Here is a 135,316-nt window from a genome sequence, read left to right as displayed (position 1 = left end):
GCCACAGGTACCCTCTCCAGCACCCTGCAAATACCCCCATCCCAGTACACACACACATCCCTCCAGCACCCCCAAATACTCCTTCCAGCACCTGCCAATTGTACCCCCCCAACTGTCCCCTAGGATTGCCAATACTCTAGGATTCCCCTGGAGTTTCCAGGAATTAAAGATTAATATTCAATTAAATATTATGTCATGTGATGAAACCTCCAGGAATATGTCTAACTAGAACTGGCAACACTATCTCTTTGCTCCCCTCCTTCCCCTCCCCTACGCACTGTCATCTATTTGGGAACATGAAATATGCTAATATTTCTGGGCCTAGAAAAAAAATGCTGTGTAGTCTTTAGAGCCATCTACTGGTAGGTTCTCTGTTAGCTAGCTTGGTACATACTGACCTCTCTTGTGAACCAGTCTCACGACATGTGGTGACTGGGGACAACAGTGGGAAAACTACTTGGGTTAATTTAGTTAAACTGCAAGTGGGATGTGTCTACACTGCCACAAAACCCATTCGCCTCCCAGCAACAGGGTTGTTCTGGTTGAGAAGCAAAGTAACTTCTATCAATGGATGTCTAGAGAGCCATCAATGGGAGAAAATTTGTGCATGGGTGATATTAAAAAAAGTTAGCTACACCAGAGCAACTGTTGTGTATACACCAGGCTTCTGCCTATCTGCACAGTGACCTTGTTTACCTTTTCTTTTGTATTCTGGGCTCTTAAAGTGCCAGAAATTATATTTCTTGTAATAATTCTTAAGTAATTATATTTCTTTTAAAAATTCCTCTGATCAATGTCCCTTCTCTGTGTGAAATGAAATGTCAATTGACAGATACCAAATAATCTGTCACACTATGACATCCAACAAACAAAAACAATCAGAGAGCACAGAAGCAATCCTTTGAGGCTGTTTCTTGAACATTTGCTTTTCCTGCCTAATGAAATTGACATAACCTGAATCCAGAGAAAACTAAAATAAAATTATTTTTTGTTTAATGTTTCAGATTTGTGTTCTCAGTTACCATCCGTAGAGCTGATGATTTTAATATGTCAGATCTGATTTCAGTACGAATATCGACAAGGATTGCTGATGTTGAGGAATTTGCTGAGAAATGTAAACTGAATGCACCTCAGCACTAGGTATCTAATGTTCAGGTCTCTGACCCAGGGTTTAGCTTTCTGTGATTGTGCCATTTCAGCACAGGGAAGGAGTGTGGCTTTGGCCCCCTTATCCAGGTCAGTAATTGTATGGACGAAGTTTGGACCTAGCTCAGGCTAGGGTAGCCCTCAGGTTTGCACCAACTCATACCCTGATATGTCACTGCTGCAGTGTCACAGATTCCCCGAGATACATATTAGCCCTGGCCTCACCTTCTCCTGCCTGCAATCCAGCCCCTTCTTTTTCAAGCCTGTCCCCAACATGCTTCCTGCCTGCTGCATAGGCACAGTTAGCCCGGGTGATTGGCACTCAGAGCTGAGTATTGGTTTAGCCTAGCCTGGGATGTGAGGGTCCCCCACTGCAAGGCACTCCCGCATTACAGCATCCTCACTATTTCCGCACTAGCCCATGTGTGTCCATCTGGGTAGGGTTACTGTACATCTGGGTTTTCCCGGACATAGCTTCTTTTTTAAGCCTTCTTTCTCTGTCTGGGAGATTTTAAAAATAACAGGAAACGTCTGGGGGTTTTGCAGAGCAGACAAGCTGCCCCTCAGAAAGAGCCCTGATTGGTCCACTTCCCGATTGGTCCCTCCTCTGCATCTGCAGCTGATTGGTTCATACCCCAGCAAGCCACAGCTGCCCGATCCTGCCCACCCAGGCCCGAGCTCCTAGCCCTGTGGAGGGGGTCCTGCAGGGACACACTGACTGAGGGCTGTTGCTGCGTCCTGGGCAGGTGCCCTGCCACCATCACCATCAAAGAAATACCACCTCCCTAGGTGCGTTACCTAGGGAGGTGGTAGAATCTCCTTCCTTAGAGGTTTTTAAGGTCAGGCTTGACAAAGCCCTGGCTGGGATGATTTAACTGGGAATTGGTCCTGCTTCGAGCAGGGGGTTGGACTAGATGACCTTCTGGGGTCCCTTCCAACCCTGATATTCTATGATTCTATGATTCTATGATCACAGGGAGTGACACTGCCCCCCACCTCCAGTGAGTACCCCCACTGCAGGTACCTCCCCTCTGGCAGTATCTTCTTTTTGGGAAGCTGAAATGTGCTAACCCCGCATCTGGGGATTTATCCCATGGCTGTTTGTGCTGAGACTAGGGTTACTATCTAGCTGGTATTCAACTGGCCTGGCTGGTTTTTTTATGGGTTTGCCAGTTGCCACAATACATTGGGAAATCTAATGTTAAAAGTTCCAGTGTCCCGCTAAAGAGGCTGCAATGTTCCCATTTCTACAGTTTCAGCGATAACAGATCAAAACTGTTGAAAATACAGCAGCTTATGGTTTCAGAGTAGCAGCCGTGTTAGTCTGTATCTGCAAAAAGAAAAGGAGGACTTGTGGCACCTTAGAGACTAATCTCATGCTCAAATAAATTGGTTAGTCTCTAAGGTGCCACAAGTACTCCTTTTCTTTACTGTAACAAGAGTGATCAGGTAAGGTGAGCTATTACCAGCGGGGGGGGGGGGCGGATCTTTTATAGTGATAATCAAGGTGTGCCATTTCCAGCAGTTGACAAGAATGTCTGAGGAACAGTGGGGGGGGAGGGGGAGGAAATAAACGTGGGGAAATAGTTTTACTTTGTGTAATGACACATCCACTCCCAGTCTTTATTCAAGTCTAAGCTAATTGTATCCAGTTTGCAAATTAATTCCAATTCAGCAGTCTCTCGTTGGAGTCTGTTTCTGAAGTTTTTTTGTTGAAGAATTGCCACTTTTAGGTCTGTAATCAAGTGACCAAAGAGATTGAAGTGTTCTCCGACTGGTTTTTGAATGTTATAATTCTTGACGTCTGATTTGTGTCCATTTATTCTTTTATGTAGAGACTGTCCAGTTTGACCAATGTACATGGCAGAGGGGCACTGCTGGCACATGATGGCATATATCACATTGGTGGATGTGCAGGTGAACGAGCCTCTGATAGTGTGGCTGATGTGATTAGGCCCTGTGATGGTGTCCCCTGAATGGATACGTGGACACAGTTGGCAAGGGGCTTTGTTGCAAGGATAGGTTCCTGGTTTAATGTTTTTGTTGTGTGGTGTGTGGCTGCTGGTGAGTATTATGGGTGGCAGGTGAACCGCAGACTTGGGGAGGCTAGCCCCTAGCTGGCTGGCCGGCCCCTTCTGCCTAGGGTCCCACCGCTCCCACTCTCCTTCCCCCACAGGAGCCCAGTGGCCCCACCCTGCCAGCCCCCAACCCCACCTCCCCCGAGCCCTGAAGCACCCGGTGGGTGGATGGGCAGGCAGCACGGCCCCCAGCTCCATAGCGCTGGCTGCAGGCCAGCCCCCAGTAGCTCCAGCCCAGGGCAAGGGCACCAGAGCCTTCCCAAAAGTGTGTGTGGGGGGCCCCCTGCCCAGGGCAGTTGGAGGCACCCACGCTCCTCACAGCTGCCCGTGCAGCTCTCCCCAACCCGGCTCCGGCTGGCCCCCGCCCGGCTCTGGCCCCCGCGGTTCTGACACCACTGGCCGGGGCCCCGGATACCTGGGAAGGAAGAGCCGCAGCAGACCGTGGCGGGAAGAGGAGGAGGCCTGGGGTGAAGTTTGGGTGGGGCCACGCAGGCAGTGTGAGTAGGCTTAGCCTTCCCCTGCCTTTGATACCTGCCACCCATGCAGCAGCTGTCTGCCCACCAACACGCAAGCGCACTGTGTGTGTGTGTGTGTGAAAGAGAATTTGAGTCATGCAATAGTGAGGGGACGTGCAATGTTATCATTCTTATCTGTGTGTGTCATTTCTCTAGATACTGTAAGTGGCTGTTGAAGGGGGGGTTGTGGAGTTGCCTTCTGGTTGTGGGCTGGGGTTGCGGCAGGCTTGCCTTGTGTGTGTGGTGCGGGTGCCGGGGTTTTTGCATTTCAAAGGTGCCAAGCCTAGGTGATACTGTGTAGGATTCTTTCCCAATCAGTTATAGCAATTCCAGAGAACTTGTGTGTCCTTCGGAGGGAATGTCGGGAAGGCTTCTGGTGCAACCATCAGCGCTCGAACTTCAGCAAAGTGAACCTGCCTCTCCTTGCTCTTGAGAGCTGGCACCCTAGCGAGGAGCAGAGGGATCTCTGTCTGGCAAAGAGGCCCTGGAGTGCAAGTGGAAGCATGGAGAAGCGTCGGAGGGAATGCAAGTTCACAAGGCAAAAGGACAAGACGGGTGTGTGTTTGTACATGACTTTCACCCAAACAATCCTGGGTCTGGCATCTTGGGTGGTTGTTTACAAAGGAGTGCAAAGAGGCCTAACAAATGTTCCCCTTCTGATTAGTAGCATTTACCCCACTGTGTCCAGGTGTAAGTGATCTCACAAAAGGCAGGGCAGAATTGGGCTCATTGATCATGCAGTCTAAAAAGAGGTATGTTTTGGGGGAGCCACAGTGATTGGCATTGGTGATGTTTCTGCAGTATGGAGATTCAAGTGCCTGAACTCGCAGTGGGGTGGGGATGGGGCTTGAGGGCCTCTGGGTGCATACGAGGGGGAGTCGCCAGAGTCCGAATGTGGGAGGGGGACACCTGCATGCTGGGGCCTGCATCTTAGGGAGGAGAAGCTGGTTCCTGAGGGCCCATATGGTACAAGGAAAGAGGCAGGAGAGTCTGCTACTCCTGCGGGGTCCGGGGGGGAGAGACTGCTGCTGCTTGTGCCTGGTTGCCAGGTTAGTGCCCCAGGGGCCAGTGGAGGGAAAGGTCAGCATGGTGGGGCCTCTGTGTATGGGACAGGCCATTGCCTTAGGGCCTCTTTCTGAAGTGGGACATTCACCTCCTTTGAGCTGCAGGAAATATTTGCTTCCTCTGTTCCCAATTGCTTTTCTCGCTCAATAGCTACCAGATGTGTGTCCCATGCTCTTCTAATTAGCCTGGCAGGCTCAGGACTCTGGATTCTCCTGGGCTCAGTGGCTGGATCTTGGAAAGGCTGGTCTTACTGTGGGAACTGGCGGTGCCCACAGATATTTAGCTTGGCAAGGAGCAGGATACGTTAGGGTAATTAAATGAAGCAAACTCTGCTTTGCTTTGCTTTTTTTACTTTTGCTTTGCCTCCCATTGGGGCCTGACTGTGTGGCATGGGCCCTCGGTGCAGGAAGGAATTGACGCAGTGCAGAGATTCTGTACTGATGAAACCCTGATTGTGGTGTGTTACTAGTGTCAGCCTCACACTGGGTCTGTGCAGCCGGCCTCCACGATGGGGTTTCACCAGTGTGACTGTATGTATGACGTTACCCCAGTGTAAATTTCCTGCATGTGGAGAGGGCCCATGAAAAGCAGCCCACCCTGGGGTACAGTGTGTACTTACAGGGATTGTTCCTGTGTGACCCTACTTCAGGGTGGTGGGGTGGGAAGAGGGAAGTGTTACACATGGGGTACATACAGGTCAGTTGCCACAAGGGCTAGGAGACAAGCCCAGAGAACTAAAAGTCAGTTGAGCCTTTTAATACAGTAATTTTCAACCTGTGGTCCATGGACCCCTGGGGGTCTGCAGACTACGTCTAAGATTTCCAAAGGGATCTACACCCTCCATTTGAAATTTTTTAGGGGTCTGCAAATGAAAAAAAGGTTGAAAACCACTGTTTTAATACTAGCTCTGCAAAGGGGTTGCCCAGGCCCTGTTCGTGAGTTTACCCAGAATGCAAAGTGAGTGGACGCACTGAGAAAGCTGGCAGGCAACATGCCTGGGTACCATGATCATGGGTATGGTCCCAAATGTGGGGTCTGAGGGGTATGGTCCCAAATGTGGGGTCTGAGGGGTATGGTCCCAAATGTGGGGTCTGAGGGGCTCTCAGACAGAGGGGACTGGGTGCCACAAGCAGCCGTGGTTCAATACATGGTCCAAGGTAAACTGTCTGGGCTGGACCAAGCAGCACACTAGACAGCCCTGGTGGAGAAGTGTTGGTGGCTCAAACGATGTGACATGGTCCAAGGAAGGGGTGCTAGCTAATGCTAACTCACAAACCCATTTTACAGGATATTTTCTGATTGGATTAAATAAATTAATTTTTAAAAAGAACATTGGAAAAACAAATTCTCCCACATGCAGCCACCCACACTGGCCATCATCAGAACTTTCAGAGCTCTAGCATCAACATCTATCCCTTGAACTGTGAGTAACTTCTATCCTTGTAAAAAGAAAAGGAGGACTTGTGGCACCTTAGAGACTAACAAATTTATTTGAGCATGAGCTTTTGTGATCTACAGCTCACTTCATCGGATGCATTCACGAAAGCTTATGCTCAAATAAATTTGTTAGTCTCTAAGGTGCCACAAGTACTCCTTTTCTTTTTGCGAATACAGACTAACATGGCTGCTACTCTGAATTCTATCCTTGTGTCAATCAACCACTAGAGGGGGACTTGACACACGTTTTGCCAGTGCATTCCAAAATGTTTTCTAGACAGCAGTAAAATATTGGAGATCAGGAGTCCTGGCCTCTATCCCTGGCTGTAGGAGGGGATTGGTTGGCAGTAGTGAGAGACAGGATAATGCATTTAGTTGGAAAGGCAATGTGGCTGAATAGGTAAGAATTAGAGAGACAAGATATGGGAGGTGATATCTTTTATTGGACCAACTTCTGCTGGTGAGAGAGACTTCGAGCTTACACAGAGGTCTTCGCCTAGACCTGAAGAAGAGCTCTGTGTGGCTCAAACGCTTGTCTCTCTCATCAACACAAGTTGGTCCAATAACAGATAATACCTCCCCCACCTTGTCTCTCTAAGCTCCTGGGACTGACACAGCTACAGCAAAACTGCAAATAACTAAGAATTAGGCATGTTAGAGACGTGGGGCTGGATTCACAAATGGACTTAGGTGACTAACTGCCCCTTTAGGTGCTTAAGTCCAGCATCTAGGCACCCCTGGCATTCACAAAACCACCGCTCAGCTGCTGCCTAACCCTGTAGGCCCCTAAAGTCTCTAGACACCTCAGTTTCCACTGGTAAAGTCCCCAAGGAACATCAATGTCTTCTTCTGGGCAGGCACACAACCACTTTCGCCCTGACGCTGCCGAGCTGTTGAACGTCTAACCTGCGGGATGATTCACGAGCTGGGTGTTCCCCCATCCATGGGCCCCAGGCCTGTAGGTGTGCTCAGAGGCAGCCGAACAGAACACCTCCTGCACTGGGCCCTCTGCAGCATGAAGCCAGAGGCGGCGGCGGCGGTAGTGGTACTCCCCTTATTCTCAATAGTAAGAGCACTAATGCTAGGTATGGGAGACCCACGTTCAAATCCCCACTCTGCCCAAATCAGGCCAGGGGGTTAGATCATATCTGACGTGTGTGTCTGGATGGAAGCCTGAGGCTGGGCACTTTAAGGGAATTGTGTTGTTTGGACTTCAGAGTAACCCGTGAAGTAATACAGAAGTTGTTTTGTGCTGGCTTGGTAAATCTAAGTACTGGGCTATCTACCAGCTTTGGGGGTTTGTCTGCCCTGTTTTGTTTGCAGTTCACCCTAATTGAATGACCTCAGCTGGCTCCCATGGGCAGCATCGTTACACCTTGATAAATTGTTCCAGTGGTTAATTACTCTCACTGTTAAAATTGTATGCCTTATTTCCAGTTTGAATTTGTCTAGCTTCAACTTCCAGCCATTAGATCATGTTATACCTTTCAGTGCTAGATTGAAGGGCCCATTATTAAATATTTGTTCCCCACGTATGTACTGATAGGCTATAATCCAGTCACCCCTTTACCTTTTCTTTGTTAAAATGAATAGATTGAGCCCCTTGAGTCTGTCAATAAACAGCAGGTTTTCTAATCCTTTCATCATTCTCATGGCTCTTCTCTGAATCCTCTCCAATGTATCAACATCCTTGTTGAACTGTGGACACCAGAACTGGACAGAGTATTCCACCAATGGCTGTACCAGTGCCAAATACAGAGGTAAAATATTCCCTGGGGTATGAGGAAGTGACAGCTCCTACTCAGTTTTTTCCCCTTGAGGAAAGGCTGGCCTGGCTTAGGCACCTGACTCCAGGAGAGGGTCCTGACTGAGAATCCTGAGCAGAGATAGGCTTTGTCACAGATCTTCAGTAGCTGGATGCCCCCTCTTGGTCACTCATCAGACTGCTGTGAGGGAACCATGTGCCGGATTCCTGAGTCTGCTGGCTTCAACCACTCTCCTTAGCTTTCCCATTGTACAGTCAGAGTACAGTCATTAAGGTTGACTACTCTCCATTGTCCCTAGTACGGTGGTTATGTGCTACGGGCCCTGCCAGCCCATGGTGGAGTCCACATTTACATAGAGGTATTCACTGATAACAACTTCACAGTCTCAGTTAGGATTCATAGCTATACAGACAGATTCCCCAATTCTTTTAGCCACTTCACCATCCTGGGGCTACAAGGCATCTGGGTTGGGAAGCTACTGTCTCCCCTGTTTTCAACATTGTCTGACTTAGTGGAGCAGCAGCACAGGGAGCCTTATTCAGCTCAAATAGGGAACATTCCATAAAACCTGGTATGCTTGAACGTGCTGCTTTCTTTGCAGAAAGAAAGGAAATAATCAAAATGATTGGACACAGAAATTCTGCCCTAAAGCAGCTCTGAAAGGGAGGTAGGAAGGTGCAAGCTGTCTTAGAAGACAATGACTTAGAGAGACAAAGTAGGTGAGGTAACATCTTGAATTGAACCAACTTCTCTTGGTGAGAGAGAGAAGCTTTCAAGCTACACAGAGCTCTTCTTCAGGTGAGGGAACAAAGAAAGAAGAAGAAGAGGAGGAGGAGGAAGAGCAGCTCTGTGTAAGCTCGGAAGCATGTCTCTCTCACCAACAGAAGTTAGTTTAATAAAAGATATTACCTCACCTACCATGTCTCTCTAATGCCTGGGACCAACATGGCTACAACAGTGCATAAAACAATGAATTGTCTGTTAAGAAAAGTTTGTAATTGATCCCAATAAAGGGGACTGAAACGTTATAGAAATAACTGTTTGGAGTTAATGAAATACACATATTAAGACATTTAGTAACAGCAAATGATACTGAGTTTGGCCCAAAGAAAAGGGAAGTTATTCCTAGAGCCCTGAGACTAGAAAAAGTGAGACAATTGTATTCCTTCACGAGAAATTGTGATTTTTTTAAAATGAAGTTTATGTCAAACTACGTGACCATTTCAGAACTGATGACAGATCAGAAAAGGTGTTGTATAGGTTCCTAAATTACAAGGCTAGAAGGGACCATTGTGATCCGCTAGTCTGACCTCCTGTACAATACAGGCTAGAGAAGTGCCACAAAATATGAGAGTTGGGGTGAAACAGACAGAGCTCTTTAAAACATGTTTTAATGAAAGATCCATGTCTTGCACCAGTGTTGATCATTAAGTGGTTTACGTGCAGTGTTGCTCCCAATGCAAAATAATGGGTCCAAGAAATCTGTGGCATAATTCATTTTTTTGCTAACTACTATGAAACAACGTTATTCCCAAACCAAAGAGGAAGTTCTTGACTGTGTGTGAGCCATATAACATTTTAATATGTATGTTTGGGGATGTAAATTTGTTTTAGTGGCTGATTATAAACCCCTAATTCACATCTTGAATCCTAGCAAATCTACCAGGTTAGCTTGTGGAATCTAGCATCTGGGGTGTCTATTTCATACATGTGGTTATACAATTGAACATATCCCAGGAAAAAGCAACATTGTCAGTGCTTTGTCATGCCTTCTGCTTCTGTCTGGCCCAATAACAGAAGACTATGTGTGAAAGACAGTGTCAGTATGTATAGCAGTTTTGGAAACATTATGGAGTAACCAAAGACTGAGTCTTAGCAAGACGGTCTCTTCAATGAACTTTATCACACTGCGAAATCTAATACAAGATAATCTTATTCCATTTCATAGAGCTGCAATGAACTATCTACCCTGGATATTATTATGGGTTGAGTTAAACTTTGCTGTAATGGGTTGGATTAAAACTTCATTGAAACTGCTGAGTATAAAGTGCCCTTCATTTAAAATAGCTATAGAGACAGTTAATGAGCCCACCTAAAACAAGGCATAATGGAGTCTGCCTAGAAACTAACCCCATAAGGATGGAGGGTCCCAGTGGATATTGTTTGACCCGGGGTGTGTGTGTGTGTGTATGTAGACAACCTGAAGTGCAACCAGAAACTGAGAGCACACACGGAGAGACACACAGGGACAGCCAGGCGCAGAAGCTGAGAAAGAAAGCCAAATAGCAGCCTGGAAGCCTGGGAAAAGACTCCAGACTAGTTCTGGGATGGGGGTACCGGCTGAAAGAAGCTTATACCTGGGAGCAAGAATAGCCACTCAGGTCAAAAGTGGTAGCAATACTATATTAAGAGACTGCATCATTGTCCCAAACTCCAAGATTAAGAGAGTACTGCTCATGAGACTCACCCAGGTATAGTTCAAATTTAACACATTTTGTGCAGTGAGTTATTTGCCCAAACATTGTCTCGGCTGTTGAACAACTGAGCAGAAATGTTACCACCGCCCACCTTTGGAAGGACACATGAGGCAGTCTGCATGTTATGGATACCCCGTTGAAGTGGTTTGAGCAATTTCATTGAAAAATTCTTTACAAACTGTGGATTCAAACACATAAGAGCTTCCCCAAAATATCCCAGAATAATTAAAAGATAGAGTCTTTTCATCATTCTTGAAAAAAGCCTCCAAAGAACTGGAAAAGTTGCCAAAAATCCTAATGGCCCTGATCAACTGTGTCTTGAGCTCCAGGTGAAACTCTTGCAACTCTACTTCTGTCTTGTGAAGTCTCTCTGCTTCCCCGCCAAACTGCAGAGAATTTATCTGTGGGCAGTTGTCTATCCATGGACAATGTGCTTTAACAGCATAAAATGCATATAGAAAAGATTAAACAAGATGCTGATCGTGGACCTAGATGATTAACGAATTGAATATCATGTCCCATATTGCCAGTACTACACACCTGGGAAGGCTGAACTCGACCTACAAAAATGAGCAATGAGTCATCAGAAATTTGTCAGACAATGAGTTCATGCTTTGATTCACAAAGCTGAGCCTCTGAGCTGAACACCATCTGAACCTGCATCTGAGTCCTCCCTCACAAGAACATAAGAACAGCCATACTGGGTCAGACCAAAGGTCCACCTAGCCCAGTATCCTGTCTTCCGACAGTGGCCAATGCCAGGTGCCCCAGAGGGAATGAACAGAACAGGTAATCATCAAGTGATCCGTCCCCTATCACCCATTCCCAGCTTCTGGCAACAGAGGCTAGGGACAGCATCCCTGCCCTTCCTGGCTAATAGCCATTGATGGACCTATCCTCCATGAACTTATCTAGTTCTTTTTTGAACCCTGTTATAGTCTTGGCCTTCACAACATCCTCGGGCAAAGAGTTCAACAATGATTTCTGACTTTAATCCAGACAATGACTCCATGGGAGGGTACAAGAACGCATGGCCAGGATAAAATTCATTTTAGTTCTGATTCAGGAGCTGGGTTTTGAGGTCTGGACATGGGAGATCCTTGTGTTTGGGCCACTGCTACGAGTGGAAGAGTTATGAAAAGGCCTATTTGATTTAATGATGGGTAAGTCAGCTCCCCACCCACCTCAAAATAAGGAATGTGGCATACTGCCATCTTGAGGATGCTGCATGTCTCTAACAGAGAGTGCAGAGGTGGGAGGAAATACGCTAGAGCAACACGATGTTACACAAGGCCTTATTCTCAGTTGTCCCAGCCCTGTGCATGAGGAGGGACAAAGGAGGTGGGGGTGGTGTTAGAGTGAGTTCAAGCCACCTTTATGTTCCCTGTTTTCGTGGGCTGTGTGGGTGTCTGCCCAGCCCCCAGTGTAAGTTAGAGCAACCTCAGGGGTTTCTCCAACTTACATTCTTCTTTCCATAGTCCTGTGGTCCATGAGAAGTAGAGAATAGCCACTGGCCATACCCCGTACATCCCCAGCTCACCCCCGCTATGCCAGAGGCTGGGACCGGGACGACTGTTGAGCTCTATCCCGGCTCAGCACTACTGGAGGAATTCTCAGGGGGTTGTTTACACCCATTTTAAGGCCTCTTTACAGTTCCAGAGTGGCAGAAAAGGGCCGCAGTGTAACTGGGAATCAGGCTCAGAGGGTGTAGGGATTCTCTATGTCTTGTTTCATTCGTTATGCTGTGGATGTAACAGTTAAATGCAAACATTTCCCTGAAACCTGAGACTCCCTGTTTCTTTAAGAATACAACAGTAAGCACAGTGGGCCCAACTCTCTATTGGTGTAAATTGGCAGAGCTCCATTGGCTTACCAATCCTGCCCACCCCCAGAAGAGCAGAGCCTCCAGTGCCTCGGTCCCTTTGCACTTCTGCTCCTTTGCCAGGTACAAAACTCGCTCCTGCAGGTCTCGGAGCTAAATCCAACCAGCAGTGAGGCTGGAGTCAGGGAACCACTGCTGATTTTCACTCAAGGACAAGGAGTCCATTCACCGCTGCCTCACAGGCAGGGTTGTGTGTGAGGCTCTGTTGCCTCTGTGTCCTGTGCAGAATATTTGCACTCTGGAGAGCGAGAGGTTCAGGCGTGAGCAGCAGCTCAAGCCGATCATGTGGCTCCTAATGAAATCCAGACGCTAGGGGAGTGATGACATAGTGCTGTGATTTGCACTTCCATGCAGACTAAACAAGCAAAGGAGCTTTATATGTTGTGCTGTAGCCAGGAGAGCACAGACTCGAATATAAATCAGGAGTGGGGACACAGACAGTCATTCTCTGCCTCCGTGTGTGTCTTTTGCGGCAGCCCAGGTTGGAGTATGAGAGGCAAATGCAGATCAGTGCAAATATTAGGCAAAATATCTTTTCTACACTATATTTTACAGGACTGCAAAGAATCCTGCCTCTGGTATCTGTTTACATATCCTGATTTGTATTAATCTATTCACTATAAATGTTGGCAGAACAGTGCATGCAAGCAACTTTCAGTCCACGAGATGTTTTACTTTGAATGGTCCTTTACAGGTGAGGTGTGAATTGTCATCTAAGTCACATGATATTGTTTCCTTCTCCTTACTGGATGATTAGAACTTTTAAAACAGAAGAAAAACAAATAGTGACTTCTGCATTGTCTGTATGGAATGTGCCAACGCCCAAAGCCTTTGTGATTTCTGACCATTTTCGTGAATTAAATGGTGGTGTCCGAATACTTGTGAACAATAGAAAAGGTGACTTCATGAACATCAGCCCCTAGCTCCGGCATCTTCATGTGAAGACGGCTGCTCAAAGCATTGCATTGTCATGTGATTACTGAGAACCACCTGCGTGCCGTGTCTCTGTTCCACAAATGCTTCATCAGTTCATCAAACAAAAGACTCTTACTTCATTTCCTGAGAAACAACTCGTGTTTTTTTATGTATTAATTGATTTATTATTTTGAACACCAATCCCAGATTCTAAATACTTTACAAAGCTTAACCCCTACACCATTAATAGTCATAAAATACAGCAATTAACAAATAAATGAAACAAAAAAGGCAAATGAGCTGCCCATATATAAACGCTAGAAACCGCAGTCCTGGTCACCCATAATTACTTAGCAACATATTATCCTCTAAGTCTCAAACCTCCCCCTCTCCAAAGCCTCAGAACAAAGGTGGGCTTTGCAATGTACCTGGAAGGTTAAAAAGTCCGGGCTCTGTCAGACTGAGGAAGGAGCATGTTCCAGATCAAGGGCGCTTTTCAGAGAATGCCCTGCCAGCAGCCTCCATCCATGCCAGCTGAGGGGGTTCCAGCTCAAGTATCTGTGCTGATTGCATCTGGGGTTGAACAGCTCCAGAGAGAGCCAGGTCTCTCAGGTAATCAGCAGGGACCCTAAAAATGCAGAAAAGTACGGAATTTGCATTTTTACAGAGAATCTTCAGTGTTTGCGCCAGCTCTGAGGGCAGAGCAGAGAGCGGTGGCTGCTGGCTGGGTGCCCAGCTCTGAAAGCAGCTCCGCCTCCAGCAGCGGTATGGTACGGCCACCCTTGCTTCTCCACTGCTGTTAGTGGCGATGCTGCCTTCAGAGCTGGGCTGGTGCTCTCTAGCCGAGCAGCTCTGGAAGGCTAGGCAAACTAAAGTTCAGCATTTCATTTTAATTGCGGGAAAATGTGGATTTTTATGTTTTTTACTTAGAGAATTTGGGGCTTTTTTATCACAGAAAACTAGGATTCCTGGTAATCAGGGCCAAACCACTTAGGACTTTGTAGCTTAAAACCAACTCTGTAAATCCCACGCAGAAGGCACTAGGCAGCCAGTCCAGATTCTGGAGCACAGGGTAATGTGCTCTCTGCATGGATCACAGCTGCGTAATGGGGTAGCCACCTTCTGCACTTAACTTTGGCTTCTGGATGGTTTCATGCTGTTTGCGTTGAAGGAGTCTGATCATAAGATGACAAAGGCCTGGGTAATTGTAATTGTAGAGATGCCTGTACATTTGAAAGAAGATGAGCTACCCTTCTCACCAGGCAGAAAGGAGACAAGGCATTCCAGGCATTGCAGTTGTCTGTGCTCAGCTATAAGCAGCCCTTGGGTCTAACATGAGCCACAGGATGTGAGCCAATGGAGCAAAAGGTGGATGCACTTCATCAGTGGGTGGCTGTTATAACCCTTACCAAATCTCCAGGTAGTGCCTCATCCTACTAACATCTTGTCTCAACTGGACTAAGCCTCAGCCAGCAAGTTTGCACCCCTACCCCCGCCTTCCAATCTCACACAGACAGGGGCTCAGTGATACTCAAGGCCCTTGCACTCCACAGCAAGGTGGCAGGTTCTCCTGATATTTGCAGCTCCTTTGTGCAGCAGACTGGAAATCCTGTGGCAGCTTCAAGTGAACTAAACAACAGAGTTTTTGTTGAATTAACTATGAAAAGGAATCAAACAATCAGCACAGTGTAGGAGGCAGTTTGTAATTGGAGGGAAAACACATTATCTGGATGTTTCTGCTAAGAAACTCAGAAGTGAAATAGTTAATGTTGACGCATAGAACCAGATCTTCTGCTGTGCCCAGCTTCCATTGTGTGCAGCCAAGTGTGTGTGTGTGTGTGTGTGTTGGGGGAGACACTGTCAGGGAGCCAATTACATCTCCCTGATTCCATGTTCCAAGCATGAATTAGAACAGCCTTAGAATAGCGTTGGGGTTGCTCTAACTTGTTCCCTCTGCCTATGGAGAATGAGGGAGATCTCTGCGTTATTGTTATGAATATCATAGGCACCTCAGTTTACCTATTTGATATTATCTCTTCCCCGCCCCCACTCCTGATGAGACATAAAGTACCGTAAGGGAACAATGGGGAATCTTTTAACTGGGAAATGCCCGGCTGGCTGGCTGGAGCCAGGCTACCAAGGTGTATTCTTCTCAGACCCAAGTATAGGATTAGAGGGAATACTAAACCATTAAAGGATCCCAGGCCTTGAGAAGATGCGCGCATGTGTGTGTGAGTGGGCAGGGTGTGAATGGGCAGCAGCTGCAGGTGAGTTTCTAACAGAGCGACACTGGCAGGACGTGGCAGGGGCTGTATCTCTTGTTCAGGCCAGGAAAAGGGGCTGTCTGGGCTGAGTGGAACTTAGCTAAAACTTGCAAGGAAAGAATATGCGGGTGCTGCTTTTGTGTCACTTTTGAGGATGCTGGTCACAGGCATAGGTGCTGTAACTAGGGGTGCTAGGGGTGTGGAAGCACCCCCGGCTTGAAGTGGTTTCCATTATATACAGAGTTTACAGTTTGATTAAAGAATGCAGAACCAGACATACAGTAAGACAGGTGCCTTCCAGAGATTCCTTAAGCAAGTGTACTTTCTTCACCTATTTCCTTACCTGTAAAACAGGGCTAGTAATATTGACATGCATGAGGCTAAACAAATTAGTGCTTGTAAAAATGCATCACACTCTTGTGTGATATATGGCTCAGTATGTCAATGACTACATGAAAATTCACCAGTAGCTCTTGTATTGAAACTATTTATAGAAAGTGAAGTGGGTAATCAGTGTTAGTTTGACTCATAACATTTTTGTGTGGAGATATTTAAAAACACAAGCACCAATGGCAAAGCCTGTTGAAAAAATTATTTATTATTGGTTTTTATCATTCGTTTAGGCTAAAATATGACAGGAGGATGAACTCTGGAGACTCTGATGAGGTCACAAGTTGCTATGGTGATGAACTTAGGAAGGAATAACTGTAAACCATCTTAGACCGGGCGCTTTGGGTGACTGGCTGATGGAGCCCACACCGCTTTTGAACACAGCAATGGAGGAAACACTTTATTTGAAGGCCCAACATCAAATCAATGGCTTGATGGAAGCCAAGAGCCCCCTTTAGGATTTCAGGAGATTGCTTGTGGACTTTGGGGGCCACTGGCGTGCCCCAAGGCAGCAGCCAGAGCCTCCATACCTCTCAGAGAAAAGCGGCAGGGGCAGGGAGCGGGGGGCATTCACTATTTGCTGTCCTCAGGCTGCCAGTGACTCTTCTTTAGGTGGCCTTCTACCACCATGGCCAAGGGTCTCTCTGATATTGCGGCCTGTTGAATTGCTCCTAGCATCATGCTCCTGTCTTAGTGCTGTCCTGCCCTGCCTGAGCTGCACAAAAGGGCAGGGCATGGCCACTAACAACCCCAAATGAGTCTTCAAAAATCAAACGTGAATCCTCTCATCATTACAGAACAGCTGTCTGACATGTGCGTGCACTGTCTCCTCCCCTGCATCATATCATGGACGAGGCAATCCAGGTTGCAATTCATTGAGTTTGATAGTTGCAAGTGGAGAGGGGAGGGAGCTACTTTTCAGCTGGGTCAGATTCCATATCCAAAGTATTTTTCTGACACCTTTTGTGTTGGTCTAAATCTTGTAGGTAAAAAGTCTGTATGTTTTAAATCCTGTTGTTTGATTTTTACCTAGTGTTTATGGGGTCACCAGGCTGTTGGCAATCTGCCCTGAGGTGCTCAATAATATGCTAGTAACTTTGATACTGCCATTTCCCCTTCCTGAATGGGTCACATGAGAGTTTTCTTATTTACTTATGGGGAGGTATTGTCTCAAACAAATGTAATAATTCTTGTTTGAATTTCCTCTAGAGTTCTTTTTGGTAGGACCTGAAAAATAAAATGACTTTTTGGCAACCCATTCATTTTTACCACTGCTACACAGCCAAGCCAAGCCAAACGTCTTTTTTCGCAGTCTGATAACTCCTTTTTCACTTTTAAATAACAGGATGAACATTAATTTCATAGCGCCAACTGAGGTTAGGAGAAATATTGACCTCTAAGGATACACAGATTCAAATGTGTTTTGAAGCTTTTTGATCATAGATTCCTCCTGCCCTATATTTAATGTTATATTTAGTGTAATTCATTTCATAGCCTGGCATATCATTGAATTTATTAACTTCTTTCCGAATGTAAATCATTGTACTGGATTGGTAGCTGCCAGCATCATATCTGCATACAGCACAATGTTGTGTTCTGTTTTATTAACTGTAACTTCTGCTGTGCTGTTACACTAATATATATTTTTTGTGCCAGCTGCCCTTGTCTGGTTCCTCCTTGTAACTGAAATTCTTTGGAGTGTGCCCCTTTAAATTTGTATTCCAGCAGTGGAAGAGTCATATAGCCATTGTCATATTCCTCTCAAAACCCATCTCTGACAGCGGTGTTTTTAGGAAAGGCCAGTCTGCTTTAGGAAAGGCTTTCTCGTTGTCCAAGGACAGCAGTAGACCTCTTTTATTCTGCATATTATGACTTATTCCTATGATTTGTCTAATGTTATTAGTCTGTTGTCTATTACATATGTGCTGCTTCTTATGTATATAATCAATTTGCATTAGCTGAGGAAGGACAGCTTCTAGTCTTCTGTCAGCAGTCTTTGAAAATAATTTCATGTCTACATTAAGACATTAGATTGGACTGTACAAGTCACATAGTAGCTTGCCCTTTTGTGGCTTTGGTATTGCTACTCACTCCATCTCTTTAATTGATTGGGAATTGCCTCACTCTCTAACAAAATCATTAAATAAAGTGGCTAGTTTGTTTGCAGAAATATCCAATGTCGTCTTATAAAACTCTCTTGGGATCCCATCTGATCCTGAGGATTTTCCTGTTGGCATTGATTCAATCACTTCCAGAACCTTCTCTTCTTCTACTGGTCTATCAGCTGGTCCTGAGTTAACTTTGGTATGTTGGCCTGATTAATGTATTCCATACTCTTCTCCATAGGCTCTTTATAGATGGAGGCGTAAAGATTTGTGTAAAACCTGCTGCTTTCTTCAATCTCCTTGGTTTTACATTTTACTTTTTGTGTGTGTATTTTTAAAGCCCATATTTGACTCTTTTCCTTCTCTTTTCTTTATCTATTAGCCTTATTTCCCTTTCATAATCCTTCTATTTCACCTAAAGACCTTTTCAGATTTCTCTATAAGTATGGCATGTACCGGTCCTCGGTGGAAGAAGAGGGGTTTAAATGCACTTCCTATTCTTTTATGCAAAGTTTTCAGTATTTTTCAGTCTCCTTAAAATGTTAATTTTGATTTTTCTGCTCCCCTTCCGTGCCCCGCCCCCCGGATGCTAGACTAATCAATTACTTACAAATGACTGCTTATATGCATCCCAGTCAATGTTTTTTAAATGTTTGACCTTTATTATTAGTAGCTAATGATCAAGGCATGATCTATATACTTAAGAAAAACCCAAACTTGACAGAACTTCTTATAACATATGTCATTACAAGACTGTTCTAAAATCTTGAGCTCACTTATTCTTAAATTTCCTACCATAAGTGACCCTTCTGCAAAGATGGTTACAAATATTCTGTTATTAATAGATCTAAAATCAAGCTGCCTGCACTGGAAGAGAGCTGGGTCCCCTGCTAAATTATTATTCACTTTGTTTATTAAAGCCTAGGAGCCACAACATTAAAATAATGATAACTTTATACCCATCAAGTATGCTGTAACTATATGAAGTGTCTGGGTGTGATACAGACTAACTTCCATTTAATTATATTCCTTTGTTGTTATAACCCTACCACAATAGGGGATCTGCCAGCATCATTCACCACCTTTCTCCTTTTCATGCTTTTCGACGCTGTCTCTACTGGGGGCTACTCATATCTACAGTATTGCCAATCTCAAATGGTCAAAAATCGTGAGTCAGGCTCACCAAAAATCATGAGATTGGCTTAAAAATCACAAGATTTAAAACAATTACATTGTGGGGAAAGAACATTTTCTGGCTGGTCTTTGAACCTTTAGGGCAGTGTATCTCAAACTGTGGGTCCCACCCAAAAGGGGTCGCAAGCCTATTGTAGGGGAGTTGTAGTATTGCCAGCCTTACGTCTGTGCTGCCTTCAGAGCTGGGGGGCTGGAGAGCGGTAGCTGCTGGCCAGTCGCCCAGTTCTGAAGGCAGCGCTGCCGTCTGCAGCAGCGTAAAACTAAGGGTGGCATGGTATGGGGGGGTCATTACACCCTGAAATATTTTCAAAGGGGGTCCCAGCAAAAAAAAGTTTTAGAACCTCTGCTTTAGGGGTTGTGTTTTCCAACTTGTCTCTGCAACCACGAGTGCTGGCTGGTCAGTTTTGTTTGTAGTGGAAGCTGGGGTTTTACAAGCAGAGGACTCCACTCCAAGAGCAGGGCTTTAAGAGAAACACCAAGTATCCCGATCAAATTCATGAGTGGCAATACTGTAATGTGGCAGGGAGAAGGTGGCGGTGGGGAAACGGAAAACCCAATAGGAGGCAATGGAGCCTGATGGGAAGGAAAACCCCAAACCAGAGGGGGCAGATGTAGAGACCCCTACATAATAGAGCCTAATTCAGGTGAAAGGGGAGGAAAAGAGAGTCAGCCAAGTATTGAGGGGGAGCAGATAATCATTAAGGAAGCAGGGACAGTGGAGAAAGCCACCCCAGGCTCCTTCGGAGCAGTCGAGGGACCCATGGAGGTGCCTCACCCCACTGCAGTCCCAAGGAGAAGCAGCGCAGGCTCTCTTTGGAGAGTCACAAGAATCCCAGGTCTGGAGCAATCAGGGAGGTGAGTGGAGGGTCCTCGATCCACTGCCTGATACAAAGGGAGAGGATAGGGAGAGCGACCCCCCCCATGGTGTGATGATTTATGGGCCAAACCAGAGCTGTGGTGGCAGCCTATCGTATCCCGTGAGAGTTCTGTGGGTGGGAAATGAGTGGCCAACTTAGCTGATCACCCTAGGGCTGGAGCGAGACCCCCCCACAGGGTGGCACATCTGGTAAGCGAGGGAGAGTATCAGGTGAGGGGGGAGGTGTGTGACAGAGAGTTGGGCAGCAGTTGCTGAGCCAGCACACAGATCGGACCCCAGAGCACACCCCACAATGGGAACTGCGCCCCATTGATGGCTTGGCATTGGCTGGAGAGAGGTAAAGGGGTAATTAACTCATTAGCCCAGAGGGTACCAAAAGCGCAAGAAGGACGCGAAAGAGGGGAACAGCCACAGCCAGACGCTGTCTCCCCCACCTTGTCTCTGGCACTCCGTGGCACTGGAGCTATAATGCTGCATAGGTTGTACGGTGGCAGGAAAGAACGCTGTAAATAAACTGCACAGGGTGTCTCCGAGCCGCTTGTGGGTGAGAACGTAGGCAGGAGCAAGCCCGCCGTGCCCCAGTGTCCTAACAACCACTGTGCTATTTTGGTGACGCTCTCGCGCTTTCTGGGTCTGGGTTTTGTCTGCTACGGGACAGGCTGACCTGGCTTTGGCACAGAGAAGGATTGAAGCTGAGCATCCTCAGCAGAGATCGTTGCTTCCCTCCAGCCTACCAGGTGCCTAAGGGTATGTCTACACTGCAGTTAGACACCCGCAGCTGATCTGTGCCAGCTGACTCAGTCTCAGTGGGCTTGGGCTACTGGGTCATTTAACTGCGGTGTAGCCCCCTGGGACCTCCCAGGATCCTGGGCTCCAGCCCAAGCCCAGACATCTACGCTGCAATTCAACAGCCCTGCGACCCCGAGTCAGCTGGCATGGCCCAGCCTCGGGGTTTCTAACTGCAGTGTAGACACACCCTAAATATCTCTGTGGATCTGGACCCAAGGCTCTGCCCCTCTCCTTTCCATTTCCTACAGGCTAGTTCAAGTGGCTCCCTGCTCAGCTTGCCTGCTTCTGTGAATCCCTCTCTTGGGCACCTCACTCGCCCCCTACAATGCCTAGGTGCCTTAACTTGGTGTTGTGCAGGGTGCCTAGGAACTGGGCCTTGCAATGTCGCTGTCCTCTTTGTGGAGCAAGCTGTAAGGGCGGGATGTTTCAAGGTATTTAGGCTCCTAAAGGTGTTGCTAGACAGTGAGACGGCCAGCAGTGCCTAGCATAATGCCTGTTGAAATCAATGTGAATTAGGCACTTAGGCACTTCTGCAAATCCCGTTATGTGTTCAAAAGCATCTTCAGGCACTTTATACCTTTACCAATCTGGTCCTTAGGTCCTGTGGGCCTTCTGGCTAGCCTCACTGTCCTCCGGTGCAAGGGGTGAATTAAACCAATTTGAAAGGGGCCTGCCGAGGGAGCCAGCCTAGGAGTCTCTTGAAGATGGACAGCACAGTTTGTGTCCACTGCCTCCCCAGTTATCCGAGGGTCGTGGGGGCTAGTGCAGGCTCTGCTGGCTTGGTGAGATTCTGAAAGGCCCACAGAAGCTAATGCAAGCCCACCAACCTAGCCCAGCTCACACCTTTGTGGCTCATCTGCTTCCCTTCACTGCTGCTCTTACACAAGGGCTACAGCCTTCCCACCGCATCTCAGGAGGGCTTCACAGAGTTGCTAACTCTTGCAATGTTGTGATTCTGGCCCCTGCTGCAGGAGCTCTCATGAAAAGCTCCTACCATCAATAATATGGGGGAAACACAGCATGAGTGAATGCCTGGTTGCCTAGGGGCAGATGTGGTGAGATACAAGTCAGGAGAACATGAGAGCTAGGCCTAGTTCTTCCATGGCCAGCTGATAATATATCTGCTCTGCTTCTTCTTAACCAAGGCCTCATACTGCTGTCTGAGGGGAGATAATGATAGCTCAGCTATTTTCCAGCTAAGAAAACAAGCACTTGCCCAGTGTCACTAATGGCAGCGATGAAAATGGAACACAAGCCTCTAATATAACAGTCCCACATCTCATCTACTTTGCCACAGTGCCTTTCAGAAGGAATGTAGCCAAATTATGTGCTTGTGCAATGCTTGCTCACAGTGTGGCTGTGTCGCCCTCTAGTGGCTATACTTCATATAGAGGTTTCTGACTTTGCAATTCTGTCCACGCTAACGGCTGGTTCTTCTTCAAGTAGTGTCACTATGGGTGCTCCACGTCAGGTGCGCCTGTGCCTCTTGAGCCCTGGATTGGTGCTAGCTAGCAGCGCCTGTCTGGCTCACGCAGGTGCCCTACGGTTCCTCACGGCAGATACGGAAGCTGTTATGGGGGTGCGCAGGCAAAGTGCCCTCCGTTCCTTCACTCCCACCTCACCTAGACAACCCTAGCATGTCCACCTAGACTGCTCAGCCATCTGGTTTTTCTTGCAGTTAGACAGTTCATAGTTGTAAGCTAGTGTTCAGTACAGCTGGTTTTCAGGTGAGAGGGTAGTTTTATGATTTTACATCCAGAGGTCCAGGATTCCATCCCCGCTGGGGCCCCACAGAGGGGCTTTGTCAGACATGGCTATACTGCCTGTAACCACCAGAGAGATTCGGGCACCTACCTGCTTAGCTCATTTGAAAATTCTGGCTTGCATGAATTTTTCGGGTCCCGCTCATAACTTTGGAAGCTTTAGGCTGGCAATACAGGGCCAGCTCCATTTCCCTTTTATTTGCTTCCTCTTTTCAATATGGTGCTTGTTTTGTATATAAAGGACTTATCAGTGGCTAGGCCATGGGCTGAGTGGGCAGAGAAGTAGCTTCGGTTCAATCCAACCAGCTCAGAGGCCCTGAGGCTGAGGTGACCGAGGAAATGAATGATAATGCTAATAGCTTATGATACCATTCCCAAAGCTGTGCCTCGCTGAAAAGGAGCCACCTCAGGGGTGGGAGAGGGCAGCCATTTAATACAGAGTGTCCTGCACAGGGGTGCCAGGCGGGGACTTGGTTTGTGTCATTGAGATGTTTGGATTTTAAGGTCTCTTCTGAAGGTGTGTGCCTCCTCCCTGTAATCTGCAAGGAACTCCATGTCCCCTCCAGAGGGAGGAGGGCTGGGTCCCAGGATAGGGTGCTCACACCCTAAACATTAAAATAAAACAAAAGGAGCCCGGTGGGAGCCTTAATGCAGCCAGGCAGCAGGCAGTGATCGGCAGAGGGCATGGGAGGAGAGAGCACCAAGGGTAGAGAAGAAATACACTTTTATTAGGAAAGCTTTCTGCAGATGTGCCAAATTCTGTAGTACCAATCACGCCACACAACTCCAGTGGATTGGACCCCCTTAACCAGGACAGCCTTTCTGAATGGCGTCCAGGTGTCAGGCCATAAATAGTACTTTCTTCACAGCCACCACCAGCAGCAACATCCTCAGACACCGGAGGGGGCATCAGTCGAAACCAGCTCGACCCCACACTGACCAAAGCAGCGTGCCTGCAGAGGAAGGTGACGCCCGGGGGAGTTTACATCTTCAGAAGATAAAAAGCTAAATGGCAAGGAAGAAACACAAACTAAACCCAAGACAGTGAGCACCGCTGGTCCCAGTGCTCCACTGCTCTGGATCACGCAGGCTCCACAGCCGACTCCTCTCTGCCACAGCCACCTTGAGGATGGACAACACAGGGGCCCTTGGCCTTAGGCACATGGCTAGCAACAAGGGAAGACTGGCACAGGCCTTGTCTACCCTTCTAATACACGGAGCAAGAGCCTTGGCCTCTGACTGCTATTCGCCAATGTGAATGTGACAGACCGGACTAGGATACAGGAAGCAAGCTAATCCGTTACGGCAGAATACAACACGGGGATTTCTAGTAAACAAGCACTGCTTATGCAACCAATAATACTGATACAAAAGGACAAGGGCCCTTCTCAGAGTCTCATGCAGCCCCCCCGAACTCAGGGCAGGCCAGTGCAACCCTGCCAACCCTTCCACATCAGAGGAGCTCCATGCGGTCCTTCTCCCTGCAAAAGAAACATGGGATGCCAGCTGCTCCAGCCCCCATGAGGATAAGATACACGGCAAAGGGCACAGCGCAGCTTGGAGGAGGGCGTCTGTGATGGGCAAAGAGTCCGAGGCCCCAGTGCAGGACAGAGATGGCTCGGAGGCTTCTCCAGAGCTCACTTCCCAGTTCAGACCTCCATTTGCACTGACCCTTCCTGCAGACTTGCTGAGAGCAGAGAAGCTTCCTCTGCCCGCCAACACTTGTCTGGTGCAGTACCAGGCCAGCACCTGGGGCCCACGGGTCTCCTCTACTGCACTGTCTGAGGGGGCATTATGGCTGCTTTGGGCTGCTCCAAGGTGGCTTCTCTGCTCTTCTTCCTAGGGGGCTTTTTAATGGGTGTTTTTTTGCTGGTCTGGTCACCCAGGGATGCGTGGTCCTGGCTGCTGCTGCTGGAATTTTGCTTCTCTGCCCTTTTGGCCTCATTGACCGTGGTCTCCGACACGGGGCTGATCAGTTTCTGCAGGTTGGGGGAGGTTGGCAGCACAGGCTTGCTGGATTTCTGGCTGCTGCTGGTGGCCACAGAGCGCTTGGCTTTTTGCGGAGGGGTGGGCTTCTCCCTCTGGGGCTGCAAAGGGCTCACCCCATTTTGCCGGGTGCTGCCATCGCCCTTGTTGAGGCTTTGAGTCTTTTCCTTCAGTTGAGCAGCCAGTAAAGTGGCTGCCTCTGAAGACAAATGGGGGTGGACGGCCTCAGAGCGTGGCTTGCTGTGACTGGGGCTCCGGGGGACTTCCTTGCCTTCTCCTCCTTTCCTGTCTGGGTGGTAGTTTCCCATTTTTTTCAGAGCATTTTGGACGGCCCCATTGATGTTCTCCATCTGCTCCGAACTGGCCTTGGTCTTCTGCTTGGGCTTGGATGGTGACTGGGGCTCCCCAGAGAAGGAGGCTTTGCCCTCTGGGAAGCTGAGCTCTTTCAGATGTTTCTGCGCCTTCTCTTTGCTCCTCGCGCTGCCCTTATCGTCAGCTTTCCCATGGAGGCCAGCCGAGGTCTCACTCGGGCTTCTCTTTCTCTTGGCCTGAGTGTGCTCGGCGCAATCAGGCTGCATAGCCGCTCTCTCGGGGGACCTGCTAGGAGCGGGTAGTGAGTTGGACTGGTTGGAGTTGTACTTCCCATGAATCCAGGACACTTTAGGCTTTGTGGAGGGATCAGGGGGAGGGGGCTTGGTTCTCTCTGGGGAGGGGGATTTACCATTCACTCCAGGGCTTTTGGTGTCCATTGTATTTTCATCTTCGTCCTTGGACTGCTTGGAGAGGCGGGCGATTTTGGCATAGAGGGCTCCGCTTGTGGAGCCAGAGCCACAGGATGACCTTTCGCTGTCAGAGGATTTGAGCAGGGGAGTTTCGCTGCTGTCTGTTTGGAAGGCCTTGACGGAGCCCGTCTCTTTCAAGAAGGTGTACTCTCCAGCCTCCTCTGCGCTGATTGGGGGTGCCAGCTTCTCCACCAGACTGCAGGCAGGGCCTCTCTCTTTGCTTTCACCCACACCCTCTGCAAAAGAGAAAGCACAGATACATTACACTGTGCCATGGTGCACAGGAGACAGGATGGGGCATGAGGGCCCCACAGCAAAGGGACGGGAGAAAAGGATTGGGACACAAGCTATAATCAGGCAATGCTTTATACTACCCCCATGGGCCTTCTGTCCCTGCTATTCACTGCCCTGTGGATCTTTACCCCTTCCCATAGTCCTGTTATATACCCACACACATCCATTGTCCCATAGGCCTTAAACCCACCCCCTCACATGGGCCTGCAATACCATCCCCACCAGACACCCCCTCAGAGCAGAGCAGCCTCGTTTGTATGTTGGGGTTGGCTCTCTTGAAGGGGTTGGTCAGACAGCCTAGGGAAATGGAGCAGCCAGAACACAGCTCAAAACCCCTCAGTACAATAACAAGGCCACATGCTGGAGGCTGACAACCTACAACTAGGGTCCAAGAAAATCATGTTTCTGGGACAAGAGCCTGCTGAGAAATGGATTGCCACGAGGTGAAGTGCTTGGCCCTCCTAAAGGTTGGTGCGGCATCCAGAGTCCTGGGCCCAGTGTCCCAGAATGAGGATCTGCAGGTACAGTGTCCATTCTGAGCAGAGACATTTGTTCTCTTGGTTGCTAAAATAACCATGGCTTTTATTTTAGAGCTGCTTTGGCGTTGTCAGGGTGTTGGTTTGGTTGCTTTATTTCTGAAGGAAAAAGAATCATCCCATTGGCTTGGGAGAACCACACAAAGCATTGCACGCACTTTGGACAGCTTCACGAGCAGAGGAACCTGCAGGATGAGCCTTGGCAGCATGCCTCTGAGACGTCAACGAGACGGAGGAGGAAAGAGTGCAACTGGGGGCAGGCGGGGCAGCATCTCTGCTGAGCTCCCATCTGTTGGGCAGGGCTGTCTTTCGACGGATGGGTGGGCTGGTGCCAATCCCAGTGTGCACTGACAGACATTCTGTATCACTCCCCCCTTGTGAAGGCATGTAACCCCCCTGCATCACAGGGGCTGTCGTGGCAGGGGAACAACCCAGAGCTGGAGAGCCCAGACTGATTAGCAGTGGGGATCATCCTATCCAGCAGCACCATCAGGCTCCTGGCTCTGCCCACCCTGCCCAATGTCCACTCACCCTCATGGGGTACACAGTACACTGGTCCCTCATCGGTGGTGTCAAAGGAGGAGAAGGAGCCCCGGGAGGACCAGGAGGGAGATGGTTGCTCCACTACAGACGGTGGCTCAATGAAACTGCAGTTCATGGTGTTCTCCAGGTCATGGTGAGCCACTGCAACGGGAGAGAGCGGAGAGTTTAGAGCAGCACTCTCACATCACCTCCCATGTGTACTCCAATCTTCCTTGTACAACCTTGGCGGGGAAAGAGACTCCCACTTCCGGACAGCCAGTTCAATTTCCAGAGAGTGCCCATCCAGAGCCATCCTAGCACTTCCAATAGGGGCTACATACCAGGAAATTGGTTGAAATAATAATTAATAATAAAATAGTAAAACATCTTGATGATCTGAACTAACCAGGATGGTTTCTAAAATAGAAACTCATACCTCCCCAATCTATTACAATGTTTTGAATGTGTCACTAAAATAGCTGGTAAAGGGAGAACCTGCTGACATAATTATCGGGGCTTTCAAAAAGCCTTTGACAAAGTCTCTCATGTGAAAGTTTTAAAGCAACTAAGTTGTCATGAGTTGCAAGGTGAAATATCGTCATGGATCAGAAACTAGTCTAAAGACAGAGAGCAAAGAGTAGGAATAAACCATCAGTTTTCAACCTAAGTGGTTTAGCGCAGGTGTGGCAAGGCTCCATACTAGGCCCTGTGTTATTTAATAGTTTTATTAATGGTCTGGGAATTGGGAGGGGAAGAAGGGTGATGGCAAAATTTGCGGATTAAACACTATTTATGTTAGTCATGAGAGAACAATTGTGGATATTAATGATGTTAATAAATTCATATATTGAATGCTCGCTGCATTATATATAGTGAAGCCCTGTATATTATGCTATTAAAATGCATACCCTTTCCCCCCACTTGGAATAGTGAGGGAAGAACAAGCTGCCGTTTGACACAGGGAAATGAAACTGCTGTAACTATCTGCAGAATGTACTTTTGGTACTGAGCTACACTGGACACCACTGGGTTGGAGCCAGACACAAGCCTGGTGTTAATGATTTTCTGGAGTATGGACAATGGCTAGAGCTGATCAAAAAGAAGAGAAACAATTATGTGAAAATTTTCAAAATATTGAAGTTGTTTCCTTTTTACATAATTCAAACCAGAACAATATTTTATTCATTTGAATATTTTTACCAAATATGTATTGAAATGCAAGGTAATATACATCCAGAGAAATAATTCAGACCACTCATACACCTCACTGGGTCCTTGATTCACAGATTCCAAGGCCAGAAGGGACTATTGTGGTCATCTAGTCTGACCTACTGTATGACCCAGGCCAGAGAACTTCCCCGAAGTAATTCCTAGAGCAAATCATTTAGAAAAGCATCCAATCTTGATTTAAAAATTGACCCTGATGGAGAATCCACCACAGCCTTGGTAAATTGTTCCAATGGTTAACTGCTCTCATAGTTAAAAATTTACACCTTATTTTCAGTCTGAATTTGTTTAGTTTCACCTTCCAGTAACTGGCTAACGTTAGACCTTTCTCAGCTAGACTGAAGAGCCCATTATTAAATATTTGTTCCCCATGGAGGTACTTATAGACTATGATCAAGTCGGCCCTTAACCTTCTCTTCATTAAGCAAAACAGATTGAGCTCTTTGAGGCTATTGTTATACGACGTGGTTTCTAATCCTGTAATCATTCTCATGGCTCTTCTCTGAACCCTCTCCAATTTATCAACCTCCTTCTTTAATTGTGGGCACCAAAACTGGACACACCATCACCAAATAAAGAAGACCTGGGCATTGTTGTGGAGATCTCTGCTCCACTTGCAAGAGCAACCAAGAAAACAAACCAAATGCGTAAGGACTGGCACAGAGGATAAAACTGAAGATCTCGGCATGCCAGTATAGATATTCAATGGTACGCTCTCCTGTGGAATGCTGTGCTCCACTCCAGACAACGCAGCTCTAAAAGGCTATTGCAGCAATAGAGGAGGTTCAGAGACAAGAATGATTAGAGGCCTGGAAAAAAATCCGGATAAGGAAAGATTAAAATGATGGGGATTGTTTGAAGAAGACAAATAAGATGAGATATGATAAAAGTAACCTAGCCCTAATTGATGGGGTCAGGAGGAACTCTCCCTGGGGACAGTGTACCCGTAATTGCCAACTGCAGGGGTTCTTGCCTCTTCCTCTGAAGCAGCTGAACAGTGCGTGAGAGCAAGGCTCACACCTCCTCTCTGAAGAGAGAATGGCTGTAGAAAGCAGCTCACCAGGGTGCAACCTGCGAGCAGCTGGCTCATTGATTGAAAGTGCACGGCAGAGAGACACTGGGCCCTGCCTTGGGAGTGAGCCGGCAGGCTATGCAGTGCCAGCTTCAGAACAGGACCCCCAGGGAACAGCATTTTCTGTAGTTGTTTGGTTCACACATCTGGCTCTGGGTGACTTTCAGATAAATCATAGGCTGACAGTGGCTGGGAGAAAGCTGGCCACTTCCTATGGGCTCCTTCCACGCTGCTGGAGGTTCACTCACTAAACACAGACTGAATTCCTGCTTAGAGTACAGCAGCACTGCGGCTTCCCCACTCGCCTGAGGCAAGGGGCCAGCTGTGATATATGGTTTTTCCTGCCATAGTTCCCAGGAGGTGCTAGAGGTTTCACCTGAATATCATCCATGTGGCAAACACAGGGGGACAATACCGCCCGGCAAAGCTTCCAGATTCAGCCTGAAATGGTATTCCCTGCCACATACTCAGCCAGAGCGCTTTGCACCATCAGCTCTCAAATGCTAAAGGATCAGCCTGGGTAAGTACATGAATGGGAACAGCTAGGTCTTGGGAATAGGTAGGGGGTGCCCTTGCCTAAATATGGGACCAGTGCAAGGCTAAGGAGTGCTAAGGTGCTCTCTTTAAAGATCCCATGGCACTTTGGGCAGATTTCAGAACTCCTGGTCCCATTAAAGCATTGGCAAAACTCCCACTGACTTTGATGTGGCTAAGCTTTCACCCTGGCCTCCCTTTTTGTACTCTCAGTTTTTGGGCATAAAAATTGCAGGCATAAGTTTGCAAAATATAGAGAATGAATGGCTGTGACCCCATTCAGACTCCAGTAAGAGCCAGGGTGCTATGCCCAGGGTCCTGGCCAAGTTCCTACTCAGGCATTCCACCTGGCCTCTGTAAATTTCCCCTGTAGTAGCAATTGGGTTGTGGTATTCACCTTCATTTCCTCTCCCAGATGGCTGTGTAGTGTAACATAGCTGCCGAGTCCCGCTCCTGAGGTGGCTGCATTTTAGTGGCAAGTGACGTGATCGCTATATATTTCTTACTTTACAGTCCTCACGTGGACGTGGGAGGGGGTGTTGTGAGACTGAATGAATGTTTACAGAGCACTTTAAGATCTTCAGGTGGGACATGCCAGAGGAGTAAGGACACAAAGCGGAGTTTGGCACATTTCCGCATGACGAGGAAGGCACCAGGGTTGAGTCTGGAGGTGGGAGGGCAGTACAGGCCCAGGGAGAGGATATCAGTGTATACAGAGAGGTGTGTTCAGGGGGAGGAAAGTGCATTGGATGTTGAATACTTCCTGTATTTTAATGCCAAGTATTGCTGCTAATTTCCTAGGCAGGGTAGGTTTTCTGGGGCACAGGCAGGGCAGTGAGAGGAAAGGTGTGCTGGGATTTCCCTTGCTGCTCATGGAGTCATAGGTGTTCGGGCCAGGAGGGGCCATCCCAACTGAACTCTGACATTGCCTGTGAGGAGGCTGCACAGAGGCCAGGCCAGCCCAGCATTGGGACTGGAAGCGAAGGCAAAGGCAGATCCTTGCCCCAGCTGCTCTTTTGATGCGTGGTCCAACGTGGCACTGACTTGAGCTTCCTGCTCTTGCACGCAGGAGGCTCCCTTTGAGCAGAGGGCAGCCCAGCGTCTGCCCACTCTTCACATTCCTCGCTGCACACGGAAAAGCCAGCAGTAGTGTGGCCCTACCCCGCAGGGAATGAAGATGTATCTGTGGCAAAGTCCCAGAGAGCCCCATTGGATCGGCCTAGCAGACTGCATGGCTGCGGGATGACTCCGGGATGCGAAACAACTTTCCCAGTGGCTGGGTGAGCAGAGAGTTGCTCACAACTGAAACATCCTCAAAGCTGAAGGATGCTGCCCATGCAGAAGCCAGTCTCCTCCAAGCAGGGCCAGCTCCAGCTTTTTTGCCGCCCCAAGCGGTGAAGGAAAAAAAAACCAAAACCAAGCCTGGTTGAGCTGCCGCCAAAGTGCCGCCAAAGAGGAAGAGACTGCAGGGCCCGCCACCAAAGACCCAGACATGCCGCCCCGATGACGCATGGAGTGCCGCCCCTTTCTGTTGCCCGCCCCAGGCACCTGCTTCCTTCGCTGGTGCCTGGAGCTGGCCCTGCCTCCAAGCAGAGCCAGGCCCACGGAGGGGAAGGCTGGGATGGACTCCAGAGGGCTAGTGTTGAGCAACAGCTGGCCCGCAGAGCTGAGTATTCTTAGCTCCCAGCTGTTTTCAGATCATTCCTTTCCCCCTGCTCAGTCCCAGGAAGTGACAGAATGAAATTCTCCCTTCATCGTTGTTTAAATGTCCAGAGATTTCAACAGGGAAATGAAGCCCAGCCGGTGAGAGGGAGCGTTTGTGAGCAGCTGCCGGGAACAGAGGAGCACCAAACCAAGCCAGGCCCCAACTAGCCCAAGGCGTGATGCCTATTTTTGAAATAAACATGTGCTGAGTAGTGTGTCTTGGGGCTGGTGCTATTTGGTTATGTAACAAAGACCCCACCACAGAGCAGATACACACGGAGGCCCCAGAAACCTTTCTTCTGGCAGCAGCTGCTGGCAGCATGGTCTAGACTGAACTAGGTGAGTTTTCTCAAATCAGCAGTTCCGAGGTTTCTGAGACAGTCCCTGGTGGTACTTATCTTGAAAGGGCAGCACAGGGGGGAAAGGCCGCTGTGGTTCCCAAGGGTCAGGATCTTACGCAGGTGGGCTCACGGCCTGAAAATTTTGCATGCTCCTCCAGAGATTCCAACAGTGAAGAGGTGGGATTTGAACTTACACTCTCCAGCTCAGGCCATCTTTCGCTAAGCCAAAGGTGTTCAGATGGGGCGCGCTCACTGCTTGGTTCAGCTACACTGTGGTACCCTGTCAAGCTGTGAGAAGACATTTTATGCCACAAACCGTGGTTGAGATGAGGAGTTGCAACTGGGGTTCCCTCGACATTGGAACTACAGGCCCCTGTGCAGGGGCTGTGAAGCTTTAGGTGAGGCTCCTGTGCTCTGAGGACCTCTGGCTACTTTTGTGGAGCAGCTGTGGCACTTGGCATTCTCCGGGAGTTAAAGAGGGTAGAGACTAACCTGCCAGACTCCCCACCACACTGTCTCACCTTCCCCTGCACCTCAGACATTCCTCCTATTGCCATATCTCTTCATCACAGGGGATGAAACGGGCATCCTTGTCCCTCTTCCATGCCTCCCCCCCAAACCCTCCTACATTCACCATATCAGAACCCTAGGAAGTCACATAAACAAACACTTTGTACAGCCAGGATGAAGGTTCAGTAAGTGCAACATACAAGTGAAACCTGTAGAAGCAAGGTAACAGTGAACTGTGGGACAGACCCTAATGGCCTCATGGTACATTTCCACCAGCAGCGACACACCACCTCTTCCCACAGAACTTCACCAGCTAAGGAAACCCGCTACACACCACACATTAGTCCCCTCCACAGCATGGCATGATTCTTAGTGATGACATCACGCTCCCCCCACAAACATGGAGCCCAGTGGAACCTGGACTCTGCACATCTCGCAGCACTGAGTATTTGCTGAGGTTGTAGTTAGGGTTGTGTATTATTGAGGAGACCCCAGGATTGAACACAACCACGTAACACATTTTTATACATCACTCTCTCTTTGCCTACACTAAGTGCTGAGCAGTGTTTAAAAGCACATTGGCACATGTCTTGCTAGACAAACCCAGGCTAGAGAAACCCAAAGTGCATTTCACTTTGTAAACGGTTCTGCTCCGTCTCTCACTTTCTAGTTTCTGTTCAACGTTTTCTGGAGCAAATACTTACCCTTTCTGACCAGCAACTGGCCATCACTGTGCCTTGCTTATCTTAAAATATTTGGAGTTTTTATTTTCCTGGGTTTATAAGGCTTGTTTTGAGGATTATCGCAATATCCCTGCAATGTATATTACCCTGTCTTACTGACATGGGCTCTCAGCCTTAACTCCTCTTAATGGATTTTTTTTTCCTGGGAAGTTCCTTGGTTATTTTATTGTAAAATTTCATCCACGAAACAAGAAACTCCCAGAGACTGTCGCTAGGGTTTATTTTTAATGATGTGATTATCTGAAATGTCAACCTCAGGTCGTATTTATTGTAACTTCCAAGGCCAGACTCACTAGTACGCTCTGGCTGCTCACCCCACTCTGGAGCAGCATGATGCAGCCATAGCATAAGACCATGTCAGTGGGTGCACACAGTGATGAGCTGCCAAAAACCTTAACAACCGGTTCCCTCCTCACCCCACGAGGGGGTTGTTGCCCATCCCCGCCCCCCGGGACTCCTGCCCCATCCAACCCCCTGCGTTCCTTCATGCCCCCCCCGGACCCCTGCCCCATCCACCCCTCTCCCCTGACTGCCCCCAGAACCAGGCAGGAGGGTCTCGTGAGCCACCGTAGTGGGTGCCCACCCCACCCCTAAGAGCCAGAGGGACCTGCTGGGGGGAGAGGTGGGGAGTCCTGGCAGTGCTTACCTGGGGCAGCTCCCAGGAAGAATCCGGCAGGTCCCTGTGGCTCCTAGGGGCGGGGGAGCATAGCTACGGGGGAAGCAGGGGGAGCGGCCGCTCCCCTCACTGATCACATCAAAAGTGGCACCTTAGGCACCGACTTCCTGGGTGCTCCGGGGCTGGAGCACCCAGGGGGAAAATCTGGTGGGTGCAGAGCACTCACCGGCAGCTCCCCGCCCCGCGCCTGGCCCCAGCTCACCTCCACTCCGTCTCCGCCTTGCCCCTGAATGCGCCGCCCCGCTCTGCTTCTCCACCCCCCCCCGGCTTCCCGCGAATCAGCTGTTCGCATGGGAAGCCGGGGAGGGCTGAGAAGCAGGCGGCGGCTTCGCGCTCAGGTCCAGGGAGGTGGAGGTGAGCTGGGGCGGGGAGCGGTTCCCCTGTGCGCCCCCGCCTGTCCCCCCGGGTTACCTGCTGCGGCGTGGGGAATACCTTCCTCGCACCCCCCCGCCTCAGCTCATCTCTGCCTCCCTGGGCCTGAGTGCGAAGCTGCCGCCTGCTTCTCAGCCCGCCCCAGCTTCCCGCATGAACAGCTGATTCGCGGGAAGCTGGGGTGGGGGCAGAGAAGCAGAGCAGAGCGGCGAGTTCAGGGGAGGAGGCGGAGCGGAGGTGAGCTGGGGCTGGGGGCGGGGCGGGGAGCTGCCGCTGCACCCACCAAATTTTCCCTGTGGGTGCTCCAGCCCCAGAACACCCATGGAGTCAGCGCCTAAGGCGCCACTTTTGGCTGGTTGTTAAATTTAGAAACCCTTTTAGAACCGGTTGTCCCTCGCGGAACAACCAGTTCTAAAAGGGCTTCTAAATTTAACAACCGGCTCCAGCTCACCACTGGGTGCACACTGCTTTGTATCACCTAAAGCAATAAAGAGCAACTGCAGTGTATGCCCCAGTTCCCTCTCCCTCCTGTACATTCCCCTGCACACACCCTAAACTCCTCCTCCTTCCTGTACCCCTGCACGTATCTCAGACCCTCCTCCCTTCTGTAATCCGTGCATTCCCCTAGACACACACACAGACCCTGTAGAGAGCAGGGGACTTGCATGGAACATTTAAAGATCAATGGGAAGGAAATTGCTTCTTACACGTCCTCAGCTCTGTAAGACAGGAGCCCTGATCCTCAGGACCTACAGAGATTTGCAGGACTGAGACTCCCTTTTTGCAGACAGGAGATCTGCAGCACAAGGACTGCATGCCACAAGGGACTGTGCCAGGCCAGCAGACCCACAGGCATTGCCTACCTTTGGACCTCCATGGGCCGCTGAGTTCCTAGGGCTGCAGGAGAAGGGCTTCTTTTCAGCAGGACTGACGACCATTTAAAAAAAAACAAAACCCTGAGGAAATTCTCACACAACAACTTGGCTGTGGTTGCTGGCACAGAGCCGTAGGGTGAGCACGTTACCTTCCAAGAACAGGAAAAGCACACAAATACTAGAAACCCAAGCACGGCGGGGTTATGACTGCACTTGTGGCACAAGTCACCAGACAATCCCCCTGGGGCCGAGGGCAGAGTTAGGCTGGGTGCCTCACATTCAGATGTGCACCTGTCACTGCATTTCTTGGGGTTTGAATGGTATTTGTAAAAAGAAAAGGAGGACTTGTGGCACCTTAGAGACGAAGCCATTTATTTAAGCATGAGCTTTCGTGAGCTACAGCTCACTTCATCGGATGCACGAAAGCTCATGCTCAAATAAATTGGTTCGTCTCTAAGGTGCCACAAGTCCTCCTTTTCTTTTTGCGAATACAGACTAACACGGCTGCTACTCTGAATAGTGTTTGTTTTAATTCTAAGGCCCCTGCAAAGTCCTGTGCGCTCCCAGCACTGACCTGCACCTGAAATGGGAACTCCATGTAAACTGATGCATTCACATAGGACCTTCAAATTACCCTGGACAAGACTCTAGAGAAGGCCAGTAGGGACTCTTCTGGCCTGGGTTTAGGAATTCTTTTCCATCTCTAATTTCTATACAGAACACAAAGAGGTCTTTGCTAAATAACACCTATTCAGACCACCAGCAGGCAGACTGGATGGTCTTGCATAGCTTTTTCATCTGTGATCCTGCACTGAAGTGGTAATGTCTGTCATGGACTGTCATAGGAACACAGGCCCTGCCAGCTCAGGTCACAGCAAGGTTCCACCTCGTCCAGTGTCCTATCTTCTAACGTGGCCACACCCAGCCGTCCAGAGGAAGGGGTAAGAACCCTCTACCAACAATTCTGGAATAGCATGTGCAGAGGGGAAATGCCCTATCAGTGGTTGGCAGCTCATGGCCTGAAGCATGTTTTAGGTTTAGGTTTTAGCCTATCCTCTGGAAACACCCAAAAGGGAGGGCAGATACAATGTTGGGGAGAGCAGATGAGGGGCTTATTCTAGCATACAAAGATAAGCCTGGCCCTACTGGGTCAGACCAATGGTCCACAGAACCCAGTATCCCATCTTCTAACAGTAGCCAGTGCCAGACACTTTGGAGGAATGACCAGAACAGGGCATTTATCGAGTGAGGACCCAGCTTCTGGCAATCAGAGGTTTAGGGACACCCAGAGCATGGGGTTGCCTCCCTGACCATCTTGGTTAATGGACCTATTCTCCATGAACCTATCTAATTTTTTTTAACCCTAGTTATACTTTTGGCTTTCACAACATCCCTTAACAAGAAGTTCCACAGGTTGACTGTGTGTTCTGTGAAGAAGTACTTCCTCATGTTTGTTTTAAACCTGCTGCCTATTAATGTCATTGGGTGACCCCTGGTTCTTGTGTTATGTGAAGGGTAACTAACACTTGCTTATTTCCTTTCTCCACACCAGTCATGGTTTTAAGGCCTCTACCATATCGCCCCCAGTCGTCTCTTTTCTAAGCTGACCAGTCCCAGTCTTTTTAATCTCTCCTCAGATGGAAGCTGTTCCAGCTCCCTCATCATTTGTGTTTACTTTCTCTGTACTTTTCCGATTCTAATATGTCTTTTTTGAGATGGGGTGACCAGAACTGCATGCAGTATTCAAGATGTGGGCGTATCGTGGATTTATATAGTGGCATTATGATATCTTCTGTCTTATTATCACTCCCTTTCCTAATGGCTCCTAACATTCTGTTAGCTTTTTTCATTATTGCTGCACATTGAGTGGATGTTTTCAGAGAACTACCCACAGTGACTCCAAAATCTCTTTCTTGAGTGGTAATAGCTAATTTAGACCCCATCACTTTGTATGTATAGTTGTGTATAAGTTCCTGCGTGTATTTGCTTTTATCAACACTGAATTTCATCTGTCATTTTTTGCCCAGTCACCCAATTTTGTGAGATCCCTTTGTAACTCTTTATAATCTGCTTTGCACTTAATTATCTTGAGTAATTTTGCATCATCTGCAAACTTTGTCCCTTTTCCAGATCATTTACAAATATGTTGAACAGCATTGGTCCCAGTATAGCTCCTTGAGGGATCCCTCTATTTTCCTCTCTCCTGGTGAAAACTGACTGTTTATTCCTATCCTTTTTCCCCTATTGCTTATACACTGATCTATGAGAGAACCTTACCTCTTATCCCATGACAGCTAACTTTGCTTAAGAGCCTTTGGTGAAGGACCTTGTCAAAGGCTTTCAGAAAGTCTAAGTACACTACATCCACTGGATTGCTGTTGTCTACATGTTTGTTGACATCCTCAAAGAATTCTAATAGATTGGTGAGGCATGATTTCCTGTACAAAAGCTGTGCTGACTCTTCCCCAACATATTGTGTTCATCTATGTGTCTGATAATTCTGTTCTTTACTATAGTTTCAAGCAATTTGTCTGGTACTTTAGTTGGTACTCATTGGCTTGTGTCATAAATATAAAGGGAAGGGTAACCACCTTTCTGTATATAGTGTTATAAAATCCCTCCTGGCCAGAGGCAACATCCTGTTACCTGTAAAGGGTTAAGAAGCTCAGCTAACCTGGCTGGCACCTGACCTAAAGGACCAATAAGGGGACAAGATACTTTCAAAACCGGGGGGGGGGGGGAGGGCTTTCGTTTGTGCTCTTTGTTTACGTGGTTGTTCTCTCTTGGGACTGAGAGAGGCCAGAGAGAAATCCATCTTCTCCAACGCATCCTAATCCAAGTCTCCAATATTGCAACCAAATCATAGAATCATAGAATATCAGGGTTGGAAGGGACCTCAGGAGGTCATCTAGTCCAACCCCCTGCTCAAAGCAGGACCAATCACCAATTAAATCATCCCAGCCAGAGCTTTGTCAAGCCTGACCTTAACCAGTATAGGTAAGCCAGGCAAGGCAGATTAGTTTATCTTTTGTTTTATGTGAATTTTCCCTGTGTTAAGAGGGAGGTTTATTCCTGTTTTCTGTAACTTTAAGGTTTTGCCCAGAGGGGGATCCTCTGTGTTTTGAATCTGAATATCCTGTATTTTCCATCCTGATTTTACAGAGGTGATTTTTACCTTTTTTTTTTTTTTAATAAAATCCTTCTTTTAAGAACCGGACTGATTTTTCCATTGTTCCAAGATTCAGGGGTTTGGGTCTTCGCTGATTTTGTAACCAGTTGATTAGGATACTATTCTCAAGCCTCCCCAGGAAAGGGGGTGTGTGGGGCTTGGGAGAATATTTTGGGGGGAAGACTTCTCCAAGTGGTCTCTTTCCCTGTTCTTTGTTTAAAACGCTTGGTGATGGCAGCATACTGTTCAAGGTCAAAGCAAAGTTTGTACCTTGGGGCAGTTTTTAACCTAAGCTGGTAAGAATAAGCTTAGGGGGTCTTGCGGGTCCCCGTATCTGTACCCTAGAGTTCAGAGTGGAGAAGGAACCCTGACAGCTTGTAATTGCTAGGATCACTTCTGAAGCCTGTACCGGGGTACCATGACCCTGGTACTGTATCTGTACCGGGGTCATGCGGGTCCCCGTATCTGTACCCTAGAGTTCAGAGTGGAGAAGGAACCCTGACAGCTTGTAATTGCTAGGTAAGAGATTCACTTCTGAAGCCTATTTTAAAAATTGGTATTACATTAACTATGCTCCGGTACACAGGCTGATTTAAGTGATAGGTTACATGCCACAGTTAGTGGTTCTGCAATTTCATATTTGAGTTTCTTTAGAATTCTTGAGTGAATACCACCTGGTCCTGGTGACTTATTACTGTTGAATTTATCAATTTGTTCCAAAACCTCCTCTAATGACACCTCAATCTAGGACAGTTCCTCAGACTGGTCATCTAAAGGAGTGGCTCAGGTGTTGGAATCTCCCTCACCTCTTCTGCAGTGAGGGTGGATGCAAAGAATTCATTTAGCTTCTCCACAATGGCCTTGTCTTCAGTGCCCCATTAGCACCTCAATCATCTGGTGGCCCCACTGGTTGCTTGGCAAACCTCCTGCTTCTGATGCTGTTAGTTTTTGTGTCTTTTGCTAGTTGCTCTTCACATTCTTTTTTGGCCTGTCTAATTATACATTTACACTTTACTTGCCAGAGTTTATGCTCCTTTCTATTTTCCTCAGTGGGATTTGACTTCCAATTTTTAAGATGTCTTTTTGTCTCTAACTGCCTATTTTACTCTGTTTAGCCATGGTGGCATTTTTTTGGTCCTCTTACTGTTTTTTTTATTTGGGGTATATATTTAGTTTGAGCCTCTACTGTGGTATTTTTAAAAAGTTTCCGTGCAACTTGCAGGCATTTCACTCGCGTGACTGTTCCTTTTAATTTCTGTTTAACTAGCCTCCTCATTTTGGTGTAGTTCCCCTTTTTGAAGTTCAGTCCTACTCTCATGGGTTTATTTGGTATTTCTCCCCTGCAGAAGGATGTTAAATGTAATTACATTATGGTTGCTATTACTGAGTGGTTCAGATATATTCACCTCTTGGACAAGATCCTGTGTTTCATTTAGGACTAAATCAAGAATTGCCTCTCGCCTTGTGGGTTCCAGGACTAGCTGCTTCAATAAACAGTCATGAATGGTGTCTAGAAATTTTATCTGTGCATCTTGTCCTGAGGTGACATGTACCCAGTCAATAAGGGGATAGTTGAAATCCCCCATTATTATTGGGTTTTCTGGATAGTTTCAAAGGGGCCCATCCTCCTTTCCCCAAAGGTCCCCAGTTCCTAACGCCCTCCTCCCTACACCATCATCTCATCCACGCATTGAGACCCTGCAGTTCTGCCAGACTAACTTGCCCTGCACATGGAACCAGAAGAATTTCAGAGAATGCTACCATGGGGGTCCTGGACTTTAATCTCTTACCTAGCAATCTACATTTGTCCTCCAGGACCTCTCTCCTACCTTTCCTTATGTCATTGGTACCTATATGTAATACGACCATCGGCTCCTCCCCAGTACCTCACATATGTCTGTCTAGATATCTTGAGAGATCTGCAACCTTCGCACCCGGTAGGCAATTCAGCAGGCGGTTCTCCTGGTCATCACAATCATAGAATCATAGAATATCAGGGTTGGAAGGGACCTCAGGAGGTCATCTAGTCCAACCCCCTGCTCAAAAGCAGGACCCATACCCAATTAAATCATCCCAGCCAGGGCTTTGTCAAGCCTGACCTTAAAAACTTCTAAGGAAGGAGATTCCACCACCTCCCTAGGCAACGCATTCCAGTGTTTCACCACCCTCCTAGTGAAAAAGTTTTTCCTAATATTCAACCTAAACCTCCCCCACTGCAACTTGAGACCATTACTCCTTGTCCTGTCCTCTTCCACCACTGAGAATAGTCTAGAACCATCCTCTCTGGAACCACCTCTCAGGTAGTTGAAAGCAGCTATCAAATCCCCCCTCATTCTTCTCTTCTGCAGACTAAACAATCCCAGTTCCCTCAGCCTCTCCTCATAAGTCATGTGTTCCAGACCCCTAATCATTTTTGTTGCCCTTTGCTGGACTCTCTCCAATTTCTCCACATCCTTCTTGTAGTGTGGGGCCCAAAACTGGACACAGTACTCCAGATGAGGCCTCACCAATGTCGAATAGAGGGGGACGATCACGTCCCTCGATCTGCTCGCTATGCCCCTACTTATACATCCCAAAATGCCATTGGCCTTCTTGGCTACAAGGGCACACTGCTGGCTCATATCCAGCTTCTCGTCCACTGTCACCCCTAGGTCCTTTTCCGCAGAACTGCTGCCTAGCCATTCGGTCCCTAGTCTGTAGCTGTGCAATGCCATCTATCTATATTTCTAATGATCAAATCCCCCATTACTATTACCTGTCTCTTCCTAATAATTGGGGTCTCCCCCCAGAGAGGTAGTCTCAGTGCAAGAGGATACCATGACATCATCTGGAAGGAGGATCCCAACTATTCTCTTTCCCTGAGACTTTCATCCTGCTCTGCAGCACAGAGGCTGTCAGACTGGGGGTGCTGTGTCCTGGAAAGTCTCCTCTATGTACCTCTCTGCCTCCCTTAGCATCTCCAGTTTAGTCACTCTGGTCTCCAGAGCCCATACTGTGTCTCTGAGGGCCAGTTGCTGCTTACATTGAACACACACCTAAGCCACCGGCCCACAAGGCAGGCAATCCTACATACTGCATTCAGTGCAATAACCTGCATGGCCCCCACTCTGCTGCTGGACTTCTGTCTGCATTCTCTTTACTCCTGCAGGGTTTTTGGTTGTTTGTTTGTTAGATCTCTGTGTGTGTTTCTTTGGAGGGCCGGGGCTATTGGCCCAAGTTTAGAGAATGTTAGGCAAATCTGGCTCCTATGTTCCATCTCTAAACACCCCTGCAAAACTCCACTGTTTGCTGCTCCTATTTGCTAGCTCCTCTGCTCGCTTAGGAGCTGGCTTTTTAAATCCTTGTTCTCCCTCAATGAGCCCCACCCCTTTGTCGGGATCTTAAAGGGGATCAAAGGAAGCAGGCTAGAGCCTGGTCAGGAAGCTCTCAGCCGAGCCTAGCAGAGCACTAGGCTCAGCACACAGCCCCCCAGACAGATCACACTATAAACCTCAATCAAGCAGGCCCGTGGCAAGCAAACTCGCAGACAACAAACTCACTCCAAGGGTCCCGTCGTCTTGCCTCCTTCACCTGGAGAACTAACTCAGAAACCTCCTGTTCGCTGCTCCTGTTCACTAGCTCCTGCCCTACTAGAATCACTATATTTTCTCTGGCTGGGCCCTGTGGACTCATTCACTCCCATGCAGAGTAGAAGTAAAATGTTACTGCACCACAATAGGAGTGCTTTGCACTCCTGTGCATAGGTGAAAATGGCTACAGACAGCTCGGATCGGACCCTCGGCCTTTCCCTGACTGACACAGGCTCTGCCCTTCTCCGCTCATGTGGATGAAGAACAGCACGAAGCTGGATCTGGCAAGAGGCACAACTGGATCCTGCAGGCCCACGAACTGGCATTGCTTGGGCTGTGTTCAAAATCCCAGTGGGGTTCGGGAGCCAGGGCTGGTTTAGTGCCCAGCCTCTCCCGGAGCTCCCAAGCCTCAGACTAAATTTGTGCTTCTGCCCAGTTCCTCGAGGGGCTGAAGCCAGATTCCCAAATGGGAGGGCGGGTTTGCCTGTCCTCCCGACAGGCTGCACTTCTACTCCTGGCGCTTCCCCTTCATCCTGCTGAGGAGCTGTGGGGGGGATCGGCCTCCAGCCCACTCCAAAGCCAGGATAAGAAGAAGACCACATGGCAAGGTCTGCGAGCCAAGGCAAACAGAGCAGCCTGTGACCAAAGCATTTCATTCCAATGAACTAACAGCCCCCTGGCAACACAAACAGTCTCTGCGGCTGCCTGCCTTCCCCTCGCCTTAGCGGGAGGGCGTGTGAGAGAGCCGATCATGGCTCCTTGGCCTTTTGCTCTGCAGGCCCTGAGGAGCCAGCCTTGCTGTAGTGCACAGGAAGCTTCCTGTAACAGTGCATTGCAGCTCAGATAATTAAAGACCACTAGCCTCTGAGGTCCATCCAAAGAGATAGTGGGGACTCTGCCCTTGACAGGTCGGGAGGAGCCGTTCTAGTCAGCCTGGGGCAATACCTGCAGAATAGGCGAGTGACGCTCAGCCATAAGAAGCAGCCTTTCATACAGCCAGGGCCCAAGGGGAATTCTCCCTCTGTCTCCCTGTTTACACAAACATCTGATTTGCAGCCTGCTCCAGGAAGCGCACACAGCTCCATTCATCCTTCCCCAGCGGAGCCGCCTCTCTTCCAGAAAGGCCTGCTCCACTCGCTCCCATAAACACAGCATTTGTTATCGTTTCAGGAGTAACGGTCCTGCTCTGGTTCCCTTGGCTCCCAGCCACAGCCCCAGAGCTTGAGCTACACCGCGAGAACACAGCATCTCAGGGGAACAGCAATCGGCACAGCCGCCTGCATTGGAGGGGAGCAGCGAGGTTCACATGCCGCCGGCTCTTATTAAGAGCTGGCACCTGAGTGCCCTGGGCTTTGGGGGAACTGAGGATGGGATGGGAATGGGACGGCTCAGTTCTTTTGCAGTGCGGGGCCAGGGGAGGAAGTTATACCCCAACTACAGCACAGGGGCAATCACTCAGTTATTACAAACCAACCCAAATGCATTGCAGGTAAGACTGCCATGGCATCACCTCTCAGCCAGCCTATCCCCGCTGCACTCTAGCTCCTTTGTACAGCAGGGGGATGATAAGAAATATGCCCCTTTAAAGGAGGTTCCAGGGTGGAACAGGGATACAAGAAACAGTGCAAAGGTCCAGAACGGCGTTCCCACCACAGGGATGTGTGCGAACAGCCGGTTGTTGCGCCCAGATGCTACCCTAGCTGCGGGCAGCTCCATGGGACACTTAGTGCAAATTATTCAGTGAGCTCTTTGGCAGACTTCCAAATAATTTGCATGTGACCATACACTTCCAGACAGTGACAGGGACATGGCCTTGAGTTTCACAGACTGTGGCAGCTGTGGTTGGAGCAGGTGAGTGGGTTCTGGAGAGGATCGCAGGGGGATAGATGGGTTGGTGCTGGGACCTCTGGGAGAGGCTGGGGTAGGTGAGTGCATGGGTTTGCAGGTGGGGGAATCTGGGGGGTATCTGGTGGGCAGTTGGGTGGGTGCTGGGGTTCCTGCAATGTGTGATGGCAGTTCCTGGGGGCACTGGAGTAACTGGAGGTTCTAGGTGCCTTTAGCAATGCTACCTGCTATCACAATTTTATTGCAAATCTCATAATAGTCGGTGTTTTCCTAAAAGCCCTAGCTCCTGGAGTCAGGTGATTACAGGGGAATCTCACCTTGCATTAACAAAGATTAATGCCACATGTTCTCCTCAGCCGTGGCAGCTTTCATATTACACCTTGCTACTGGAACATGGGTACAAGGAGCAGTGCAAAGCTCACTGAATAATTTGCACTAAGTGTCACATGAAGCTGCCCAAAACTTGGCAGCTAGGATAGTGTCTGGGCACATACACTTTGCATCGCTCATTATACACATGTTCCATCAGCAAGGTGTAATGTGAAAGCTGTCAGGGTTGTGGAGAAAAACGTGACCCTTCAAGGCTCAAACACCAGAAGGCAAATAAACATTTATTTTAAAAAATCCTGTGGTTTTTAAGTCCATCTCATGATTCTTGCACACTGGATGATGGGTGTGCAGATACTGCCATCTCTCCTGCTCCAGATTTTGGTTGGGTAAGCCCTGCATGGACATCCAGAGCAGAGCTTCTTCCACCTCCACCCTCTGTGTGGCTGAGCAGGATCTTCATCTTTAACATGAACAAGGTGTTTCTCTAACAGCCCAGTCTGTATTTGGAGAATTTGAATTCTAAACAAGACCTCACTATTGTCAAAGAACAGCACATTCCAATGTACAATTTGCACTTCTTTGCGTCTCCCACCACATCACACATGACACACAATGGAAACAGCAGGAGATTCATAAATGAACCACCACACTGTGGCAGCAGGAAGGTTTTAACCCACCAGCAACAACATGAGCCAGGACAGAGAACAGCTAAGGCATCAGCAAGCAACCTCCAAGAAGAAACTAAAGACTTGTTGAAAACTCCCCACATTGCTATACACAGCCCTGCAACCAAATGCAAAGCTCACTGCGCCACATGGTCCTGCAATCCCACTGCTCACTGCTACACTCGACCCTGCAACCGCACTGCAATATTCACTGCTCCACACAGCCCTGCAACCCCATTGCAAAACTCACTGCTCTCATGGCTACACACAGCCCTGCAATCCCACTCCTCACAGCCCTGTACAAACAGCTCTCCAGCCCCACCGCAAAACTCACTGCTCTCATGGCTACACACAGCCCTGCAACCCCACTGCAAAACTCGCTGCTCTCATTGCCCTCATTGCATACACATAGCCCTGCACTCTTTTCTACAGACTGAAACAGAGGTGCAGGGACTTTGCACAGAGTACAGAAGGGGAATACTCTGAAACACACACAACCATACACAGCACAACACAACCGTACAACATCGCACATGCATACCTTACATCCAACACCACATACAACCCAATCAGTTTATCCATTGCAACACAACAAACACACATTACACCTCCTTCAACATATACATACCATGCATTCAGACATTACAACAGCAACTACAGCATAATCTAGGTTTAGAAGGGCACACATTCCACATTTGGGCCCCATGGCAGCTGGCGTCAGGGGGTCAATAGGTCCTTGCAGCAGGACAGTGAAGTTTCCTGTGCAGCACAGGGTGGGTGTACGATGAGCAGCAGGCAATAGAGTTGAGATGGATACTTGGTTGTTGATTGCCGAGGGCCCCTTGGCTGTTGATTTTCTTGTTGCTAGCCTTGTGGGATAGTGTGTTGTCTAGGTTAGAGCCTTCTGCTCCTTCCACAGCTGGGTTAGGGGCTGGAAAATACACACCAGAGCAGTTAATGAGCCCTACCACCTTACCGACAACTTTAGGCAGTTTCTGGCGATGCAGAGGAATTCGGGGGAGTTTCATGCTAATTCGACTGAACCGGCCACACAAGCGCCCTGGCGATTTCTTGCTTGCTGCTGGGTCCTGGTTCGCACTGTAAGAAAATACCGTGCATCAGTCAGAGAGCTGGCAGAGCATAAGTGGGTGCCGCTGCGCCAGGCCTGCAGGGCTACGTACAGTGAGCACAACAGATACATGCCGGGGCCTCATTACAAGCGCGTCGCTGGAGACGTTTTAGACGGGCCACGCCTGGGCATAGAGCGAATGCTGGGAGCCCCAAAGCTAACTGCATGGTGAAGGTGGGTTAATTTGTCCAGAGAAGACCCTAGGTCTCCAGAGAGCTGAGCAGAATGGGAACATGGGCACAGCACCACCTCAGCCTGGTGCAGGGTCCCCAGGGGGAGCAGTCTGCCAGCAAGGTGCCAGACTAGGCATGGGCTTACGATCTTGGCCATGAGCAGCCTGGGGCTGGACAGTGAGTCACATGTGTTGGCATCTGCGCTTGCCGCAGCTCAGCCCTGCCCTTGGGGCAGTAAATCTATTCCTGAGTGCGATTCTGACCTGCTGGGTACCTGAGGCTCAGTAATTTACTGGCCTCTACAAAGCTTGTTAATGGTGCTGGTACCTGTATCCTCAGAGACCAGCCTGCTGGGGGTTATAGGAAATCTCTTCCCACTTGTTTCTCTCTGCCACCATGTCCCCTCTCATTATCCACCATTCCTGACCTCACAGTAGGCCTCCAGCCTCTATGCTACAATCCAGGCTGGGCTCACCAATCCCATTCAAAGCGACAATGGCAGGTAATCGAATTTCTTATTACTGCACTGACTCTGCCTCAGCTGCATCATCCGGAGAGCTGCTTCTCGAAAGCACCCCTGTATTCACACCCTACACACTATTGTAATAATCTTTGTACAAAATATGTCTTGTGAAGTATCATTTAAAAACCAATGACCCACTGATCATCAATATTGTTGTGTAATGTGTGTATAAAATACATATTAAGCACTATAAACATAAACTGAAATTATAACTATAATGCCTTTATCAGACAAGTCTGGGGTGGGGGTAAGCCAGTTTCTCAAAGATGAAGGACAAGTTGACATCTCTAGCCAGGTGTCATCAAAGTTGACTGGCAATCACCTGTTAAGTGGCCATTCTTTGGCAACGAATCAGGGCAAGAACAGATCCATCAGCATTTTAACAAACAACAGACAACATGGAACCTCTTTCACCACTAGACTCCATGTCTCTGTCCTCACAACTGGAATGAACATTATCTAGGAGTAACCCTCAGGAAAATCCATTTCAAGGGGTGACTGGACTATAAAAGTGAGGAGCAAAACACCACATGTTCTCTCTCTCTTTCACCTAAGAAGACAAAGGAAACAGCCTTTTGACTTTGGGAAGAGATCCTGGCCGGAGAACACAGCTGGTGCAAGGCATAAGCAAATGAAGCAATCGCTAGGGCCCCAAGCAGCTCAAGGGCCCCCCCACCCTATTTGCTTTTTATTTATTAATTATTATTGGGGGAATATTCCTGCTTAGGGGCCCCAATGGGCTAGCACCACCTATGCCTGAGAATTTGGCTAGCCATATTGCTAGGACCCTGGGTAAGGATTTTATCTTGCACCAAATCTAGCTTGTTAAGTTTTAGCTACTAGGCAGCATTTTATCTTTATTTCTCTTGTAACCATTTCTGACTTTTAATACCTTATACCTGTACCCACTTAAAACCAACTTGTTTTATTTTTAATGGAAATAATCCAGTGTTGTGTTTAAACTGAACTGTTTTGTCACTCCTGTTAGAGTAGCAAGCCATTGAATCTTGACCCCTTACAAGGGCAACAGACCTTTAATATCTGAACTGTCCAGGAAAGGGTTGGACAGTGCAGAGCACATGTTTTGGAGAAAATTCAGGATTTAGAGTGTGTTGGGGTCACCCTGCTAGTAGTAACTGAGGCTGGTGGAAGTCACTGTGACTGGAGTGAGGCTGACAGGCTGCTGGGGCCAGATTTGTTGGCCCAGGGCTCCAGCTATGCTCAGACATTCAGGGTGTGACCTGCATGTTGTTAGGCTGTTTGTGAGCTGCCAAGCATTATGAGGCACCCAAAGTTGCAGGGCAGGTGGTGACACAGCCCCTTACTGGTCTGGATTGCACCCCATAATGAGACACTTGGCCAGGCCATGGCTCATGCTATGAGCTCCCAGGGGGAAAAGACTGTATTTGTTTTAGTTGTGTGTACAGAGTCCAACCCCAAGGGGCCCCAGTCCCTTCTAGGCACTATAGCAGTAATAAATCACCATCATCCTACAGTCTGATTTTGTGTAGAAAACCCTTTTATCCTCTATGTCACAGTTCTGGGGTTAGCTGCACTCTGCCCCCGTCTATGGTCTACTCATGGGCCCCACTTTACATCTCAGGCCTCCACCTGTCATCTCTCTATGGGTAAGGACCTTCACATTGGGGTTTTAAGCTGCAGTCCCCATGCAATTCACAGTGACTATCCAAGCAGGTGTCCTCTCCCTGGGACTAAAACAGGGCTACCAATGAGCAACCAGCTTTCACAGAGCACAGCACTTTTATTTAGGACAAAACCATTGCAGAGGATCCCCATCATAGCACAATACACAGTCTACATGAATGCCAGCTTCCCAGGTGTCACCAGTCTTCCACATGGAGACCCTGGCAGGTTCCAGGCCTTTCAACCCTTCCACCAGGGTTGCAATCTCCTGTCAATTTGAGGAACCAAATGAGGGCCTGTTCTTTGTCTGCTGGATCTGATCCAGTCTACACAATTCCCCCAGGGGCTGGGGTGGGACTTCTCTGGAGTTGTTCACCTGTCCGGGCATTTGCACTAATAACCCCTCCCCACACTGATTTTAGTTCCTCCATGAAGCTCTGTAACCTGTCCCCATGGAGGTAGAATACAATTCCTAGTTCCCAAAGACACAAAGAACTCTTAGAGATATACATGTTTATGAATAAGCCTGGTGCACATCTCAATATACCGGTCCATGCTTCCAAGATCTCAGATCTGTCACACTAATAAAAATGTTATAAAATATAGATTTTAGGGGGGAAGGGTATTCTGGGCAGGTGGGTGGGCAGGCAAGGGTTTCCCTAAAGCAGGGGTTGGCAACCTATGGCACGCGTGCCAAAGACGGCACGTGAGCCGATTTTTAATGGCATGCTGCTGCCTGCCAGGTCCCAGCCGCTGGCCCCGCTCAGCCCACTGGTGAACCCAGGCCAGGACCCCGGCAGGCAGCAGCGTGCCATGAAAAATCCTGCCCGCCCCGACCCGCTCTTCTCCTCGTCCCCAAGGCAGGGTGAAAAAGCTTGGTCCTGCCGGCTGCTGCTGCAGGGCAGGCAAGCTCCCCCTGCCTCATCGTGTGCTGGGTTCCTGCCCCTCCTCCTCTCCCTCCCTGCTGCTGCTATCAGCTGTTGGCCCTTGCGGGGAGAAGCGGAGCCACAGCATGCTTGCTGCTCAGGGAGGAGGCGGAGAAGAGGTGGGGATAGGGCCTTGGGGAAGGAGGGTGGAATCAGGGCATATCCCCCCCAGGCCCCTGCCGTGAGCCGCTCGGGGCAGGGGGCTGGGAGCACCCCCATGACCCCAGCCCACACCCCCAGCCCTCTGCCCTGACCCCTGCACCCCCCACATCCACCCAGCCCTGACTCCAGCACCCCCACACATACCCAGCCTCCCCACACCCCATGCCCTGACTTCTGCACCCTCCTCATGTGCCCCCAGCCGTCTGTCCTGACCCCTGCATCCCCCACATACCCTCCCAGCCCTCTGCCCTGACCCCTGCACCCCCCACACCCACCCAGCCCTGACTCCAGCACCCCCACACATACCCAGCCCCCCCACACCCCATGGCCTGACTCCTGCACCCTCCTCACGTGCCCCCAGCCCTGTCCTGACCCCTGCACCCCCCCACACACTCCCAGGCCTCTGCCCTGACCCCTGCACCCCCCACACCCACCCAGCCCTGACTCCAGCACCCCCACACATACCCAGCCCCCCCACACCCCATGCCCTGACTCCTGCACCCTCCTCATGTGCCCCCAGCCATCTGTCCTGACCCCTGCATCCCCCACATACCCTCCCAGCCCTCTGCCCTGACCCCTGCACCCGCCACACCCACCCAGCCCTGACTCCAGCCCCCCCACACCCCATGCCCTGACTCCTGCACCCTCCTCATGTGCCCCCAGCCGTCTGTCCTGACCCCTGCATCCCCCACATACCCTCCCAGCCCTCTGCCCTGACCCCTGCAACCCCCACACCCACCCAGCCCTGACTCCAGCACCCCCCACACATACCCAGCCCCCCCACCCCAACTCCTGCACCCTCCTCTCATGCCCTCAGCCCTCTGCCCTGACTCCTACACCCCCCACACATACCCAGCCCCCCCATACCCCATACCCTGACTCTTGCACCCCCCACATTCCCACCCCCACCCTGAGCACCAAACGGGAGCTCCTGCACCCCCCACACATTCCCACCTGCACCCCTTGCACCGAAGGTGAGCTGCCCAGGTAAGTACTCCACACCCAAACCTCCTGCCCCAACCCTGAGCCCCCTCCCTCATTCTAACTCCTGGCCAGACCCTGCACCCCAAGCCCCAGCCTGCTCCTTCACCCCCAGCCCTGTGCTCAGTGCACTCCCACCCTCAGCTCAATGCAAAGAGAGAGGAAGAGAATGGGCTAGAACCAGGGAGAAGGTAGGTGCCCACTCTATGTGGGCAGGGCCGGGATCCCAGACCGGCAGCAGGTTGAGCGGGGCTGGCATCCGGGACTCTGGCTGGCAGGAGCCGGCGGATGGAACCCCAGACCGGCAGCAGGCTAAGCCGCTCAGCCCACTGCCGGCCTGGGGTCCCGGCCGCTAGCCCCGCTCAGCCTGCTGCCGGCCTAGGTGAACGGAACCCCAGGCCGGCAGCGGGCTGAGTGGGCCGGCGGTGTAAGATCAGCATTTTAATTTAATTTTAAATGAAGCTTCTTAAACATTTTGAAAACCTAGTTTACTTTACAAACGACAATAGTTTAGTTATATAATATATAGACTTATAGCGAGAGACCTTCTAAGAAACGTTAAACTGTATTACTGGTACGTGAAACCTTAAATTAAAGTGAATAAATGAAGACTCGGCACACCGCTTCTGAAAGGCTGCTGACCCCTGCCCTAAAGTGTTTGCAATCCAAACCCAACAATATGGGACTCCCGCAGGAGACCCACAAAGTGAAGCCCACCAGTCTAGTTTTGGTGTCCAAGCTGAGTGAACAGCAAATCTAACAAATACAACAGTAAAAACACTGCAGATAATGAACTTGCTTCCAAACTGAGGGAAGAGGCAGTGTTGCAAACTCACAGTTTTACCATGAATCTTGTGTCCGATGCTGTATGATTGAAGATGACCATGTAAATCATTGTTGCTATCCCTGTTGTACAATTGCACTAAATTATGATACAAGTATATCATGTAAGGTGTCAATGGAAAAGTTACACTCTGTCAAGTATGATTATCCTGGTTAAATCCATGTATCATAACTATATCTGAAGTTATGAGTATTGGCTATGTATTTGTATCTCAAATGTGTTTACTCTTGGGGTGACACCCACAAGGTAATTTACATCCAGTCTCGCCAGCCTTTTGTGACTGGACTATTTAAGCTTGATGGGCCATTAAGAAGAATCAACTCTCTGATGAACTAGGTTTTAGCCCACAAAAGCTTATGCCCAAATAAATTTGTTAGTCTCTAAGGTTCCACAAGGACTCCTCGTTGTTTTTGCTGATACAGACTACCACGGCTACCAGTCTGAAACCTGTCAACTCTCTAGATAGCTCTTCCTGAGGATGCCTCCGACAGACAAGAGCCAATGGTCACTCCTGTGATTCAGCAAAACATGTAAGGGCGTGGGATGTGGACATGTCACCTCGGACTCCATCTTTGTCAGTAACTTTCCATATGCAGGGGCTGTGGGCTTTGTTTGGGACAGTAAATTTTCATGAACATAGTAGAGGATATAAAAGACACCCGAGACATCTCCATTTTGCCTCATTCCTGCTCCAGTTCTCTGGATTGTGGATTTATAACTAAATAGAGTATTTTGACTATGGACTGAGGCCCTTCCAATCTTTCTGAAGTCACCAGAGAGACTTTTGCAATAGCTTTCATGTTTATCTTCAATTTCTTTTGTAACCAATTCTGACGTTTATGGTTTTATTATTTATAATCCATCTTTCTCCAGTTAATAAACTTGTTTCAGTGCTTTATCTAAACCAGTAAAGTTTAGATAAAGCACTGGCTGAAGTGTCTGTGGAATCTCTACTCAGGTTAACAAAGGCTGGGGCATAATAAAAGCCATGCTGACTCTTCCTCTACATAGCATAATTCTGTTCTTTACTATAGTTTCAATCAATTTGCCTGGTACTGAAGTTAGGTTTACTGGCCTGTAACTGCCAGGATTGTCTCTGGAGCCTTTTTTAAAAACTGGTGTTACATTAGCTATCGTCCAGTCATCTGGTACAAAAGCTGATTTAAGCAATAGTGTACATACCACAGTTGTTAGTTCTGCAATTTCATATCTGAGTTCCTTCAGAATTCCTGGGTGAATACTATCTGGTCCTGGTGACTTATTCATTTATTGATTTGTTCCAAAACCTCCTCCATTGACCCCTCAATCTGGGACAGTTCCTCAGATTTGCCACCTAAAAAGAATGGCTCAGGTGTGAAAAATTTCCCACACCATGTGTTATGGGGAGGTCAGACTAGGTGATCACAACGGTCCCTCTGACTCTGTAATTTATGAATCAGTGCCGGGCAGGGCCGGCATGATGTTCAAAGCACGTTAGGAACCATAAGGTACCTGGCAATTCCAGGAGAACAGCTTGCTGCAGCCATCAGCATCACTGACCACAAGTGTTCAAAAATCATGAGTCAGGCCCCCCAAATAATGAGATTTTTAAAAATAATAAACGGTGGCTCTGTTTCTTTGCTTCTGGTTTCTGAGTCTTTAGGAATCATGCTTTCAAGCTTACTGTGATGCTGGCGGAGCAGGTGCTAGCTCACACCAAGGCCCCTAGGCCTCAATTGAACAATGACAAATACACACCTGGAACCACTCAGGCTCACCTGTGTATTAGAGTTATACACATGTGCTTGGTGTTTAGGCTTTATGTGTATTAATCTCACAACATCTATAGCCTTTGTTATAACATGACATTACATGTTCGCATTGTCATCCTCTGTAATTGTGTAAGTCATCAAACAGGAAAGAAGCATTAATCAATGTACAATGCTGGTTTCCTACACAAGGTGTTAGGTCCTGCCCACCAAGAAGGCCCAGAAACCAAATGAACCATTGTGAAACATCAAAGAACAAAGACTTTGTTAACTGCATTCCTCCTCTCCATTACCCATGAAGAGGAAACGAGAGCATGAATTCGTCCCATCAGCTTCAGCTTTGGGAGGGTTGGGAGGGGCGGGGGGAAATCCCTGACAAGAAGAAACTGTCTCTATGACTTTGGGAGGACAAGATTTCTAAGCATAAGCAAGGGATTCCCAGCTGCTTAGTCTGGGTTAGCCCTAAAAGACATATAAAGCTTGCATATTACAGCAGCTCCTATCAACTTTTGGAAGCTAAGACTGTAACTCACCTGTGGGTGTATGTTTATCTGCTTTAACGTTGCAAATGACTCATTTCTTTTTCTCAGCTGATAAATCTTTAGATAATTTATTATAGGATTGGCTACAATCATTGTCTTTTGGTGTGAGATCTAAAGTGCAATTGACCTGGGGTAATCGACCAGTCCTTTGGGACTGGGAGTAACCATCAACCTCAGCCTGGACCAGTCCACACAAGAGATCCACTTCCTGGACACTACGGTGCTAATAAGTGATGGTCACATAAACACCACCCTATACCAGAAACCTACTGACCGCTATACTTACCTACTTGCCTCCAGCTTTCATCCAGACCACACCACACGATCCATTGTCTACAGCCAAGCTCTATGATACAACCGCATTTGCTCCAACCCCCAGAGACAAACACCTACAAGATCTTTATCAAGCATTCTTACAACTACAATACCCACCTGCTGAAGTGAAGAAACAGATTGACACAGCCAGAAGAGTATCCAGAAGTTAGGCCCAACAGGACAGGCCCAACGAAGAAAATAACAGAACACCACTAGCTGTCACCTTCAGCCCCCAACTAAAACCTTTCCATCGCATCATCAAGGTTCTACAACCTATCCTGAAGGATGACCCATCACTCTCACAGATCTTGGGAGACAGGCCAGTCCTTGCTTACAGACAGCCCCCCAGCCTGAAGCAAATACTCACCAGCAGCCATACACCACACAACAAAAACACTAACCCAGAAACCTATCCTTGCAACAAAGCCCCTTGCCAACTGTGTCCACATATCTATTCAGGGGACAACATCATAGGGCCTAATCACATCAGCCACACTATCAGAGGCTCGTTCATCTGCGCATCTACCAATGTGATATATGCCATCATGTGCCAGCAATGCCCCTCTGCCATGTACATTGGCCAAACTGGACAGTCTCTACATAAAAGAATAAATGGACACAAATCAGACGTCAAGAATTATAACATTCAAAAACCAGTCGGAGAACACTTCAATCTCTTTGGTCACTCGATTACAGTCCTAAAAGTGGCAATTCTTCAACAAATAAACTAAAAACAGACTCCAGCGAGAGACTGCTGAATTGGAATTAATTTGCAAACTGGATACAATTAACTTAGGCTTGAATAAAGACTGGGAGTGGATGTGTCATTACACAAAGTAAAACTATTTCCCCTTGTTTATTTCCCCTCCTACTGTTCTTGTAAAGTGCTGGAAATGGCCCACCTTGATTATCACTACAAAAGGGCCCCCCCCCCCCTCGCTCTCCTGCTGGTAATAGCTCACCTTTCCTGATCACTGTTGTTACAGTCTGTATGGTAACACCCATTGTTTCATGTTCTCTGTGTATATAAAACCTCCCCACTGTATTTTCCACTGTATGCATCTGTTGAAGTCAGCTGTAGCTCACGAAAGCTTATGCTCTAATAAATTTGTTAGTCTCTAAGGTGCCACAAGTACTCCTTTTCTTTTTACGGATACAGACTAACACGGCTGCTACTGTGAAACCTGAATATTGTTGTGATTTTTGGTATAAGGGACCAGCTATCACAAATGCAAGCTTACCTGGGTAGCCAGATCAGAGTACCCAATGGGACTGTCTGTGACTCCATGTTAAGGCTGTTATAATGCTCGAGTTCACAGTTCATATTAGGTTGGTGAAATCTAAGTACAGAACTCACAGCCAATTTGGGGTCTGTGCCCTGCTTCTTAACAGGTTGGTACTCACTCTCCAGCCACTCCAGAAAGCTTGACACTTACCTCTGCAGCCATGAGGGCTGTTATGTTCTATATAGGTTTTGTACCATGTCCATCACCATAGCATCTGAGCATCTTCCAGTAATACATTAAGCAACGTAACTAATAGATCTGTTCCATGTTGTTTGTTTTCTCATCCTCTCCACAGAGGGAGAAGCAGTTCCAGTGGAGTGTCTTGCTTTGGTAGGTTGTCTCCTTTTATTAATTGTTATTATTATAAGTATACTGTTGCTCTGTGTAGATGCTAAAGAAGGCAAAGCCAAAGAAATGCACTTTGCACATGGAGCAGAAAGTGGTGATGTTTGTGATGCTCCTGAGTGTAATGGGTGAATTCCCCCTGGCTGTGTGCATGTGCTCTCTCTCTGTTTGTGGTGGGTCTTCCGTGACTCAGCCGGAGGTAAAAGCAAACTAACAAGTCCAACAGGGGCCGCTCTCAGTGCCCTCTGTAACATCTCTCTCAAGCTGTCCCTCTGGAGACAATGTCTTCGCCCTCTCAGGCCTTTCTGGCTGCAGCTCTCCAACTGGGCCACTACAGTTCAGTTCCCCTTCTGGGGTATCTCAACGACCAGACCACTTTCCCAGTGGCTGGGAGATGGGGGGAAAGGACCTGAGCCCACACTCTGCTCTGGGACCCAGACCAGGGACCCTATAGATAGCAGCCATTCGCCATGTCCCTTTAAATAAACTACACAGCTGCTACAATTCCTTGGGCCACTTTCCCATTGCCCTAGCACATTTCTTCACCCTTACCTGAGGGCCTCCGTGAAGGCCGTGCATAGGAGCTCGTGGCTACAGTCCTCCGGTCTCTCACTTGAGGTCCAGCAAACCCTTCATGGCCTTATCTGAGGGCCTTGTCCTGGTGGAGTCTCAGCAGCCAGCCCGGAGCTCTTTCACATTCCCCTCAGCCTCTGCCAGCACTGCTATGTCCAAGGTCCTGTAGCTCTCTCAGCCAGCTGGGCACACCCTCCACTCTCCTCCAGGTCTAGAAAGGTACTGAACTCACTCTTGCCTTGCAGCTCTTCTTAGCCCTGGTCTACACTAAGACTTTAGGTCGAATTTAGCAGCGTTAAATCGATGTAAACCTGCACCAGTCCACACGATGAAGCCCTTTATTTCGACTTAAAGGGCTCTTAAAATCGATTTCCGTACTCCACCCCTGACAAGTGGATTAGCGCTTAAATCGGCCTTGCTGGGTCGAATTTGGGGTACTGTGGACACAATTCAACGGTATTGGCCTCCGGGAGCTATCCCAGAGTGCTCCATTGTGACCGCTCTGGACAGCACTCTCAACTCAGATGCACTGGCCAGGTAGACAGGAAAAGGCCTGCAACTTTTGAATCTCATTTCCTGTTTGGCCAGCGTGGCAAGCTGCAGGTGACCATGATGGAGTCCCAGAATCGCAAAAGAGCTCCAGCATGGACTGAACGGGAGGTACGGGATCTGATCGCTGTATGGGGAGAGGAATCCATGCTATCAGAACTCCGTTCCAGTTTTTGAAATGCCAAAACCTTTGTCAAAATCTCCCAGGGCATGAAGGACAGAGGCCATAACAGGGATTCGAAGCAGAGCCGCGTGAAACTTAAGGAGCTGAGGCAAGCCTACCAGAAAACCAGAGGGGCGAACGGCCGCTCCGGGTCAGAGCCCCAAGCATGCCACTTCTATGATAAGCTGCATGCCATTTTGGGGGGTTCAGCCACCACTACCCCAGCCGTGTTGTTTGACTCCTTCAATGGAGATGGAGGCAACACGGAAGCAGGTTTTGGGGATGAAGAAGATGATGATGATGAGGTTGTAAATAGCTCACAGCAAGCAAGCAGAGAAACCAGTTTGCCCGACAGCCAGGAACTGTTTCTCACCCTGGACCTGGAGCCAGGACCCCCCGAACCCACACAAGGCTGCCTCCTGGACCCAGCAAGTGGAGAAGGGACCTCCGGTGAGTGTACCTTTTAAAATACTATACATGGTTTAAAAGCAAGCATGTGAAAGGATTAATTTGCCCTGGCATTCACGGCTCTCCTGGATGTACTCCCAAAGCCTTTGCAAAAGGTTTCTGGGGAGGGCAGCCTTATTGCATCCTTCATGGTAGGACACTTTACCGCTCCAGGCCAGTAACACGTACTCGGGAATCATTGTACAACAAAGCATTGCAGTGTATGTTTGCTGGTGTTCAGACAACATCCGTTCTTTATCTCTCTGTGTTATCCTCAGGAGTGAGATATCATTCATGGTCACCTGGTTGAAATAGGGTGCTTTTCTTCAGGGGACACTCAGAGGAGCCCGTTCCTGCTGGGCTGTTTGCCTGCGGCTGAACAGAAATGTTCCCCACTGTTAGCCACGGGGAGGGGGGAGGGTTGAGGGGGTAGCCACACGGTGGGGGGAGGCAAAATGCGACCTTGTAACGAAAGCACATCTGCTATGTATGTAATGTTAACAGCAAGGTTTACCCTGAAAGAGTGTAGCCACTGTTTTATAAAATGTGTCTTTTTAAATACTGCTGTCCCCTTTTTTTTTTCTCTCCACCAGCTGCATGAGTTTCAATGATCACAGGATCTTCTCCTTCCCAGAGGCTAGTGAAGATTAGAAAGAAAAAAAAACGCACTCGCGATGAAATGTTCTCTGAGCTCAGGCTGTCCTCCCACACTGACAGAGCACAGACGAATGCGTGGAGGCAAATAATGTCAGAGTGCAGGAAAGCACAAAATGACCGGGAGGAGAGGTGGCGGGCTGAAGAGAGTAAGTAGCGGGCTGAAGACAGGGCTGAGCTCAAATGTGGTGGCAGCGTGATGAGAGGAGGCAGGATTCAATGCTGAGGCTGCTGGAGGATCAAACCAGTATGCTCCAGTGTATGGTTGAGCTGCAGCAAAGGCAGCTGGAGCACAGACTGCCACTACAGCCCCTGTGTAACCAACTGCCCTCCTCCCCAAGTTCCATAGCCTCCACACCCAGACGCCCAAGAACGCAGTGGGGGGGGGGCCCACCGGCCAACCAGCCACTCCGCCACAGAGGATTGCCCAAAGAAAAGAAGGCTGGCATTCAATAAATTTTAAAGTTGTAAACTTTTAAAGTGCTGTGCTTACAGTGCTGTGTGGCATTTTCCTTCCCTCCTCCACCACCCCTCCTGGGCTACCTTGGTAGTCATCCCCCTATTTGTGTGATGAATGAATAAAGAATGCATGAATGTGAAGCAACAATGACTTTATTGCCTCTGCAAGCGGTGATTGAAGGGAGGAGGGGAGGGTGGTTAGCTTACAGGGAAGTAGAGTGAACCAAGAGGCGGGGGGTTTCATCAAGGAGAAACAAAGAACTTTCACACCGTAGCCTGGCCAGTCATGAAACTGGTTTTCAAAGCTTCTCTGACGCATACCGCGCCCTCCTGTGCTCTTCTAACCGCCCTGGTGTCTGGCTGCGCGTAACCAGCAGCCAGGCGATTTGCCTCAACCTCCCACCCTGCCATAAACATCTCCCCCTTACTTTCACAGATATTGTGGAGCACACAGCGAGCAGTAATAACAGTGGTAATATTGGTTTCGCTGAGGTCTAAGCGAGTCAGTAAACTGCGCCAGCGCGCCTTTAAACGTCCAAATGCACATTCTACCACCATTCTGCACTTGCTCAGCCTGTAGTTGAACAGCTCCTGACTACTGTCCAGGCTGCCTGTGTACGGCTTCATGAGCCATGGCATTAAGGGGTAGGCTGGGTCCCCAAGGATAACTATAGGCATTTCAACATCCCCAACAGTTATTTTCTGGTCTGGGAATAAAGTCCCTTCCTGCAGCTTTTGAAACAGACCAGAGTTCCTGAAGATGCGAGCGTCATGTACCTTTCCCGGCCATCCCACATTGATGTTGGTGAAACGTCCCTTGTGATCCACCAGAGCTTGCAGCACTATTGAAAAGTACCCCTTGCGGTTTATGTACTTGCCAGCTTGGTGCTCCGGTGCCAAGATAGGGATATGGGTTCCGTCTATGGCCCCACCACAGTTAGGAAATCCCATTACAGCAAAGCCATCCACTATGACCTGCACGTTTCCCAGGGTCACTACCCTTGATATCAGCAGATCTTTGATTGCGTGGGCTACTTGCATCACAGCAGCCCCCACAGTAGATTTGCCCACTCCAAATTGATTCCCAACTGACCGGTGTGAGGGCTGCTCTCATCTTGGTATTCATGCACTTCAGGGCAGGGGAAAGCAAGTCACAAAGTTCCATGAAAGTGCCCTTACGCATGCGAAAGTTTCGCAGCCACTGGGAATTGTCCCAGACCTGCAACACTATGCGGTCCCACCAGTCTGTGCTTGTTTCCCGAGCCCAGAATCGGCGTTCCACAGCATGAACCTGCACCATGATGCATGCATTGGCAGGGCCCATGCTTTCAGAGAAATCTGTGTTCATGTCCTGATCACTCACGCGACCGTGCTGACGTCGCCTACTCGCCCGGTATTGCTCTGCCAGATTCTGGTGCTGCATATACTGCTGGATAATGCGTGTGGTGTTTAATGTGCTCCTAATTGCCAAAGTGAGCTGAGCGGCCTCCATGCTTGCCTTGGTATGGTGTCTGCTCAGAAAAAAGGCGTGGAACGATTATCTGCCGTTGCTCTGATGGAGGGAGGGGCGACTGACAACACGGCTTACAGGGTTGGCTTCAGGGAGCTAAAATCAACAAAGGGGGTGGCTTTACATCAAGGAGTATTTCAGGCAGGACTTCACGGAGGGTTCCAATAAGAAATGGTGCACCTAAGTTATTGTTCTTATTGGAACAAGGAGGTTAGTCTGGCCTCTGATTGATACGTGGCTAGATTTACCTCGCTGCACCTTCCCTGTGAGTGACTGCAGTGTGACCTAGAGGAATGAGTCCCCTAGATGGGGGAGGAGGGGAAGCAAATGAGTACTAAACAAATCTGGTCTATTTCTTGTTTTGATACACTCCATCTACCTTTTACATCTTTGGCTGGCAGCAGACGGTGCAGAAGGACTGCATGCCATCCACATCTCAGGGCTGCTCGGCAGAAGATGGTACAATACGACTGCTAGCCATCCTCATCTCTTGCCTGTCTGGCAGAAGATGGTACAATACAACTGCTAGCAATCCATATCGGCTGCCTGCTCACCATAAGATGGTTCAATAGGACAGACTGCAGGACTAAAGAGAATGACTTGATCAAGTCAGTCCAAATTTAGTCCCTGCGCCCATGTCTGTCCAGGCGCTCCAGGCCGACGCAGCCAGGAGCACCTCGGACATGACGATGATGGCTACGAGTCCTATCGCACCGTCTACTGCCACAAGGCAAGGGGTTGCTGCTGCTGTGTAGCAATGCAGTACCGCGTCTGCCAGCACCCAGGAGACATACGGTAACGGTTACCTGAGCGGGCTCCATGCTTGCTGTGGTATGGCGTCTGCACAGGTAACTCAGGAAAAAAGGCGCGAAACGATTGTCTGCCCTTGCTTTCATGGAGGGAGGGAGGGAACGGGGCCTGACGATATGTACCCAGAACCACCCGCAGCAATGTTTTAGCCCCATCAGGCATTGGGATCTCAACCCAGAATTCCAATGGGCAGCGGAGACTGTGGGAACTGTGGGATAGCTACCCACAGTGCAACACTCCAGAAGTCGACTCTAGCCTCGGTACTGTGGAAGCGCTCCACCGAGTTAATTCACTTAATGCACTTAGAGCATTTTCTGTGGGGACACACACACTTGAATATATAAAACCGATTTCTAAAAAAACAACTTCTATAAATTCGACCTAATTTCGTAGTGTAGACATACCCTTATACTAGCATGCTGGGCCCTGACTGGCTGCTTCCCACACAGCCACTCTAGGAAGCTTGGATGACCTCTCTACTGCTCTTTCCTGGGGCAAGATGTGGCAGGGCCACAAGGCCTCCAGCCAGAGGCCTCAGGGCCTAATCCATCCCATCACACTCAGGGAGTTCATTCCAGAGTCTTGACTTGACCCCAGAGAAGGTCCTGGCCCCCACACAGACAAGCTTTACTCATATTGTTGAGAGTATATCAGAGGAGTAGAGTTGTTGACCATGGTCTTTGTCCCAGAGCTTTACATGATCTTTTAGAAACCCTGGTCCCTTTGAAAATAAGGACTGGGATCCTGAACTGGATCTGAAATTCTCTGGGGAGCCAGTGTAGGAAGGCAATGACAGGTTTGATGTTCTCCCAGAAGCCTGTGTTGCTAAGGAGTGCAGTGTCCTGAACTACCTGGAGTTTCTCAAGTGCTGAAGGCTTCATGCCCTGGTATAGCCCGTTGCTGTAGTCCAGCCGAGAGGCGACGAAGACATGAATAACTGAGGCCAGGTCTTCGTCCGCCAGAATGGGATGGAGTTCCGTAGCCAAGTGGAGATGATAGAAAGCTTTACTTGTGGGTGCAGCTATGTGAGAGCTCAGCATCAGAGAGTATGGACTGAATTGACCAATTGTGGCTGTGTATCTTCAAATAACAGAGACTACACTGTAGCTGCAAGCTCTTCAGAATGCTTCCCTCAGCCCACCAGCATCACCTCTGTCTCATTCAGATTCACCTTCAACCTGCTGTTCTTCTTCCAAAAGGGGATCTCAGCCAAGCATTGGGCCATCTTGGTGATAGTGGTGTAGTTGTGTGTGGCAAAGGAGAGGTAGAGCTGTCTGTCATCTGCATGTTGCTGGCCCTTGAGTCCATGTTGTCTGACCAGTTTCACCTAGCGGTTGCATGCTGATATTGAAAAGGAACAGAATGAGAATTGATCCTTGTGGGACTCCATAAGTGATGGGTCCAGCAGTAGAGGTGCAGTTTCCCATCACTACTCATTGGGTGCATCTCCCCAGGAAGACCTCAAACCAGAGGGCTAGAAACATATATTTTTAAAATGGAAGCTAAGATTCCCACTTATTCACAGCACTCTAAGAGCTGAGGCATTAGCTGTTGTGGACCCTGGCATAGTAGTGCTATTGAGCACTCAGCTGAGTGGTCACTGGCCTATGCCAGTGGCCATTTTGGAACTCATGGGGGTTTCCCCTGATGTCAGGGCCCATTCAAGATGTTCAATGGCCTCCGATAGAAGGGTTCCTTCATCCCATCAGGCAACCCCTGATCCAGACTCTGGTACCGAGGCCAGTGCTGAGCTTCAGGATCCAGATCTGTGGAATCCTGTTGGTGCAGAAGGGGAGGAGGAGCGGAGCCCTCTGCCAGTGCAGGCCTTCTCCTCCTCAGATGACACTGTGTCAGGGGCAGGCATGTCATCTCCTCAAGACGACCACGAGGCCCGCCGGGAGCTGCTGAAGAGAGTGGTCTCCAACTCAGGCTTACAGGCGGAGGTAGTGAAGGACTCCTCCCATAGCCTAGTTGGCATTGTGACTGCAGCGGCCCTATGAAAAGTAGCCCTACCTCTCACTGATGGCATTATGGACCCAGTGAAAGCCCTCTGGCAAACTCCTGACTTCCATACCCCCATCTCAAAAAGGGCCAAGAAGAAGTACTTTGTGCCTGCCCAAGGTTATGAGTTCCTATACATTCTCCCCCCTTGGATGTCTGGTGTTGTCCGTGGCCAATAAAAGGGAGAGGCAGGGCCTGCAAGGGGTGACTTCTAAAGCAAAAGAGTCCAAGAAACTGGACCTTTTCAGTAGAGAAGTTTACTCTACCATGGGACTGCTGCTGGGCAGATACGACTTCAATATGTGGGACTTCAATATGAAGTTCAAAGACTTGCTTTCCCAAGAGACAAGGCAGGACTTCTCCTCACTGGTGGAGGAGGGGAAGTCAATAGCTAGGGCTCCTTGCAAGCTGCCCTGGATGCAGCAGATTCAGCAGCCAGGTCCATGGCCTCTGCGATGGCCGTGCATAGGAGCTCACGGCTACAGTCCTCCGGTCTCCTACTTGAGGTCCAGCAAACCCTTCAGGACCTCCCCTTCAAAGGGGTTTTGCTCTTGGAGCACACGAATGTGAAGCTCCATGGGCTGAAGGACTCCAGAGTGACCCTCAAGTCCCTGGGATTGTATACCCCAATGACTTTGAGGAAGTACTACAGGCCTCAGGAGCCCACCTGTTTCTCCACCGCACTGTCCCGTCACAACCTGCAAAGGAAAGGGAGCAGGGGTTTTAGACACCGACAACCACCCGTCTACCTCAGCGGCAACATCTGTCCCGCCCAGACATCCAGGGGGCTCTGAGCAGACCTTTTGATGGGACGCTCGTGGACATTATACCAGTTCCTGTGTTGCCGGATCCTGTTTCCCCTTTATTTTTGGACCACCTGTCCCACTTCATCATGGTGTGGTCCCATATCACCACAGACCACTAGATGCTGAGCACAGTGGAAGCGGGTTATACACTCCAATTTATTTTTATCCACCCCCACTCTCCCTTCCCATCTCTCACAAGCAACTTCTAGTCCAGGAGGTGCAAGCTCTCCTCTAGGTGGGAAGCCGTGGAAGATGTTAATAGGATTTAATAGGGGAGGGGTTTTATTCCTGCTATTTCCTAATTCCAAAAGCCAAGAGTAGTCTCAGACCTATTCTAAACTGCGCCTGCTCAACAGCTACCTCAAGAAACTGAATTTCCTTGTGGTCTCCCTGGCTTCCATTATTCCTTCCCTGGATCCTGGGGACTGGTACACCACCCTCAATATAAGAGACACCTACTTTCACATTCGATATTTCTAAGGTTCCTCAGGTTCATTGTGAACCCAGTGCATTACTAATTCACGGTACTCCTGTTCAGCCTGTTGGGGCCCCCTGGGGGTTCACAAACTGCATGGTGTAGTGGTGGCCTTCCTGAGAAGATGGAGGGTGCAAGTCTACCCGTATCTGGATGACTGGCTAGTCAAAGACAGGTTCAGGGCTCAAGTAGAGACCAGCATCCATCTCATTCAGTTGACTTTCCAGGCCCTGGGCCTGTTAATACATGCACAGAAGTCTATTCTCACTCTAGTGCAGAGGATAGAGATTATCAGTGCAGTGCTTGACTCCACCCAGGCCAGAGCCTTCCTCCCAGGAGGCTGACTTCAGATGATGACGTCGCTGAGAGTACACCTCAAGGACCACCCATTACAACAGTCTGCTTTTGTCTGAGACTTTTGGGTCAGGGAGGGGCTCGCTCTTCCCACTATGTCAGGAAGCAATTATCTTTTGGGAGTTCTGCTTAGCCCACTCAATCCACCTCGAGGCTTCTCATGTTCCAGGAGCACAAAATGAGCTGGCAGATTGCCTCAGCAGGTCCTTCAAGCGGTCCCTTCACCCGGAAATCATGAGGGACTTTTTCTAGAAGCGGGGGGCTCCCCGGATAGACCTATTCGCAACCAGACACAACAGAAAGTGTCACCACTGCGTGGCCACAGCCCAGGTTCGCTCACAGATGCCTTCTTGCTCCTATGGACAGTGCACCTGCTCTACGCTCTCCCCCCATAGAATCATAGAATCACAGAATATCAGGGTTGGAAGGGACCCCAGAAGGTCATCTAGTCCAACCCCCTGCTCGAAGCAGGACCAATTCCCAGTTAAATCATCCCAGCTTTGTCAAGCCTGACCTTAAAAACCTCTAAGGAAGGAGATTCTACCACCTCCTTAGGTAATGCATTCCAGTGTTTCACCACCCTCATAGCGAAAAAGTTTTTCCTAATATCCAATCTAAACCTCCCCCATCCCGCTCATGCACAAGGTTCTACTGAAAATCAAGCAGGATCAGGCGAGGGTCATTCTCATAGCACCAGCTTGGCATTATCAGCTCTGGCTTGCCACACTGCTAGGCCTTTCCATAGTGACTGATTTTACTACCTCTACTTTAAGACCTGATCTTCCAGGACCACAGCTGACTGCTCCATCCAAATCTCGGCACCCTCCACCTGATGGCCTGGGAGTTCCATGGCTAAATAATGCAGAGCTGGCCTGCTTGGAGCAGGTTCGCCAAGTCTTATTAGGTAGCAGGAATCCCTCAACCAGGGCTACATACCTCTCCAAATGAAATGGGCTTCCCAGTGCAGAGTCTCACCCACGCAGTCATCTCTGCAGGGTGTTCTTGAGTATTTGTTATCCCTGAAACAGCAGGGTTTAGTGATTTCATCAATTAAGGTCAACCCTGCAGCGATTTCAGCATTCCATCCCCCGGTGGATAATCGGTCCGTTTTTTCACATGAGAAGCCCATCCACTTCCTCAAGGGCCTAGAAAGACTATACCCCCAAATACGAGAACCTGTCCCTCCATGGTCTTATCAAAATGTATGGGTCCCACATTTGAGCTGCTGGCAATGTGCCCATTGTCATACCTTTCATGGAAGGTGGCCTTCTTGGTGGCCATTACTTCGGCCAGAAGGGGTCTCGGAGATCCACACCCTCATGTTGGAACCCCCATGCACGGTCTTCTTTAAGGGTAAGGTGCAGCTGCATCCTCACCCTGCCTTCCTTCCAAAGGTGTTTTCTCCATTTCATAGTAATCAGGCAATCTTCCTGCCAGTTTTCTACCCAAAGCCACACACGAATAGGGAGGAGCAACATCTTCACATTCTGGACATTAGATGTGCCCCAGTGTTCTACATAGAGAGGACCAAGCTGTTCCGTAGATCCACCCAACTCTTTGTAGTGGTAGCTGACAGGATGAAAGGCCTTCCCGTCTCTGCTGAGACAATTTCATCTCGGATCTCATTGTGCATTCACACGTTACGAGCAGGTGGATGGTCTGCCACCAGCTATCCTGACTGCCCACTCCACAAGGGCACAAGCATCAGCAGCAGCATTCCTGACGCAGGCCCCTATCCAGGACATTTGCAGAACCGCAATTTGGTCATTGGTTCATAAGTTTTCTATTCATTACGCCATTACTCAACAAGCTAGGGATGATGCCAGTTTCAGTCAAGCTGTTTTACAGTCAGCATGTCCATGAACTTTGATCCCACCTCCTATGCTACTGCTTGGGAGTCACCTACCGTGGAATGGACATGTACAATCACTCGAAGAAGAAAAAATAGTTACTAACCTTTCCGTGACTGTTGTTCTTCAAGATCTGTTGCACATGTCTGTTCCACGACCCAATCTCCTACCCCTCTTTTGGAGTTGGCCGGAAAGAAGGAACTAAGGGGTGTGCGGTCGGTTGAGCCCGTTATACTGGGGCTATAAGTGCGCGGCCCCAGAAGGCGCCAGAGCTGACCCAATGGGTACCACTGAGGGAAAAATTTCTGATGGCTGTGCTCAAGGCATGCACAGACCTACAGTGGAATGTGCAACACACCTTGAAGAACAACAGTTATGGGAAGGTTAGTTGCTGTTTTTTCTGCCTGATGCAGCCTTGTTGCGTGGCTCCCGCAACTGGGTTTAAACAAAACAGGCCTTGGCTAGTGTTCTCTAGCATGGCTATAGGTAGTTCAGTTAGTTCTACGTTTGTACTGCACCTAGCCCTGCTCCATGGCTGGGACTTCCAGGTGCTAAGGGAGTATAAAGAAATAACCATAATAATGCTGTGATGTGAATAGGCTGAAGAGTCAAGGAGACACCTAGAAAGGGAAGCACAGAAGACAGGCTGTGTGCTCACTAGAGTTCCCTCTAGCCCTCCCACAGTTGATTGCCTTGTGATATGTTGTCATGCTACCATGCTGTCACTAGAGGGTGCTAAACAGTGACACTCCATATTCATCTAGGACAGAGGTCCCCAGTCTGTGGAGCGTGCCTCTTGGAGGCAAGGAGGAATGTTTGGGGGGGGGTGTGGTTGGGGCCTGGGCCAGCCCCCACAGAGGGTGGGGAGAGAGCGCCACTCAGCTCCGCTCCTGGCCCTGGTCCCGGGGATTGGCTGCTGGCGCTGCACCCCGGCTGCCGACCCCACACTTGAGGATCTGCTCATGGCTGCCAGCCCCACGTTGGGGCTCTGCTCTTGGCCCTGTGCCCAGGGCTCTGCTCTTGGCTGCATCTGCCGGCCCTGTGCCTGGGGCCCTGGCTACCAGCCTCAGCTGCTCCTGCCCCCAGGCTGGGCCCCCTTACTCCTGTCTGAGTCCCCAGCTCCTGGCTGGCAGGGCAGTGGGAGATGGACAGAGGTAAGGAGGGGCACAAGATAAAAAGTTTGGGGACCCCACTGATCTAGGATTTTGCACAGAACATGGGGCAAACCTGCCAAAGTTTAGAATTAGCCACAACCTGAACTGGCCCCACTCACTGTGAAGAGATTCTGCCATTCCACTGCTGCTAGCAGGGGTGCTGCCAGTCCCTCCTCGAGCTCTGCACTGGGGAAGCAGCCGGCAATGCTTTCCAGAGCTAACCCCATCCTGCAATGTGCCAGCACAGCCACAAAGAGCCAGCGAGCCCAACAAACTATGGACGAAGAAAACTATTTTGAGACTTTTCCCAAGAAATACTTCTGACAATGAGTCTGTGTTTGTGAAGTGGCTTCTTTTATCTGCACAATAATTAGATGCAGACCACACGTTCTCCAAACCAGATGTACGGCTTTGGAATTTAATTGGCACTACTGCCAAATGGAAGCTTCCTGTAGCAGTCGACAGTATGAGATGCAGCCACACTGCAGGGAGATTTTTTCCACAGCTATTTCAGTTGGAAAGGAGCTGCTAGTTCCCTCTTTGCTCCCTCACAGCAGCAGGATAAAGCCTATGGCTGGCCTAGTCGCTTTTATTGATCTGTGCATTAAAGTTAAAAACCACCTAACCCAAATGCCACCAAGAAAGGTAGATGATACTCTGAGCCATGCCAATTTTGATGGCCCTGACCAGTCAGTCTCACGTGCCCACACTGCAGTCCAAACCCATGCAGGTTGATATGGCCCAGACCCACCTCTCCAAAGGGGAGTAGGCTCAATGCCGGACAGAAGACCTCTGTCTGTTTGTTGGACAACCTGAGCATTTTGCTTCATCCTGTCCATGTAAGGCCTGACCCACACCTCAATCAGGAAATGCCCCAGCTCTGAAAGAGGGATCTAAGCTGGGCCAGTTTTCCTCCCCTCATTTGGCCTTGCAGAGCCCACACCTGTCCACCAGGGCGTTTGCAGTGTCCAACCAGCAGCCAACACCCTTCCAGCTTCCACTTTGACTATGGCACCCTGCCATGCTGGCCAGTCAAGAAGCACTAGTCAATTCTGGAGCCTCTACTGCGTGGACTATCGAGCCTTGAATAAGGTAACCATCTGGAATCGATACCCTTTTACTGCTCTTGAGACAGTTCACTCTGCTAAGATCTTTACCAATCTGGACCTCTATGGAGCTTATAACCTTGTCCGTATTTGGGAATAGGATGAGTGGAAGACTGCCTTCCATGCCCAGTACGCACACTTTGAGTACTTGGTAATGCCCTTTGGATTGTGCATTGCCCCAATGATGTTCCAACATTTAATCAAAGATATTTTTAGAGACATCTTGGACCAGATCGTTGTGATCTACCTTGATGATATCTTCTCTGAGACTCAAGTCCTTCGTGACCAATATGTGACCTGGGTCTTGGAAGGGCTCCACCAGAACCACCTTTATGCTTAACTAGAGAAGTTTGAATTTGACAAGAGCACAATCAAGTTCTTAGGGTACACCATTTTCCCCAAAGGGCTGACTATGGATTCATGTAAGGTATCTGCCATCTCCAAGTGGGCAGCTCCGAGGGATGTGCAATGGGTATAACGGTTCCTCAGTTTTGCCAGCATTTTTTCAAGGGTTTTTCCCACCTGGGTAGCCCCTATGAGGGTGCTCTTCCAGAAGGGAGAATGATTTGTCTGGTCTCCTGAGGCTCAATTCACCTTTGACCAACTAAAGAGAGCTTTTACCATGGCTCCCATCTTTGTCCATACAGATCCCACCCAGTCATTTACTCTGGAGGCCAATATATCAAATTTCACCATTGGAGTAGTACTGTAGCAACAAATGGGTCACACAATCAGCTCCACCCACATGCCTTTTATTCACAAAAGTTAACCCTGGCAGAAAGGAACTACAACATTTGGGATAAGAAGCTACTGGTGATCAAGGCAACCATTGAAGAGTGGCGCCACCTCCTGGAAGGAGCCTGGTTCAGGTCCCTACTGACCACAAGCACTTGGAATATTTCCGTATGGCTCAAAATGTAAATCAGTGTCAGATCTGTTGGTCACTATTTTTTGCCCAATTTGAGTTTGTCATGACTTACTGCCCAGGTGCTAGAAATGGAAAGGTGAATGCCTTGTCCCTCAAAGATGATTACATCAGATCTCACACAGAACCTCTTCTGAGTCCTTAAACCAACACATTTTGTCAATGGAACACTGGAGAGAGCCTAATGTCCATCATTTGGTCCCGGCTGCCTCATGACCCATTTGTTACCCAGATCGACCAGGCTTTGGACAATGCAAATACTCAGCCCGGCTCAGATTTCCTCTACCATGGGGAACACATTTATGTCCCTGATGGTCTACCTTGACGCAAAGTCCAGAAACTCTGCCACAATGCACCTCTCAATGGTCACTTTTGCCAAACTAAAACGTGGAGCTTAGTTTTATGGACCTTCTGGTGGCTGGGTAAGCACTTTGTCAAGAAATACATTAGCTTTTGTGACCTTTGCTCCTGAATCAGAAACACACATGTGAAGCCACTCAGCCTTCTCCAGCCACTGCCCAACCTGTCCTAGCCCTGGTCCACCGTGTCTCTGGACTTCCCTATGGATCTGCCTCGTTCTCAGTAGTGCACAGTGGTTGATCAGCACTTTTTGTTCCTTCCTGCACAGTACCAACCACCTCAGAGACAGTCCACCTCTTCTAGAACATGTCTTCTGGCTCCATGGACTTCCAACTGCCATTGTGTCAGATCAAGGCGATTTATTGCGCACTTCTGGCATGAGTTTTTTAAGCTCCTAAGCATAGCACTTCTTATCTCATCAGCATACCATCCACACACTGTGGACAGACAGAATGGGTAAATCAGATCCCAGAGCAGTACCTCCCAGTTTTGGCATTTGTCCCATAGGTGTCCCCTGAAAAGCTCAATTCTGGGGCCCCTACTTGGGAGTGGGAGGAAGATGGGAGTAGTGGCGGAGCTGGGTGAGGTCTGGGGAAGCAGGGAGTGACTCCCCCTAGAGCCCATCCTTTCCCTGTGCCTCCAGCTGGGGTCTCCAATGTCCAGGCAGCTCTGCTACTCAGCTCTGACTCCACCTCTGAGTACACCTCAACCTCCCAGCCCCTCCAGCCCCTGCACTCCCCTGCCCAGTTCTGGACTGCAAGTTTCCTGCACTGACCCACCTCTGAGCATCCCCCACTCCTTCCTGAGTCCAGCACTGGCACCTGCTGGCTCAGAGAATGCCCTGCAGGGGAGGGAAAGGGGCCATCTGGCAGGGGAGCACAGGTACCATAGCCACCGGCAAAGGCCTTTTGTTTGGCCCACCAGGAATCAGCTGTTCCTTCCTGTTCCCATTGGGGGCTCTGCTGTAAAGGTGGCCCTGCTACCTGGCTCCAGCTGGCCCTGGGCTCCTCTTAGCTCTGGCCCTTGTGCTCCCTGGCTGCCAGGCAGTCCCTTTCCCTCACCCAGCGGGGAGATTGGGTGGAGCACGCAGAGGCGGGTCAGCATGGGAACTGCTGTAGCTGGGACTGAGAAGGGGAGTGCAGGTGCTGGAGCCACCAGGAGCGGAGCTAGAGCCAGGTAGCGGGGCTGTCCTTCAATCAGAGCCCCCATTGGGGAGCAGGATGGAGCAGCTGTCAAGCAGGCCAATGGAAGGTCCTCATGGACTGGACCGTGCTTTCAGGGGGCTCTCCAGCTGCTTTGGGACCTTCTGCGATTGCCTGGGTTGCAGGTGCCTAACACTGCTACGAGTACCGCTGTTGCTTCCTAAATTGTCAACAGGATGACTGGGTCTCCCTGCTGCCTTTTGTAGAATTTGCCTATAACAAGTTGGGCCATACCTCTACCCAACACAGACTGTTCTACACCAACTTTGGCTTCCACCCATGTTTCCACCCAGCATTACCCATAGTTTCCTTGGTCCCTGCAGTGGCAGATCTAGTCACTCATCAGCAGGAGCTCAGGGAGCAGCTGGAAGCTGCCAGAGACCTACAAGTGCTATGCCAGTCAGGGCCACCAGGGACAGGGTCTGGCTGTCAACCAGAATCCTCAGGTTAACATGACTGTCAGTCAAGTTAGACTGCCAATACATAGGTCCATTCAAGATCTTGGAGAAAATCAACCCAGTGACATTCAAACTGCAACTACTGGAGTCAATGAAAACCCACCCAGTATTCCACCTCTCCCTCCTAAAACCTTATGTGCAAAACCCATTTCCTGGTTGGTCCACATGCCACTGCCACCCATAACAGTACCAGGACAAAAGGAACACCTAGTCCAACAGATTCTGGACTCCCAGAGAGGGCAGGGTAAGCTTCATTACTTAGTGGATTGGGAATGCAATGGTCCTGACGATGCGAGCTAGTAGAGAATATCCAAAGACCAGATCTACTGTGGGACCTCCGCTGAGTTCATCCAGAGAAGCCTGGGCAGAGGGCCCTTGGAAGGACTCCTTGAGAGGAGGATACCATCAGGAGTGATATTCTTTAGCTGAGCCTGAGGACTAGCCAGCTGGGCTGTGGTAGGACAGTCTGATTGACCAGCCTGCTTGATTGGCAGGAGGGAACCAGTAGACCTGCTTCTGAACTCAGCAGCAGCAGGTTGCTGACTGGTCATCAATTAACTCTGCAGCTGCGATTGCTCCTGTGTCTGCCTTGTTCCTAGCCTTGCTCCAGCCTTATTCTTGTCCTGCTCCACTCTGTTCCAGCCCTGCTTCCTCCTGGCTCCAGCTCTGACCCCAGCTTGACTCTGGTTTCTGACTCCAGCTCTGACCCTTGACTCTGGTTCCTGGCTCTGAACTCCTGCTGCAACCACCAGGCATGATTCCTGCTCTAGCCATTAGGCATGACTGCCCATGCCCTGTCATCACATATAGGCCATTGCAGTCTCTCGCTACAAGTGGGCCAGTCCTCTACTGAGCTACCCAACATGTCCATTTCCCCCAAACAGCCAGACATTTTGACCCTCTTTTAATTTTTCTCTCAGTGAGCTGTTTGGTCCCAGTCCCAGTGGCATCTGTTTCCTTTTCACTTTCACGCAGCCTTGCAGTCACCTTCTGGGCACAGCAGCCAGCAGGTGTGATTCCCGGCTTGGGGAGAAAAGAACAGTTTGGCAGTAGACGCATGAGCAGCGCTGGGGCGAGGTGCCCAAGGCTGAGCCCATCTGCCCACGTGGGTGGTACTGGGGCAGCTATCAAGTCAGGAGGCCAGTACTTAGTCAGGAAGACCTGGGGAAGCTGAGGGCGTAATGGGACCAGTTACTCCACAGGTCGTACACTTTTCTCCACATCAGCGTCACTCTGCTGCTATGCCAGCTGGGGAGGTTCAGACCTGATCCCTTGTGGGCATCAAAGATTTCATGGCCTTTGTAACAGCACAAGTTTGACCCTGGTGTCTTGTCCAATTCTATGGCAGTAACTATGTTCTTCCAATCTACATTTCCCTGAGCTTCCGCTTGACAGTGCTTTCCCTGACTCCAGGGCCTCTTTGCAGTGCATTGTTAGATGGACTTTCTGCCCAGAAGTGGCTGCACCCCCCCGTCACCCTGCACTGGAGGACAGCTGCACTGGCAGATGGCAAAGCCCTGGGGGTTGGGCCCAAGCCAGGGGATTGAAGGCTGCTAAGAGTGGCCATTACTAAAAACCTGTTTGCAATTACCCAGAGTTTTCAGAAATCTTCACCTTTTTGGTTGAAATTTCCAGGTCTGTGTCTGAGGTCGAAAATGTTTGGAAAGTGTCTGCAAAAGTAGTTCACTCATTGCAGAGAATGAGGGAAAATGCACTCCCTTGCTGTGAAACTTTTTACATTGATTTTAACCAGCATTACTGTAGAAATGGGTGGGAGTGCAACAAGTGGGGGCCCTGGCTGAGCAGCAGAGGGGAGGAGAGAGGTAGGGGGGCGAGAGACCCATCTGAGCAGAATGGAATGAGGAGGAGGGGTGAGGGGCTAGGGTCCTGGCTGAGCAAAAGTGCTCCCATTCAAGTTGGATTTTTGTTATGGATTCACAGATTCCAAGGCCATAAGTGCCCATCCTGATCTAGTCTGACCTCCTGGGTTTACAGGGCAGAGAACCCACCCAGGGATTCCTGCGTCTAGCCCAATAACTTCTAGTTGAGCCAGAGCAGATCTTTAGAAAGAGACCCCCAGTCCTGACTGAAGGGCTCCCAGTTATAGGCAATCCCCCATGTCCTTGGATAAATTGTTCCAATGGCTACTTCCCCTCACTGTTAAAAATCGGTGCCGTGTTTCTATTCTGAATTTGCCTAGCATTAGCTCCCAGCCATCGGAGCCCATTCTTCCTTGTCCGCCAGATTAATGAGCTCCTATGCCAGTTCTCTTCTCCCTGTGTGAATGGGCCTCTTGACTGATCTCCCAGCATTTGGCAATCATGCAGCGCAGTCCCCATCATGTAGATTTCTCATTGATAGGGTTCTGTGCCCTCTACAGGTGGCTGCTTTGTGGGAGATCTAAGGCAAGGGCACACTCACCTCCTTGGTTCCTTGGATGATGGGCAAGGCGCCATTTCCAACATGTCGGGAAACACCTTGGTCTGGTTAATGCTGCATTTTCCTCTTCCTGCCCCCAAATGCCCCCTTGGCCTAGGGGCATGAGCCAGAGGCTGAGAGCACTTGTAGAGGGAGGATCTCAAAGCACTTTACAACCACTATTGCATGGTGCCGTACCATGTCCCTGCAGGGACTTTCCCCCAGTCTGCTGAGACACAGAGCAGCGATGAGACCGGTAGCATAGACGAGGGTAAACAGTTTATCCACTTCTCTTTCTTGGAAAGTGGAGTTTAGTTTAGGTTCATTTACTCACTTTTTTTTTTTTAACCACTACAACACTGGATGAGACCCGTCTAAGGTCACAGAGTAAGTGCTGAGCGCAGGCTTAGCCCCCACAACCCCTGATCCCCAGTGCTGCGCTTTGACCACAAGACCATCCATCTCTGAACATGCTCTTTAACAGTCGGACACATGCTGTTTCTCCCGTGTTTCTGCCTGTCTGGTGTACACTGAGCAGCACACGCCCAGGGTGGGTGCTACATGTGTATCCAGAGTGGCAGTAAGAATTGCTCGATGATCTACTGTGTAAATAAAATGAGAGACTGAGCTAAGAGCTGTGACTAGAGACTGAAGGGTAACACAGGCACACGGGGCTCTGGTTGCAGCCCGACCTCTGGCAGAGCCTGGCCTGAATGCTGAACCCACCAACCTCAGTGGCTGGAATATCCATTGAGCTCCTGCAGGCATAAGGGGGTCAGGCTTCCCCTTGGGGTCAGGGGCAAGAGGCTGATTGGCAGTACACAGTGCATGGCTGGGCCCATGCTGGAAAGGATTATGAGCCATCCAGGGGATGGTGGGAGGAGCAGAGGCTGAGGTCATGTGCACACAGCATTGCTACGGCCATGCTGAGTGCAGCGTTTTCCACTGGAGATCCCAGGGGCCAGGGCAGTAGAGGAGGGGGCTCAGGACCTGCCCCCCACTCAGGGGCACAGATACCTCAGTACAGCAGTGAGGACATGGTGGCTGGGCAGGCTCCCAGACTGCACTCCAGCAGGACTGGCTCTTTGCCACTTTTCCTTTTCAGGCAGCAAGATAAATGGTGACCCTGCAGGGAGGTGATGTTCAGGGTGGGGATTTAAACTTGCCTGTCAGAGTCTGGCACTGTGGGGCACAAGCCTGCTGCACAAGGAGAGGTATCAGGGTGCTTGCTAATGGGGCCATGAGTACAGCTGGCCCAGCAGCTGCTCCCCAAGGACACAGAGGCAACAAGGGCTGAGGCAAGACCAAATAACCCTAGACCATCCCTGACGGGTGTTTGTCCAAGCTGGTCTTAAAATCCTCCAATGACGGGATTCCACACCCTCCCTTGGGAACCTGCTCAAGAGCTGAACTATCCCTTTAGTTAGACAAGATTTCCTAATATTGAACCTAAATCTCCCTCACTGCAGATGAAGCCCATTACTTCTTGTCCTGCCGTCAGGGGACAGACAACAATCAATCATCATCCTCTGTATAGCAGCCCTTAACACGTTTGAAGACTGTTGTCAGCCTCCCAACATCAGTCTTCTTAGATTCATAGATATTAAGGTCAGAAGGGACCATTATGATCATCTAGTCTGACCTCCTGCACAATGCAGGCCACAGATTCTCACCGACCCACTCCTGCGATAAACCTCTCACCTATGTCTTAGCTATTGAAGTCCTCAAATCGTGGTTTAAAGACTTCAGAGAATCCTCCAGCAAGTGACCCGTGCCCCATGCTACAGAGGAAGGTGAAAAACCCCAGGACCTCTTCCAATCTGCCCTGGAGGAAAATTCCTTCCCAACCCCAAATATGGCAATCAGCTGAACCCTGAGCATATGGGCAAGATTCAACAGCCAGATACCCAGGAAAGAATTCTCTGTAGTAACTCAGATCCCACCCCATCTAACATCCCATCACAGGCCATTGGGCCTATTTACCATGAATATTTAAAGATCAATTAATTGCCAAAATCATATTATCCCATCATACCATCTCCTCCATAAACTTATCGAGTTTAACCTTAAAGCCAGATAGATCTTTTGCCCCCACTGCTTCCCTTGGAAGGCTATTCCAAAACTTCACTCCTCTGATGGTTAGAAACCTTCGTCTAATTTCAAGTCTAAACTTCCCGATGGCCAGTTTATATTCATTTGTTCTTGTGTCCACATTGGTACTGAGCTTAAAGAATTCCTCTCCCTCTCCGGTATTTATCCCTCTGATATATTTATAGAGAGCAATCATATCTCCCCTCAACCTTCTTTTGGTTAGGCTAAACAAGCCAAGCTCCTTGAGTCTCCTTTCATAAGGCAGGTTTTCCATTCCTTGGATCATCCTAGTAGCCCTTCTCTGTACCAGTTCCAGTTTGAATTCATCCTTCCTAAACATGGGAGACCAGAACTGCACCCCGTATTCCAGGTGAGGTCTCACCAGTGCCTTGTATAATGGTACTAAAACCTCCTTATCTCTACTGGAAATACCTCGCCTAATGCATCCCGAGACCGCATTAGCTTTTTTCACGGCGATATCACATTGGCGGCTCATAGTCATCCTGTGATCAACCAATACTCCAAGGTCCTTCTCCTCCTTCTTCTTTCACTACTAAACATGCCCCATTTTTTAACCTTTCCACCTGCGTCAGGTTTTGTAAACATTTGAACGTTTTTGTCGCTCTCCTCTGGAATCTCTCCAATTAGGCCACCTCTTTCCTGACCGAGCCAGCCCTAAAAGCAGAGGATAGCCACACCTGGATGAGCGGCGGGCGGGGGGACTAGCTGGCCGGGTGCAATCCTGTCTAAGACCCTTGGTATGTACTCAGGACAGCTTGCCCCTCCCGCTGCTAGCTCTGCCACGGCTACTCTGCGGGGAATGGCACCTTCAGCTCCAGAGTAGACATACCTTAAGCCATCCCCGAAGCTGGCTGCTGCTCAGTTTGTAAGGAGTGCATGACCTTTGCCAGTCTGAGCTGGAGGGTGCTGGGAGAGGGCAGGGGCTGGGGAGAGGAAATTCTAGGCTCTCTCTCCTGGGGGGAGATTATTCTAGGATAGCCTCCTGAGGGGATATTCTAGGATAGTGTCTCCCAGGGGAGGGGAGTTCTCAGGCTATGGATGGTTTCCAAAACTTGAAGGAAATTTTAAATTTTTCCCCCAAAATTTTTCCATCCAAAACCTGAACATTGCCATGGCAGATTCCATCTGAAAAGAACATGTTGCTCCCTTGGATAGGTTCAGTGGCTGTTTTCCCCCAGCCCCAGTGGCGGGCCCCCGCAGCATGTCCCATGGAACCACATGGGACCAGACTCTCCCCCAGCAATCAGAGCTGGGGGACCTGGTGGGATGGTCAGTGCCTAAGGCCAGCAGCAAGGAGCCCGGCAGCTCCAGGATGGACGGCAGCGGCTCCAGGAAGGCAGTGCACTGGGCTCTCACTGGTGAGGCAAAGGCACAGACACTTACCCCTGAGCTTCCTCCTTCTTGCGACAGACACAGCAGCAGCAGAGCAGCGAGAGGAGCAGGATGAGCAGCAAAGCCAGCAGGGCCCCTGCTGCAATCACCCCCATCCGTTGATTGGCCTCTGAAAAGACACCCAAGGCACTCCATTAACACACTGCCCTGGAGACGGTTAGAGAGCCAGTCGCTCATCCCAGGCCTGTCCCAGATCCTATGGGCTGGCTAGTTGGAGTGGGGAAAGAGGGAGGGAAGGCACCTCCCGTTTCCTGCCCCTCCCCACCAAACGCCTCAACACAGGCGGCTCAGACGCCCTCACTGAGTCCAATCATCTGTGTCCCCGCCAAGCAGAGTCCTGAGTTCTCTGCCTGGCCATGTCAGGTTACTGTTTAGATCATTAGGGGCAGGGAGTGTGTCAGTCCCATGTGTCTCGATGAGGCTGAACACCTCGGTGCTCACTGAAAAGTCCATGATAAAATCTCTCCCCAAATCTCCCCTTTGGGGGTGACAGTTCCTGAGCTGACCCTCTGCCCCACGGTAGGCCCCAGGGCTGCCCCTCTGCCCCACGGTGAGCCCTGGGGCTGGTGTCACTGGCGGAGCAGAGTCAGCATCAATAGCATCTGAGAGATGATATGTAGGTGGGGACGGCCATGAAGGGCCCTGAAAGTGAAGCCCAGCAGTTGGTGTTTGATACAGTGGAACCAACGGAGGGATGCAAAAAGAGGAGTGACATGGCCAAAGCAATGAGCCAGCATCAGTTTGACTGGATGTGAGTGGGGCAAATTGGCAAAAACGCACAATTAATAAATTTTAAACCCAAGGGCACCATTGTGATCATCTAGTCTGACCTCTGCTATAACACAGGCCAGAGAATTTCTGCACCCAGAGATCTGCCAGAGCAGATCTCTTAGAAAGAGGCACCCAATCTTGTTTTTGACTGGGATTTTCAAAGGATCCTCAGAAAGTTAGATGCCCAATACCCATTGTAATTCAGGCCTTTATGTCCCTTTGAGAATCCCAGTGTTAAAGATTCCAAGTGACAGAGAATCCACCGCACCCCTAGGTGAGTTGTTCAGTGGTTAATTATCCTCACTGTTAAAAATGTGTCCCTTATTTCTAGTCTGAAATTCTCTAGCTGCAGCTCCCACCAATTAGATCTTGTTCTGCCTTTGTCACACAGATTGCTCATAGATTCCAAGGCCAGAAGGATCCCTTACAATCATCTCATCTGACCTCCTGTATCACACAGGCCAGAGACCTGCCCCACAATAATTCGTAGAACAGAGCTTTTAGAAGAAACATCCAATCTTGATTGAAAAATGGTCAACAATGGAGAATCCACCACGACCCTTGGTAAATGGTTCCAGTGGCTAATGACTCTCACTGTTAATAATGTTAACTCTCACTGTTAATGAACAACCTATTTCCAGTCTGAATTTGTCTAGCTTCAACTTCCAGCCACTGGATCGTGTTGGGCCTTTCTCTGCTAGACTGAAGAGCCCATTATTAAATATTTGTTCCCCATGTAGATAACTACAGACTGTGATCAAATCACCCCTGAGCCTTCTCTTTGTTAAGCTAAATAGATAAACTCAAGTTGATCAAAAAGTTCAATCACTTTAAGACAGGTTTTCTAATCCTTTAATCATTCTCGGGCCTCTTCTCAAAATCCTCTCCAATTATCAACAGCCTGTTTGGATTGTGGGAACCCAACCTGGCCATGCTATTCCAGCAGGGGTCCCACCAGTACCAAACCAAGAGGTAAAATAACTTCTCTACTCCTAATGGAGACCCCCCTGTTTATACATCCTAGGATCGCGTTAGCTCTTTTGACCACAGCGTCCATTGGGAGCTCATGTTCAGCTGATTAACCACCCAATCCATCCCCCAAATGTTTTTCAGAGTAACTGCTTCCCAGGCTAGAATCCCTCATCCTGTATGTGTGGCCTATGTTCTTTGTTCCTACATGTATACATTTACATTTATCCATATTAAAATGCATATTGTTTGCTTGCACCCAGTTTACCAATTGATCCATAGTGCTCTGAATCAGTGACTTATCCTTTTTGTTATTTACCTCTCCCCCAGTTTGTCTCATCTGCAAACTTTATCCAAGAGGATTTTAAGTTTTCTTCCAGAGCACTGATAAAGATGCTAAATAGCTTAGGGGCAAGAACTGATCCTTGTGGCACTCCACTGGAAACACATCCATTCAATGACAATTCCCCATTTGCAGTAACATTTTGAGACATACCAGGTAGCCAGTTTTTAATCCATTTAATGTGTGCCATATTCATTTTATATCGCTCTAGTTTTTTAATTGAAATGTCATGTAGCACCGAGTCAAACACCTTACAGAAGCCTAAATATATTACGTCAACACTATTTCAACCAAAGCTGTAATCTCATCCAAAGAAAATCTCAAGTTAGCTTGTGGCACGACCAGCTTGTGGGTGGTCTGAGCTAGTGGAAGCCACACGAATCAGGGCCAGGCTAAGTGTACACCAGGAGATCGGAGTCCAAGACAGGCCAGAGGGTAGATAGAGAATCAGGTGTCGTGAGACAGGCAGGGTCATGTTACCAAGAGACCAGAGTCAGGCAGTAGGAGCAGGTAGCTCGGGGTGTGGGGGCATCCTAAATAGGAGAAACCTCATTGTACAGACAACTTCCTGTTCCTCTGCTTGATTTAAATAGAGCAGGGGACTAATTGAGACTGCAGGAGTTCCACCAATCAGATCCCAGAACTGGAGTTCTCCATCAGTGCTGGGCTTGTAGTTCTGGGGATCATTAAGAGGACACAAAGTGACAGATCAGAACTTATTGGCTCTTAAGAGCCCAGTGTACCAGTGTTCAAGACCCATTGTCCCTGACAGCATCTATTTTCCATAAACCCATGCTGATTGGCATTAATTACATTACTCCCCTTTAGTTATTAATCGAGTTCTGTGGCAGCTGCTCCATTATCTTGCCCAGGATTGATGTCAGGCTGACAAGCCTATAATTATATGGGTCATTTATCTTTTTTGAAATTAGCACACCATTCACTTTCTTCCAGTCTTCTGAAACATCTCCACTATTTCAAGACTTTTGAAAATCAACATTAATGGTACAGCACACTCCTCAGCCAGCTCTTATAAAACTCTGGGATGAAAGTTCTCTGGAGCTGCAGATTTAGAGCCATCTACTATCAGAAATCTTTTCCCCCTGTGAGCACTTGTAGACTGTGATAAGTCACCTCTTAACCTGCTCTTTATTAATGTATATACAGTGATCTCCTTGCATCTCTCACTATAAGACAGGTTTTCCAGATCTTGAATCATTCTTGTGGCTCATCTCTGAATCCTCTGCATTTTGTCAACATATTTTTGAATTTTGACACCAGAACTGGATGTGGTGTTCAGTCATGGTCTCATCTAAACTATATGTCACCTCCCTGCTCCTACCCAGTCTTCCCTGAGAGTTCATAGGGCTGCCCCTAAGATTTGGGGGTTGTCAGCAGGAAGAAAATAGTCAACGTGTGGTTTTGAATGATATTGTGCAGACAAGGTTAAAGGGAGAAGGGGAGGCAACAACAAAGAGCTCTGGGGGACCCTCTGTAAAAGATGATGATCAGGTAAGAAGAGGATCCTCCATCTGAAACATTGACAGAGTGATGAGAAAGGGAGGAGGGGACCTGGGAGAGGAAAGAGGCTCAGAACCCGAAGTGCGCTCCATTCCAAGAAGAACAGCAGGGTTGAAGGCATGGAAGGTGGCTGGCAGGTTGAGGGGGATGGAGCACTGGCTCTGGGCTTGGCCAGGGAGAGGACATTCTAGTGAGAACTGTTTCAGTGGTGTACAGAGGGAGGATGCTGGATTGGAAAGGGTCTAAGATGGCATTGGAGGAGAAGAACTCCAATCAGCAGTTGCAGACGGCAGGTCCAATGAGCTTTGAGATGAAAGGGAGAAAGGAGACAGGGTGGCATTGGAGAGAAAGCATCTGGCACATTTCATGGGTCCCACAGGAAGATGAATAATTTTAAACCATCTGTGTAACCAGAGATGCAGGAATGAGCAGTGCTCCCAAGGTGCAATGAGGCTGGCGTTGCTGTCTGTACTGTACGGACTGGAATTTCCTGGCCCTGCAGGATTTCAATTGGAGCGTTCCATGCATTTCACTTCCTAACACCACAGAATACTCTCCTATCTAGTGGCTGCTACCAGGCTTGGCTGTGATGTGGTGGGCCTGATTCCTGGGGAAGGCCTCATCTCACTTTGTGTGGACCCTGCTGGGGAGGAAGGAGGATGAAGGTGGAGCCAGCCAGGAGCCAGTTCCACTGCTGGCTCCCACGGGGCCTTTCCAGCTGCAGGGAAGAGTGGGAGAGCAGCAATCCTCCAGTCATGGCCCTTACATTGGGGCTGGGGCTACGCAGAAAGAGAGGAATCTCCCAGCAACTGGTGCAGGGGAGGCAGAATGTATCTCAACCCCTCGAGCTAGCAGATCCCTGACACTCTGTGCGTAATGGTGCACTGCTCCTGCTCTAACACTTCTCTCTGCCGGTGTTCAGAGTGGGTTCTGATCCTGCTCAACCCATGGCCATCTTGATCTCTTGTCTCGGGTTCCCCAGTGTTGCTTGCAAGGCAGCTCAGCCAGTCTTCTTGGTCACTATCCTTTGGAGCATGGCATCTCTCATCATCCTCTGGGGGTCTCTGTGCCTGAGCAAAAGTGAGATCTGGAGCCTTCTGGCCCAGCAGGGCTCAGTCCAACTGTGGCTTCTTTCAGGCTCCAAAGGGACTCCCTGTGCAAGGAACTGCTCTGTGCAAATTCCAGATGGGATGGTCTGTGCCAACCACTGGACTGAACAGAGTCCCCGGCAGGAGACAGCAAATAGAGCTGCTATCTCCATGGTGTGGGAGAGGGGTATATGAATTGCCAGGCTGAGCTCATGCACTTGGTTTTCATTTTTGGTCACCCTTTCACTAGACAATTAAATAGGGTTTAAAGCTGATTTGTAACAGGCAGGTCAGGTGACACAATTCTGCCAGCCAGCCAGACACAGACATGGCGCGGTCAGCATCATGCCCACTAGCTGTGGATCAAAGCAGGGCTCACCGCATTGGGTCCACACCTGCACTGACCACTCGGCAGCATGTCCCACAGCTCCGCTGTTAAACACGTGTCAGTAAAACACCACTTCCTTGCCTCACGAGGATGAACCCCCATAGGTCTGAGTTCATGCTACAATACCACCAGAGTCTGGCATGACTGGTCATTTCAATCACAGTAGAGCCAGGGCTCGGACTGAGAGGTATTGAAGAGTTGCGTGTGTGGGAGGGAACAGAACTGGCCTAGCAGGAGGGCTGTAGGTCGGGATTGAGGGACATCAGCAGAGCTCTGTGCATGTCTGATAGTGCGCCCAGGACCAGAACAACAGAGCGCTGTGGCTTGAGATCTCTGGACAATGGTGGAACAATTGGGGAGAAGTTGCTGCAAAGCCAGGCTTAATCCATACTGTTCATACACAATGCAATTAGACTGTTCCGTACATGAAAACATCCTATTGCTATGGTCACTGCACGCACCCCAGCAGCCTGGGCTGATAACAACATCTTCACTGCTGCTGGTCCTAACAGAGTAGGACCATCAGTGGGAAAGCAAGTCTAACACACTAAATGCATTCAAGAATTTACCCTGCTCCCTTGTCCGCCTGATTGCAGATTCTGGATCAGGCTCAACAGGAGCCTCTCTGGCTTGACCAGAGCTGCAGCATCCATGCACCAGCTTGTCCTGGTTTCCTCCCCACACGGTGACGGTGGGGCAGCTTTGCAAACAATAAATCACGTGGTGGAAGGTGCCCAACCTGACATCTGGAGAGCAACCTACAATGTCTAGACTCCCTTGACACAGTGGCCATCCTCTGGTTATGGAACCTGGACGATGAGCCCTGACGTCTGCACAGGAGAGAGACTGAAGGCCCCGTACAGGAAGTGTGCCAGAGGTCAGGCTGTGGCTCTAAGATGCACGTGTAGTGCTCATCTGGTGCTGGGAGAACCTACCTGATCCAAGCCAACCAGTGCAGGGGGAGGGGGCACTCTCCTGGACAGCAGGTGTAGGAAGAGTTGGGGAGCATCTCAATTATGCGTGGGGCAAGTGGGCCTGGCTCCTCTTAGCAACAGGATTGGGTGCAGTGGGTAAGGGGGGCTGGAGTGCCTGGGGAGAGAAGCCCAGGACAGCTGAAAGCCCCACCCCCACAGCTCCTATTTTCTAGATAATATAGCAGAAAGGGGCCCTGCCCCCTCCCCATCCGACTCCACACCCAGACACAACTGCTGCACTCACCCATGTGGCAGGCTCCAGTCAGGGGGTCACATGTGTCATCATGGCAGCTGCAGGACTTCGCGCAGTTGACTCCGTACTGACCAGCTGGGCATGTCAGGTTACAGCTGGAGAGGAGAGAGAGAGTCCCACATCAGCGGTTCTGAGCCCCCCACTGGGCTCCCCACAGCCCTCTCTGTGGATTCAGACCCCAGGGCCCCTGGAGCTGCAACACCTGCCCTGGATCTCCGACTGGGGGTGGAGCTGTGCTGGGAGGAAACTGTCACATTCTGGTGGCTCAAGCGACAAGAGACATGTCCCAGGAGCCCCAGCCATTCCCCCACTCCCCATTCCAGGCTTGAGCTGCGGGCTGGAAGGGACAGAGGGAGGAGCTGTATGGTCACCACTGGCCAGACACACAAGCATCTGCCAGCAGCCTGGGGCAGGGGAGCAGAGGGCCACAGCCATGGGGGTTACAGATGGGAAAGCCCTGGTAACTTCTGTGGCACCCACCCTGGGGGCCAGTGAAGGAATGGCCCAGGGTAAATGAGGAATGGGGATACAGGCCTGGACTGAGATCCCAGCTCCTGACACAATCGCCGGCATGGGCCAAGCCCATAGTCCACAACCCAACAGGCCTTAACATCTGGCATTTATCTGCCAGAAGCTGTGCCGTGGCCTCACACTTCCTACAGCAGTCCATGATGACATCAGCACCCAGAGCACCCAAGGCTCCCTGTGCTGTCCCAGGGGCCAGGACACCATCTGCCCTGGGAAGGAGCAGACAGGAGCAGGGGCATTGGCAGGTAGATTCCATTGCCACTCCAGCCTGCAGCAACCATGTGCCTCCCTCTAGCGGGAGATGATGGGGCTCTCCTGGGCTAGGGCTCTCCTAGACCAGTTGCTGGTGCTGGAAGGGCAGAGTGGGCAATGAGCCAGAAATAAGAGAAAAAGCATCACTCTGCAGGGCTTGGGGCTGCATGGTCCCTCAGGGTGTTTCCCAATGCTTGGTCCTGCCTGTTCGCACTGGGATGCCATCACGTCCCGCAGGAGGCCAGGTTATGATGACCGGGGATCCTAGTTTTCCGTGATAAAAAAACCAAAATTCTCAGATAAAAAAATATAAAAATCTGTTTTTCCATGATGAAAATGAAATGCTGAACATTAGTTTTCCTAGCCACAATATATACAGTATCAGCTGAACACAATGTTTTATTGATATAGTTACAATTTTTAAGCAAGTTCGAAGCCTACCAGTGCCACCAATCATTATAATAAAATAAAATTAATAGAATTGCAATTTGTATTTCTTCCGGATTCCAAATACTTCTACGTCTGTATTCTATGTTTTCAGAAATTTGTTTTAAATGCACAAAAAATAAAGTGAAAATTCCTTTTATATTAACATAACTCACTTTCTGAGTTAGTCCTGGAAGATGAAGTGAAATTTGAGATGCATTAAAACACGAACCCCCTATATGCCATTGAGTAACCTCTATACGCCGGAAACAGTTTATTGGAGTCTGTTTAGCGATGTAAATTTAACGGGCATTCAAAAATCAAACACAAGAGGGGGAGGTTGTGCACATTGAATAAGTGACACTGGTACTTTCATTAAAATTTGGTTAATAGTTAATATATGTATTTATTTTTTCACAAAAGGTAGAAACTAAAGGTTCTCTGTAAAAATGCAAATTCTGCAGCAAACAGATTTCTAGGATCCCTGCTGATGACACAAAGTGTGCTCTGGGATTTGGCCTAAACTTTCCCTTTCTCACTCTCCTCTCTTACTATTATCCTCTCAGAGCACCCTGTATGCCCCCACACAGCCAACCCCCACCGCACTGTGCAGCCCCAAATCACACGAGCCCTGTCTGCAACTCCCTGCTTGCTGCTCTCTGTTCCCACCCATGTGTTTCATTGCTCACATTTCTCCAGAACTAATCCCACTTTGTTATTCCTCTCCATTCTCAATGGCCCCACTGGGCTCCTCATCTCTCCTCACTGGGGTCTGAATAGCTCCCAGTTTATTCATCCCCTGCAGATGCATGAATGTGCTGGTTACTGCCACTGCTGATCATGACCGCATGTGCTAAGAGAATGGAGCTCACGCAGATCCCTGCCTCACTCTACGTGTCACCAGCCCCCCAGCAGGGGGTATCACAACGGGGTGGGCTGCACAGCTGAGCGATGTGCAGCTGAGGTAGGAGACCAGTGGGTGTGGAGAAGGGGTACAGGGGACAAGGGCCAAGGGGGGGCACAGGCAGGGGGGCACAGGGGGCTGGGGTGAGGGGGACGCAGGAAGGTATGTGCAGGGGGCTGTGGAGAGGGGTGCTGCTGGTGCATGGGGGACAGACTCTAGATGGGGGGCTGGGTGCATGGGGGTAGTCTCTGGGTGGGGGACATTCTGCCCGGGACAAGGCACCCTGTCTCTGCAGGGCAGACATATGAGCCAGTTCAGTGTTGGGTTTCTGGATGCTGGGGGGATAGTCCCTGCGGGGTTGGGTGAAGAGGGGCATTGCCTGACTGGAGGGGCAGTCTGCGGAGGGGCTGGGGGGCAGTCCCTAGCTGGGCTCCCAGGCTCCAAGCTGCGCTTTCCAGACGTTCAGCCCAGCTGCGCCGCAGAAATTTGCCAGTGTTGAAACAAAAGGTACCAGGTCAGTCTGAATCGTAGTGCTGCTGTGGAACACACACGAACCATGATTTTTTGGTAGATATACAGATAGCATATATGTTGTGTGGATGTGGCCCACATAACACACAGAGACCTGCATATGCAGCCCACAATGGTCAATAGGTTGAGAACCACTGTTTCAGAGGAAGGAAACAGAAGACAACAAACCCAGAATACACTGCGGGGGGGGGGGGGGGGGGCGGAGGGGGGTGAAGGCAGAATCCCTTCCTGGACCCTGCTGGTTGCTGGCTGAAACCCTGAAGCATGAGCTTTAGGAACATAATAAGGCATGTACTGGAAGCGAGCCCCAGGGCTGATGAGCCGTGCCCCCCACCATCACAAGCAACCCCATGATACAATCCCACTCATAAATTTGTCCAGCTCTCGCTTAAATCAAGTAAGATGTCTGCCCCACAACTTCTATTGGAGGCTGTTCCAGATCCTCACCTCTCTGATGGTGAGAAACCTTCTTCTAATTTCCAGCTTGAATTTGTCCCTGGCTGGTTTATCGCCGTTTGTTCTTGTGCCAACACTGTCCTTAACTTCAATAGCTCTTCTCTCCTCCTGGTGTTTATCCTCCTGACGTATTTACAGGGAGCAGTCAGGTCCCTTCTCAGCCTTCATTTTGCTAGGCTAAATAAAAACAAAGCTCTTCCAGTCTCCTCTCGTAACCCAGGCCCTCCACTCCCTTCATCATCGTAGTAGCTCTTCTCTGCACCTGTTCCAGTTTGGATTCATTGTTCTTGAACACAGGTGACCAGAAATGTAAAGAGTATTTCAGGTGAGGTCTTACCGGTGCTTTGTACAATGGTATTAATACTTCCCTATCTCTGCTGGAAATACCTCGCCTGATCCTTCATTGTGAATGTTCAGTTTCTGTATGTCCAAGTTCCTGGAGTGCTCACTAAAGCTCTGGGGGTATTCAGGGAGCTGGGGCCACAACATGTGAGCTGGACCTAGGGCTCCTTGGCTGATAAAATCTGGTGGGGAGACCCAGTGTTGGCTTTATCATCTGTTGAGATGGCCAATGCCTCCCCTTAGTTATGTCTCCAGCCACACAATTAAACATATAAGGAATCACATTGAAGTCAATGGGACAAGTCAACCCATTCTCAGCATACTTCTGCCTTTGTACTTGGTTTGGTGATTGCTCAATTGGGGCCACAGTGAGGCCAAAGTGCCAGCTCCAATTAGCCATTCTGCTAACGGGATCCCATCCCCAACTACTACACACCCTTGAATTACTTGTGAGGAAGATCATAGATCATAAAATCATAGTGACCACGAGAGGCCATCTCGTCCAGTCCCCTGCACTCATGGCAGGACTAAGCTAAACTAGTCAATGGGCGGGGTGTGTGCTAAGCCCCGCCCCCTCACAGAGACTGGTGCCTAAGTATGGGCTGCCATGAGGTGCCTCCCACTATAGCAATCACAGCCTGGCCCCCTCTCCGGGAGGCAGGCGCCAAAGGCGTTTCTGGGGAGAACGAGTTACTTCACATGGAGGGGCCAGAGGAGGAGTGGTGCCCAGTGGTTACAGGGGTTACCTGGGACTCCCCCCTCTCTCTGAGGGGAAAAAGGTCTCTCAGCTCTAGCCAGTGGGCCATGGGATAGGCTGATGTGGGCCTGCCCCCATCTTGCCTGTTGAAACTGTTTCACTCTATACTTAACCATTCACCGGACCAGAGAGCAAATGACTCTGTAGCCCGTTGATTATGGCACCGTGTGGGAGTTGGGAGACCTCGGGTCTAGTCCCCCTGCTCCAAGGACTCTTTAATTATTTATACACAGTGGAACTGTTGAAACAGGCGAGGCTGAGGGACCCCTGCAGTAACCTTGGTGTCACCCTTTACCTAAGTTTCTGCTTTTCAGTTCCAGGGGGATCGTGATGGTGGAACAGTCTCCAGCTGTTCTTAGGCTCACTTCCCTTCTTGTAATTACTGGTATTTCTTTAATGTTACTGTCAGAAGTAAATACAGGTTTACTCCTCACTGACATCACCGGGTGCCCTACAGAGAAATTCGCACATGCTGTTTGGGAAAGTTACCACAAAGTTTTCTATCCTGAGCAAAGTGAAGCCAAGTCCCTTTCTGAAGTTAATCTGAAGTTAATCGGGGCAATGAGTAACTTCTGACCAAAGTTATATTTAACCCATCTGCAGGGGTTTAAACTGCTGACAAAGCCTTCTGGATGGGATGGCTCTTATGGAGTCAGGGTGTTCGTTCAGCTACCAGAGTCCTCCATGTGACACAAGCGCACAGAACATCAGCTCGGCATACCTGGAAACACAGGTCTAAGATGCTTTTATAATTAGAAGGGCCTACACTCCGGGGGTAATGTCAAAGAAAACCCAGCCCATGAGGGTCAGATCCCAGGTGAGTCTGCACAGCGGCAAGAAAACTAGCTCTTCACTCATAAACAGAGCATATGTTGGTGTGGAAGGGTCAGCAGCACGGAACTCCACCTGACACATGATACCACCCAGCTTTCCAGCCATCAGCATAGTGAAAGGTGAAAAAGGACCCGGCCATCTCTGTTCACAAGAGGTGAAGGGGAAAATCTGGCTAAGCTGCTTTTACCCCATCACATGAAAGTGAGTGTAGCCTGGACCTGTACAGCTAGGAGAGACTTTTGTTCCTTGTGGCTTTATGACACAGACCAAGTCTCTGCAGCGTGTGTACACAAACCCCCTGGCTTGTGAATGCTGTGTCCCATGCCTCCCTGAGCAGCCTGCACCTGTCTGAGTACACTAGGGAAATGGGGCCCCCACAATGTGACTACACCAGGAGGAGCACGTCTGACTGAGCCCAATGCGCTTCCCTACAAGGCTCTGGCAGTGTCACCAACTCTCATGTTGTTAACAGGATCATCGTCATAGCTGGTGCTTTGCTTAAAGCCCCAGCTTCTGGAGTCAGGTGATTATGGGAGACTCTCAGTTTCCACTTACAGAAAGCACACTTCTAGTATTTGTGGGTCAGGAAGAAAGCTAGGAAATGTGAATCCTCCAGGCTTAAGACCAGAAGACCAGAAGACAATAAACCAAAACCATGTTTTAAAATCATCTGATTTTTAAGCCAATCTCATGATTTTGTGGCCTGAACCCTAGGGATGGGTGACACTGCAGGGGGCATTGGCTACCAGAAAACACCACTGTTTTCCCCTTTCCTTCCACTGAAAAAAGAAGCAGCAGCAAAAGGCCTGACAGCACCGCTGAGTCAACAAACATCTGGCACCCCGCAAAGCCCTCCCTGCCAGGAGCCATGCGTCAGACATGTGACTCTGGCCTTGACCTTCTGCAGCCAGGGTTGGAACCGCATGGTGCAATTTGTAAAAGGGATGCTCCAGCACCCCCTGCTGGACTCAGTTGGCCAATCACAGAGCTGCTTTCCAGCTCCCTAAGGAAACCATCAAAGCCCTTCTTGGAAGCGGAAGCACAGCTCTCTCCCACTGCTAGCACAGTTTCCACAGGACACAAGGGAATGCAGGCCCCAGCAGGACATCTGGGAAGCCATGAGCGTCTTAGCCCCAGCCCCAAGATCGGACCACACACCTCAGACGTCAAGAGAATCAGAATTGCGAAGCTGCAGCATAGGTGTGCGTGCATGTGCGCCCACTGATCTGTGCCAGGCCTTCAGCAACTTCCCACCAGCCCCATCCTCTACTTCAGGAGGAGACAATGGCCCACAAACCTCCACTGGGGTTGGAGGCAGTTCATCAGCTTTTGCCCCTGATCTCTGGCAGCTGCTGTGATGATAAGGAGAGATTGTTTCTATCCTGGCTGCTATTTCTCAGTTTAGTAGTAAATCTCCCAATCTGACTGATAAGACCCTTGGAGGGAGACATATACACAAACAACTCTGTTTAATAAAGGCCAACAAGAGGCACTTAGCATTGGCGACCTGGCTGTCCAGAGTTAATCACAGCTGTGTGGTTCTGAGGAAGCAAAGCACAGTGGTGAAGCAGGCAGTGACTAGTCAGATAGCAAGTTTCCCTCCAATTACCAGGTCCATCAATCACTGAAGGGGATTCTGGAAAATGAAGAGTTGAAACAAACAAGTGATTTCACTACAGGTGCGGCTGGAGATGCAGTGAGCTCGGTAAGCAAGACAAATGGTCAAAACACACATCTTACACATGAGAATGATCATTTGCTGTGAAAAACAAAATCTCTAGGAAAAGCGTGAAATTCTAACCTTGCCCCAGTTTTTTGCTTACTGGGCAGGCAGTAGCCTGTGCGATAGAGTTGCACTGCACAACAGAACTCAATCGAGGAGGTGAACACAAGACATGCAAGTCATTCATGCAGCTAGATTGAATGGAAAGCACTGCCTGGGCCAGTTTTAGCAGGGAAGGAGAGAACCTTTTCAGGACTCTTTTGGTTTCTCAGTTTGTTGTTTCTCCCTTTTGCCCCCTTTTCCAGTGGGAAAATGGAAAAAAGGAAGGCAAAGAAAAGGAAAAGCAGAGGGGGGAAAAAGGGAGAGACTATGTTCACAATGGTGGCGTGGGGTTGGAGGGTAAACAAAACCCTCAAAATAAATATTTCAAAACTGGAAATTTCAGATTACTTTTTTGAGTATCAAATTTCAAATAAGTAAAAACAAACCCACCCCTTTAAAAAAATTGAAAAAAAAATTACCTCCAAATTTTTGAATTTTAGGTTCCACCTGGGTTGGACTTGCTCCAATCTAAAGCAAAGTCAGCACTGGCTCTCCTGGCATAGATTCCAAGGCACCCATTGTGATCGTCTAGTCTGACCTCCTGTATAATACAGGCCAGAGAATGTCCCCACAATAAGGCCTAGAGCAAGGGTGACCAGATGTCCTGATTTTATAGGGACAGGTCTGATATTTGGGGCTTTTTCCTATTACCTTCCACCCCCATCCCAATTTTTCACACTTGCTATCTGGTCAGCCTACTTAGAGCAGATCTTTTAGAAAAACATCCAGTCTTGATTTAAAAATCGTCAGTAATGGAGACTCTACCACGACCTTAGTAAATTGTTCCAATGGGTTAAAATATATGCTTTATTTCCAGTCTGAATTTGTCTAGCTTCAGTTTCCAGCCATTGGATTGTGTTAGACCTTTAGCTGCTGGATTGAAGAGCCCATTAGTAAATATTTGTTCCCCATGCAGGTAATTATAGACTGTGGTCAAGTCACCCCTTAACCTTCTCTTTGTTAAGCTAAATAGATTGAGCTCCTTGAGTCTATCACTATAAGGCAGGTTTTCTAATTGTTTAATCATTCCCCAGACCAAAAAGGGGAAGAGCATCTTCACACACAGACTTGCCAACCTACTGAGGTGTGTTGTAAATTACTTTCAAAGGGGGCAGGTGACAAAAGAGAGAGCTAAATATTGGGGCAGTGGGGCAGGGACATGGAAAATTACAAGAGGCTCATAGGAACATCAAGAGGAGAATCAGTGGGGGAAACTTCTCAACATCGTATATTTCTGCTATACAAAAATGCAAGTAGTATGCGGGATAACAGAAAGAACTAGACGTATGGGTACATAAGCTAATTATGACATAACTGTGTCACAAAGACGTGGTAGGATAAATCTCATAATTAGGATATTGGTATAGAGGGGTATATCTTCTTCAAGAAGGATAGGCAAGGAAAAAGGGGGGTGGTACTGCATTATATGTCAAGAATATATACATGTGTTCTGAGGTCCAGAAGGAGGTGGGAGGAAGACCAGTTGAAAGTATCTGGGTAAAGATAAAAGCGGGGAAAAACTGGAGTGATGTCATGGGAAGGGTCTACTCTAGACCCCCAAATCTGGAAGAGGAGCTCGATGACGCATTTCTAGAACAAATAATATCCAAAACACAAGAACCTGGTAGTAATGGTGAACTTTAACTACCCAGACATCCACTGGAAAAGTAACATGGCAAAACACAACATTTCCAGTAAGTGCCTGGAATGCATTGGGGACAATTTTTTGTCTCAGAAAGTGGAGGACGTAACGAGGGAGACAGACATTTTACACTTGATTCTGACCAACAGAGAGGAATTGGTTGCAAACATGAAGGTGACTCTAAGGAAAGGAAGGAGTGAGAGCAGCAGAATAAGAACAACGGACTTCAAAAAAGCCAGTTAACAAACTCAGAGAACTGGTAGGTAAGGTCCAATAGGAAGAGAATCTATGGGATAAAGAAGTTTGGGAGAGCTGGCAGTTTCTCAAGGAGACAATACTAAAGACAGAACTGCAAACTATCCCAATACAAAGGAAGGATAGGAAGAATAGTAAGAGGTCAATATGGCTTCATCAGGAGCTCTTTAATAACCTGACAATCTAAAAGGAATCCTACAAAAACTGGAACCATGGATGAATTGCAAAGGAGGAAAAGAACAGCACAAGTATGCAGGGACAAAATCAGAAAGACAAAGACACAAAATGAGCTACACCTGCAAAGGACATAACAAGTAAGAAGAAGGGGTTCTTTCACAGAATCATAGAATATCAGGGTTAGACGGGACCTCAGGAGGTCATCTAGTCTAACCCCCTGCTCAAAGCAGGACCAATCCCCAACTAAATCATCCCAGCCAGGGCTTTGTCAAGCCTGACCTTAAAAACCTCTAAGGAAGGAGATTCCACTACCTCCCTAGGTAACGCATTCCAGCGTTTCACCACCCTCATAGTGAAAAAGATTTTCCTAATATCCAACCTAAACCTCCCCCACTGCAACTTGAGACCATTACTCCTTGTTCTGTCATCAGCTACCACTCAGAACAGTCTAGATCCATCCTCTTTGGAACCCCCTTTCAGGTAGTTGAAAGCAGCTATCAAATCTCCCCTCATTCTTCTCTTCCGCAGACTAAACAATCCCAGTTCCCTCAGCCTGTCCTCTTAAGTCATGTGTTCCAGTCCCCTAATCATTTTTGTTGCCCTCCGCTGGACTTTTTCCAATTTTTTCAAATCCTTCTTGTAGTGTGGGGCCCAAAACTGGACACAGTACTCCAGATGAGGCCTCACCAATGTCAAATAGAGGGGAACTATCACGTCCCTCGATCTGCTGGCAATGTCCCTACTTATACATCCCAAAATGCCATTGGCCTTCTTGGCAACAAGGGCACACTGTTGACTCATATCCAGCTTCTTGTCCACTGTAACCCCTAGGTCCTTTTCTGGAGAACTGCTGCTGAGCCATTCGGTCCCTAGTCTGTAGCAGTGCATGGGATTCTCCTGTCCTAAGTGCAGGACTCTGCACTTGTCCTTGTTGAACCTCATCAGATTTCTTTAGGCCCAATCCTCTAATTTGTCTAGGTCCGTCTGTATCCTATCCCTACCCTCCAGCGTATCTACCTCTCCTCCCAGTTTAGTGTCATCTGCAAACTTTCTGAGGGTGCAATCCACACCCTCCTCCAGATCATTAATGAAGATATTGAACAAAACCGGCCTCAGGACCAACCCTTGGGGCACTCCACTTGATACTGGCTGCCAACTAGACATGGAGCCATTGATCACTACCCGTTGAGCCCGACAATCTAGCCAGCTTTCTATCCACCTTATAGTCCATTCATCCAACCCATACTTCTTTAACTTGCTGACAAGAATACTGTGGGAGACCATGTCAAAAGCTTTGCTAAAGTCAAGGAATAACACATCTACTGCTTTCCCCTCATCCACAGAGCCAGTTATCTCGTCATAGAAGGCAATTAGATTAGTCAGGCATGACTTTCCCTTGGTGAATGCATGCTGACTGTTCCTGATCTCTTTCCTCTCCTCTAAGTGCTTCAGAATTGATTCCTTGAGGACCTGCTCCATGATTTTTCCAGGACTGAGGTGAGGCTGACTGGCCTGTAGTTCCCAGGATCCTCCTCCTTCCTTTTTTTAAAGATGGGCACTACATTAGCCTTTTTCCAGTCGTCCGAGACCTCCCCCGATCGCCATGAGTTTTCAAATATAATGGCCAATGGCTCTGCAATCACATCTGCCAACTCTTTTAGCATTCTCGGATGCAGCACATCCGGCCCCATGGACTTGTGCTCGTCCAGCTTTTCTAAATAGTCCTGAACCACTTCTTTCTCCACAAAGGGCTGGTCACCTCCCATTCTGTGCTGCCCAGTGCAGTAGTCTGGGAGCTGACCTTGTTCGTGAAGACAGAAGCAAAAAAAGCATTGAGTACATTAGCTTTTTCCATATCCTCTGTCACTAGGTTACCTCCCTCATTCAGTAAGGGGCCCACACTTTCCTTGACTTTCTTCTTGTTGCTAACATACCTGAAGAAACCCTTCTTGTTACTCTTAACATCTCTTGCTAGCTGCAACTCCAGGTGTGATTTGGCCTTCCTGATTTCACTCCTGCATGCCCGAGCAATATTTTTATACTCTTCCCTGGTCATTTGTCCAATCTCCCACTTCTTGTAAGCTTCTTTTTTGTGTTTAAGATCTGCAAGGATTTCACTGTTAAGCCAAGCTGGTCGCCTACCATATTTACTATTCTTTCTACACATTGGGATGGTTTGTCCCTGTAACCTCAATAAGGATTCTTTAAAATACAGCCAGCTCTCAAGGACTCCTTTCTCCCTTTAAATACATTAGGAGCAGGAGAAAGACAAAAGGAAAGTGTAGGTCCTCTACTTAGCAGGGAAGGCGAGCTAATAACGAATGACATGAAGACAGCTGAGGTGTTTAATGCCTATTTTGCTTCAGTCTTCACTAAAAAGGTTAAAGGTCAACATATACCCCACATAATTAATATTAACAAGGGGGAAGGAACACAAGCTGAAATAGGGAAAGAACAGGTTAGAGAATATTTAGATAAGTTAGATGTATTCAAGTTGGCGGGGCCTGATGAAATTCAGGAACTAGCTGACGCAATGTTGAAACTGTTAGCAACCATCTTCAAGAACTCATGGAGGATGGGTGAGGTCCCAGAGGACTGGAGAAAGGCAAACATAGTCCCTATCTTTAAAAAAGGGAACAAAGAGAACTCAGGGAATTATGGACCAGCCAACTTTACTTTCATACCTGGAAAGATACTGGGAAAATTATAAAACAATCTATTTGTAAAAAAAACTAAAGGATAATAGGCTTATAAGGAATATCCTGCATGGATTTGTCAAAAAGAAATCACGTCAAACCTCAGGGCCAGCAGCAGCAGTTTGGGTGTGTGGGAGCGGGCTCAGGGCCTGGGCAGGGGGTTGAGGTGTGTGGCACTGCTTACTGCGGCGGCAGGGGGGGCTCCCCGGCTTCCACCGGCATGTTCCTGCAGCTCCTAGGTGGAGCAGCCAGGCGGGCTCCACGCGCTGCCTCTACCCGCAGGCATTGCCCCTGCAGCTCCCATTAGCTGCGGTTCTCATGTGCTGCCTGCCCCTCCCACCCCCAGCACCAGCAGGGACACCGGGCCACAAGCCACTGCCTGACCCCCCTCCCAGCACCAGCAAGGGTCCCGGGCTACTTTCCACAGCACCTGCAGCACCCCCGACCCTCCACCCCAGAGCACCCACAATGCCCCAGCCCAAGTTTTAATTAGGGGTATATAGTAAAAGTCATGAACAAGTCACGGGCCGTGAACTGTTTTTTACTCCCCATGACCTGTCCATGACTTTTACTAAAAATACCTGAGACTAAAATGTAGCCTTAACCATGATCCCCAAATCTTTCAGAGTCACTGTTTCCAGGGATAGAGTCCCCCATCCTGTAAGTAACGGCTCTGAAGACTGTTATCGGGTCTGCCCTCAGTCTTCTTTTCTCCAGACTAAACATGCCCAATTGTTGTAACCTTTCCTCATAGGTCAGGTTTTCTAAATCTTTTATCCTATATTTTTTGTTCCTAGATATATATATTTATATTTAGTTGTACTAAAACGTGTATTGTTTGCTTGTGCCCACTTTACCAAGTGATCCCAATTATCACTGACCAGTCCTCTTCAATATTTACCACTCACCTAATGTTTGTGTCATTTGCATAACAACTAAATCCTTCTTCCCATCAGAACGAGGAATATGGCGGCTTTTCTCCCTCCCTGTTATGCACAATACATACTCCTCCCTCCAAACACTATTTGCTCTCATACAGGAAGAGGGAACGTTCTTAGGGTTCAAGATAAGCCTCTCCAAGACAGAGATCTTACCAATTAATTGAAAGAGAGACCTGAATTTCCAGCTAATCTTCAGGCTTGGATGAAACCTACCCTAGGATCCTTGGCTAGAGCACTTACTGCCGACAGTTAAATCATGCAGAGAATCACTATTAGCAAAGATTGGTGACCATGAATTGTTCCCAAGGCTGTTATATCCACCATAAGGGCTGATAATGGAAATATAACAAACGGGAGGAGAGAATGATCAGGTTCAATCATCCTGAGCTGGAACCACTCCGTGCACTGAAAAAACAACCAACAGTCTCCTAAAGCAGATTGTGGAAGTTCACACCTGCTTCTACAATCACCGTCAGCCTCCCGGCTGCTTAACTGGACAAGAAAATTTTCCAGTGACTCTTGGTTGAACTCTCAGGAAGAGCATGTCTCTATATTATCAGCCAGTTACCACCAGAAGGACTTTGAGCAAAACCACAGTGGACATTTTCCACAACAAAGGGCTCTACAGAGAGGCTTCCCTAAGCAATTCAAGGTGCTTTGGGTGGGACCTAGCAGATTCATGACACCACTGTCATTGTGTCAGCAGAAATTTGGCTTGATCTAATTACACACGCGGATTCTAGGCTTTTTGTGTTTTCCTCACAGCACAGCAGGTTTTTCGTGTTGAACGAGGTGTGCCTGTTTATGTCTGAGGGATGAACGTGCGTGTGACATGAATAACACAGGATGTGTTTTCTGTTCCATTTCAAATACCTTCTGAGAGTTCTGCTTGTTTATTTGCTTTGTCGCTGACTTTCTCAGTGGGTTTGTGTTGTTGGTTTTCTCTTTGGCTGGTTTTTGATTGGTGAAAATCACAAAAAGCCCCACCTTCCCTGGACTGGGTGGAACAAAAGTGGCACTGGTGTACTCCAGGCCTTTTCCGAGTCATCCATTTACAAGCAAATATTCCAAGGTGTACAAAAGGTGATAATGAATGCGCAACAATACTGAGTTGTCTCTGGAATGGTGGCAGGTGATAGGGGTTTGGAAAGTAAGATATTGCTTTACTTGCAATTACTCTCTTGTATTAAGAATTGTATTCAGTTAGTCCCTCTATTTTGGGATCATAGAATATCATGTAGCAGTTGGACAAAGATTCCCCCTTTCAAAATCCTTGTTCCCGCTCCAGCAGGGCCACTTCATAGAATCATAGAATATCAGGGTTGGAAGGGACCTCAGGAGGTCATCTAGTCCAACCCCCTGCTCAAAGCAGGACTAAATCATCCCAGCCAGGGCTTTGTCAAGCCTGACCTTAAAAACTTCTAGGGAAGGAGATTCCACCACCTCCCTCGGTAACGCATTCCAGTGTTTCACCACCCTCATAGTGAAAAAGTTTTTTCTAATATCCAACCTAAATCTCCCACACTGCAATTTGAGACCATTACTCCTTGTTCTAGAGTAACAGCCGTGTTAGTCTGTATTCGCAAAAAGAAAAGGAGGACTTGTGGCACCTTAGAGACTAACCAATTTATTAGAGCATAAGCTTTCGTGAGCTACAGCTCACTTCTTCAGATGCATATCGTGGAAACTGCAGCAGGCTTTATATATACACAGAGAATATGAAACAATACCTATTCCCACCCCACTGTCCTGCTGGTAATAGCTTATCTAAAGTGATTTCCAGCACAAATCCAGGTTTTCTCACCCTCCACCCCCCCACACAAATTCACTCTCCTGCTGGTGATAGCCCATCCAAAGTGATAACTCTTTACACAATGTGCATGACAATTAAGCTGGGCTATTTCCTGCATAAATCCAGGTTCTCACATCCCCCCCACCCCCATACACACACAAACTCACTCTCCTGCTGGTAATAGCTCATCCAAACTGACCACTCTTCAAGTTAAAATCCAAGTTAAACCAGAACATCTGGGGGGGGGGGTAGGAAAAAACAAGAGGAAACAGGCTACCTTGCATAATGACTTAGCCACTCCAAGTCTCTATTTAAGCCTAAATTAATAGTATCCAATTTGCAAATGAATTCCAATTCAGCAGTTTCTCGCTGGAGTCTGGATTTGAAGTTTTTTTGTTTTAAGATAGCGACCTTCATGTCTGTGATCGCGTGACCAGAGAGATTGAAGTGTTCTCCGACTGGTTTATGAATGTTATAATTCTTGACATCTGATTTGTGTCCATTTATTCTTTTACGTAGAGACTGTCCAGTTTGACCAATGTACATGGCAGAGGGGCATTGCTGGCACATGATGGCATATATCACATTGGTGGATGTGCAGGTGAACGAGCCTCTGATAGTGTGGCTGATGTTATTAGGCCCTGTGATGGTGTCCCCTGAATAGATATGTGGGCACGGTTGGCAACGGGCTTTGTTGCAAGGATAAGTTCCTGGGTTAGTGGTTCTGTTGTGTGGTATGTGGTTGTTGGTGAGTATTTGCTTCAGGTTGCGGGGCTGTCTGTAGGCAAGGACTGGCCTGTCTCCCAAGATTTGTGAGAGTGTTGGGTCATCCTTTAGGATAGGTTGTAGATCCTTAATAATGCGTTGGAGGGGTTTTAGTTGGGGGCTGAAGGTGACGGCTAGTGGCGTTCTGTTATTTTCTTTGTTAGGCCTGTCCTGTAGTAGGTAACTTCTGGGAACTCTTCTGGCTCTATCAATCTGTTTCTTTACTTCTGCAGGTGGGTATTGTAGTTGTAAGAAAGCTTGACAGAGATCTTGTAGGTGTTTGTCTCTGTCTGAGGGGTTGGAGCAAATGCGGTTGTATCGCAGAGCTTGGCTGTAGACGATGGATCGTGTGGTGTGGTCAGGGTGAAAGCTGGAGGCATGCAGGTAGGAATAGCGGTCAGTAGGTTTCCGGTATAGGGTGGTGTTTATGTGACCATTGTTTATTAGCACTGTAGTGTCCAGGAAGTGGATCTCTTGTGTGGACTGGACCAGGCTGAGGTTGGTGGTGGGATGGAAATTGTTGAAATCATGGTGGAATTCCTCAAGGGCTTCTTTTCCATGGGTCCAGATGATGAAGATGTCATCAATATAGCGCAAGTAGAGTAGGGGCTTTAGGGGACGAGAGCTGAGGAAGCGTTGTTCTAAATCAGCCATAAAAATGTTGGCATACTGTGGGGCCATGCGGGTACCCATAGCAGTGCCGCTGATCTGAAGGTATACATTGTCCCCAAATGTGAAGTAGTTATGGGTAAGGACAAAGTCACAAAGTTCAGCCACCAGGTTAGCCGTGACATTATCGGGGATAGTGTTCTTGACGGCTTGTAGTCCATCTTTGTGTGGAATGTTGGTGTAGAGGGCTTCTACATCCATAGTGGCCAGGATGGTGTTATCAGGAAGATCACCGATGGATTGTAGTTTCCTCAGGAAGTCAGTGGTGTCTCCAAGGTAGCTGGGAGTGCTGGTAGCGTAGGGCCTGAGGAGGGAGTCTACATAGCCAGACAATCCTGCTGTCAGGGTGCCAATGCCTGAGATGATGGGGCGCCCAGGATTTCCAGGTTTATGGATCTTGGGTAGTAGATAGAATATCCCAGGTCGGGGTTCCAGGGGTGTGTCTGTGCGGATTTGATCTTGTGCTTTTTCAGGAAGTTTCTTGAGCAAATGCTGTAGTTGCTTTTGGTAACTCTCAGTGGGATCAGAGGGTAATGGCTTGTAGAAACTCGTGTTGGAGAGCTGCCGAGCAGCCTCTTGTTCATATTCCGACCTATTCATGACGACAACAGCACCTCCTTTGTCAGCCTTTTTGATTATGATGTCAGAGTTGTTTCTGAGGCTGTGGATGGCATTGCGTTCTGTCATCAGCTACCACTCAGAACAGTCTAGATCCATCCTCTTTGAAACCCCCTTTCAGGTAGTTGAAAGCAGCTATCAAATCCCCCCTCATTCTTCTCTTCTGCAGACTAAACAATCCCAGTTCCCTCAGCCTTTCCTCATAAGTCATGTGTTCCAGTCCCCTAATCATCTTTGTTGCCCTCCGCTGGACTCTTTCCAATTTTTCCACATCCTTCTTGTAGTGTGGGGCCCAAAACTGGACACGGTACTGCAGATGAGGCCTCACCAATGTCAAATAGAGGGGATCGATCAAGTCCCTCGATCTGCTGGCAATGCCCCTACGTACACATCCCAAAATGCCAATGGCCTTCTTGGCAACGACGGCACACTGTTGACTCATATCCAGCTTCTCGTCCACTGTAAACCCTACGTCCTTTTCTGCAGAACTGCTGCCGAGCCATTCGGTCCCTAGTCTGTAGCAGTGCATGGGATTCTTCCGTCCTAAGTGCAGGACTCTGCACTTGTCCTTGTTGAACCTCATCAGATTTCTTTTGGCCCAATCCTCTCATTTGTCTAGGTCCCTCTGTATCCTATCCCTACCCTCCAGTGTATCTACCTCTCCTCCCAGTTTAGTGTCATCTGCAAACTTGCTGAGGGTGCAATCCACACCATCCTCCAGATCATTAATGAAGATATTGAACAAAACCGGCCCGAGGACTGACCCTTGGGGCACTCCACTGGATACTGGCTGCCAACTAGACATGCAGCCATTGATCACTACCCGTTGAGCCCGACAATCTAGCCAATTTTCTATCCACCTTATAGTCCATTCATCCAGCCCATATGTCTTTAACTTGCTGCCAAGAATACTGTGGGAGACCGTGTCAAAAGCTTTGCTAAAGTCAAGGATCTCACAGTGAAAACCAGCGTAACAACAAAAAGAAAATATCACATAAAATCCAGGTATATTCTACAGCAAATTCTGCTTGAGTATCTAGATGAACACCGAGCAGCCTGGAAAGGGTGGTTTGTGAAAATGGAAAAGTATAGTGCTCTGTCTGCAACTGAAAATAGGAAACAGGCCCAGATAATTCATTGATGGGGTTCAAGCAGATGGAAGCAAGGAATGAAGAAATAAGAATAACTTTTCACTGATACACTGCGGGTTCATTTGTTCTGACACATGCAAAGCCCCCCTCACCTGCCACCCCAGCTAGTACAAAACGAACAGTAATCAATTAGCTCCCCCTGGAGGGAGTTGTGCTTCCAATCAAAAGGCACGCTCCTCCACACACAGTGTATTCTGCAGGCTTCAAAGGGAGTATTTAGGGGACACCGTCAAGGCTTAATTTGTGCCAGGGCTTGCTAAGGCTGAGCCCCGGCACCGCTGGACTTTGCAGTTCATAGACCCGGCACCTCTGGGTTTGCCACGTCAGTTACGAAAGTAAATGGCTTGAGCCCTGGCACCTCTTTCATTACAAATTAAGCACCGGTCACTGTCATACTCCTCTGGGCTCTTCCCCACAGCCTCCTCTCCTGGGGATGTCAGAGACAGCCCCACCCATGTGCCCAAATCCATGTGTGTTTATCCAGACAGGTCTGCAGTGGCCGGAGCAGCCCACACACCCAGCACACCAGCCGCACAGAGTGCAAGACGCAAGAGTCACTTACTAGGTGCCGTGAGAGCCTGCCCGGCAGAGGCATCTGCCCGTCTCAAAGTGGCACTCCCCGTTGAAGCAGTCACTGCACACAAAGGCACAATTCTCGCCATATGTCCCGTTACGACACTTGGTTTCACACCTAGGAAAGGGCCAAAAGGAGCAGGTTACAGGGCGGGCACCAGAGGAGACCATGCCCTGAGAGCTGGCATAGCCACGCTGGCAGGGTCAGGCAGCCTGGTGCAGCTGCTGGACTCTCCAGACAAATGCATTTGAGTGCTGCAAAGCCACTGCCCTTGCATGGGCCCTCCCTGTCCCCAATACAGAAGGACTGGGTTTAGCTGCTGGGAGCTGCCAGGCCATTTTCCACCTCAGCCAATTGACCCTTAGCTCCATGAAGGGAGTGCCGGGCCCAGTCACGTATTGCTCACAATGTTTGTGAGGTATGTAGGAAGCAAAAGGAAAGATTCTGCTGCCTCTCTCAGCACATTGGGCTCTTTCTAGGCCTCCTGGGAAAGCAGCAGCCTACGTCAACCACAGCTCACAGTGCTGCCCGTGTGAGGCCCTAGCTGGGATTCAAACCACAGGGCCACCGCAAACGCTCTGAGAGCTCCAGATCGCGAGTGCAGGTGCCATGATTGCTGGTGGGACCCGTAGCCATTGTGGGAGGCAGCTTTAGTGCTGGCCTGGCACTCTTGCTACTGGATTACGGCCTATCTGGTAGGTGAAGCTGTGATTGCAGCAAAGAGGCACCTCCCGAGACCACACAGCACAGACAGGAGTCGGCAGAGCCTTTGGCACCATCCTGGGACACTCTCCTTCTCTTCACCTCACTAACCATGATCTGCCTGCGATACCTCTCCCCATCATTCCCTGCCCATGCTCTACTCTGAGACCGGCCCCCAGGGACATCCCCCCAGCCACTGCCCACACTATGCTCTGAGACCAGCACCCCAGGACGTCCCCACCAGCCACTGCCCATGCTCTGCTCTGAGACTGGCTTCTAGCTGGAGCCCAGGCCCAGCCATAAATTCCTCTGGAGAGAACACAGAGCAGGAGCTGCTTGGATGGCACTTTCTGCCTGGATTAGAGGTGGGACAGGATATTCTGCCAACCTGATGAGACAGTGACCCATTCGGTTAGACAACAGCCCAGCGAAACACGGCTTGTCTTCCTGCTAACGCTTCTCCCATTTGCTGGGCTTACAAACCCGCAGTGAATTCCAGAGCTGACAACATGGAGTAGAAAGAAAGGGTCCGTCTGAGCATCCCCAGGGAGCTGGCCGCACGGGCCGCCTGCTCCAGCGGAGCAGCAAGCACTGGGCACATTTCAGTGGGCTGGGGCAGGGAGTGACTTGACAGAGCAGGGGTCCCTGGGGTGAGCAGTGCCCTGGAGTAGCCAGAGCCACCAGGGCTGGGCAGAGCTCAACACAGCCTCTGCAATGCATGGCAAGAGGCCACAGCTCTGTCCTCTGCAGGCAGCTTCTGGGCATGGAGGAGGGGGCTGCCATTCTCTCTCTTGGTCCGTCAGAGGTGCTATGGCTCTGTTTCCTGCAGGCTGGATTAGGCCAGGCCCCAGTGAAAGAGGAACACCCGGTGAGCAACAGGTTTGTTTTTTGTGATGTGTTTCCATTGTACTGGGCTCAGATGCTGCATCCTGTACCGTGTGCTCCCATAGCGCGAGATGCTTCTCCCTTGGGTGCTGCATCCCACCAGCTCACACCCGGGAGCAGGGTGCAGGCTGGTGAGGTTGGTGGCTTTCAGGGACTGGGGGAAGCATTTTGCACTTCCTGACCTTAGAGGAAGCAGACTGGGGCCAGAATGCTCTGACTGGCCAGGACAATGTCAGTCTGTGATTGGCCAGAGCTTCCAGCAGGGTGGCTCCGTGGCAAGACTGGGGCATGTTGACCGAGCACTATGCAAAGCGCCAGCATGTTTGATGCCCCAGAAGGAGGGGAGTGCCAATCCCAGAAGAAGGCTTTAAATGGTATTCAGAGGAAGGCAGCATTGTCTAGTGGGCAAACGACAGGAGTCAGGGGACCACAGGTCTAATGCAGGTAGTGCCACAAATGTCCTGCACAGCCTCAGTTGCCTTGGCCAGTGGAAAAGCACAGGAGCTTGCAGCCTGGTTCCTCACAAAGCAGCCTCCCAGCCTCCACTCACCTGTCTCCAATCCAGCCGGGATTGCAGTGCGAGCACTTGCCATTGATGTGGTTGCAGGTGTGGCCATCTTTGCACAGGGGGCAGATTTTCTCGCAGCCGTCTCCGTAGAAACCTGACAAGCAGGCCTGATCACACTTGGTGCCATTCCAGCCAGCTTCACATGCCAGGCAGCGGCCATCCGCGATGGTGCAGGGCTGCAGCCCTTTGCACTGCCCACACCTACAGATGCCAACAGGGAGCACAACCCGAACGTGAGCAATCATTTGAACACCCCCACGCTCACCCCTCCCTCCCGCCCCATCATGGGCAGGACTCAGCTATTGGACCAAGCAGTGACTGCACAAGACAGATGAAACAGGGACTGTCTTCAACTTGCAAGAACACCGGACGGGCAGGGCCCAGTGCAGCATGGGGTCCTGAACCTGCCCAAGGCCCTGCACACTTACCGCCTCCTGCAGCCTTGTCCGTAGAAGCCCGCTGGGCAGGGCTCCCGGCAGTACTTGCCCCGATATCCCGGCTCACAGGTGCAGGTACCATCCACCTGGTTACATTTCCCCTTGTAGCACTGACAGTAGCGGTCGCAGCGCGGGCCAAACATTCGCTCCCGGCACTGGCAGCGCCCAGTGAACTGCTCGCATGGCGAGTTGTTGCAGACGCACTGGTTGTTGCAGCCCCGGCCCCACCAGCCGGGCTGGCAGATGCACGTCCCCGTCTGCTGGTCACACTGGGAGTTGAGACTGCAGTAACACGAGCTGGAGCACTGGGGACCCCACCAGTTGGGCTCACAGGTGCACTTGCCCGTCTTCTGGTCACATTTGCCATGCTTGCAGAGACAGGCGTTCTCACACTTGGGCCCCCAGCGATTGGGGTTGCATGTGCAGTGGCCCGTGACATCCTCACACTGGCCATTGGGGTGGCAGCTGCACATTTCCTTGCAGTCTGGACCCCAGAACTGGCGGGGACATTCTGCAAAACAAGCAACACACCAGCACTTACTAAGCAGCCACCAAGTCCCTTGGTCGGTCACCAGGCCCCTCCTACCATCATCCTGTCAGCTTACGTACCAGCTGCAGCTCCTTAGAGGACTGCAGCTCCAAACCCAAGTTTAAAGGAGCCCTGCCCAGCACACTCATCTGCTGACTGTGGGTCTGTATAGCCCCGGTTCTGCGCCAAGAGCAGTGCAGGGCACTTGCATGCAGTCAGCAACAGCAGCCAAGCATCATTCACAGGCACATTTCCCCAGCACATCTCACACAGGCTCTCTGTCTGCACATTGATCTGCCCCGGCAGGTGAAGCGACCCAGCAGGTCCCGCAGGAGTCTATAGCGCCCACTGGCAGTGCTGCCGTTCCTGCTGCCACAGAACATGCGATTCCAAGATGAGGGGGCCAGGGAGACAAGAACGCAGTAGCCGTGCCAGCATCTCTAGCTGTCTCCATTTGGAAACAATGTCAGCTTCTAACCAAAGAGAAAGCCAAGCAATTTTCAGCAGAACCCCCTAAAAGCACCCTGTAACACACAGGCCTGGGCAGGTCGCAGGGAAAGGGGCTGGGAGCCAGCCCTGATGCAGCTTCCAGAGGCAACAATTGCAAGAGCCGTCTGGCTGAGCTCAGGACAGGCCTCTCACTCCCCTCTTCTCCTGGCTTTCCCACTGCAAAGTGCCTCTTCTCCTTGGTAGAAGTTTGTTACTATTTAGGTGAACGTGTTTGTTCTGTTGCATGACTTCTGTCCTTATCCTTAGCTGCTTCATCCTGCACATGTAGCTTCATAACAAAAGCAATCTCTGGTCAATCAATCAAACACACCTTTCCCTATGACTGACACAGAGTCTGATCCCCAGCTGCCCAGGGGTGAGGAGGAGGCCTCCTGCCTAGACAAGGAGGCAGCAGAATCTGGATAGGCTCAGGGAGAGAGGTCTGGTGCGTTCACCATTCCTTAGCTAGAGGAGCCGGCCAGTGCTTAATTTGTAATGAAAGAGGTGCCGAGACTCAAGTAATTTTTTTACTTTCATAACTGATGTGGCGAGCCCAGAGGTGCCGAGGCTCTGAACTGCCAAGCCCTGGCACAGATTAAGCACTGGGGCCATCACCAGGAACGAGTCAGCATAGGCTGGTTATGAGACACGTGGACTTTTCCACTGGTTCAGGGTTCTGATTGACACACAACTCCTCCTCTCCCCCAGGAAGCAATAAATGAACCCTGCAGTGACTGGCCCCTCTAGGCTCTTTATAAATGCCGGGCTCTGGGACCCCTCCACCTTGCGACATTCCAGCCCAAGCCTGAATGTCTACACAGCAATATTACAGCCCCACAGCCTGACCCCCGCAAGCCCAAGTCAACTGACCTGGGCCAGCCGCAGATGTTTAATTGCTGTACCCTTAATGGGAGCACACTTTAGCCCATGCAATCCAAACACAGTTAACAATGCTACTGATGATGCATAAGCCAGAACAGACTCCAGCTGCCTCTTCTCTGGCCTGGGCTGGGCTGGGCTGGCTCCACAGGGATAACCGGAGTAAGGAGGAATCAAAGCCTATTTAAGTTAGTGGCATGAACAGACTGACTGCTAATCCAGCAGAAGCTGATCTGTGGAGGAAGACGGGACCATTAGTCAGCGTCACTTTCCTGGCCACACGAAATGAACAAAAAATGTTTCGGCCCCAACCATTTCCCTAGAAGTGCCGGGCATCTCACTGCAGAGCGTGAGGCTTTGCACTTTGCTAAGCCCTGGCAGCAGGTAAATGAAACGAGGACCCCAAGAGGCTGTGGGGGGCCAACAGGGTCAGCTAATGCCTCCCTCTTGTGCTCTATCTGGGGTACGGACAAGGAAAGAGAGAAGCTTGTCGTTATTCAGCAGCAAGCAAAACGTCTAGGTTTGCTTTCCCAGAAATCCCCCTTGTGGCTTGAAACTTTCCATTCCTGGTGCCAGCCTGAAGGAGATGGGGGGCAGGGAATTTGGGGGAAAGCCTGCATCACTTCTGCCTGCGAGGAATACTTTGCTGCTGCTCTGTTGTTCACTTAGAGAGCACTGTCAGTTTCAAAGAGAGTTTGGGTGATTTGCATTCTGTACTCAGTGCTTCGCTGCCAGGAAGCTAGGGCGACTAGAGGAGGTGAGCCTGCTGTGCGAAGTGTCAAACAGATTGGTTTGGGGAAAAATACAGTTCTGAAGATTTGCAAAACACTGTGGTGAGCCTGCACCTTGGGAAGTGCCCCAGGGGTCGGTCCTGAGGCCGGTTTTGTTCAATATCTTCATTAATGATCTGGAGGAGGGTGTGGATTGCACCCTCAGAAAGTTTGCAGATGACACTAAACTGGGAGGAGTGATAGATATGGTGGCAGGTAGGGATAGGATACAGAAGGACCTAGACAAATTGGAGGATTGGGCCAAAGGAAATCTGATGAGGTTCAACAAGGACAAGTGCAGAGTCCTGCACTTAGGACAGAAGAATCCCATGCACCACTACAGACTAAGGACCGAAAGGGTCGGCAGCAATTCTGCAGAAAAGGACGTAGGGGTTACAGTAGATGAGAAGTTGGATATGAGTCAACAGTGTGCCCTTGTTGCCAAGAAGGCCAATGGCATTTTGGGATGTATAAGTAGGGGCATTGCCAGCAGATCGAGGGACGTGATCGTTCCCCTCTATTCGACATTGATGAGGCCTCATCTGGAGTACTGTGTCCAGTTTTGGGCCCCACACTACAAGAAGGATTTGAAAAAATTGGAAAACGTCCAGCGGAGGGCAACAAAAATGATTAGGGGACTGGAACACATGACTTAGGAGGACAGGCTCAGGGAACTGGGGATGTTTAGTCTTCAGAAGAGAAGAATGAGGGGGATTTGATAGCTGCTTTCAACTACCTGAAAGGGGGTTCTAAAGAGGACGGATCTAGACTGTTCTCAGTGGTAGCAGATGACAGAACAAGGAGTAATGGTCTCAAGTTGCAGTGTGGGAGATTTAGGTTGGATATTAGGAAAAACTTTTTCACTATGAGGGTGGTGAAACACTGGAATGCGTTACCGAGGGAGGTGGTGGAATCTCCTTCCCTAGAAGTTTTTAAGGTCAGGCTTGACAAAGCCCTGGCTGGGATGATTTATTTGGGGATTGGTCCTGCTTTGAGCAAGGGGTTGGACTAGATGACCTCCTGAGGTCCCTTCCAACCCTGATATTCTATGATTCTATGAAGTGGCCCTTCTGGAGCGGGAACAAGGATTTTGAAAGGGGGAAGCTTTGTCCAACTGCTACATCTAGCCCTGCCACCCCTTTCGCCCACAACTCCTGGAATGAGTTTGTAGGGGTGATCACTCCTGGGCACTCAGACCTAGAACTTGCCCTGTCTGACTCCCTGGAGGCTCCAGCCTCGTGTTTGTAACTTGGTGAAGCATGTATAAGTAAGCAGTTGGAGCAGCGCGCTGCCACCCATTCACCAGTATGGCCCTTGTAGGACCCAGTGTGGGCTCCCAGAGTGCACAGAGGCTGCCCTGCTCCATGCTTCTCTTTAGAAGATGCAATCCAGCTAGAAAATGTCAGCTTCCAGCCAAGGAGCAAACAGAACAATTTGCAGCCTGTAATGTCCAAGCCTGGGCAAGTCCCAAGCAAAGAGGTCAGCAGGCATCTATCCCAAGTGCAATTTCTAAACGAAAGAGCACAACATGCAAAAGGGCCAATATCACCTCAAACACTCAGAGGGCATGTGCAGGGGGGTGAGTTAACCCTGTACTCCCTGTCTGCTTTTATCACCAATACTGCCGGAGCAGAGCTTTTGCACTCACTGACTTTACTGCTTATGCACTAACCCAAGCTAGGCAGGGCTGTGTCACTCCGCTATGGGATGGTGCCAGGACAGAGGTCAGAGCTGCTGACGCCCAGCTCCAACAGATGCCCGATACTCACTGGTGTCACAGTTGGCCCCGAAGTATCCATGGCGGCAGCGGCACTCACTGGGTCTCACGCACACCTCGTTCTCCTTGCAGGTGAAATTCCCCTCGCACACGGCTGCCAAGAGAAAGGGAGAGACGTACAGTGACAGGGCAGGGAAAGGCAAAGCCAGGGCTGAGCACTCCCTGCTAGAGAAGGGAAGGGAGGAAGTTCTCCAGCAGTCTAGGAGAGTAGGCACGAGGCAGCACCACCACTCTCCTCCCCAGCAACCCTTGGGAAACCAGCGGCACCAGTGCATTTCCCCGGGTGGAGGGGGGATCCTGGATGGAGCCAGGAGGCAGCGGCAGAAGAGCAACTGGTGCCTTGGTGCTCCGCGAACTGCTGCCTTCTGGACACCTGATAAGGTGCTTTGGGTGGAAGATCAAGGTCACCAGGGTGGGAGAAGACAAGAGTCCAGTCTGGTGCGGTCAGGGTGACCAGATGTCCCAATTTTATAGGAACAGTCCTGATATTTGGGGCTTTTTCTTATATAGGCATCTATGACCCGCCCACCTCATCCCGATTGTTCACACTTGCTATCTGGTCACCCTCGGTGCAGTGCTGGTCTAAGAGAAGGAGGCTGCTTCCCCTTAGCCTCTTCTTGCCCTGGAGTTGGGCAACGGCAGTCTCACAGGACTCTGGGTGCCACACTAAACCCCACAGCAAGGGTTTGGCTGGCAAAAGTGGGTGCCATGACACTCTGGGATCTGGCAGGAGGTCTGCCTGGGGAGTGGAGGGGGAGATGCCTCGCTGACAGGGAGGCCCTGCACTGGCTCTGGGCGAACGACAGGCCAAGGGTGCTGCAAGAGGGGAAGGACGGAAGTCTCCTGCAAAACCCTGGATAGAACATGGCAGCTAGGGTCAATCCTGTTACAAACCTAAATGAACACAGTAGTCAAAAGCAGCATCAGCCGGCCATCTTCAGGGGATGAGGGGATGCCAGTCTCCAGGCCTTGGGAGTGCCAGGCAGCCTCTGGCCGACACAGCTAAGGCAGCGCCTGGCAGCATGGAGCCAGATGACTCGGCCAGGCCCCCTGGGAGGATCACAGGGAGAGGAGGAAAAGGGTGCCTGCCTCCTCTGTCACAGGCGCTGACCTCCAGGAGGCAACACATCTCATGGAGCTTCCATCGCCCCGGGCACAGCACACCACATGGATTAGGCTGGGGCCTGGCACAGGGGGCAGGGCATGGGTCAGACACCTCTCCTCAGCCACTTGGGTCCAGCAAAGCCAGCAAGGTTCACAAAAGGCTCTCCGTATCCTCTGCTGGAGACAGCTCCCTGCCTGAGCTGGCTCTGACCCTTCTGCTCTAGGGGAAGCTCCTCCTCTGTCCTTGCAGCCAGCAGCAGCGTGTTGGCTGCCCCACTACAAGGGGGCAATGGCACTGCCCAGGGCTAGCCCGAGGCTGAGGATTGCTCCGGCTGGGAGCAGCACAGGTATCCTGCCCAGTGCTTGATGCTGTTCCTGGCTCCTGTTCTCCCAAGGTGACATGACTGGAGCCTCGCCTGCCCCCACCAGCATCCCTGCAGTGTTCCACCCATGGGGTGGAACCTCACTGATCCGGGAGCAGCTGACCCGCACTCACAGAAAGGGCCAGCATGACTCCATGGTGCTCTCTAGTCCAGGTGTGCCTTCGCGAGGCACCTCCGTCCTCCCTTCCGCATGGATCCGTGTGGTGGTCACCTCCAGGCTGCATTACTGCTGCAAGCTGTGCACTGAGCTGAGCGTGGATGAAATGCAAGAGCTGCAGCCTGAACACAGGGTAGCAGCCCTTCAATGGGCAAGGCTGCTGGGCCCGTGAGCACATCTCCCTTGTACTCAGTTCCTTCCACTGGTTCCCAGTCCACAGCCTCGGTCCTGATCTGTAAAGCCAGCAAAAGGCCAGGTTCCAGCTACCTCAGCGACCGCATCTGCACCCATGATCAACAGCTGTGCACATCGCAGCTCACAAGCCCCAGCCGAAGCCCATGAGAGCTGTAGGTAAAGTGCTGGCAGTCACCAGAAGAGCCTCCTCACCCAGGGAAGGGAGAAGAGCAGGGGACTCCATACAGTCCATCTTACCTGGGAAGCTCCCAGATGCTATGGTGATGGATTCTGAAAGCCCTCAAAGAGACAGCTAGATGAGACAAACCAGACTGAGGGAGGCTTGGAGTCTAGTGGTGAGAAGAGGCCTGGGGCTGAGGAAACCTGGATTGCCTTCCTGATTGACCCCGACTGCTGTGAGACCTTGAGAGAGGCTTCCAGATGGAGATGCTAAGAGGTTAATTTATCCCCCACCTCATGAAGCATTTTGAGAGTGTCAGATAAAAGGCACTACACCCATGCAAAGTATCATAATTAGTGTTAAATGCAAACCTTGAGGTATTTGTTTGTTATATTGTTACCTTCGTATATGCAGGAGATGCAAAGGAGCTCACTTAATTTTCCTGCGGGAACCGTTATCTCTGAATTCCCTGGACTTATGTGATACACGCTCAGACTGAATGTTGCATTCAAGCGAGGCCGTGCACAGAACACACATAGGCAGGAAGCCTTTCCTCCAGCACGAACACGCAGCCGCTGAGCAGCGCAGAGCAATACCACACAACAGGAAGTCAGGGATACTGGGGCCAGCTGGAACTGTGGGAAGTTTTACAGGAATCCAAAAATAGCCTCCCAAAGTTTCACAGCTGCGCTCTGGGAATCCAAGGTCCAAGAATTCTCAATCCCCACACACTCACTCTTGCAGACCTGAACTCAACAAAGCTCTCTAGAGACAGAGGCACTGAAAGCTGAGCTTCAGCCCCCAGGGGAGCTTTGAACCACTGACAATAACCGATTGATTGTAACAGTACCTTCAGATGACCCTACCCTGGAGCAGCCCCGGCCAGAGCTCTCCTTGCAGAAATGAAGAGCACGCTGTGGAATACGCACTATTATCCTGCCATATCTAGGACGTGCCTTAAGTTACGACCTTCCCTTCCACTGGGAACTTCAGTGAGTGTCCACAACAGAGCCCCAAATCCCCATCACTTGCTTCTTCCACTCACTGCAGACACGTTCAGGCCGAACGTCTGGCACTGGAGCTGTAGCAACGTCCACTGAAGCTCTTCATGTTCCATACATGCGGCCTCCCTTTTCTTTCCAGCCCCCTGTCTCCGTACCCCCTCCTTCACTTCTCTTTCTCTTCCCTCCCTCAGAGATGAGGCCTCTGGTAGTTGCATCATCTCTTCACGGGGGCTGGGCAGTACACTCTGAAACCCATCAATCTACTCCCATGACTATCCAAACACAGGCCAATACAGAGTCGTGGGAGGCGTCTGAGGGGCAGAAACGGCTGCCCTCAAAGTACCCCTCAACCCCAGCATAGAGAGTAAGTGACCAACCCAGAAGCTGAGTTTCATCCTCCAGCCAAGGCCCAAATGAGGAACCTAGTGTGTGACAAGGACCCAAAATGAGGAAGACTGCAAAACGACTCATGCAGGACAAACTGCATGGGCTTCTTCCCCTGAGTGTACATGGCTCTCTTTGCTCAGCTTCACAAGGCTTTATGGTGGATGTAAACGGCTGTCAGCAGTAACAGCGAGGAGACCCGAAATCTGGGTGGAAGGGCAGGGACTAATGCTCGGGACCCCCTCTCGCAGGTGAAGCCAGACACTGCTTGTGGAACTGACGTCTGCACTTTGCTGTCTCCTGGAGGCAGCTGGCACCGTGCTGGGAAGGGACGTGACTAACTTTCTGAGGGAAGCCCAGCTCCAGTCCATCGGTTGCAATGCCACTTTACCAAGTGAACTGAAGTTTGGGGATATGCCCACTGTCCTGCAGACATCCACTGTTTCGCTGCTGGTCCCTGCCTCGCCCCCAGGGCTAGCTTTGACCGAGGAAGGAAAGGCAGGACCCTCCCAAAGGACCCCCCTAGTCACAGAACTCTGAGCAAGGCAGGCTCTGGGGAAGCCGAACTCAGATACAAGGGGGCTGGGAAAGCCCTTCAGGGACGGGAGGAGAGGTGGCTCTGAGGAAGGAGAAAGAAGCAGTGTCTAAAGAAGGGATGCTGGTGCTTACCTATCAAACACTCGTCTCCTTGTTGCCTCCATCCTGGGCAGCACAGAGACCCAGAGAAGCTGCACAAAGGAAAACACAAAGGTCCGGTTACAATTCTCACGTACCTCGGTCCCTCTGCCAAAGGTTTCCCCTTCCTCTGGAGAGAGCTCGCTCTCCTGCGTGTTGGGCCACAGCTCTGAGAGAGCCACCCCACCCCAAGGAATTGAAGTGAGTCAGAAAGACCCAGGGCTCCACTTTAAAACCCAGCGGGCAGGCCTGTTTGAGAGGAAGGCAAATATCTGCAGCCAGTGACTGCAAGTCCTGGCTGACACCGGGGCTGGGGCACTCACTCGTGGGCTGCTCCGCTCCCCCCACCCCTTGGAGAATACTTTGGGGCAATTCTCCTTTTCCTCAAGGGCTGTCCAGTGCAGGGTGCTGACAGCTACAATGCAACCCAAACAAAAGAATGCAGCTGCAGGGAGTCTCAGACCCTGAGTCAACTGACGCGGGCTCACCTTATGGGGCTAAAAAGAGCAGTGTGGACACATTCCCGCTTGAGCTGGGGCCCAGGCTCTGAGACCCTGCCCAGATTTCAGACCCCAGGCTCCAGACGCCAGGCTCCAGCCCAAACAGGAATGGCCACACTGCTAATTTTAGCCCCACAGCACAAGCCCCGTGAGCCTGTATCATAGAACCCTAGGATTAGAAGGGACTGCAAGAGTCATCTAGTCTAACCTCCTGCCAAGATGCAGGATTTGTTGGGTCTAAACCATCTTAGACAGATGGCTATCCAGCCTCCTTTTAAAACCTCCAGGAAAGGAGCTTCCACACCCTCCCTCGCATCAGTTGACCTGGGCTCTGCGACTTGTTCCACAGAGTTTTTCTTTGCAGTGTAGATGTAACGTACGCGGGTGGTCGGAGAATAAGCAAGGGATGATACTTTCAATATGCTACCACCACTCACACCCATATCTCGGTCTCACCTGGCCCAGCTGGTGCAGCGAAACTAACCATCATGTGTCAGCATAAGATAGGGACCTGCTGGTGTGTGAGCTGGCAAATGGCCAATCCAGACAAGCCTGAAGTGATGCTAGGTTGGGGGAAGAAGCGGGAAGAGCTGGAGAGGATACCAGCAACAGAGGGTCCACATTCTTCACAGGAAATCTTTGTCATCCACATTTCCGATTTGAAAATGGAGTTACAACGACGGTTTCATTTCTTCAAAAATCTCCATTTTGAAAAATATTCAATGGAAACTTCGGAAGAAATGCCACCTGATGCCTGGCCCAATGAAATGGGGGGGTGCTTTTCCATTTTTCTGCATGGTCTGTTTTGATTGTTTAGAAAGCATGTGACTGAGTTAGCCAAAAACATCTCATTTTCAGCATCCCCCCTTTTGAAAATGAAATACATTTTTTCTATAAAAAATTGCAAAAAAATGAAAAATTGGAGCTTTGTGGAACACACGGAGCCAAAATGTCTTCACCTGGCCCAGATCCATACAATCCTTCTATTTCTTGACCAGCTCCAGTGAGCCAAACATCCCTCCCTGCTGTCTGTCACACTGGTCTGAAGCTAGAGCCATGGTAGAGACCAGCTGCAGTGGAGAGAGCACTCTGGGTATGTCTACACTACAACAACACACTTGCAGCTGGCTCATGCCAGCTGACTTGTGCTCACAGGGCTTGGGCTGTGGAGCTATAAATTTGCAGCATAGAGGTCGGGGCTCGGGCTGGAGCCCAGGCTCTGAGACCCTCCCCACCTTGCAGAGTCTCAGAGTCTGGGATCCAGCCTGAGCCCAAATGTGTTCACTGCAACTTGATAGCCCCACAGGCCGAGCTCTGCAAGCCCAAGTCAGCTGACCTGTGCCAGCCTTGGGTGTTTTACTGCAATGTAGACATACCCTCTGAGTCCATACATAGTGAGAGGGATCAGTCATTTTCTGTTAGACCATGAGACAGTGACCCAGGCCTTCGTTACCAAGATAAGACTGGACTAAACTCATCTCCTGCTGTGGCCCAAACGTTACTTGCAGCTTCCACTTGTTGTTACAGAAACTGCCCCGGGAGCATTGACCTCTCACTGCTTCTAGCCTCTGTACAAGTCTTCAAGGGCACGTGGGAGCTGCAAGCAGCTACAACGGAGCAGCCTCCCTAACCAAACTTGGCATCTAGAAGCTGAACAAGCCAGGCCATTTCAAAGTAGCCCAGCTGCTCTTCTAAGCACTAGACTGGAGTAGCTGGAGCTTCCCCTTCTGAGACACACAGGGCAGTTACTCATCTGTTGCTCTCTCAGGCAAAGTTCTGTTCTGCAGACCATGTCCGAGACCTCTCCTGTGACACACATTTGGCAGCCTTGTCACAGCTCTCATACACTGTGCGTGTGTGTGAAAGAGACACAGTTGGAAATCATCAGTGACGGAGAATCCACCACGACCCTTGGTGAATTTTTCCAGTGGTTAATTACTCTCACTGTTAAAAATGTACACTTTCTTTCCAGTCTGAATTTGTTTAGCTTTAGCTTCCTAGTATTGGCTCGTGTTATACCTTGCTCTGCTAGGTTGAAGAACCCATTATTAAATATTTGTTCCCCATATAGGTACTTATAGACAGTGATCAAGTCACCCCTTAACCTTCTCTTTGTTAAACAGATTGAGCTCCTTGAGTCTGTCACAATAAGGCAGGTTTTCTAATCCTTTACTCATTCTCGTGACTCTTCTCTAAACCCTCTCCAATTTTTCAACCTCCTTCTTAAACTGTGGACACCAGAACTGAACACAGTATTCCAGCAGTGGTTACATCAGTGCCAAATACAGTGACAGATAAAGTCCCCCAACCTGTAAGTACAGCCTATGTTCTTAGTTCCTAGATGTATACAGTTACATGTAGGCATATTAAAATGCATATTGTTTGCTTGCACCTAGCTGACCAAGTGACCCAGACTGCTCTGTATCAGTGACCTGTACTCTTCATTTTTTACCCCAATTTTTGTGTCATTTGCAAACTTAATCAGTAATTATGTTGTCTACTTCTAGGTCATTAATAAAAATGTTAAATAGTGTAGGGCCAAGAACCGATTGCTGCGGGATCGCACTAGAAACATACCCATCTGATGACAATTCCCCATTTACAATTACATTTTGAGACCTGTCAATTAGCCTGAGTTTAATCAATTTAATGTGTGCTATGCTTATTTTATATCTTTCTAGTTTTTTTAATCAAAATGTCATGTGGTACCAAGTCAAATGTCTTACAGAAGTCTAAGTACATTACATCTACACGATTACCTTTATCAACCAAATTTGTAATCTCATTAAAAAGAGATACCAAGACAGTGTGACAAGATATATTTTCTATAAAGCCATGTTGATTGGCATGAATTATATTACCCTCCTTGAAATCTTTAATTGAGTCCTGCAACACTCCCTCCATTATCTTATCATGGGATCAACATCAGACCAACAGGCCTATAATACTTGGGTCATCCTGTGACCTTTTTAAACAACGGCACAACTGAGCTTTCTTCCAGTCTTATGGAACTTCCCTGGTGCTTCCAGACTTAGTGAAAATCAAAATTAAAGGTTGAGCGAGCTCCTCAGCCAGCTGTTTTAAAACTCTTGGATGCAAGTTAACTGGACCTACTGATCTGAAAAGTTTAATTTTAGTAGTTCATAGAATATCAGGGACCTCAGGAGGTCATCTAGTCCAACCCGCTGTTCAAAGCAGGACCAACCCCATACTCCTGAGACATTTGAGGACCAGAAAGAGTGTTACCATATGGTAGGATTACATCATCTGTGTTTTCCCCAAATACAGAACGGAAATATTTAATGGACACTTCTGCCTTTTCTGCTTTTTATTGATGATTCTGCCATTTCCATCTAGTAATGGACCAATACCATTTTCAGGATTCTTTTTGTTCCTAATATACTTTAAAAATTCCTTCTTATCATCCTTAACTCTGTTGGCCATAATTTCTCTGTGTGTCCCTTTGCCTCCGTTATCAATTTTTTACAATTCCTAGCTTCTGATCTATATTCATTACTCTCAGCTTCTCCATTCTTCCATTTGTTTACACACACACACACCTGCCTTCACTCCCCCTCCTAACCAGGCCATTTTTAACCAATATGGCCTTCTTCCTCAATTGAGGCTCTTGGGCATCTAATCAAGTGATCGTAAACAATTCTCAAATATCATTCACGTTTTTCTGATTAAATTCTTCCTCCCTGATGATCTGGCTTATAATTGTTTTCAGCTTTGTGAAATAGGCCCTTTTAAAGCATACATCATTGATCTGGACTTTATTCTGTTTGCACATTAAAAATGTGCTGAAGTCATTATCACTTCTATCTAAGCTGCCGTTAGTTTTCAGTTCTGTGATCAATTCCTCTTTATCCGTCAAGACAAGGTCTAATATAGAGTTCCCCCATGTTGGATGCAACACTTTTTTCATGCACAGCTGCATACATGGGAAGGGAAGGTCAGACCTTAAGTGTCCGAGAGAAGCCCCCAAATACAGAACAGAAATATATTGCTGTGATGATTTAAAGCCAACTGGGAAGTGTCTGTCTCCCCTCTTTCCTCTTTGCCCTAGTTTGGAGGTGGGAAGAAGCACAGTCTCTAGTGGCACCAGGAGCCTCTCTAGAGCGGGTCTGAAATTTTTTCTCAAAGGAAATACTTATTAAATGCATTTTTTTCTAAATTCTCCATGAATCATTTTTCATTTTTTCAACAGAAAATATTTTCAGTTTCCAAACCCCCAAAATTTTACCAAAAACTGAACATTTTTATCAAAACGAACAAACAAAAAACTGTTTTCATTTTTTTCAGTTAAAAATATTTTGAGAGGAAAATGTCAAGTCAGTTCTAAGTCTGTCTCTTTCAAATGCAGCAACTAAACCACAGGACCCCCTGCCCCCCCACACACACAGAGCACACCAGTGCAGGGCCTGGAATGAGCTCCAGCAAACACTGAATCCCTCATGGCCAGCAGAGGAAGTTCTGCAGCTCACAGCAAAACATCAGGACCTAGACAGCTTGTTTTAATGCAGCTCAAAGACCCCTTCTGGGCTAGATCTGTAGCAGTATACACCTCATACAAGGCAAAGGCAGGGAAGAATAAACCAACTCCAGTCTAGCATCAGTTCTTAATAGCTCATCATTAACGTTGCATGGACTTTACTTGTTGGATTCGACTCCTTGGTGCCAGCATCTCCACAGTAGCAGCAGGAATCTGATGTGACCTGTGCCAGCTTCTCTCCTGCTCCAATTGTCAAAGCACCATGTGCAGCAGAATTCGAGGCACATATTCAAGCCTCCATTGCTGCTGGAGGAGTTAATTGTGGGATAGGCAGGACAGTGGCAGAGGTAGACACACAGGAACACATTGCCAGACTGGATCAGACAGTGTCCCGTCTAGTCCAGTGGCCTGTCTCTGACAGATGTCAGTACCAGCTGCTTTAGAGGAAAGGGCAGTAAACCCCTAGTGAGCAATACTGGCCATAGGGGAACTCAGTGGATGTTTGCACTACCAATATTAATGTTAATCTGCTTTTGATTCCTGCTCAGCTCTTGGCCTTAGCAGCATCTTGTGGTGGTGAGTTCCAATGGTCAATAATGCTCGGTGTAAGAGAGTGTTTCCTTGTCAGTGTTAAATTTGTTGCCTTTCAATTTCATTGGACATCCCTTTGTCTGGATTTACTATCTCAAGGTCTTTCATTATTTCATATACCCCCAATATGTGCTCTCTTATTCATCTCCTCTCTAACTAGGCACTCACAATCATTTATGTCACTCCCGTAGGGTTCTACCCTGCCACCCATCACTGTAGAATCTAAAAATGAACAGCAATAGTGAAGAATTGAATGGACTTCATGGAGTTTCTGGCTCTTCTTCCTTTTCAGGATCAAACTGTCTCTGCTTGCAGCAGGGTAGTTGCTTTTCACCCACCTTTCATACAGAAGTCTCTCCCAGCCTCTGATCATATTTATCATCCATTTCTGGACACGCTCTGCATCGGTGTAGCGCTTCTATTATAGTCTAGCCCTAAGGCACCTCTCTCCCCCATTCATTGTATAGGAGCTCAGGCTTTGTGAATCGTAGTGTGTTCCTGTGATTTTCTAGGTGCCTAAAAGTTAGGCACTGTGATGCTGCACCTCAGTACCAGGGTCACTCAAGGCCCTAAGTAACTACATCATTTTTGCAAATCTATTACCCTAATAGATTAGTGAGGCAGGATTTTCCTTTGCAGAAACTGTTCAGATTAATCTTTGTCATATCATGGTCATGCAGATGTTTTGTAATTCTACTTTTAGTTATCATTTCAGCCCATTTTCCTGGTCTTCAAGAGAGGCTAACTGGTGTGGACCAATTTGACCCTCCACTTCTATGGGGAGCAGATGTAGCCATATCCAGGAGGTTACTCCTTCAGTGAGGGGAATGCAGGGCTCCCATGGAAGTGTGTGCAGAAGAGAAGGTGAAAAGTTTTCTATAATTTGGATTGCCAAACCAGGCTGGATCCAAATGACAGGATCCCCATCACGACCCCAGGCAGGCGCTGATCCAGTCTGAGAAGAGGATTATCCTGATAGTCTGACTATCTCCTCATTATGCCCCCTTCTATTTGGAAAACAATACCCCCTGGATGGTGTTGAACTTGCTGCATGTAGTCACTCCAGCTGTCTCCCTCCCATGGAGGATTTGAGGTTTGGGATTAATTTCCACTACCCTCTGGCTCCCAATTATTAGTTGCATTTCCCCAAAATTAATCTTGTTTTGTTATAATGAAAATTGGACTCTAATGCTAGTACAAAACTAGAGCTAGTTCCTACCACTGTAGGATCACCCACTTCAAAGACAATGCTCCAGAAAACCCCAGTATGGGAGAAGTTCTAACCCTAAGGAGTAGATGAAGGAACATTTTACATTTATGTCGTGCCTGCTACCTCAAAAGGTTTCATTAACTTAAAGCAATATACAAACTATATAATTTATCCAGGGATCGCTCACCCACCACTGAAACGCAGCCACCCCTGTGGCGGAAATGTGGCCCTGCACATAGCGCACTGCAGCGCTACACAAGAGAGGAGGCAGGGAATTCAGAAGGCTGTGGAAGACTCTAGTTAAAACTGCAGAAGGAATTTAGGGATGCAGAATGTGATTACTCCAGTCCAGGTAGAATTCGGATAGGCCAGGTTTAATATCCCGACTCTGAGGAAAAGGCACAGGGGGTTTACAAACAACATTATTTTCCTTTTCAGAAAAAGAAAACAACAAGGCATCATAGGATCCAAGATATCAATAAGCAACTTACGGACATATGGAAGGAGCACTTGGTTAACAGAGCGAACACTCTTGCAGCCACTGCCTTGATACAGCCGGTAAAGATGCTATGGCACCCTAATGAGCAGAAGTGGACAGGACCTCTGCTAAACACCAAAGAGTAACAAGTGAAGGGAATGTAGAGGCCTAGGGCAGGTCTACACTACAGGCCTATGTTAGGGAATGTCCATACTACTGTCCTTCTGTCAGTGGTGCACGTCCTCACCAGGAGCACTTCCACCAACTGAAGAGGGGCAGTAGGGGTTGCGGGGGGGGGGCTGAGACCCAGGGCTCTCAGCTCCGTGCTGTTCCCCACCGGGAGCCCAGCTGCCCTTCTGGGCTCTTGGCTTCTCGCCTCCCAGCCAGGAGCGCAGGGTGGGGGGTACCCGGGCTTCTCGGCTCCCTGAACAGGGAGCCTTTGGGTAGCAGCCAGCATGGAGCTGAAAGACAGCCAACAGCCCATGTAAGGAGTGCAGTGTCAACATGGACACTGCGTGGCCCTAACTAGACCACATACGCGCTATGCCTCTGGCGGAGGGGGAATTATGATGTCAGTGTCATAGGTCACTGACATCAGCGGGTCAAGGCTGTAGTGTACACACTGACACAATTTGGTCAGCATGAGGCAGCTTATGTCGACCTAACTGTGTAGTGTAGAGCAGGCCTGTGCACAGTACAGGATAACAGCATGGCATCTCCTGACCAGGTGAGACCCGGTTTTATCATGCCATGTGCATAGCCTCGGAGTCACAAAGTTAAAGGCCAGAAGGGCCCACCACATCTTCCAGTCTGACCTCCTGTATAGCACGGATCACCAGCCCCACCCAGCACCCGCACACTAACCCAACAACTGAAATGAGACCAAAGTATCACAGTACACAGGAGAGCAGACTGCTATGTGCCACAGGCAGAGAATGGGGGGACTGAGGTGCACCAGTGCTGAGATCCCTACAATGGCAGGGAAATGATTGAGAGAATCTTGGCAAGTGGCACCCCCCCACACCCCACCCCCAAGGTCACTGCCAATCAGACCTGGGGGAAAATTCCTGCCTGGCCCCACAGATGGTGATCACTTAGACCTTGGGCAAGAACCAGCCAGCCAAGCACCTGAGAGAGAATGCTCAGTACCACCTCAGAGACCCGGCCCTTCCCATCCTATGTCCCTTTTCCAGCCATGGCCATTCCTGATGCTTCAGAGGAAAGAGATTTTAAAAAACCCACAGAATACATGGGGAGGGGGACAGAATCCCTTCCTGACCTCTTCTGGTCGCTGGCTGAAACCTTGAAGCATGAGCTTCAGGAACATAAGACATATACTGGAAGTGAGCCCCAGGGCTGCTGAGCCACCCCCCGACCATAAGCAACCTCGTTTTTTCTTCCTCAAGTGCTTGCTCATGTCCATTCCACGTTAGGTGACTCCCAAGCAGTGTCATAGGAGCTGAGATCAGAGTTCATGGACATGCTGATTGCAACATGGCTCGACCAAACTCAGTGTCATCTCTAGCTTGCTGGGTGATGGCGTTGTGGGAAGAAAACATGTACCAACGACTAAGTCACCCCTCTGCAGATGTCCTGGATCAGGATCTGGACCAGGAACACTGCTGAGGAAGCTTGCGCTCTCATAGACTGGGTCGTCAGTATAGTCAGTGGAGGAACACACGCCTGCTTGTAGCATGTGCAGATGCACAATGTGATACAGGATGAATCCTCTTGAGCTGAAATAGGCTTCTCATCCTGTCCGCTTCCACCACAAAGAGCTGTGTGGATCTATAGAACGGTCTTGTCCTCTCAATATAGAAAGCCAGGACGCATCTAACATCTGGTGTGTGGAGACATTGCTTCTCCCTGCTCACGTGCGGTTTTGGGAAGAAAACCAGCAGGAAAATAGTCTGATTATTGTGAAACTGCAAAACCACCTTGGGAGGAACATGGGGTGAGGGCAGAGCTGTACCTTGCTCTTAAAGAAGACCATGTACAGGAGTTCTGATGTAAGGGTCTAGATCTCTGAGACCTGCCTGGCCAAAGTGACAGCCACTAGAAAGGACATCTTCCAAGAAAGGTAAAACAAGGGGCATGTTGCCAGTGGCTCAAAGAGGGCCCTGTGAGTTTTGACAAGACCAGGTTTAGGTCCCATGGGGGACTGGGCTCCCAAATCCGAGGGTATAGTCTTTCTAGGCCCTTGATAAAACGAACAGACATCTAATGTAAAAAAACCGATCAGCCATCCACCATGGTGCATGGCCAGGTGTATTTTAACTGAAGACATTGCCAGCCCTTGCTATTTCAGATGTAGCAAATACTCAAGAACGGTCTGCAGTGACAGCCAGGCAGGTGAGAGACCTTGCTGGGAAGACCAAATGGAAAAACTCTTCTGCTTGGACAGGTATTTAGCTCTGGTAGAGGGGTTCCTGCTAGGTAGCAGCACCTGGTGGACTTGCTCGAAACAGGCCAGATTTTCGGGATTTAATCCTGGAGCTTCCAAGCTGTCAGGTAGAGGGTGGTGGAGTATTTGACTATGGTCCTGTGAGATCAGGTCCAGGAGGAGAGGGAGCGGCATCAGAGTCGCTAGTGAAAGACCTAGCAGTGTGGCGAACCAGTGCTGGTGCGGCCAGGCTGGGGCTATGAGAATGACCTGTGCTCTGTCCCGCTTGATCCAGCAGGACCTTGCGCATAAGAGGAATGGGAGGGAAGGCGTAGAACAGGTGCCGTGTCCAAAGGACCAGGAAAATGTTTGAGAGTGAGCCTGGGCTGTGGCCTCGCAGGAGCAAAATTAGGAACGTTTCCTGTTCTGTTTGGTCACAAACAAGTCTACGTGGGGAGTTCCCAATCACTGGAAAACAACCCTTACTACATTGGGGTGGAGGGACCACTCGTGGTGACTGGAGAAAGACCTGCTGGATGATCTGCCAGCTCGTTCGATGCTCCCGGAAGCTGAAAAGGTGGATCAAGTGCTTTATGCAAAAGTGCTTTATGAGGTGGATCAAGTGCTTTATGCAAAACCTCCACAAGTGGATAGCGTCCTGACACAGGAAGAGCAAGCCCCTCCTTGCCTGTTGAGGTAGAACATGTCTGCTGTGTTGTCCGTGAGCACTAGCATGTTCTTGTTCACAATGTGGGGTAAGAACACCTGACAGGCCCCAGGTGAGCCCCCCATCCTAGTTCTGACACATCCAAGACTATGGATAATGAGGGCTGGGGCCGTGAGAAGGGGATGCCTGAAAGGACTGACAGAGGGTCCCTCCACCAGTTGAGGTAGGCAAGGACTGGGGCAGGTGCTATGAGCACCAAGTCCAGGTGGTGGCGGCTTGGCGAGTACACTGAGGCCAGGCAAACTTGAAGGGGTCTGAGGTGTACTGCACTACATATGTGCCCGCGGCCATGTGACCTTACAATTTGAGGCAAAAACGGGCCATCGTGACCGGATGGGCCTTGACCTGCGCTGTCGATGATGCCATTGTCTGGAAGTAGGCTTCTGGGAAGAAGACCCTGGCCTGGGAGTAATTGAACACTGCTCCAATAAACTCTATCCTCTACACATGGGCCAGGGCAGAGTTCTGTTTGTTTATAAGTAGGCCCAGTGCTCAAAAGGTTGGCTGTATGAGGTGGATATTAGCCTCCACCTGGGCCTCAGACCGGCCTTTGACCAGCCAGTCGTCGAGGTCTGGGTAGACTTGGACCCCTCATCTTCTCAGGAAGGCCGCCACTACCTCCATGCATTTCGCAAAAATGTGTAGGGCTGCCGACAGGCCAAACAGGAGAACCGCAAATTGGTAGCGAGTCTGGTCTACAGCAAACCTGAGAACGCTTCTGCAGCCTTGGAAAAGTGAGATGTGGAAATAAGCTTCTCTCTAATTGAGGGCAACATAGCAGTCCCCTGGATGCAGGGAGGGAAAGATGGAGGCCAGGGAGACCATGTGGAACTTCAGCTTTTTGAGGTATCTGTTGAGGCATCGCAGATCTACAATAGGTCAGAGAGCACCCTTGGAATTAGGAAATAGCAGTAGAAAAACCCCTTCTCTCTTAAGTCCTGAGGAACCTTCTCCATGGCTCCCCCTCAGAGGAGGGCTGGCACCTCCTGGGCTAGCAGTTGCTCATGAGATGAGCCCTGAAGAGGGACAGGGAGAGAGGATGGAGGGGAGGAGTGGAAATATACTGGACTGTATAACCCCTTTCCACAGTGCTCAGCACCCAGTGGTCTGTAGTGATATGAGACTGTGCTGAGCTGAAGTGGGACAGGCGGTCTGAAAACAACAAGGAGACAGGATCCAGTGACACAGCAACTGGCATAATGCCCTTGGGTGTCCCATCAAAAGTTCTGCTTAACTGCCCCCCAGTATCTGGGCGGGCTGGGTAGCGATGCTGAGGCAGACAGGGGCAGTTGCCTGGGGGGTGGTAGAGCCAAGAAACGGGTGGAGTGCTGGGGCCTGAAGTGCTTCCTCAAAGCGCCAGGGCGTAGAGACCCAGGGACTTGAGGCTGGCTCTGGAGTCCTTTGGGCCATGGAGCTTTGCATATGTTTGCTCTGAGAAGAACAAAGCACCTTCAAACAGAAGATCATGAAGGGATGGCTAGACCTCCGTCAGCAAGCCTGAGCACTGAAGCCAAGAGCATCTGCGCGTGGCCACTGCAGAGACCCTGGGTCTGGCCACTGAGTCTGTTGCATCCAGCATGGCTTGCAAGGAAGCCCTGGCTGCAGACTTCCCCTGCTCCACCAGAGTGGAGAACTCCCGCCTGGACTCTTGGGGAAGCAAGTCCTTGAATTTTGACAAAGTCCCAGACCATGAAATCGTACCTCCCTGGCAATGCCAGCTGGTTGGTAAAGCCCATGGAGAATAAACCTTTCTTCAAAAGAGGCCTAGTTTCTTTGAGTCCTTTGCCTTAGGGGGTTGCTCCTTGCAGCCCTGGTCTGGAGAGGAATACAAGTACTCATACCCCTGGGCGGGAACAAAGTACTTCTTTTTGGCCCTCTTTGAAGTGGGAGGCAAGGAGGATGGGGTTTGCCACAGGGCTTTAACTGGTCCCATGCTGGCCTCATTGAGAGGTAGAATCACCTTAGACGGGGCCTCCGCGGTCAATACATTGACCAAGCTGTGGGAGGATGCTTTGACCACCTCCACTTCCAGCCCTTTGAGGCCACGGGGCACTTTCGCCCTTCTACCCACCAGCACCGCCAGTGACAGCTCGTGCACTGCTGGCAACAACGGTACCAACCGCGCCAGCAAGTCTCTGGCTGCCCTAAATGCCTCCAGGGAGCACAGCACTGCAATTACACTGGTGCTGCGCTGTCCCTCCGGTGCTGATGATGGGGACCGGACTCAACGGAGCCTACGTACAGGATGGAATCAATGGTGCTGCCTGCGGAGCAGGTCGGAGGAGTGGCCAATTTAGGTCGCACTCCCCTGCACTCCCCGTGTTTGGCCTTCCTTAGAGTCGGGGAATGCCACCTCTTGGCCAGCTGCTTCTTCTCAGCACCAGCGATGGGGAACAGTGCTGAGAGTCTCTCACAGCGGGAGGAGCACTCCACACTGCCACCGAGGGACTCGGTGCTGAGTCCGACCGGCTCGGCTCCAAAGAGGGTCGGCGCACCACCTCCATCAGCAGGAACTTCAGCCTGGCCTCCGGGCCTTTCTTTATACACAGCGTGAACGGACAGCAGATCTGACAGTGATCCCCGATATGGGTCTCACGCAAGCACTTTAACCGGAGAGTGGGTCACCCACGGGCATGGCCTTGACACAGAAGGCTCAGGGCTTGAAGCCCAAAGACCAAGGCATGCCCCAGTACTGGGAACAGATGAAACTTCGCTAACACAGCAAGAAGCACCAACTAACTATGTATAACCAACTAACAATAGTCCACGTAAGAAATAAAGAACTGGGCTAGAATGAAAACAGAGAGAATAGAGTAAAACAAAGACCACTCAGTACAGCCAAAACAAGAACAGTTCCAGTGACTGTCACGGGCGGTAAGAAGGAACTGAGAGGATGTGGAGTCAGCCAGACCCCTTATACCGGCGCATGAGCGCGCAGCACCAGAGGGCGCTAGAGCCAACCTGCCGGGGACCACTGAGGGAAAAATTTCCAGTGACTGTGCTCGCGGTGAACACACCTAGTGTGGAATGGAACACGGATGACCAGAAGTGTACACAGTGTTCCAGGTGAGGTCTTACCAGCTCCTCGTACAATGGCATTAATACTTCAATATCTCTGCTTGAAATGCCTTGATACAACCTAGGACTGCATTTGCTTTTTTTCACAGCTGCATCACATTGGTAGCTCAGAGTCATCCTGTGATCGACTCACGCACCCAGGTCTCTCTCCTCCTCTGTCACTTCCAAATGATGAGCCCCCAGCTGGTAGCAGAAATTCGTATTAGACCCTAAGTGGTTGACCTTGCACTTTGTACTATTGAATTTCCTTCCATTTCTGTCACTCCAGTCTTCAAGATCATCCAGATGTTCCTGTATAACGTGCCCATCCTCCTCTGTATTGACGATGCTGAACTTCATGTCATTAGCAAATTTCATTGTCACACTCCTACTTTTTGTACCAATATCATTACTAACAACATTGAATAAGATGGGTACCCAGACCAGTCCTGGAGGAACTCCACTAGTAACCACCACAGTGCATGGGGTGGGAACCTCCCATGAAATGTATGCCTCCTTCACTGGGTTTTCTAAGTGCCTCTGACATCAGGATGAGTAGATTTTAAAAGTGTACAAATCCAGTCCCTCTCGGGTAGACTAGGTGGGGGGACAGCAGCCTAGAGGGGGATGGCTGGGAGTGGGGACAAGGCACTGGAACTGGGTATGCAGGGCAGGGGGTTAGTGGGCGATCGGGGCAGAACATGGGGGAGGGGTTTTAGAAGGTTGAATAGAATGACTATTTACTAGCTGTCCCTTTCCCAGGGTGCCGCCCCCACACTCCCACCCAACCTGCCTACTGTATTTATTGTTTCTATTAGGTAGCTCCTAGAAACTCCAGCTGAGATTGTGGCCCCCTGCACCAGGCACTTCACAGACTCTGCAATAAACAGGTCTTGCCCAGAAGAGCTTCCAGTGGTTATCCGCACTGTAAAGACCAGGAAATGAGACATCTACCCATCCACCTTCCCTCCTGCCTCCACTGCCCACCAGGAGGCAGAACCAGAATAAGGCACTAAGGAGGGGAAGGGTCAAGTTCAAGGCATCCTGTGGAATATTGTTGACTTCGATGGTGAGTGCACCAGGTGAGACGTGGCCTCCCTACAGAGAGTGGGGAGGTGCCAGGCAGGGCTCCCTCAGTTCTGGCCTGCCCTGGAGCAGGGATTTTGTTTTCACTTCTCAAGCACTGGTTCTTTGTAACAATATGGCTATTGCTGCACCTGGAACCAGGCTCCAGGCAAGTCCCTCCCTTTGAGTGCCTCTGAAAAACACAAGGGGGGGGTGTGTCGTCCAGCCTGGCCATGGTCTCTCTGCTGGCTCTTGTTGCATTTTTGGAATGAAGGTGGCTGAAGGGAGGTTGGGGGGGATGGAGGGGATACTCAGTAGTTTTTTCAGAAAATTGGAGGGTTTCCCCCCTAAATAGCAATGAGAGAGATACTCCCTATTCCCCCTGCAGCAAGAAGGCCAGCTCCTAAGTGAGCACATGGCTGGGATTCTGACGCCTGTTCTGGTTCATAAACTGTCTCACTAGAAAATGCGGCCTGTAATTTGAGGAGAGGGCACTGGAGCTGGGAAGTTTTGCTCAATGAGCCCATTATCCAAGCCCCTTGAGAGCCCATGAAAGTTGTGTGTTGTTCCTGTCATAGCTTGTGGACTCATTTGACCTCACAAGCCACGATACAAAAGGTGAATATATGCTCTGTCCCGAGGTAGCAGCCCATCCCCAGCATGGGCCAGGGGCTAGAAAAGAAAGGGGCTCTTCCCTCCTGCAAAGAGCAGGTCTGAGCTCCTGCCCCACAAACCAACCTGCTGCTTGAAAGTCTGGTTTGTTGGCAGTTCTTCTGGCCCCCTTCCCTCCTCCCACTCCAGCCGCATGCTGAAAATGAGACCTTGCTTCAAATCCAGTGCTGTGGAGCAGTTGGGCTTGTGAAAACAATCTGCAGCGTCAGGGATACGATCAAATGGGAGGAAGTGGTGGCCTCTAAGCAGCTGTTTGGAGAGCGAGGCAGGGACTCTAGCAACTCCCTGGACTTCCTGGGCCTTGCTAGAGGAGTCAGACGCTCTGGTGAGGCAGCTGAAGGGGAACCAGCGCCAACCCCCTGCTTGCCAGCCCCCGTGGGCTCCAGCGCAGCTTGTCTAGTGACTAGGAGAGTCAGGACGTTTGGAGCCAACATTAACATCTCCTTGATTCTGTACTGCTCCAGCCCACGGGCGAGCTAACTCCCAACGCCCCCCATCCAGCCCCTGCCCAAGAGTGGGCCAGTGACCCCAGAGAGGAGACTGTCTCCTCCACGCCAGGAGTCACCAATCACCATGTACACGCACGGCAAGCAGGGGCAGGGCAGGATGAGCTCCTCACCAGCTCTGGTGACCCTGGTTTTTTTTGTTTTTTTTTTTAATTTTACACACGCACAATTGCTCTCCTTCCCACAGACAGCCTACTGGGTCACATGGACCCCAGCTCATCATGCTACACCCCAGCCCCTGACTAGCCCCCTACCCGAGCACGGTGGTGTCAGACCCCACCGCCCCGCAGTACCACACAAAAGGGACTTTGTCTTGCAAAAAAAAAAAAAAAAAGACTAGACGCTTCCATGGGGGGGGGGGGTGCAGAAATTCCACAGAATTGGAAAGTCCTCTTGTCTAGGAGGGTTTGTTTGCAAGAGTTTAAATCTAAAGCAGATGGAGCCTCCTTTCCACTGGGTTTTAGGTTACACTTGGGCTGCGTGTTTTCCCTCGGAACCTCGAGGCAGGGGGCAACCTGCTGTACGGGATCTCCCCAGAAATGCCAGCCCTGGGGCCGGCCCTGCGCTCCAGGGGCTGGGGCGAGCGGCCCACGGGTGCTGGTGGGGTTCGGGCTTGGCAGGGGGAAGAGGGAGCTGCAGCATCCCGAGAGCAGTAGACCACGACGGGGTTAATTCTCCAGAAAGCGGCGCTCGCTGGAAGGAGGGAGGGGAAGCCAAAGGCATGCGGAGCTCTGAGCTGGCACTCCAGACAGGGATGCCGAGAAACGTGCGACTAAAGTTACAAGCTCGGCCAGCCCGATCGTGGCAGTGGGGCCGATCCAGGTGACACCGGTCCCCCGGACCCAAGTGGTTCCGGGGGCAGCTGTGCATAGATGTAGGAGTGCACAGACCCTGCCCTACCAGGTGCCGCGGGTCGGAACCATGCCGGCCGGCCGGGGGCCGTTAGCTAGAACTGCCCCGTCTCCGTATCCACAGGCGGGACCCCAGCCACCCAAAACCTCCTTCGGAGGGGCCACTGATCCCCAGCGGCCAATGCCCGCAGCCAGAACGGGCACTCCAGCAGCTTTTGCCGCTTCGCCCAGCATTGGGATCGCCCCCAGCAGCCCAAATCCGGGGGGCTAGGGCAGGGCCAGCGGGACCCTCGCCCCCCAGCAGCCCCTCTCAGCGGCGGGAGAGATCGCAGGGCCAGCGGGACCCTCGCCGCCAGCAGCCCCTCTCGGGGGCGGGGGGGATCGCAGAGCCAGCGGGACCCTCGCCCCCCAGCAGCCCCTCTCAGCGGCGGGAGAGATCGCAGGGCCAGCGGGACCCTCGCCCCCAGCAGCCCCTCTCGGGGGGGGGATCGCAGGGCCAGCGGGACCCTCGCCCCCCAGCAGCCCCTCTCAGCGGCGGGAGAGATCGCAGGGCCAGCGGGACCCTCGCCCCCAGCAGCCCCTCTCGGGGGGGGGATCGCAGGGCCAGCGGGACCCTCGCCCCCCAGCAGCCCCTCTCGGGGGCGGGGGAGATCGCAGGGCCAGCGGGACCCTCGCCCCCAGCAGCCCCTCTCGGGGGGGGGATCGCAGGGCCAGCGGGACCCTCGCCCCCCAGCAGCCCCTCTCGGGGGCGGGGGAGATCGCAGGGCCAGCGGGACCCTCGCCCCCAGCAGCCCCTCTCGGGGGGGGGGGGATCGCAGGGCCAGCGGGACCCTCGCCCCCCAGCAGCCCCTCTCAGGGGCGGGAGAGATCGCAGGGCCAGCGGGACCCTCGCCCCCAGCAGCCCCTCTCGGGGGGTGGGAATCGCAGAGCCCCTCTCCAGCGGGAGGGGGCAGGCAGAGGCAGCTCTCTCCCGGGGCAGCGGGTTCCCGCGGCTGGGCAGGGGGCGGTGGGGCCGCGGCCGCTCCTACCCGCTTGCTCCGCACACGTTCCTCCCGCCGGGACGCAGCTCCTGGGCAGCTCCCCAGCTCAGCAGCAGCAGCAGCAGCGCTCCAGCCCGCCCGGGCGGAGGCAGCCCCCGGAGCCCGGCGGCCGGGCCCCCGGGCGCCTCCATCGGCGTCTCCTTCGCTCGGGCGCCGGGCTGCTGCAGCGCGGCGGCTCCTGGGCGGGGCAGCGCGGTCCGCTCTCCGGCCCGAGCGCGGCAGCCCTGGCTCCCCGGCGGCGGCTGCCTGCGGGGTCCCGGCCGGAAGCTGCAGTGCGAGAGCCGAGCTGCCCCGCCGCCGCCTCCTCCGCGCCCCTCTCGGCAGCAGCAGGAGGGCGCCCGGCCAGCCAGGAAATTCCACATTGGTTCCCCTGATCCCGGGCCAGGCTCTGGGGGACGCGGAGCCGCCGCCTTCTGCCCGCCCCGGGGCCTCCCCGCCCCGTGCCCGGCCGGGCTGCAGCTCCTCGCCCCCGCCACGGCCCTGGCCCCTTCCGAGCTCTTCTCCCTCGGGGGCACCGCGGGCGTTGGTTATTGTAGGGTCTCTTGGGAGGAGGGGGGCTGTCCCTGGGGGCCGCGATTCCTCGCTAGCAGGCGAAGGGGGTGCGGAGGGCACGGTCCGACCTCGCTGGTGTGCGGGATTTGCCCAGTGCCTTCCAGAATGACCCGGCCTTTCCCAGCCTCACCACAGCCCGAGCGAGCCAGGCTGGGGCGAGGCAGGTCGCAGCCCATGTCCGAAGCGTGTTGGGGGGAGAGACAGGGCGGCGGCCGGTCCGTTGCTGCGGAGGAGACGGCTCTTGCAGCAGCTGTGAGGGAGAGGAGCGGAGATGGCCTGTCAGGTTAGCTGTAGCCCGTCCTGAAGGGGTGGAAAAGCAAAGGCAGCTGGGACCCGATAGCAAGGGGGAGCCCACGGAGAGGTTCAAGTTCAGAGAGGGGGGGGAAAGGCGCTTTGTCTAGGAGATGAGGCTGGAGAACAGAGTTGGGGGGTCACTGCCAGCCGCAGATCGGGGGGGGGGGGCAAGACAACATGCAAATGAGCTGTCCACATTAGCTGCGTCTTTATGAGAGAGGATGAATCGCACGAGAGCCAGCCAGCTCTTTCCAGGCATGCCGACAGACCAAACATCAAAGCGAAGCTCTACAAAGCGGGACTGTACCCTGGAAAGTGGACTCTGAACATGACAAAGGGCAAACACACTCCTTGGATGTCTCAGCGGGGAAGCCTCATTCAGTGTTGGGGTCCACACTTCAGAAAAGGATGTTGAAAAATTGGAAAGGGTTCAGACAATGGCCTCGAGGGCTGGCAAACCTGTCTTCTAGTGAGAGATGAAAGAAGCTCACGGAAGGGACAGTTCTGATCATCTAGTATGACTTCCACTAAAACGCAGGCCATAGAACTTCCTCACAATAATTCCCAGAGCAGAGCTTTTAGAAAAAGCAGCCTGTCTTGATTTAAAATAGTCAGCAAGGGAGAATCCACCAAACCTTGATAAATTGTTCCAGTGGTTAATTATTCTCACCTTTAAAAAGATATGCCTTATAGTTGGAGTTGGTCCTGCTTTGAGCAGGGGGTTGGACTAGATGACCTCCTGAGGTCCCTTCCAACCCTGACATTCTATGATTCAACTTCCCACTTTTGGATCATGTTATAACTATTCCAGCTTCACTGAAGAGCCCACCATTAAATGTTTGTTCCCCAGCTAGGTACTTACAGACTGTGATCCAGTCATTGCCTAGTGTTCTCTTTGTTAAGCTAAATAGATGGAGCTGTATGAGCCTTTCACTATAGGTCATGTTTTTTAATCATTCTTGTGGCTCTTCTCTGAATCCCTCCAATGTATTAATATCCTTCTTAAAATGTGGGCACCAGAACTGGGCACAGGATTCCAGCAGTGGTCACACCAGTGCCAAATACAGAGGTAAAGTAACCTCTTTACTCCTGCTGGATCTGCCTAGTTTAGCCAAGAGAAGGTGACTTGGTCACGGTCTATCCATACCTATCTGGGGAATAGATTTCTGAGAGCAGACTGCTATTTAATCTACCAGAAAAAGGCACAGTGCGATCCAATGGATGGAAGCTGAAGCTAGAGAAATTCAGATTAGACATAAGGGGCATGTTTTTCAGAGTGAGGGTCATTAACCATTGGTAATCCATAAGGAAGTTGTTCCATTACCTGAACTCTTTAAATCAAGGCTGGAAGTCTTTCTAAAAGATCTGTCATAGCTCTGACAGAGGTTATTGGCTTGATGCAAACATTACTGGGTGAAATTTTCTGTCCTGTGCTATACCTAGACAAAATGATTCCTTCTTGCCTTCAGAGCAATGAATTTTGTCTTCCCTAGGGGGGGAAGGGTAAGTTTTCAAGCACTTGTTCAAATTTTAGGCTTAACAGGGAGGTTCCCTTGACCAGCTAAAGTGCTAGCAGTATAGTTTGCCTTGTCTGCATTAGTATTTTAATATGTGTTAGCTAACGCATGTTAAAACACACCTTTTTTCCTAGATCTGACATGGCCAACCAGACTTTACTCACTGTGGTGCAGCAGTAGTTTTTCGGGCAAGCAAGGGCGGAAAAAGAACATCCCCTAGTCGCTGCAGTCACAGGCAGAGTAGTCAGTATTCTTAATGACCTTTGGATGCTTCAAAAGAATATTGGGTCATGCTGAGTTTGGTAGTCAGTGGAGACTTGGGTGGAAATCCTGGCTGAACTGAACTCATATTGATGTCAGTGGGGCCAGATTCTACTCCTGATGTTTGCCATCAGGTTAATATAGTGAATAGTAGCTAAGTCATTTCCCAAGGTCACTGTAGTTGTAGTTGTTGAAATAAATAGGCAGCAAAGCAAAGTTTTAGTACAAGCTCCAGATTTGTTATTTAGCTGTGTAGAGCACAAATGGAACAAACAGGGATCTTCTGTAATGTGGCAGCCCAGACTTCAGAGGAGCAAACTCTGCTGGTGGCGGTGTCACTTGACAACATGGACATTGAAAGCTCTTGGCCAGCATCCCTTCCTTTTTGTTTGGCTTTTGCAGAGTTTGTTGAATTCATCACGCTTCGGCTGCCAATCTTGGAAGCATCGCTTCACCTTTTCAGTCTGATCGTTGGTCGTGGCTGGCAAAAACGTCCGTCGTGGTACTCTGCAGTGCAGTGCTGACACTTCCTCATGCAAAGGTGCCTCCAGAATGCCAAGGGAAATGGTAAATTCTCTGTTGTAAAACATGAAGGAGAATATTTGCATCTCCTGGAGCGTTTTGACCTTTGGCCTCCTCTGCAGTATCCAAACTATGGGGATAATGGTGGTGGAAAATAGTGCTGGCATGCTGATCAACCCATTGACTCCCAGTGAATGTGTGGGCCTTCAACATGATGTCCCAGACAGATCATGTTTTGGCTGAATGTTGTTCTTTTTCAATTGTACTCCAACAGTTATGAATTGCAGGAGCCTCACTAGATTTACTAATAACTAATTTTAGACACTGACTTGGACATAGACCAAAATTGGGGCCTTACAGAAAATGAGTGCCTGAGCTCCAGGAAAATCACTCTTTGCACTAGCTCCATCAAAGCCCAAATCCAAAAATACATTGAGATCATCAGTTCCAAAAGTTTGCAGCTCAGGCAATATCTTCTCTGCTGTGTCTCTGCAAGGCACACCATGGCTTTCTGTTACCTGGAACAAGTTCTCTCTGAGTATATTGTGGTGCAAGTATCTAAACCAAAATGATTATGCATTCCTTTCCCCCCACTGTTTTTTGTTTCATCTGCAGTCACACTCAGAAACTTTGAATTGTTGATTTGTTTCATATGGGTATCTGTTATTTCTTGACTAATGTTCTCAATTGGCTGATTTTAACTCAGGAAGATATTAAAGAGCAACTACTAAAGTTAGGTACTCTTTAATCAGCAGGTCCAAATAACTTGCATCTAAGAGTTTTAAAAGAGCTGGCTGAGGTATTCACTGGACTGTTAATGTTGATTTTCAATAACTCCTGGAGCACTGGGGAAGTTCCAGAAGACTGGAAGAAAACTAACTTTGTGCTAATATTTAAAAAGTGTAAATGGGTTGACCTGGGTAACTCTAGGCCTGTCAGCCTGATATCTATCCTGGGCAAAATAATGGAGCAAATGATAAATTTGGTTGATAAAAGTAATAATGTTTATATAATATACTTAGATTTCTGTAAGGCATTTGACTAGGTACTGCACAACATTTTGATTAAAAAACTAGAGTAACACAAAAATAACATGGCACACATGGATTAAAAACTAATGGACAGGTCTCAGGGTGTAATTGTAAATGGAGAATCATCGTCAAGAGGGTGTACTTCTAGTGGGGTCCTGCAGGGTTCAGTTCTTGGCCCTACACTCCTTAACATTTTTATCAATGAACTGGAAGAAAACATAAAATCATAATTGATAATGTTTGCAGATGACAGAACAAAGAATGTAGGCCATACTTACTGAATGGGGGACTCTATCCTGGGACGCAGTGAGTTTGAAAAGACTTGAGGGTTACTGTGGATAATTAACTGAACATGAGCTAATGTGATCCTTGGTTGTATAAATGGGAATTTCAAGTAGGAGCAGAGAGGCTATTTTACCTCTGTATTTGGCACTGGTGTGACTGCTGCTGGAAAACTGTGTCCAGTTCTGGTGCCAACAATTGAAGATGGAGGTTGCTGTTTTGGAGAGGGTTCAGAGAAGAGCCATGAGAAGGATGAAAGGGTTAGAAAACCTGCCGACTAGTGACAGACTCCAGGGGCGCAATCTATTGAGCTTAACAAAGAGAAGACTTGGGGTGCCTTGGGCACACACCTACATGGTGCTTTAGTCCGGGGTTCTCAACCTTTTTCTTTCTGACCCGCCCCTGACATGCTATAAAAACTCCACGGCCCCCTGGGCTCGGGGCCCCAGGCTTCAGCCCCATGTGGTGGGGCTTCAGGTTTCTGCCCTGGGCATAGACACTGAAAAAAATTAGCCAGTTCTTAGCACCCACTGGCAGCCAGCTCCATACTTCCCCCCAGCACCTCTTGCCTGCAGGCGACCCTGCCAATCAACTCTTCCCCCTCCTTCCCAGCACCTCCCACCTGCCGCAATCAGCTGTTTCATGGCATGCAGGAGGCATTGGGAGAGAGGGGGAGGAGCAAGGACAGGGCATACTCAGGGGAGGGTGCAGAAAGAGGCAGGGAAGAGGTAGAGCAGGGGTGGAATGGGGGTGGGAAGGGGTGGGGTGGAGGCTTGGGGAAAGGGGGGAGTGGGGGTGGGGCTGGGGCAAAGGAGGCGTTGAGCACCCCCCGTGTAGAGAGGAAGTTGGTGCCTATGGTTCTGGGCCCCAGCGAGTCTAATGCTGGCTTTGTTTGGCAGACCCCCTGAAACCTGCTCGCGGCTGCCCTGGA

The 135,316-nt window shown here is 49.8% G+C and overlaps 1 protein-coding gene and 1 long non-coding RNA gene across 3 annotated transcripts; one reads left to right on the top strand and one right to left on the bottom strand.

The window, feature by feature from the left end:
* Nucleotides 1–2,835: 2,835 nt before the first annotated feature.
* LOC140898749 (uncharacterized) lies at nt 2,836–7,861 on the top strand. The gene is made up of 3 exons (XR_012155087.1): nt 2,836–4,294; nt 4,955–5,113; nt 7,099–7,861. It is a non-coding gene; the product is annotated as an uncharacterized lncRNA (long non-coding RNA).
* A 15,511-nt stretch (nt 7,862–23,372) lies between these two features.
* On the bottom strand, nt 23,373–130,748 carry SCARF2 (scavenger receptor class F member 2). 2 transcript variants are annotated; one of them, XM_073313044.1, is made up of 11 exons: nt 129,915–130,748; nt 112,346–112,404; nt 108,282–108,383; nt 103,837–104,356; nt 103,391–103,609; nt 101,242–101,370; nt 83,110–83,213; nt 76,803–76,920; nt 45,392–45,513; nt 26,793–26,945; nt 23,373–25,667 (listed from the first exon to the last, which is right to left on the bottom strand). In XM_073313044.1, the coding sequence occupies exons 1-11, from the start codon at nt 130,286–130,288 to the stop codon at nt 24,433–24,435; spliced, it is 3,135 nt and encodes a 1,044-aa protein (XP_073169145.1). In that variant the 5' UTR covers nt 130,289–130,748; the 3' UTR covers nt 23,373–24,432. The 2 variants fall into 2 exon arrangements, with proteins under 2 accessions (XP_073169145.1, XP_073169146.1); XM_073313045.1 differs by lacking the exon at nt 26,793–26,945.
* Nucleotides 130,749–135,316: the final 4,568 nt, after the last annotated feature.

Source organism: Lepidochelys kempii, chromosome 15 (assembly GCF_965140265.1).
Source record: "Lepidochelys kempii isolate rLepKem1 chromosome 15, rLepKem1.hap2, whole genome shotgun sequence".
NCBI lineage: Eukaryota > Metazoa > Chordata > Testudines > Cheloniidae > Lepidochelys > Lepidochelys kempii.
Note: the sequence above shows the minus strand (reverse complement) of the source record. Positions and strands in the feature narration are given on the sequence as shown.

Excerpts from the sequence above, each read along its gene's own strand:
- SCARF2 (XM_073313044.1), bottom strand. The coding sequence starts at position 130,288 with ATGTGGAATTTCCTGGCTGGCCGGGCGCCCTCCTGCTGCTGCCGAGAG. Across the intron at positions 104,357-108,281 it reads CGGGGCCAACTGTGACACCA|AATGTCCCCGCCAGTTCTGG; the intron begins GTGAGTATCGGG and ends CTTGTTTTGCAG. Across the intron at positions 83,214-101,241 it reads GCAGGCTCTCACGGCACCTA|CTGTAACCTGACATGCCCAG; the intron begins GTAAGTGACTCT and ends TCTCCTCTCCAG.